This window comes from Macaca fascicularis, chromosome 5 (assembly GCF_037993035.2).
Source record: "Macaca fascicularis isolate 582-1 chromosome 5, T2T-MFA8v1.1".
Classification (NCBI taxonomy): Eukaryota; Metazoa; Chordata; class Mammalia; order Primates; family Cercopithecidae; genus Macaca; species Macaca fascicularis.
The window spans coordinates 81,970,478-82,114,656 of NC_088379.1; the positions used below are offsets into that span (position 1 = coordinate 81,970,478).

The window sequence follows — 144,179 nt, forward strand, 5'->3', positions numbered from 1 at the left end:
TATGAGGTCACGTGTCCCAAAAAGGCAGCAAGATCAAGCTTAGAAGTCACTCTTGGCAGAACCCAAAGGTAATCATATAGTATGAGAAAATTCACATCAGCATCACTAGATTTTGTTATTTTCCTCATCTGTTAGCTTTGCTGAAGATAAATTGAATCTCATTGTTTTAAATTTGAATTCATTTTTCACAAGTGAGGCAGAATTTTACCTCATATATGTGTCACTCATGGGTGATGTATTTTTCCAGAAAGAAGTCACTTCTTGTTCTGGCAGATAGTTGGACTACAGGCAATCACCCCAATCTCATCAGGGACTGAGTTGGTTTCGAACTGAGATTTTGCCCTGTGAGTATTGGAGTACTTCTACTTCATCCTTACATAGACCCTGCTAGCTTTTCAGGACCCTGATCATATGTCTGGGGGTTTACCAGATCCCATCCTTTTTCGAAGACCCTGAACTCTGGGTTTTGTCCCTCTGTCCCAGTGCAACTTTCTAAAGTTCTTCCGAGCTCCTCAGCCTCTGCTTTCACTTTCAGAATTGACAACTGCATGAAGCAGGGAAAGTGGCCTTAAAAGCTAGGCTCATCTCTCTTGGCTTCTTTCTTCTTCCAGATGTTTGCCCCACAAATCTTCCCTTCCTTAGTAGATTTTCAAGTCTTTCTGTTTTGCAGTGGGCAGGACTATGCAAACCTACTCCCAAAAGCCTGAGCGAACTGAGAGAATAAAAAGACTGACAAATCCAGTTTCTTAGAAGCATTTAATAGGGACTTATAAACAGAAGTCTTGCCTGTGTCTTGGGTGGCAGCAAGATAAGATGGTGGATCCCTGCACCATTAATCCCCAGCCCCAGGGCTTATATACCATAGTGTGGAGGTGACTCAGAAGGCGTGTGTAGAACAATCAAGGTGCAATAACGTCAAAGTTGTTTTGGCCTAAGGGCAAGATTTACAGTGCATGTGCTCTTACACAAAGTAAAATAGATAAACTGGCAATCTTAGAGGACTTGCCAGAAAAAAGTTAATCAGATGTCAGCATGGCGGATTAGCATCCAAGATCGAGTTGCTTTGGCCTCCGCACCTTCAAACAGATGTTTGAAATATTTTGCTTAACTTTTTTGTTTATCTTATCGGAGGCTGTCCAAGAAAAGGTAGCCACTTTTGGAAGCAAAACCCCAGAAGTTATCCATATACTTCCTAAGAATGTCACCATTTTAGAATAATAATTAGTCTTCTTTCCCAGCTCATTTGGTCCTCCATATTATGGAGGATCTTATAACTAACTTTTACATTAACCATTGCACCTGATGGTTTTTCTCAAGAGCTTTCTGAAAACATAGGTCAATGTGGCACATTATCTGCTCTTGCCATAAATCAGGTTCAGCCTGAGCAACTCATGAATGTGACAACGGGTTGTGTAGTGTGACATACAGATCTTCCCCCACCACAACCACTGATTTTATCTTTAATAAGAGCTGTGACTTCATCCACTCTGCCTGAGGTAAGGTAATAACAAATGTTAAACGGGATAGTTGGCACAAACTGAGAAATTGGGTGGACTCTATCCATCAACATGGTGTGGGTCTCTATGTAAGAAACTGTCAACTAGTGCAATGGCTCATACCTGTAATACCAGTACTTTGGGAGGCTGAGGTGGGAGGATCACATGAGGCCAGGAGTTAGAGACCAGCCTGGGCAACATAGTGAGATCCCATCTCTATAGGAAAAATATTAGCTGGGTGCGGTTGTGTGCACCTGTAGTCCTAGCTATTTCAGAGGCAGAGGCTAAAGGATACCTTAGTCTGTGAGTTGGAAGCTGCAGTGAGTTATGATTATGCCACTGCACTCCAGCTTGGGCAACAAAGTAAAAAGAAAAGAAAAAAGAGGAAAAAAGAAAAGAAAAAGACTCTTGCCCTTCCTGCTGTTTCCTTATATGCCCAACCCCACAGTGCATTCTGTCTGGTGTGTCTCCCACAGTCATAATCATTAGACAGTGGCTGTGCTTCTCATAGACTCTCTGGGCCTTCTGTGATGTGCCCTTCGAGATTTCTTACCAAACAGGAGATCATTTTGTAAAGTAACAGGGTGGGCCAGGCATGGCCTATAATCCCAGTACTTTGGGAGGCTGAGGTAGGTTCGTCAGCTGAGGTCAGGAGTCCATGACCAGCCTGACCAACATTGTGAAACCCCATCTCTACTAAAAATACAAAATTAGCCAGGTGTGGTGGTGCATGCCTGTAATCCCAGCTACTTGGGAGGCTGAGGCAGGAGAATCGCTTGAACCCAGGAGGTGGAGGTTGCAGTGAGCCAAGATCATACCATTGCACTCTAGCCTGGGCAACAAGAGCAAAACACTGCCTCAAAAAAAAAAAAAAAAAAAAAAAAAAAAAAAAAAAAAAAAAGAAAAAGAAAAAAAGAAAGCAACAAGGGTCACTAGCTTTCATTTGACTTTTCATATTGAGGAAGCCCTTAGAACATGTTTTCCCACCCACCCCGTTTATTAATATAATACCTTGACGTACAACCTCCCATCTTCTGATGGACCTGATATTAGGATAACCTGGGTCTGTGGAGTCCATCCAGGTAGTCTCCAAGGTCTGGAGGAGTATGGGGTTGGATGATGACAGGAGAGGTCAACCACTACTTCTTTCTGTTTCTTAAATACATTGCCATGGCTATTCTGATGTCACAGTCCTGGGATAAAGTCAACAGACCCATCCTTCAGTTTCCTCCAACTCTCTACCAGTTCCATTTCTAGATGGCTCCCCATAGTGTGTCGGAAACTGGTGGGTTCTTGGTCTCACTGACTTCAAGAATGAAACTGCAGACCCTCGCGGTAAGTGTTACAGTTCTTAAAGATGGTGTGTCCGGAGTTTGTTCCTTCAGACGTTCAGATGTGTCTGGAGTTTCTTCCTTCTGGTGGGTTGGTGGTCTCGCTGTCAGGAGTGAAGCTGCAGACCTTCGTGGTGAGTGTTTCAGCTCTTAATGGCCACGTGCACCCAGTGAGCTGCAACAAGATTTATTGCAAACAGCAAAACAACAAACCTTCCACAGTGCAGAAAGGGTCCCCAACAGGTTGCCACTGCTGGCTCAGGCAGCCTGCTTTTATTCCCTTATCTGGCCCCACCCACATCCTGCTGATTGGTCCATTTTACAGAGAGCTGATTGGTCCACTTTACAGAGAGCCAATTGGTCCATTTTGACAGAGTGCTGATTGGTGCGTTTACAATCCTTGAGCTAGACACAGTCACAGACTGCTAGTTAGCTAGATACAGAGTACCAATTGGTGTATTCACAAACCCTGAGCTAGACACAGAGTGCTGATTGGTGCACACACCATCCTCTGGCTAGATATAAAAGTTCTCCAAGTCCCCATCCAGTTCAGGAGCCCAGTTGGCTTCACCCAGTGGATCCTGCAGGAGGGCTGCAGGCGGAGCTGCCCGCCAGCTGTGCCTGCACTCCTCAGCCCTTGGGCTGTCCACGGGGACCGGGTGCCACTGAGCAGGCCGGGGCGCCCGTCGGGGAGGCTCAGGCTGCAGCGGGGGAGCCCACTGCAGAGGGAGGAGCTCAGACATGGCCGGTGCAAGTCCCCAGCCCTGCCCTGCAGGGAGGCAGCTAAGGCCCAGGGAGAATTTGAGTGCGGCCCCGGAGGGCCAGCACTGCTGGGGTACTGGGCGCAACCTCCACAGCTGCTGGCCCAAGTGCTAAGCCCCTCACTGCCCTGGGCTGGTGGTGCCAGCCGGCCCGCTCCGTGTGCTGGGCCCCCCGAGCCAGTGCCCGCACCCACCGGAACTCACACTGGCCCGTCAGCACAGCCCCGGGTTCCCGCCCGTGCCTCTCCCTCCACACCTCCCTGCAAGCAGAGGGAGGAGGCTCCGGCCTCAGCCCGCCCAGAGAGGGGCTCCCACGGTGCTGTGGTGGGCTGAAGGGCTCCTCAAGCGCCACCAGAGTGGATGCCCAGGCCAAGGAGGCACTGAGAGTGAGGGCTGCTAGCACATTGTCACCTCTCAATAGGAGTGGTTGTCTTCTACCTGTTTAGACTCTTGGTTTCCCTCACTTTCTATCCTCCAGAACACCCTTCAGGATCCCCTAATTGCCAAATGAGAATCCAGCCCTGGAGATGATCCAAGGGAGGAAACTGGTGGTACCACTAGGTGAGTCCTCCTTACCTAAGTGGTCATACAGTGTCTTTCTACCTTAGCATCTCGTTTCCTAAGGCTTACTGTATCCTTGGGAGAATTTGACCTCTTTTGATGTTTATTCCAAATTAGTGAGAAGTTTTATATTCCTGGTATTGCAGTGCTAAGATTCAGCATGAACCTTGTCCCACTCTTCTGTTTTAACCCACCAGGTCATCCCCTCCAGTGCCCCAGAATAATCCCACAGATGCCCAACTTTCACTGGGCCTGCAGCTCAAAAACTATGGAGAGTTACCAACTAGACTACACAACTCCAAAAACTTAGAAAGTTTCTCATGCTGGCCTCAGCCTTTCCATGCTCTTTCTTACAAATGAGGTCAATCTGCCCAAGCCTACTGACCATTCCGCAAGGACTGTGCTGGACATAGGGCTGGTATGAGTTTGAAGACTGGTGGGAAGAGGAGCTCAATTCAACTCAGGAAATTTCCACTTTGTTTACCATCCCTTCACCTAGTAAACAATGCAAAGTATATGCAGTATTCAAGCATACATACATGATAGCTCGAACTAGTGAACATTGTTTCATTGTGACTTCCTTATTTCCTCAGAAGGCATGTTCAAAGTTGGGTGGTCTCAGCAGTTTGTACAGAGGGGGACATTTTCTAAACCAGAGGAGTTCAAAGCCCAAATCCTCCTGCCTTTAATGCCAATTTAGGTTTTGGACTGGAGCATATCAGCTCATGTCACCTTCACCTAATGTCCAGGTTCTGAATTCATAAGTTCATTCTGTACCATAGTTACATACCTAGTCTCAATTCTCCATTTTATTTCTGTCTGGGCAATTAGATTTATTCCTTATCTTTTCTTACTCTTTTCAGGGGCATTTCCAAACTTTCACCTCTCTCCTTGGACTTTCTACCGTCTTCTCCATTCTCCCTCCATTATATACTAAAATATGTCCATTGAAATCTATATGTTGAAGCCAAAACTCACAATGTGACTATATTTGGAGACAGTGCCTTTAGGGAGGTTTAAAGTTAAATGAAGTCATAAAGATGATAGGGACCTGTGATGGTAAATTCTGGGTCAAGTTGACTGAGCTACAGGATGGCCAAGTGGCTGGTAAAACATTATTTCTGGAAGTATCTGTGGTTATTCTAAAATACATTAGCATTTGAATGGGTAGACTGAGTAAACCAAATTTCCTTCTCCAATGTGGGAAGGCATGATGCAATCCATTGAGAGCTTGAGTAGATGAAAAAAGTGGAGGAAAGAAGGATTTGCTGTCTCTGCCTGACAACTTGAACTGGGATGTGGATCTTCTCCTACCTTCAGCACTCCTGGATCTCAGGCCTTCAGACCTAGACCAAAATCTACACCATTGGCTCTTCAGCACTCAGGCTTTCAAACTATACCACCAGCTTTCCTGGGTCTCCAGCTTACAGATAGCAGATGGTGAGACTTATCAGTCTCAAGGATCATGGAAGTCAATACCTTAAAATAAATCTCTTTATATATACATATATAAAAAATATATAAAATAACTCTCTCTATATAAAATATATGTATTTATATATGGGAGATTGGAATATTAGACTATATGTATATACACACATATATATGTGTACATATATATGGTCTAACATTGTAACTATAAAGTATATATATATATAGTCTCCTATTGGTTCTGTTTCTCTAGAGAATCCTGAGTAGTACAGATTTTGGCACCAGGAGTGGGTCTAGAGGAACAGAATTTTTTAAAGAGTGTTTTCTGAATTGGTTCTGTAGTTTCTAGAATCAGCTCTCTATTGTGATTAGATTTAAATATGCTAATGAATATATTTCTAGTAGTAAAGAAAGCTCTGATTGTCCATGTTGTAATCTGGCAATAGAAATATGCAAGATACCTGCATTGGATACTCCTAATCCACTGCTTATGAGAAGCAAGAAGCTGGGTGATTGTGTATATGATACTTTCCTACATTTTTCAAAAATTAATGAATATGCTAAGGTTGGCTGGTTGCTCTTAATGACACTGGAAAACGTGGTTAAAAAAAAAAAAAAAAAAGCTCAGGGATTTGTATTCCAGCTCAAGTGCCATATAAATGATCTGAAGGCTCTGTGTGTTTCCTGAAAGAGACCCTTATTTTCTGTAGCCGCAAGGCTGAGATGATTGAAATATCAAATCACATGCAGAATCTCATCCTGCAACTGGCTGAATTATAATACAAGTTGAACTCCCAGCCTTGCAGAGTGTCTACCATTAAAGTAGATTGGGATTAGGAAACAATGAGATCCTACAAATTGGAATAGTGACATGTGGGATAACCTTGATGAATGAAGCTGGGAACACTGAGTTTCATCAGTGAGTTTGAAGACTCATCAAAATTCTGATGAGTCTTCTCTGGAGTGTAAGATTTCTCCTCATCCCCAGTAGAGGCAGTCTCCCCATCCCCAGTGACACTGGCGTTTTCACCTCTGACTGAGGAAATAAACCCTGCAGTGACTGAAGAAACTACCATGTTCTCTCCTGAGGCAGTTGCCATGCAACACAATGCTGAGTCTCCTCAAGACCCATCCCTACCAATCCTCTTTGCTTCTAGACCTATAACTAGACTCAAGTCCCAGTGGGCCCATAAAGGAGACTTAAAAATGTGACCCATGAGGATGTGAGCTACACTCCAAAAAACCGACTCCAGTTTTCTAATTTATACAGCTAGACATATGGGGAATGTGTGGGAATGGATATTAAGGGTGTGGGGGCCAGGCACCTTGGCTCACACCTGTAATCCCAGCACTCTGGGAGGCTGAGGCAGGTGGATAACCTGAGGTCAGGAGTTTCAGACCAGCCTGGTCAACATGGTGAAACTCCATCTCTACTAAAAATACAAAAACTGGCTGGGGCTGGTGGTGCATGCCTGTAGTCCCAGCTGCTTGGGAGGCTGAGGCAGGAGAAAATCGCTTGAACCTGGGAGGCGGAAGTTGCGGTGAGCCGAGTTTGCGCCACTGCACTCCAGCCTCAGCAACAGAGGGAGACTCTGTCTCAAAACAGCAACAGAGGGAGACTCTGTCTCAAAAAAAAAAAAAAAAAAAAAAAAAAAAAAAAAAAAGGTGTGGGTTAATGGTGGAAGGAACAGAAGGAAGTGGAAGGAACAGAAGGATCAGGTTAAATTTACTGAGATAGCTTCACTAAGCAGAGATTCTGCATTTAATGCTGCAGTTCTGGGAGTTAGAAGGAGCTCTAAAAATTGGTTTGGTTGGGTATCTGAAACATGGACCAAAAGATGGCCCACAGTGAGCAATCTGGAAGTGTCCTACCTGCCCTGGTTTCATGCAGAGGAAGGGAATCAAAGGTTTAGGGAGGTTGGTATGTTAGAATGGATTTGTTACTTAAGACATAGTCATTCACCCTGGGAGGATTCAGAAATCATACCTTTCATCAATAACATGAGAAATGAATTCGTGTGGGGAGCCTAACATTCTTGAAAAAGTTTGTGATTGCTCTTCTCTGTAGATGGGACCTCACCATGGGAACTACAGCCACTGAATTGGGAAACCTAAATGCAATGGGAATAATTGGATCCCAGGGAGGCAGGGGCCAAGTGGTGGGGCAGGGACTAAAGGTAGGTGGGCCTGGTAACCATAATGAACAACAGAGTCAGAGAAGCAATCAGAATAGTCTGACTCTCACTAACTTCTGCTATTGACTAGTTGATCACAGTGTGCCTAGAAGTGAAATAGATAGGAACCTACTAAATTCTTACCTCATCTGTATAAGCAGAAAACTTCCAGGTCAGGTAAACAAAAATCTAACCTGAATCATAAAAACAGAGAATGACAGCTACTCAATCAACCCCCAGATTTCAGCTAACTAGGATTCATGGGTCCAGGAGTCAAAGAGTAGAAAAGGGAGTGAAACAATTCAATATTAACCCTAGTGACAGACCCAGAACACCTTGAATAAAGGCGACACTAAATCCCTTTGAGGAAGGACTCCAGTACACTGTCAAAAATTTACACTATTAAGGCCGGGCGCAGTGGCTCACACATGTACATGTAATCCCAGCACTTTGGGAGGCCGAGGTGGGTGGATCATGAGGTCCAGAGTTTGAGACCAGCCTGGCCAATATGGTGAAACCCCATCTTTACTAAAAAATTAGCCAGGCATGGTGGTGCATGCCTGTAGTCCCAGCTACTCAGGAGGCTTAGGCAGGAGAATTGCTGGAATCCCAGAGGTGGAGGTTGCAGTGAGCCGAGATCACGCCCCGCACTCCAGCCTGGGTGATAGAGACTCCATCTCAAAAAACAAAAACCAAAAAACAAAACAAAACAAAAAATTACGCTATTAACCTCCTAGTCTTCCCCAAAAGAGCTATGGTCTTTTACCAGGATAACTGCATTGACGAAAAGGAAATAATCAAACATCTGTGGGACTACTGGACTCTGACTCTGAACTGACACTAACTCCAGAAGACCCGAAATATCTATATATACTGTGGCTCACCGGTCACAGTAGGGGATTATGGAGGTCAAGTAATCAATAGATATTGGAGAATAACAATGGATTATCATAAGTTTAACCAGGTGGTGATTGCAATTGCAGCTGCTGTACCAGATGTGATTTCATTGCTTGAGTAAATTAACACAAATGATTTTGAAGGTTGGTGGGAATGGGGACTTAACTATGGAAACTTCCATTTTATTTACCATCCCTTCACCTAATAAACAATGCAAAGTATATGCAAATATTCAAGGATACATGATGATTCGAGCCAGTAGACATGGTTTTGCTGGGACTCCCTTTTTTCTCAGAAGGCATGCCCAAAGTGGAGTTGTGTCAGCAGCTTGTGCAGAGGAAGAAATCCTCAAGGTCAGAGGAATCCAAAGTCCAAAGCCTTTTAGATTTGTCAATTTAAGTTTGGGGCTGGAGCCTGTGAGCCCATTTTGTGGGGTGACATAAAACACACTCTCTGGTGTCTGATTGACAGCCCTACTAGGCAGAGATTCTGCATTTAATGTTGCAGTTCTGGGAGTTAGGTCTTGTGATGGTTAATGTTGAGTGTCAAATTGATTGGACTGAAGGATGCAAAGTATTGTTCCTGGGTGTATCTGTGAGGGTGTTGCCAAAGGAGATTAACATTTGAGTCAGTGGACTGGGAGAGGCAAACTCATCCTAAATCTGGGTAGGCACCATCTAATCAGCTGCCAGAATAAAGCAGGCAAAAGTTGGAAAGAGCAGACTTGCTGAGACTTCCAGCCTTCTTCTTTCTCCTGTGCTGGATACTTCCTGCCCTCAAACATCAGACCCCAAGTTCCTCAGCTTTTGGACTCTTGGACTTAACACCAGTGATTTGCCAGGGACTCTTGGGCCTTCAGCCACTGACTGAAGACTGCACTATCGGCTTCCCTATTTTTGAGGTTTTGGAACTTGGGCTCACTTCTTTGCTCCCCAGCTTGCAGACAGCCTATTGTGGGACTTAACTTTTGTGATAGTATGAGTCAATACTGCTTAATAAACTTGCCTTTTTATATACATCTATCCTATTAATTCTGTCCCTCTAGAGAACCCTGACTAATGCAGGTCTCTAACAGTTTGTTTGGTTGGCTGTCTGAAACATGGACCTGGTATCTGATATGCAGCTATTGATCTGATAAATTCCTTTCTCCATCCCTGCCAATAATCTCCACCAGAAGTTGTTTGTTTTCAGTGGGCAAAGTCAGCAATGCACCTTCACTGTCCTACTTCAAGGTATGTAAACTCTCCAGCTCTATGTCATAATTTAGTTTGCAGGGCTCTTCATCACTTTTCCCTTCCATAGCATATCACATTGGTCCATTACATCGAGGACATTATGTTGATTGGACCTAGTGAGCAAGAAGTAGCAATTACTCTAGACTTACTGGCAAGACATCTGTGTGCCAAAGATCAGAAAACAATTCAACAAAATTTTAGGAGACTTCTATCTTGGTGAAATGTTTCAGGGTCTCGTGGTGTGATGCTTGTTGAGATGTCTTCCTAAAGTGGAAGATAAGTTTTTGCATCTAGCATCTCCTGCAACCGAAAGAGGTACACCACCACCTACTTCCTTTGTAAGAAACACTATTGGCCTGCTAGTGGGCCTTAGGAAACCTAGAATGGTTAACACATTACCATGAAACCTGGACTGTCCATCATGAACTTGGTGTTCTGTCCCACCAAGCCATAAAGTTAAGTGTACACAGAGGTACTCCATCTTCAAATGGAAGTGGTCTATATGGGAGACTGGCTTTGAGCAGGCCCTGATAGTGCGAGTAAGTTACGTGAAGTGACAAATGCCCATGCTTCACACTCCTGCTACACTGCCTTCTCTCTTCCAGCCTCTACCTAAGGCCTCGTGGGGGGGTACCCTATGATCAGTTGACAGAGGAAGATTCAGGACTGGTGTACAGGTGATCCCACACCATATGCAGACACCACATGAAAGTGGACAGCTGCAGCACTATGGCCTCTCTCTGGGACATCCCTGAAGGACAGTGGTGGACAGAAGTCCTCCCAGTGGGCAGAACACCAACCAGTGTACCTGATTATTCACTTTGCTTGGAAGGAGCAATAGCCAGTGATATACCGATTCATAGACTGTGGCCAATGGCTTTGCTGGTCAGGGACTTGGAAGGAACATGATTGGAAAACTGGCAACCAACTTATTTCCCCTGGAAATATGGGGAAGAGGGATGTGGTTAGATGTCTCTGAATGGGGAAAAAACATGGGAGTTGTGTGCTATTACCAAAAGGTGACCTCGGTAGAGGAGGACATGAATAAGTGGATAGATGACTGTTCTGAGACTAGTCAGCCTGTTTCCTCAGTCACCCCTGTCATTGCCAATGGGCTCATGAATGAAGTAGCCATGGTGGCATGGATGGAGGCTGTGCATGGGCTCTGCAACATGGACTTTCACTCACCAAAGCTGACCTGGCTATGGTCACTTCTGAGTGTCCACTCTGCCAGCAGCAAAGACCAACATTGAGAGTCCCTGATATGGCACCATTCCCAGGGTGATCAGCCAGCTACCTGCCCATGAGTTGATTACATTGGACGACTTCCCATCAAGAAAAGAACACCATTTCGTTCTTAGTGGAATAGACACTCTAGATATGGATTGGCCTTCCCTGCATACTTCTAACAAAACTACCATCCATGGACTTACAGATTGCCTCATCCACTGTTATGGTATTCCACACAGCATTGCTTCTGATCAAGGAACTCATTTCACAGGCAAAGATGTGCAGCAATGAACTCATGCTCATGGAATTCACTCCCTGAAGCAGCTGTCTTGATAGAATCATGGAGTGGCCTTTTGAAGACACAAAGTGGGCACAGTACCTTGCAGGACTGGGGCAAGCTTCTTCAGAAGGGTTATATCTTCTGAATCAGCATCCTATATATATGGTGTTGTTTCTTCCATAACATGGATTCACTGGCCTAGGAATCAAGGGGTGGAAATGGGAGTGGCACAAATCACTACCACACTAGTGATCCACTAGCAAAATTTTTGCTTCCTGTCCCTGTGCCCTTTGCTCTGCTGTACTAGAGATCTTTGTGCCAAAGGGAGGAATGCTTCCATCAGGAGACAGAACAACGATTCCATTGAACTGACAGTTAAGACTGCCACTGAGCCACTTTGGATTCCCCATGTCTCTGAATCGACAGGCAAAGAAGGGAGTTACAATGTCAGCTAGGGTGACTGATCCTGCCTACCAAGGAGGAATTATACTTCTGTTCCAGAATGGAGGCAAGGAAGAGTATGTCTGAAACATGGGAGATCCCCTAAAGCATCTTAGTATTACCAAGTCCTGTGATTAAGATCAATGGAAAAGTACAACTCAATCCAGGCAAGATGACTTAGCCAAATAGTGGCTAAGACCCTTCAGAAATAGACTGGGTCACCCTGACAGGTAAAGAACCATGACCAGCTAAGGTGCTTGCTTAAGGCAAAGGGAATAAAGCATGAGTAGTGGAAAAAAGTAGTCAGTCACAAGTACTACCTACGACCACATGACTAGTAAGAGGAATGAAGACTAATTCTCATGAGTATTTCTTCCCTATCTTGTCATGGATCAGTTTTAGTCTTACTTCAGGCTGCTGTAACAGGGTACCATAGACTGGGTGCCTCATAAACAACAGAAATGTATTTCTCACAGATCTGGAGGCTGAAAGTTTGAGATGGTACCAGTTTGACTGGATTCTGGTGAGGGCCCTCTTCCAGGTTGTAGACTACTGACTTGTCCTTATATCCTCACATAGCAGAAAGAGGTTGAGGAGCTCTCTGGGGTCTCTTTCTGTAAGGGCACTAATCACATTCCTGCAGACCCCACCCTCATGACATAGTGCCTTCCAAACGGCCTTATATTATCACATTGGGGATTGATTCCAACACATGAATTTTGGGGAGTCATAAACATTCAGTCTCTAACACACTCTATATGTTTGTTTTCTTCCTTCTCTTATTCTCTTACCTTGTGATAGATGTATTGATATAATAACATTTAAGTATTAATTTTATATCATATTATTTAAGTAATGGGATATTATGGAGAAGAGTAAATATCACTCAAATACCTCATCTTCTCTTCTGGGAAAGGAGTTGGTGTGTTTTCAGTTGTATGCAAGGTAGTTGTTATCGTGAGGTGAAATTACGACATTGTTATTGTCTTTATTTGGAGTTTATGGTTTAAGGAGATGTGTATGGGTTCCAAACTGACAAAGGGTGGACTTGTGATAGTTAATTTTGTGTTTCAACATGACTGGGCCATGGAGTGCCCAGACATTTGCCCAAACATTTTTCTGGGTTTATCTGTGAGGATGTTTCTGAATGACATTAACATTTGAATCTGCAGACTTGAGTAGATGGCACTCAATAATATGGATGGGTCTCATCCACTCAATTTAAGACTTGAAAAGAGTAGAGGAAGAGGGAACCCTTCCTGCCTGACTGCTTGAGCTGGAACATGAATCTTTTTCTGCAACCAAACTTGGTCTGAAACATTGGCTCTTCTTGGGTTTTAAGTCTGCTGGCTTTTCAACTGGAACTACATCCAGTTCTCCTGGTTCTCAGGTTTTCAGATTCAAACTGGAACTTATGGGTGCTTGCAGATTTTGGGACTTCTCGGCCTCCATGACTGCATAAGCTAATTCCTTAATAACCCCACCCTCTACCTACATATGGTACAAACACACGCAAGCACTATTGGTTCTATTACTCTCCAGAATACTAATAAACCCCACCCAACCTCCCACCTTGCCTCACAGCACCCTTTGAATCCCCTGTCTAAGCTTGACTTAACAGGGTACAACCATTCAGAGCTCCTCCATGGGTCTAAGCTTGGCTAACACGGTGAAACCCCGTCTCTACTAAAATACAAAAAAAATTAGCCGGGCGAGGTGGCGGGCGCCTGTACTCCCAGCTACTCGGGAGGCTGAGGCAGGAGAATGGCGTGAACCCAGGAGGCGGGGCTTGCAGTGAGCTGAGATCCGGCCACTGCACTCCAGGCTGGGCAACAGAGCTAGACTCCGTCTCAAAAAAAAAAAAAAAAAAAAAAAGAGCGGGGACCAGGTATTATCCCTAGTCCCTAACCCTCTGCCTGACACACAGTCAGTTCCTCCAGGGCTCACCTTCTGCTTTCCTGCCTGCTGAGTACTTGGCTGTCAAGATTTCTGTGCTGGCTCCCAGATGGCTTCGGCCTTGTGCATTTCCCCACTATACTGGGGGCGGCCTTGTGCATTTCCTCTACTCCTTTGAGTGATGTTGCCCTTCGTCTCCTCAGAGCAGCAATGAGATCCTCCAAAGCTCTTTCAAAGTAGGGCCTAGTGGAGCCAAAGGCAGCTTCCAGGATGTCTGGGCTAGACCTGGCCATCCTTAATTGGCCTTCAACATTTCACTTGGCCTATGGCTTTTAGCACTAATCACAGAGGAAAGTTGCAGAAGCACAGGGCATGGGGTTGGGGTGGCATGGAAGAAAGCACATAGGATTCAGAACTAGAAGATGCAGGCTCCAGGCATACTTCTTTCAGTTACTAAGTGTGAATTTGAATAAGTCACTGGAACTCTGCAACCCCTTTGTTTTTTGTTTTCATTTGTTAAATGAAAATAATAAAATCTACCTCATCGGGTGGTTGTGTGACTAAAATGAGACTATGTAAAAAGCACTTTGTCAACTGTGAAATATAATTATAAGCCTCTCGAAATGGATCTATCCTTAGAAGTTTTCCAAAACTAAAGAGGGAAGAATTTTAGTGACAGCCTTTGAATTCCAAATATGTATGAGTGAGCCAATGAGGAAGAGGAGGCTAGAAGGACACAGTGAACAAAGTGGACCAGAGAGGTGAATATAAAATCTTATTTACATTGAAATCTATGTGGACAATCTCTAGTTATCAAATTATAGCTCTTCTTCACAAGAGCTGAAAAGGAGCAAGAAACATTCCAAAATACTCAACTACTATACTCTGAAGTAGTAGACTGTCTGTAACCATTAGCTGGGAAACATGTTACTACAGACCTTGTAAAACATGTCACAGGATACTGTGTTTATTCGGTTAATCTGCAGAGTATGTTTTTTATAGAAAACTGAATTTGCTCAAACCATAAATGAGCTTACCAACCCTGGGTTAATTTGCTCATCACTATGTATTTCATGTATTTTGCAAGTGAGAAAGCATTCAGTACATACCTATGAGAATGGCTAAAATTTTAAAAACTGAAAATACTAAATGCTGATGAGGGTATAGGGAGCCACTGGAACTCTCATACATTGTTGATAGAAATGCCAAATGGTTATGACTTTGGAAAATGGCTTGGCAATTTCTTACAAAATTAAACATACACTTATCCTTTGACCCAGCAATCCTATTTGATCCCAAAATGGTCTAGAGAAATAATAGCGTATGTCCACAAAAATATTAATAATTGCCCTGAACTGGAAATAATCCAAATGTCCACCAACATTTCATAGCACATCCATTCAATGGAACACTGCTCAGCAATAAAAAGCAATGAATCAATGGTGCATGGCTAAATCTGAAAAGCATTACAAGTGAAAGAAGCAAAAACAAAAGGCTACATAACATAGGATTCCATTTATATGACATCCCAGCAAACGAGAAAAAATTAGAACTCACTGGATGCCAGGGCCTTGGGTTGGAGAGAGGGGATTTCCTGTAAAGGGCACTAGGAGACCTTGAATGAGCCAGACAGCATACAGACCTACAGAACTCAATCTTCTTAGCTCTTGTCAGACTTTTGTTTATTTCTTGGGGCTCCCCAAGGCGCTGGGGTGGAGACGGACTTTAGCTTCAACCTCAGCTTTCGAACTTTCCAGCTATGTTGACTTTAGACCAGTTACTTAAATTCTACTTCAGGTTCCTCTACATACTTCACCTAAGTGTTGAAAGGTGTTCAAGGAGGTCAGTATAAAGCACACTGGCTGGACACTTTTTCTCAAAGGAGCTAAATGATGTCAATAAGCAACCAACTGGTCTTCTTGACTACATCTCTAAAATCCATTAGAGCTTGCTGACCCATCCAGGTGTTGGAGCACCAACAAAACCAGATCCATGAGTATGCAATGTGGCATCACACCAATTCCTGATCTCTCCCTATTATACTATACTCTCCAAAAGGAACTCTCAGCTCTAACCCAGTTGGTGTTTCTGGTCTACCATTTCTAAGTGTCTAAAGGCACTGACACTCAGTGGGCATAAGGCCTCCCATTCATAGGTCTTTCCTAATTCTTCAGTCTCTTGATTTTTTACTCCAGTTTCCTCTATGCACTCTTGTAAACTTTAATGCCTGTGTTACCAATTTCACATAGGAATTCTGCCTAACACACAATTAAAGTTTGTTGATACAATGATTATATTGAGAATCTGAAAACCTGATGTAGGCAAAATAAGGACTTGGAGGATTTATGAGCACTTTGAGACACACAGAACACACACACACAGAACAGGTTGCTAGAAGGCATCTATTACTTTATTCAATAATTTTGGAAATGTGATAGGATTACAAACCTTGTCCAGGCCCTACTCTTACAATGGGATACATAGAAGTCACTACAGGTAATGAAGCTAAAATGAACAATAAGCAAGTAGAGACAAAGAAAATGCAATGACTTTCAACATGCTATTGAAAGTTGGCCCAAAACTTTTTCATGAGTTATTTCACTGGTAATGAGTACAGCTGTAGCTTTCTATACCATCACACATGTATCCTAAGATTTCTAGAGAACACTAGTTTGTAATTTTAGATATTCACACTTAGGCAATTCTGAGATGTCTCTGCTGCAAAGTGTCAGAGGGAAAAACAAACCCTTTTCAGCTTCCTTTCTCACAGCCAGGATTCTTTACAATCTATATTCTTCAGAGAGTGATTGCAAAGGAATTTCTTTCAAAGGACCGAATACACTTATTGGAGAAGAGATTCACATTTTAAATGATGGTTTTTAAAGTTTCCATTTAATTACTATAGTCAATCTTTGTTTTTCAGTTTCCAATTATTATTCTCAGCATAGCCTACGGACTAATTCACCATGATTTCTAAGCAAGTACTTATATACATGGGATGATTTTATTTTTTGTTAAGGCAACTGGAAATAAATGCTAGGAACAAATTCTGGCAGAGAAAAAGCTAAACATTTTTCTGCTGAACGTGCCAAAAGTGGTGAACATGCCGATTTTGAATTACCTTCTGCCTTACCGGGCCAGAAAGCTTGATGTGTTACTTCCTCGCGTGATAGGTTTTTTTTTTTTCTAGCTATAGTAAAGTCCCAAAAGCAATTATTTTGTAAAGGAATCAAAAGCTTTCATCTTTTGCTTACTCTTCATGTAAGGATTTGGAGGTAACATTCCAATAACTCATTTCTATTTGATGCAACCAGCGACCATAGAAAAAGCATGTCCTGCGAAGGACATGTATGCTCAACAAATTAAGAAAGTCACTGTCTGGAAACAGCCAACTTTCTTCCTCACTTCGGTAGCCCTGGGGTTGACCCAATCGTCTTCGATTTCTTCCTGTGGGTGTTTTTCATTTTTTCAGTTCACTTTCCTCTCCACCCCATCATTTCAAAGGGCTTAACAATGTCTTTCCTTTAGAGTGATCTTGTGTAAGTTTTTCCGTCATGGGTATGTCTGCAATTCATCTCTGCTGGGTTTTTTGTCTTGAGCCAGCATTCGTGGTTTACTCTCTCCTCAGTCTATCTTGTTCCAATTACACCAGAGAACTTTATTTCAATTCCCATGAATATACATGTAGAATCCTAGTACTGTCCAGTGGAATAAATCTCATGTTCCTATTTTCTATTACTGGATAACATGTCTCATGAGTTTCTGTTTGCTCTGCCACAAGTTAAGAATTCCCTGTCCTAAGGTTTGTTGCCTCTCACTGCTATCAATTTGGCATTAAGCTTTTTCCTTTATCTCCACCTCTCTTGATGTCTAGAAGCAGAGGTATTTTCTTGGCGTGATGCTCAGCTTTTGGCCCAAATTATGGTTTAAAGAATCATCCACATTGACAATTTTAACAGTGTGCACCTGGATTCTAAGGAATCTTATTTTCTACTTCCTCTCTCTTGCTTTCAAGCTTATAAAAATAAAAATCATCCTCGATTTATTCTTGGATTTTCTAATCTTTACATGTTTCTTAGGTCCTGACAATTCTTTGCCCAGAGAGGAAATTCTGTTATCTGCTTCTTTCCATTTTCTGGCCATCCACTACATGGCCAGAGGTCCTCTCTCAGAAAGCTTACATTCTAGTATAGTGTAAGACAATTTTAGAAAGGGGTAGCCAGGGCTAATACACACATACAGATCAATTGGGTGGCAGCCTTGAGGGCAGTAAAAGTGGTCATTCCTGCCTGGCTTGTGGCCCACAGTATGTGCTTAATTCTTCTTAGCTCAATGTGTAAAAATATACAAAACACGGTGGGTTTTTAAAAAATCACGATTTGGCTGAGGAGTGACTGCACTATCTTTAATCAAAACATTTAAAATACTGTTTCTAGATTCGAAGAGACTAAAGAGGTGTAACAACTAAATACAATGCTTATCCCTGGATTAAAAAGATAACAGCTATCAAGACCATGACTGGTACAAATGGGGATATTTAAATCTGCACAGTTTATTATAGTATTGTACCACCATTAAAATTCTTGAGCGTGATCATTGTACCATTGTATCATGCATCATAGGAGAATGCCCTTATTCCAAAATATCAGGTGTGAAGTGCCATAATGTAATTTATTCTCAGAATCTATTTACAGAAAGTGAGAAGTACACACACATGTATAGCACAAGAGTAAGGCAGGAAATACGGTAAAATGTTAACAACTGAAAAATCTAAGTCACAGGTACACAGATGTTCATTATATTATTGTAGCTTTGGAAATTTTCAATAGAAAATTGGAAAAAACAAACAAAAAAGGATGAAAAATGCTTTAAAGACTACCTTAAATGGTTTTTGAAGAGAAAGCCAGAAGAGAAGAAAAAATTTACACATCTGTTCTGAAACCAAACACAAATACTTTTTATTTATGGGATATCATTTTACATCAATTTCATTGAAACCTAAAACCAGTTTGCTTTACTCAAGTTAGGTGGCATAAGCTGGGAGTCACAGGACTTGCACACTTTTATGAATGTAACGCAAATACTGACGACATGAAGCATTCACAGTTATAGGTTACCTGCTGCCATTGAACAGTAACCCCCAATAGAAATTATTTTATGAAAAAAGCAACCCACGTTTTGGTCTCATTTACAGACACCCAACATTTTAGTTGGTCAACGAAATGTATACATTTATTATACAACATATGAAGGAATAAAGGATAAGGCTTACAGAGGTATTTTAGCAGTTGTAATAATAAAAACTAAGGACACAAACTGACTTTTAAAGCTTTCTGTATAAACTTCAAAAGCACTGTTAAAATGGAGAGTGAGAGACAAAATAAATCTATTGTGAAACCAGAATCTAGGTTTGTCTAGTCAGATTTATAAAAACGTAATTCAGAGTTCATGCTTCAAAAAAGGTGCATGTAACATTACAGTGGATGTTTGGGGCAAATCAAGTAATAAAATTTCTGACCTACTTCAGCAGCAAACATCTAAAGGTTGTATTCCATGACAACAGAGTATTGCAATGTGGAGTTCAAAACACAATAGAAAAAGAGAAAGGTTTGTAGACTTAGGTACTAAAGAAAACCCAGATGAAGGCACCCTAATTTATTCAACAGTAGCCAGTAAATAAGTTATTGATGATTGTTCAATTTTGTGCAACTTAAGAGAGGTTTTTAAGAAAATGTATTACTTTGACCCCTTTTTCTCCCCTTAGAAATAACTATATAAAATCAAGAAAACCAAGGGTAAGCACTCTGCCACTCAGCGGTCACAGAGGTTTATTTTTCAAGGCAATTTAAAGATTATTTGGAGCTTTCTTAATATGCAAGATTATCCCTTTGGAATACTTACTTTCTTATCATACATAATGCAATAGTTTTTACACAGTTTTTTCCCTACCATCAACATGTTGATTGTGGAGTAACTGTAACATCTCCCTCCTGTAACAATCCTCTCATTTTAGAATTAACTGTGCTTATTAGCATTTTAAAAAAAATCTATATTCTAGCATAATGTTTAAAATAACTCCATCTATGATTTACATTTGCTTTAAATAAAGCTACAGTTGATCAAATTTAAAGAACTGTATGACCTGTTGCCTTTAAAGTGTATTTTTTAACTTTATGGAATGATTTTGAAAATGAATCAATTCACAGATCCAAATCTGCCTACGCCAGCCACCACTGCAAAACAAATGCATCCATCACATCAGTTTTAATAGCTGTTGCTTGCCATCAACATGTTCTATTCTTTTCAGATATTGGTTTATGCAAACTGGTATTAATTTTTAAGGTTGAAAGTGAATCTGCAAACAAGGAGTGGTTACGTATGCTTAATCACTACAGGGTTTTTTAAACTTCTGGTTTATTTCACAGCAAATAAAACCTTTCGTTTGGTAGAAAAAGTAAGTCGTTGCATTCTACTATATCATGATTTTGTATACACACACGCACTGTATATACATACAAAATTTCTTTCTTTGGTGGGTTAGTTAGGGAAAAAATATGAAAATGTGAACACTGCAAATAAATGGTAAAATAGTGGTCAAGAGTAGCATTGTCTGTGTGCTTTATTCACTTAATGCCATTTAAAGGATCACATGTCACCCAAAAGAATTTTTAGCCAGACTTCCAAATAACCCAAACCTTTTCCAATCATCACATGCTTAAATCACGGATCTTGCTGACGACAGCATTTACTTCTTCAAATGCACCACTCACTCAAATCATTAGACTTTTGTGTTTTCACAGAACTTTAGGGACTGAATTAGTCATTCAATAGCACCAGATAGTTGGGGTGAAAACGTCATCTCTATATTTCCTCAATAATGGCAAAAAAAAAAAAAAAAAAAAAAAGACATAAAATACAAACCTAAAAATACCATTCTGTTTATTCTTGTTTCCTCATCCACAAAAATAATGGCCATCACCCTTCTGTACAAATAACTCAGGTAATGAAAAGTGGCCCCTCTAGGACAGGTCCTAGCATGTACTGGGTTAGCTCAATGCTGGTGGTTTCTTGTCCACTGCCTGCAATGGACATGCTGCCAGGAAAAGCCTAGCATGAAACAAACGAACAAGGAAAACAAAACAGAAAACAAAACAGCTCTCACTTATAGTATGCTTGTTTTCTCAAAAGGCTGGAAAATTACACACCATGAAAGCTTAATTGAAAATTCAAGCCACAACTAGAAGTGTGATGCAGTTATAAATAGCCAGCAAAACCATGAGGTTTTCCTTGAGGAGGCAAAATAAATTTTACTTAGAGTGGCAAAGAAAGCATTAGCAGATCAATCACTGGCTAGAAGAATGCAAAAGGAAAAAAAGAAAACAAACGAACAAAAAAGTTAAAGAATGTTTACAAGAGTTTAAATCCCATTCTTTTAAGAAAAGAGGTGCAATTTGAGTTTGTTCATTGGTACCTACATTCAAGCTACTATAGTTTTAACACTAAAAAATAAACAACTTATATACCTCGTGTGGTGGAAATAATTTGTGGCATGTTACATATCTATATGTTCAAATAATTATAACTTTCGTCATTTTAGAACACTAATATTGTTAAATATACCAAATGATATTTGGCATATGCCTCTGAAAAGTTATGACTCTTACCTCCTTCCAGAAGTTGGCCTCTTAAATAGTAAGGTTAATTCTGGCAATGTTTGTTCATGGTAACAGTTTTGTCGTGTTTTCTGATATGCTACATAGGAGACCAAATAAAGTATAATTGGTTCATTCAAAAAAGGGACTAGAAATGCCACAAAATTATTTTTACAATACATTTTTCAGAAATAATCTCTAGGTGAAGGTTTTTCCTTTTATACACATATACAAAATTTAAACAGCAATATACACATAATCACAGTGAGGACATTGGCAAATTCACCAATCTGTAGTGTAAATACAAACTGCAAAGCAGCCTTCGAAGAGAACAATGCCACACAGCAAGCAGAGCTGGCCAATTCAATAGCAAACACCAACATGTTCCTGCGAAAGGGAAACAGTGCAAGAAAAGCAGCATGCGCTTTAATACAAACAGCAATTTATGGCTAATGGGTGACATAACTGTGGTAACAGTGACTCTCTCGCTGCTATGCATAAAGTCCTAGGACATCTGTTTGTCTTTATACCATTCCACAAACTCGTCCAACAAAACTGGCCCTGGAGTGAAAGAGAGAAACAGTAGTAGTAGTAATAATAATAATAATAATAATAATAATAATAATAATAATAATGTAGCCGAGGCTTTTCCCAATGAAGATGATATAGAAAGGTACATGAATGGCAGAAGGGTAGCGGCAGTACTTACATGCTCCATCTTCATCATAGTTGCTGAGGTCAAGATTAATCGTTCTGCTAAACTCTAGGACATTGCACCACTGGTCTTTATTAATAACTTTGTATTTTGATTGCTGATGGAGGGAAAAGTAATATGAATTACTGACACTTGAACAAATGGGACGGTTTCAATTGCTCTATGAATCAACATTTAAGTTCATGTAAGGTTAACTCTTTGCATTTGAGGTTTGTTAAGCACCAATCTAGGAGGATGGTGAGGGAGAGTAAGAGTTGAATTTAAGATGACAATTGTCATTACAAAAATATTATAGGGTCTCAATACAAAATGGAAAGCACATCAAAATAACATGATTATACATCCCCAGAAGTGAAAATTCTAAACTGCAAAAGCTGTTTTATATAAAATGGGGATAATATCTACTTCATAAAGATATTGTAAGAATTAAAAGAGATGATTTACTAATTCATGTGAAACACTTCATTCAGTGCTTGGCACAAAGTAAGTGCTAAATAAGGAGTAGGTCCCATTAATATAACCCCTGACATAACCAGCACTGCCCATGGCCAAGCCTTTGGCTTAAAGCACATGCAGCAGCAGGTTACTTGATGAGATCCAGTAAGTGCTGCAAGTGGTCTCAAAACTAGGTATTCTTGTCACAGAAAAAAATTACTGTTCTAATAATTCAAAACTGGAATCTGATCATAAAAGAAACTAGAATAGCTGTGAAATAGTTTTTCTATTCCTCTTAGACAAGAACTTTGCCATGTATCTATTTAAAAATACAGTATCCCTGTACAAAGATTCATAAATAAAATCCAGAACCAATGATTTTTAAATCCTCCCCACTAAAATCAGAAACATAGTAAAACAATACAAGTACATAAAAAGCAAAGAGATTTGGGCCAATGGTTTTGAGGATGCAAACACAAGAAAAGCTGAAATGAGAGGAATACTGTCTTTTTTAAAGAAAAATGCAGACTAATATAAGAGAACAAAGCACAGACTATAAGTTTAACTTTCTAAGCAAGTAAAAGCAAAAACCAGTTCTGAAACAGTTGATGATGCACCTGGAATTATGCAAAGTCAGATTTCCTCCAGGCCAGGTCTTCCAGCTTAAGACTCTTTACACGCAGGTGCAAATCCAGCTAAACTCTCTGAGAACAGGAAACTATTTCTATTTATTTTTCCAAATAATGATAACTCATCTCAACGGATTGCCAGAGAAATCAGAACAGATTATATGTCGACATGGACTACTGGGTAAACAGATACTTACGTAAAACTAGTTTTTAAATTTTTGAGGAGTCCCAGTTAGTAATGTTAAAAGAAATTTTTAATAACAGTTCTCAAAGAATCCTATTAGATATTAAAATTTTCTGGACTATTACATAAAGTAAGTCGTGAGAAAGATTATTCAAGAGTGAAGCCAGAGTCATCATACAGCCCAGCATTTTCTCAAAGACCCAACACCCTCATCCTTGCAAACAAAGGACCATTTTTAGAAGGGCTTGGGGTGGGAGGGAAAGGAGGATGCCATATATGACAACCCAAGTAACTCAAATTTGTATCCCATATACTTCCAGGTCCCACAGAATGACACTTCAACAAAACCAGTAGCTCAGAATTTCTGATCATCAATACTTAAAGCCCACAAACAATGATGGAATAAAGTGCTGGACTGTTTTGATACTGATCTGAAGACAATTTAAACTGAAGGAGATATTGTCAGTTTGCCTAATACTTAGATTGATCTAAGGTCCTCAAGTTAATTGGTGATAAGAGTAGATAAGAACAGATTACAAACTAATTTTGGTAAGAAGGCAGATGACTGTCTTTTAAACCTCTGCTTAATAAAAGTGGAAGTTCATCTAAAGTCAAAAGAAAGTAAATCTTCTTTTTCTATTGTTACAAAGAACAGAAAATATAAACAAAAGTGAAGCTTTAAAATGGGGATGAGAAAAGAGAGAAAAGGACAGAGCTGTGGCTGTTTTGGATGCATTTTTAATGTGGAATGAAGCAACACAACATTAAACGCATACACAGATGCACTCCAAGAAGATAGGTAGTTGCTGACTGACAGCAATTATGTCACCATAATTCCTACATAGACAGAAAAGTACAACAAACAAAAAATTACATACAATGGGTAAATAAAATTATTTGGTAGTTCTAAGCAAGCAAACATACATTTCATAAAACAACAATTTGGTACCTCTAAGAATTGGTGAAAAACTGGAAAAAGGGGCCAGATTTTTCCTAATAACAGTCCCAACATGCACTTGGCAGTGTTTATGTCTAGGCTGCGCTGGTCCTTTTCCTGTTTAACAAACAAAAACAAGGATGAGCCAGATGCCCCCAAATAATAAATTCCAATAATTGCAAATGTGTATTCACTTCAACAGGAAATTAGTAAACAGCTCATTTATCATACACCTTAAAGACCCTGCATCCACACTAAGGATGGGGAGGGGAGGTAGTCAAACACAATGGAAGGCTTCTGCATTGCGATATTATATAAATTTACTGTGAGAAAGATTTATGTCAACTGAATGATCACCCTAACGCAAAATCAATTAGTTATGTTGTAGCAGTTTCTACAGTCTTTTCATGGGATTAATAAAAACTTGTAACTCAATCACTTGCATGTTTGACATTTATGATAATTATCAAAATCCTAATTGTTGACCATAAAGCCTTTAACATAACTTAACGGAGCTTAAAGGTTTTGATGCCTATGATTAGGAATCAGGTTTCCTTAATAAAAATATTTTTTTCAACAATTTGATTTCATTGATAAATATTTTTCTTGAACCTAAACATGCTGGAATTAACTTCAGCTCATACCAAATGCTGGGGCTCTGAAGTGTCTCTCTAAATCAAAGGATATATTCATCTACCCACTCTGGTGGAAGGCAGGAAGTCTATCAATACAGTCCTTCAATAGACAGATGGATAGATAGAGTTCTAAGATGTAAATTTCCTAGTAGAATACACCTAACTAGTAACCAAGTGAAAGACAACATTCCGTAAGGACACCAGAAAAAAGATAAGAACATAAACCTAAATATGGGCAGGGTAAGCTCATTCCACTTACATTTGCAATTAAGGATCCTAATTTCTCATTCCCGTCCTTCTTATATGCTTCCATTCCAGAACTACAAGTGGTCAGTTTCCATGGAAAGGAATAGAGGGCCTGGGACCATAAGCGTACCTTACATATCCAAAGCTAGTTTTCATATGGTATCTTAACTACAGTGGAAATTTGTAAAAGTATTTTTCTACAAAGGGAGAAAGTGCCTGGCTAGTCCAGTGGAGTGGAATCTAAATGTTCAAATTAAGGGATGATGCTGTGACCACCACCTTAAGCCACATATGCAGCCATATATACCTCCGGATAAAATAAATCATCACTGCAAGGACTCTTTAACAGTGAGGTACTCTTTAGCACACCATTTCTAGCCATGACCCTGAATTGGGACTTTATACAGCAAATGTAAGGGCCTCACTTAACAACAACAATCAAGGTAGATGAAGATAAGGAAACTTGTTGCCTAAGGAAGATGTGCAATAGATCTGGCCTTTTGGTCTAGGTTGTGAAGTGTAACGACTGTCCATGAATAGACCAGGTCAGATGGCTCCGCATCAATCTTCTTTCAGAGGTCACATAACTTAATTCTGATGAGGGCAGGTGTATCTCAGTTCCACAGTTCTATGCAAACAGGTGGGACCTCCTTTCCACAGGGTTCTCTGCCTGCCCCTTGGCCATATGTATTGTCCTGCTCAGGGCTGCAGTACGCACTCCCAATGGAAAAGAGGACAGGAGAAGAGGTCATCTAGAGACTGCCTGCCTTTTGCCAGCCAAACTGCATTGATTTGTTGTGTTTCAAGGGCTTACACTTCTGTGATGCACCGTGCAAGCAAATGCAAAACTTCCTCTTACCCTGTAACACAGGTGTGGCAGATGGCAACAGCACACCATACTATGAAGCAATCCACAAGATAAACGAGTAAACTGTTGAGAAACACACGCGGCACCACAGGACTGGGCCAAAGTCCATTTGTTGAACAACAGCTCATGCAGCACTGGGCTGACGACACTGGCGCTCTGGAAAAGTTTTCCCTTTGCCGAGTTTGTAATCATTCACTAAACCCCAAATCTCTAGTCTTGTTGTGATATATATTGTGCCTTCTTCCATCATCATCAATGCCTACGTCCCCGTCACAATGGACATACACTAAGGTGACAAAAAAGAAAAAAAAGATACAAAAGACCTGGACAGACTCTTTGCAACAATATAATCATCTGACAAACTGATGATCATGAAGGATTTCAATGCATATGTTTGGCAGTGATGCCAAAACATGGAGGAAAGGCATCAGACTCACAGGACTGGAAAGCTGAACAGCACTCACTTACTCCTGCTCTGCAAGGGTGCCAGCCAGCAGCTCTCAATCACTAACACCATCTTCGGCCTAGCAAATAAGAGAAAGATATTATGGATGCACTCACAATCTGAACAGTGGCATCTCACTGATAACCAACATTGCCTGTGAGTGGACTTGTGGCTATGTGCAAATGACCATGACTGGAAACACTCAAAATTCCCGGGAACAAGAGTCGAGAGCTCCCACAGCAAACATCTAATAAACATCAAAATTGGAGAAACTCGCAGGGGGTTCTCTACAACAATGATCCTAATGACATTCTCTGCGAAAGAGTTCCCAATTAAAAGTGAAATGAATCTCCCAGGATGCTATCAGGCAGCCATCGACTTTATAGGCATTTAAAAAAAAAATCACCATAACAAATTCAAGGAGTACAGTGAAGACATCCAAAAGCTCTTTGTAAGAAATTAAAATTGTACGCTGTCAGCACCAATCCTGTGACCCTCTGCTCATGGAGCACCAAGGAGCAAGGGGCAGACCAATAGATTCCTGCATCCCAAGGTCAGAATCAGACAGAAGGTACCTTGAGAGCCTGCCAAGAGCCAACCAGCATCCCCAGAAGGCCCATCAAGGTTAAAGGAGAAGGAAATGAAAACATCTCTCCCTACCCACCTCTTGACCCAAAATGTGTATGTATTTCATAAACTTTAATTTACTAAGATAAAAAGAATTTTGTGTCATTTTTCAAATAGTAATACGAACTGAACAGGCTCTATACATGAAAGACGTATCAATCCCCCACAATATACAACTAGATTCTACTTTGTGGTCTTCCTTAATGTAGATTAAAAATAGAAGTTATAGAATGATATAGTACAGCTGCAAAACCAAAGGATCCTACTCTAAATAGTCTACGTTATGTTTTATAAATGGAATAAATATACTCCGTAAGCTAAAGACTAATAACAGCTAGTGTAAAGAACAGTGAAATTTTATTAAAATCTGATTTAGAGTTCTAGTATGAAATAAAAAACCAGTGCCTTTGTTTACATAATACTGTTTCTGTACAGGTCCTCCTGGTAAGAGGTGACAGTTAAGCATTTTTTTCTTAGATGACACAAATGACCTAACAACTGAAACAAAATAGTTAACTGTAAACATGTAAATATAAATATATTACAAAAATGACCTTTAAACATCTGAGTATCCAGATCTGTTAAATCAAAGGCCTCTAACTATTTCAAAAGATGTATTTCCAATTTATACCAAACTTTACAGCTTAAGACTTACATATGAAAAAGAGGAACCCTGAATTATTAAAATTACAAAGAAAAAAATTCAACAGGAAAAATAAAAACCCAGAAGATTTTCAAGAGAGACTAGCTGGAATCAAGAAATAATATACAGGCAATCACAATTCCAAACATAAATGGTGAAGTCAGAAATTGGTACATGAAATCAAAAGGCCTTAAAAGCGAAGACCTATTACATGTGTCATGGTGTTCCAATTGAGGCCACAGGAAAAACAGACATAGAGAAAATGCAGTCCTCCTTAACCCAGCTACCTAAGTAAACAAAAGATAAAAATAGAGGGCTGTAAAGAGCTCATATCTTAAATATTGTGGCTCAGTTTGTGAAACCAAAAATATAGCAAAACAATTTTTTGAATGGGAGTTTATGCTCTTAGAACTTAGCTAACATTAGTTTAGAGATAACAATGTTTGCAAGGCAATCGATTAAGCTCAATTCTTGACACTTTCTTTAAAACAAAAGGAAAACATCTGCCAACTGGCACAGGAGTTCATTATTATTTTATTTGGTACAATCTGATTCTACTACTGTAAGCACTACTCTCAAAAAATGTCATTATTTGAAATGACATCTGCAAACACCTAAGTAATATCAGTGAAGAATTCAACAATTATTTCTAATTCTATGGTTAGCTTTTCCTGAGAACTTACTTCAAGTTAGAAACTGTTCTAAGTGCCTTACACTTAAACTTATTTCACCTCTATTAGTAAACAGGGATTACTATAATCCCCAATTTATAAATAAGGAAACTGAGGCACAAGGAGTTAAATATAGTCAACAAACGGTAGAGCTGGAACTTGAGCTAGGAAGTTGATTCCAAGCTGGAGCTCTTCACTGCCTACCAGGCTGCTTCCCTCAGAAGTAAGGAGGGAAGAGAGATTTCGATATGAAGAAACACACAGGCTAGCGGGCTCTACCAATAACTACTGAGCAAATTTGCCTGGCTCTGCAACAACTAAAGAGGAATCTTAAGGATAAAACTAAGATTTTCAGTGTAATAGATGTGGGCTTAGATGACTCCATGATATTCTTATTCTTACTATGACCCAGGTCTACCTTCTGTTTTCTTTGTAATTGACAATGAAGTATGAGGGAAAGTGTGAGGGGAGTGCGTGAGTGTGCACGTGGACACACGTTTGGGCGGTGGCATTGTGTGGAGAAGGAAATTGGATGAATACATCAACTAACAAATGAAAGGCTGACGCAAATCAGAAGAGGAAGTGAATCCAAATGATTGCAGGAGATTTAGGTTAAGCTTCAAGAGAAAATTTCTCTGATAACAGGGGTTGTTGAACACAAGACCTAGCAAAATTTGCCTTGGTGAATTCTATGAGTAATATCCATAATCATTTCTGGTTTGGCCATTGTGGTACTGAGAGGAGGACAGTGTACCAGCTTGAACCTGTGTGGTTGCTTACAGTTTCCTGAAACATGGCCTCAGAAACACTGGAGAAGAGCAGTCGGCACCTTCTGCTGGGAAAGAGAGTACATGGAGGGGCTGACAGACTTGCTCTCTAACCTGCCACAAGATTACCTCTCAGTAAAAGCCATTCCCACTGGAGCATTCTGCCTCTACAAGACTCTTCATGCAACTTCTTTAAGGTTTTATTTCAAGAAGTGAAAAGGTGACCTCTCCAGTGCCCTCCTCCCATCTTCCCTTTCACTCGTTCCCCTTTTCCTGAAAGGCCTCCCTTTCTCTTCCTCTCTAGCAGCTTCTCCTAACTTTGCTTCCTTCTTGATCCTGTCTGGTTCACCTCAATCACTCCACCAGGGCTCCTCTCAAACTTCTCACTCTAAATCTGTCCCTTCCTGCATCAAGGCAGGACTGTAATGCTGGAAACACATCCTGCTCTGTGGAGAACAACAGCACTGCAAATCCACGGTCTCTGCTCTCACCTGACCCTCAATGCTGCTGATCAGCGCCCCACTCAACCCCACACACACCCTCCTCCAAATGCCACGCGCCAGCCTCTGCACAACCTTTGAACCAGCAAGCTTGTCTCCATCACAGAGAAGGTAAAATATCCAATGGACTGACACTTATAACTAGTCTCAGATCAGTGAAAAATTATATAGTATTTTAGTCTATTCTCTTCACCTAATCTTGTTCTCACTAGGTCCTTTTTTAAAAAGGAAGCAAGGAAAAGTGGCTGCTTTATTTAAAAGAATCCATACAACAATACTTGTTTATATAATGAAATTTACATTGAGGGCAAAAAACCCTATGCATAAAAATACTGAGGCAAAATTCCAACTGTAGAAGAGAAATGATCATGTTGGCCCTTGTGTATCCCACCGTCTTTTTCTAGCAAGATTCTACAGGGGGAGGAAAGCTTTGTGGAGGGAAAGGCAATGTGGCTCTGTGAAGGACACTGGCCTGGACGTCAAGGGCAGATGCGGGCCCTGCTGCTGCCCCTCCTCACTGGCTCTCAATCTCGTCACCCTACATTGATAGGCCTGGACCAGATGACTTCTGAGGATCCTTTTCAACTATAAGTAAGTTCAAGTCAAAGATAAATTAGGAGAAAAATAACACAACTTTATAGCCAAGTACTATTTTAAATTGGCTACAAGTTTCAAAGGGAAAGAAAGAAATGATCGGCTGATCATTTCTTGGGGCTGCAATTTTGGTAGAGAGCTGTTAAAGGGGCTATTTTATCATTTTCTGGTGTTGTACTGTAGTTTCTTTCCAGGCATATTAACACAGAATTCAGAATAATTAATATATACCACCATTGTTAGTTGCAATATAATATTCAGGATATTAAAATTATATCATAAAGCTCAATTTTCATTAAAGTGTGATTTTTATTTTTTTATTTTTTTTTATTTTTTTATTTTTTTGAGACGGAGTCTCGCTCTGTCGCCCAGGCTGGAGTGCAGTGGCCTGATCTCAGCTCACTGCAAGCTCCGCCTCCCGGGTTCACGCCATTCTCCTGCCTCAGCCTCCCGAGTAGCTGAGACTACAGGCGCCCGCCACCTCGCCCGGCTAGTTTTTTTTGTAGTTTTAGTAGAGACGGGGTTTCACTGTGTTCACCAGGATGGTCTCGATCTCCTGACCTCGTGATCCACCCGTCTCGGCCTCCCAAAGTGCTGGGATTACAGGCTTGAGCCACCGCGCCCGGCTAAAGTGTGATTTTTAAAAGGTTCACTGCTGGTTGAGTTTTTACCTTCAGGAGTTCACTTTTCTAATAGGAAAAAAAAAGATTTGAGGGGGAAAGAAATGAGGTTTGAGTTCTTCTTCCAACCAAGATAGGCTAACAGGCAAGATTTCCCTTTCCACTTAAAAACAACCAGCAAACTGGACAAAAAGATGAAATGATGGCTTTAGACGATGAAAAACAGGCAACACAAGACTGTGATCCCCAAGAAAAAGAAAATAAATAAGGTAAGCCCTAGGTTGATACCAGCTTACTCTGTGGAGGTGGTTTCTAGGCCATAGCAAGGGAGGGGGAACCCAAAACTGAGCCCAGCAATCTTGCTGAGTTGGACAAGACACAGCTTGGAGTTCGAGGTGGCAAAGATAACTATAATTTATGCAGCCAAATACTAGTGAGGTGGGAACTACACAAAGAGATGTGAAGGTCTCCAGAGTGGTCTCCTTGAGTCTTTGGCCATATAAACCTGTGAGAGGAAACAACCTGAGTCTGAAAAGAAACATTGCAAATGAGTGAGCCAAAGTCCCCAGGGTTTTTTCAGGACTGGGGACAGTTTGTAGTCCCACCAGTCAGCATGGAAAGATCTCATAGTACACAAGGCATTGGGTAGAATCCTCAAAAAAAAATATTGCCTTAGTAGTGGGGCCAAATCATCCCTATCAAGACTGCTTTGGACCAGCCCTTCCAAAGGGTCAAGCTGATTCCAAGTAATTTATGCACTTAAAAAACAAACTCAACACTATCTAAAGGAATACAACAAAACCCACAGCAACCAAATACATAAAATTCACAATACCCAGCTCCAATTAAAAAAAAAAAAAATACAAGCAATGCAAAGAAGCTGGGCAAGTGACTCACATAACCAAGAGAAAAATAAACCAACAGAAAGACACACAGAAATGACAGATGATGGAACTAGAAGATAAGGTTATAAAAATACCTACTATAACAAGTTCTAGAAGTTCAAGGAAGCAGAAGAAAATATTATCATGATGGGGAGATAAACTGGAGACATAAACAAGACCCAAATGGAACTTTTGAAGATGAAAAATATAGTATCTGAAATGAAAAATATATTGGGTGAGATTAACAGATTAAACACTGCAAAAGAAAAGATTAATACTGGAAGACATAGTAATAAAAATTATTAAAAATGAGACAGGGAAAAAACTGAAAAAATAAAAAGGAACACAGCATCAGTAGCTAGTGGGACACATTCAAGCAACCAAACATAGTTATAACTGTAGTCCCAGAAGAGCAGAGAGAGAACAGAAAAAATATTTGGAGAAATAACAGCAGAAAAAGTTCCCAACTTCATAAAAACTATAAATCCACAGATCCAAAAAGCTCAACAATCCCTAACCAAAATAAACATAAAGAAAATTATTCCAGGGAGTATTATAATAAACTTGCTAAAAAGCAATGGAAAGAGAATAAAAAGTCAGAAAACAAAAGACATGTTTAGAGGAATAAAGATAAGAATGGCACCAGATTTATAATTACACATGATGAAAGATAATGCAGAGACATTACTGCAGTACTGAAAGAATAAAGTGTCAATCTAGAATTTTTTACCCAGAGAAGTCTCTTTCTAAGTTGAAGGCAAAATAAAAGCTTACAGAATTCATCACCAGCAGATCTATCCTATGAGAAATGTTAAAGAAAGTTTTTTAGGCAGAAGGAAAATGATACCAGATAGAAATCTGGATCTACACAAAAGAAATGAAGAGCATAGAAATGATATATTTGGTATATCTGAGTAACAATAAAAGACATTTTTGCCAATTTAAAGCAAAAGTTATAGCAGCATATTGTGAGATTTACAGCCTAAATAAAATATATGACAAAAACAGCATGAGGTATGAGAGGGCAAAATGAAAGTATACTGTTGTAAAAGATTCTTGCATTATACATGAAGTGGCATATTATATGAAGGTAGGCTGTGAAATTTAAAGATGTATACTGGAACGCCCAGAGCAACTACTAGGACAAAAAAGTTAATAAGGCAATAGTGAAAATAAAATGGAATGATTTAAAAAATTAATCTAAAAAGAAGGCATGAAAAGAGGAAAAAATGAACAAAAAATAGGTGGGATACATAGAGAAAAAATAGCAAGATAGGAGATATAAATTTTGACCATACCAATAATTACATTAAATGTAACAGTTTCAGCATCCCAGTTAAAACACATATTGTCAGACCCAACCATATGCTATCTAAAAGAAACCCACTTTAAACGTAAAGAAACAAACAGGTTAAAAGTAAAAGATTTAAAAAAGATATAGCATGCAGACTTTAATCAAAAGAAAGTTGGAGTGAACACATTTGTATTGGACAAAGTAGACTTCAGTATAAGGAATATTACTAGAGATAAAGAGAGACGTTTCATAATGGTAAAAAGTCTCAATTCATCAAGAGGATATAACAATACTAAGTATGTCTAAACCTAATATCAGCGCTTCAAAACATGCAGCAAAAAAGTGATAGTGGTGACAGAAGAAATACAGGTGGAGAGTTCAACATTCCTCTCTCAGTAGTTGATAGAACAAGTAGACAGAAATCAGGAAGAATACAGAAGACCTGAACAACACTATCAACCAACTTGACCTAATTGACATTTATAGAACACTCCACTGACAACAGTAGAACATTTCATTCTTCTAAAGTACGCATAAAACATTCACTGCAGCAGACCATATTCTGGACCATAAATCAAATAGATTAAAATTATACAGGGTATGTTCTCTGACCACAACAGAATTAAACTGAATATCAACAATACAAAGAATATCTGGAAAATCCTAAATACCTGGAAAATAACATACTTCTAAATAATCAATGGGCCAAAAAAGAATTAACAAGGGGAACTAGAAAATATTTTTAACTGAATGAAAATGAAAATATAACATCTCAAAATTGGTGAAAATACAGCTCAACAAAACAAAGCAAAAAAGAACAGGATCCATTAAAAAATTTATCTTAGAGCATATTTTAGCTAAACTGAATCTATCTGGTAATTAGGCAATGATTAAATATGGTTGTTTTTATTTATTGTTATGTGAAAGGGCTTAATCCACCAATATTAATTGAGACTCTCCTTTAAAACAAAGGACGTACAAAGAAAGAAAGTACAGAGTCCCTCAATCTACCAGGAAAAATTAAGTTCTGTACTCAAACTTCAAAGTCAAGCAGAGGAGACACCAGGAGTATGTAACTGAAACCAGCACCACCCTGACAGGATGATCCCTGACAGGCTGACGGGCAGGCTATGTGGAAGCAGAAGCACGTGGCTCAGACCCAGGGCCTGGATGGATACAACTATGCTAGTGCAAATGGGGTGCTAGGCAAGGGCCCAGCATGACCAAAGGCAGAATGCAGAGATGCCAGGAAGCAGGGCCAGTGAGCAACCGTTAATGCAATTTCATCACAATGCAGGCATTGCATGGGGAAGCTTGGGACTTAGTTGTGAGGGTCTGGAGTAACCCACACACTAGACCTGGAGACAGAAGGCCTCGGTTTGAGTCATGGATCTACTATGAACAACGTGGCCATTTCTCCCCTTTGCTGAAGCGCACTTTCTTACTCTGTGGACTGAAACCACCCCTGGCTGTCCCTTAGAGCTGCCGTGGGAACAACTGTGTCATACACACAGGGAAGTGTTGGGTCGATATAAAGACAGTGGGGAGGTACTAGAGGCTGTGGGGAGCAGGAAGGTGGCTGAGTGACCCAGGGGCTGAAGGAAGAGGAATGACACCCTAGTGATGTGAGCGCTGGGTAAGAAGTGAAAGAATGTGGACATGAGGCTACCAGAAGAGTGTTGGTAAGGAGAAGCACGGCCTCCACCGGTGAGGCTGCAGTGGAGGCACCAAGAAAAAGGTGGCCAAAGGAGCACTCATGAGATGGGCCAGGGTGACTGCCCCAGAATGGGACGGAAGTCAGGGAGGAGTAAAGCAGAACCTGGATCTAAAGCACATTGAATATCTGGGAGAACTGTGACCCCCCAATCAAGGAAGTTAGAAAATAGAGGTGATTTGAGTAGAGAAGGTATGATGTTTCCAAATGAATTTCTGCCCATACTATAAGAAACAGCTGACTTCGGGAGGAAAAAAAAACCTCATGAAATAAACTATTTAATCCTAGAAACCAGTTAACTATTTTAAAAGCATTTAGCAAAAAAAGCATATGACAAATAACTTCCCTTTTCTTTTTTTAACCTCGAACTCCTGTTCTTTAGCAATCCTCTCACCTCAGCCTCCTGAGTAGCCAGAACTACAGGCATCATATCTGGCTAATTTTTAAATTTATTTTTTATAGAGACAGGGTCTCAGTATGTTACCCAGTCTGGTCTCAAACTTCTGGCTTTAAGTGATCTTCCTGCCTCAGCTTCCTAAAGTGCTGGGGTTACAGGTATGAGCCACTATGTCTGGCCTGGCATGTAACTTTTATATACTATTATATAAATGCCATTTTATCATACACTGTATCTGAATTTTACCTCATCATTTTTAACATCAATACATTGCTATGCATGGTGTGATTTTACTAGAAGGTTGTAATAATGGGAAAACGCATGAATGAAGGCACCACAGAGAACGTTATTGCAAGATGTATCAAAATTCACTATCTCCTTTGGTGCTGAACTGGCAGAGCCAAAGAGAGTAAAAAGTGAAAAAAATCAATATGGTGGCAAGGAAAAAAGAATCATTTGTCACTGAGTTCTCTGCCTTAAAAAAAAAAAAAATCATTAAAAAAATGCAATCAAACAAGAAAGCCTAGTCACCTGAATCCACTAAACAAACAGACTTAACAGAAAACATCATTTCAGAATAAACTATAATTGTATGGGATATAGATTTTGTTTGAATTGAGTATGATGCCAGCTGGTGCTTCAAAATTCACTATGTGTGGTGACTAGGCTGAAAAGTAAGACTTTTATTTCACTCCAAGGGAACCACTTTCACATACTTCGACTTGACTCACTACGTGAGAAACAGGGTAATTGCTTTTCAAAACGATGATTAGAAAAATACATTTGAGTAATGTTCACTGAAAGTAGCTTAGGTCTAAAATTCACATGATTTCTAAATACAATAATAGCACCCAGGGTGAATCTGAATTAGATATGATTAGCTTATTCTAGTAAAGTCAACAGGAGAAGGTTTGTTGTTCTGTGAGAAGGAAAGCTTTTCCAAGCTTATCTAAGAGACATTTAAGACAGTGTGTGTTGCATGCCCATGTTACTTCTAAACCAATTGCAAGAGCCAGTAAACGTCTGCCACTAGAGCTTTTTGCTGACTTACAAAATGTTTGCCCAGAATCAAACTTCGTTTTCAAAAGCATACATGTAGAAAGAAATGCTAACTAGCATCCTGGGAGTAACTTATTCAAGATTTTTTGCTGTGGCATGTAAAAACGAACCTCAAAAGGCAATTTTAAAAGGGGAGGGAAAAGAGGGAAACATCTGGATAGGCTCCAGAGAACTCACCCGTGCAAAGTCAAACGCATATCTGTAAATAAGTTTAAAGTTTGTAGAATCATTTAAGAATGATCTTAAGTAATCCAAAGTATTTCTGAGTTTTTCTGTTGTATCACATCTAGAAAAACAAAATAAAAGCAAATTATGAACTGAGTTCATTTATTAATTTTTTTAATTGAGGCAGTAATATAAACCCAATACCAAAGGAAAGAACATACCCTGAAGTTGAAACTCATCCATAATCTATTCTCTCTACACTTAAAAAATTTTTAAATGTACAGAAAAGTTGAAAGAATAGTAAATAACCACTCATATACTATCCCCTTGATCCAGCAATTAACTTTTTTTCTATTTATGCACTCTTTCTCATATACGTATACATTTTCTATACCATTTAAAAGTTGCAAACACAATGAAACTTCATCCCTAAACACTTCAAAACCATCATCAGTCTTACTACTGTATCAATGTTAACTTTCTTAGCTGATATACAATCCACATGCAAATTTCCCAGTTATTCCCCAATTTCTTTTATAGCTGTTTTCAACCAGGAACCAATCAAGGACCATGCACTGCTTTTAGCTGTCATATTTCCTTAGTCTCTAGAAGAGTGCCCTGCCTTTTTCTTTCTTGACAATGTCATTTTTGGAGACCAGACCACTTGCTTTTGCAGAATGTCCATCTGTCAAATAATTTCCCTATGATTATATTAGATCCAACACTTCCAACACTATATATGATCATAGGGAAATCATAATTTCCCTATGATTATATTAGATACAACAACATTATTCATCATGTCTGTCTATCCCTGTCCCATTACTGGATTCCTATTGTTACGGTGGTGTCTACCATTTTCCACTGAAAAGCAATTCTTCCTCTTTGAAATAGTAAGTATCTACAGGATGATCCCTTGAGACTATAAATGTCCAGTCCTAACAACCTTTCACTCAATGTGTATTGTACACTACACTTAAACTTCCTATTTTCCTCCTGTCTCAATATCCCCACAAATAAGCAATGAACATCCTATCCAGGAGACCAGGTCCACTAGTGATAAGTCTGCCCCCTGCCACAAGGTCCCCTTCTTGCCCTCCCCTGACTATGACTGAGTGACATCCACACCCACCAATCTGACATCCAGGGAAGGAACTTGCCCATGGGTCCTCACTCTCTCTAGGTTCCCCACCTGCTTAGCAGAGCCCACTCCCTGGGAGCTTCTCCCATATAGCTCCCTGTGTGGCATGCCATGCTTCCCTCTCTAGAACCTGAGAATAAAATAAATCCTTTAATCTCCTATGCCTCTCCCAGTGGAAGTTCTGTGGCCATGCTGGAATGATCTTTAAAGACCTCACAAGGAGGACATACTCGGGACAACACACAACGCTTATAGCATCCATTGGTGATACCTGCCTGAATCAGTAACATCTGAAGATCCAAGATGGTGATTTTCTAATCCTATCATTCCTTTTACATTTATTGGCTATAATTCTTCTATAAAGAAGAGCTCCACACATGACCTTCTTATTTTCTGGACTTAGGATTTTTTGCGTTTAATTCAGTGTGTTATAATCTGTTACTGTCATTATTCTTTTTGACTGTACAAACTTTCCCCATTTGGGCAGTAGCCCCCTAAAGCTGGTTCTAGTTTCCTTCTGACATGTCCCCGCCAAGTCTCCGAGCATTACCTTACTTTCTGGAACAAGATGTTCCAGCTCACCCTGTTCTTACCCTATTCCAGACTTGAAATCAGCCATTTCTCCAGGGAGCCTTGGTGGTGATAATCTGTTTTTACCAGTAAGTGATACAGTGTTTACTTTTCATAAGCAAGCAGACTTACTGGCTCTTTTTACAAACTGATTTTCTGTTTGCAATATCTAGCCCTTAAAAATGAGAATCAAGAGCCACCATTTTCGCCAGCAATATTAAAGATTTTCAATGCTGAATATGTATTGTGTTTCTCTATTATAGATCTTTAACCTACTAAGTACAGATAATACATATACCAAGTATTATCAATATGTTTTATATACTGTATAAACTAAAATGGTTCATAATAGAGCACACTAATCTATTTTTAAAAACAAATCTGTTTTTAAAATCTGCTGCTTCTTTGTACCTAACTACAAATAAATCCTTATGATCTCTTTGTTGAGATGATAAACTATCTAAGAGCCTGCAATTAGGCTAAATGTTTAATTTCTATGAAACAGAACAATTTAGAAAGTCCTTTATTTCTTCCTAATGTGAAAAGTAAAAAAGATTAAAATTGGGTTATTTTAGAGTCGGAAAACACTTCTTCAAGAGAATGACACATAAACTAAGAGTTGAGAGATAAGCAGGAACTAGATATTTTGGAGAGGTGGGAAAAGCTCTCTGTCTATTAGGAACAGCATATGCAAAGGCCTAGAAGCAGATGGGAGTATGGTGTAAGTCCAACAGACTAAAAGACAGCCACTGTGGCTGGAGGGTATAGACGAAGATGGAAAGAGGTATAAGATGATGCTGAGAGGAACACGCGGTCGGGCTCATAAAGGGCTTTTGTAGTCCAGAGTGAGGGTTTTTAAAATTACATCCTAGGAACAAAGGAGGGCACCTGCCACTATGAGAAAGACCATGATCAGGGCTGCATCTGGACAAGCTCACTCTTGACCTCCATGGAGAAGGACTGGGGGGAAGGAAAAGAGATATGGAGAGCCAGTTAGAGATCTAGCGCCAGAATCCCAATGAGGGGGTCACAGGGACTAGAAAGATACACAAGAAAGCAGTAAACAGGAGTTAAGTCTGGAAGGCAGGGCTGAATTTACACTGGGTGCTTCTACTATAGGGTTAGTGTTTTTAATGGTGTGCATATAATAATATAATATTAATAATAATGGTGGAGGGTCACAGAGGAGGGAAACTGGGTAACCCAAAACCATAAAGTCCAGGTCCCTGTTCTTCACTGGAAAGAGGGTCAAGGACCAAAGCCACAGATTTGGCTGGCAGTTTAGTTTAGTCCTGTCTAAGAAGAAGAAGAAGAAGAAGAGGAGCAGTTGTTTGTTTTAACAGATTCAAGAGCAGGAAGCACTAATTTAGATAACTACCCCATAGTTAAAAGAAAATAAAGTTAGCTATAAATCTCCAGGCAGAGCTACTATGAGAAGAAATGTGAAGTTCTGCAGCATGCCTGGGAGCAAGTCCAACACCTTGGCAAAAAGATGTCCCTATGTTTGAAAGATGCTCAGAGATCCTGTCTGAAATGCAGGAAATGAACACTTCTTGTGCTTTTCACATAAAATACACAAGTAATATTACTAACTCATATACCCATTAAAAACCTGGGGTTGGAGCTAATATTGCCAATACAGAGTTTAATCTGCTTTAAAGGGGGTCTTGAACACACAAAGCCCCTGGACTGGCCCCCAATAGTGAAACAAGCCACTGAGTCACCCTGTCCAGAACCACAGGCTGCCATCTAGTGGCCAGTAAATATGCACATCTTCAGACTCGGTTCTAACAGAGCCTGGCTTGGGACATGTAAGGCACCAACGTGACTTTAGAAAGCAGCCACATCTTTAACTCAAGTCTTCCAACATGTTTCTATGTACCATGTATAAAAAAACTTGTAGAAGTCACAGTGACAGTGCCACGCTTCTAAGGAACACCATTTCCCAACACAAAAAATGCACACAATGTTTTCTTTTTGAGTTTGCTGCTGTAACAGATTTGTAAGGACAGAAATCAACACAGTAATCTTCAAAGTTTATAAAATCAGAGGTAGCTTTCCCCTATTACCCAGGAAAAGGCCTCTGCCCCTTCACTTAGTCATCCCAAAGGTATTTTTCCAGGCCATCATCAGTTTATTGTAGTTACAATTCTCACTTTTTCTTTTAAGTTTAAGCACCACAATTAGCTTAATTCATCAGACCAAAACAGGAGCTGTGTCTTCTCTGGCAGAGGAATGATCTCGGGAGTGCAAGGATAGATGTTCCCTACCAGCTGCCAGCCTAAGACCAAACTCTCACACCATTCACCTCCTGTTCCAGGTTCACAGGCCCTAGGGAAGCCAAGCACACAATTCCTCTGGAGAGCATCAAGGAGATTAATTTTTGAGAGCCCAGGCATAAGCCACAGCTGTACTTCAACACCCTAGTTTAATGATGCTACCAGAGACACCCAGGAAATGACAGAAATGATTGAAAACTCTGGTTTCACAGCCCATGGGCTTTCTGTTTCTACCACACTCCCACCATACAGTAATGTTTTTTTTTAATCTTTTTTGCAGCATTTTAACTAAATATAATGAATGATCTGAACGTATGCATCCTCCTTAAATTTGTAGGTTGAAATCCTCACCCCCAAGACGATGGTATCAAAAAGTGGTGCCTTTGTGAGATTATTAGGTTCTGGGGGCAGAAACTTCATGAATGAGATTAGTTAAGAGACCCAAGGGAGCTTGTTTGCCCCTTCCAACATGGGAGGATCCAGTTAGAAAGCACCATCTCTGAACCAAAAAGCAGGCTCTCACCAGACACCAAATCTATGGCATCTTGGTCTTGAGCTTCTGGGCCTCCAGAGAAATAAAATTCTGTTGTTTATAAGCCACCCAGTCTAAAGCATTCTGTTATAGCTGCCTAAATGGCCTAAGACATGAATATATATAAATAAAGATTTTGTTCTATACTTGTTAATTCCAGTTTGAGATCAAAATATTTCATTAGATAGGTTTAATAAAATCAAAATGAGCAAAAATAGAAAAGAAATCCAAAACAGAAGACAAAGTAGTTTAAAAGATAGATTACTTTCTGCCTTTAGAGCATGTAAATGATTACTCTCTGGGTTTTCTTGAGTACTAGGTGCACATACCTCACAAATACAATGCTTATTTAGTTACTTTACTGGCATAAAGATAAGTGACTGTGTTACTTTTAGATCTTTTGCCTGAATATTGTTTATAAGCCCCTCCTCTTAATGGACTTTATCTTACTCATGGTTTTTGTTTCCCTAGGGTCTGGAATACTATACTTGGCATATCACTGCCATTCAAACATTTGCTGAACAAATGACTAATCTAGAAAGGCTGGAAAGTAGGGGTGGGAGGGTAGGCAGAGGTTCTTCAAACTTGAAGTTGGACTATTTTTGAACTACAAAGAAACTTAAAAGTTATTCTGAATAATTATCTCCACCTCATTGATGAGGACACCAACCTCAGAGTTTCACATCACAAAAAGCAAGCAGTTCCTCCATGTCTTTATAGTGGATCAGGCTTGTCACTAAACTCCAAATTGCGAGGATCAAGTGGCAATCACCCTGAGAACCCACCTGCCACCACCTGCATCATACAAAGTGGCAAGCAAGGTTCCCAACAAACAGCCTGAAGGAGTACCCTGCACTCAGAACACGGACACAGACCTCTTCCAGGAAATTGCTTCTCACTTCCCAGGAGACATGGCCCTCAAAACACATGGGCAAGGTCTGGTATCAGGTAATATTCTTTTGCAGAGGGACATTCTTTTGTAAAGAACTTAGTACTATACAAACTGGGTATCACACCTTCTTAAGACAAATAAAAATGGGCCTGAAAATGTTGATGGTGCCTCGTCTGAAGGCTGGAAATAAAATCCTGATACGCCCATGCATTCATCATCACAAGGACACTTTAAAATGGAGCCATCGGCTGCTCTACTCAGCAATGATGGCCAGGCACGGTGACTTACGCCTGTAATCCCAACAGTTTGGGAGGCTGAGGTGGGCAGATCACTTGAGGTCAGGAATTCGAGCCTAGCCAACATGGCGAAACCCCATCTCTACTAAAAATACAAAAGTCAGCCGGGTGTGGTGGTGCCCTCTTGTAATCCCAGCTACTCGGGAGGCTGGGGCACAAGAATCACTTGAACCCAGGAGGCAGAGGTTGCTGTGAGCCAAGAGCACGCCACTGCACTCCAGCCTGGGTGACAGAGGGACATTCCGTCTCAAAAGAAAAAAAAAAGAAAAGAAAAGAAAAGAAAAAGGAAGCAATGAAGAAAAGTGAGAAAAATAATGAAAGAGAGTGAAAAGGATTAAAATCATCAGGAGCTGTTCCCCCAAAAGGACAAACAAGTTTTAAAACATTTCAGAGAATTTAACTCTAAAATTCTAGAACACACTCTGATAGGAAAGTATATTTGTAAAAGGGTGAAAAGGGTGGTTTGGCTTTTACCTAAAACTCATTTGTCATCAGATAATATTGTTAGAAGGAAGAATATGATTTAAGAATGAGAAGCCTTAAGTGTTCTTCCCATCTCTGCCACATTCACACATCACCGATCACCTCTTTGCCTCAGTTTCCTCATTTGTAAAATGTTCAGGATAAAATCTGATCTGTCTTCTTCACAAAGTAGCTATGAGGCATTCAAATGTGAGAACAGTGAAGTCTTCATAAACTACTAAAGCACGATATGAAAGCATTCTTAACAATAACAAATGAACAGTGACATTAAAAGTGGACAAATTCCAAAATTATTTAAATAAAACCATTTCGACTCCAATTCTAATCCAGTAAAAATCAAGACCTATTATTCTTAAAGTGAAAAGAAAAAGATAAGTCATCCCAACTACTTTAGATTAAAATTACTATGTTAAGAATTAGCACTTCATCTTCAATGCTATTTGAAACATTTAGTCATCCACTTTAACTGCATCTTTCAAGGCCTAATATAGAATGACAATTTGTTTTCTTGAATGAAACTGAGCAAACACACAACACGCAGGCGCATGCACACACGCACATACTGTATGCACAAGGCAAATACATAAAACCACTGATTTTTCTTATCCTGGGTCAGGTTACACAAACCAAATCTTTATTAATTTTTTAAATCACTGGAGTAATGAAGTTTTAATTTTACCCAAAGCTAAAATCAGAATATATAAAGAGATATCAAATATTTTAACTTACAAGTTATATGTTACTCAACTTTTTCTCACTAACTATAAACCAGATGCCAGTAAGTCTTTGCCTTTTAATCTCTAAAACTGCACCGTCCAACTCAATAGCCACTGGGCACATGTGACTACTGAGCACTTGAAATGTTGCTAATACAAATGGAGATGGACCATAAAATACACCCCAGATTTTGAAGACTAACCATGAGAAAAAATAACATAAAATATCTCATTGACTTCTTAAAAACACTGATTATATGTTGGAATGAAAATATGCTGGATTGTTTGGGGTTAATAAAATAGATTAAAACTGATTTTACCTGTTTCTACTTTTACATGCGGCTATCAAAAAATCTTAAATTACATAGGTGGCTTTGTCATATGAGAAAATGTTGGTCTATTTCTCTTGGAGAGAGCTGCTCTACAAGAATACCAACACACTCTGTCTCTCCAAATACACGTATAGACAGTTTATAAATTCGCCCAGAATAGTCCTCAAAATGGGTCTTAGTCTTTACATCCTTGGCCACTGAGGAAGCTTGGCCAGACCACCTGACTTCCTTCCACTCACTCAATCACCTGAAACCTGAAGTCCCAGGAAGAGGCAACCACCTGGGAAGGACAGGGACCCCATGAGTGCAGCCTAGGACTTACTGGAGAGAAGTCATTCCTTTCAACCACTCCTGCAGAGTAAAATAACCCATGTTTTGTGCATCCAATTTCCAAGCTAGGACAAGCATAACTACCTGTTAAAAAAATACACAATTAAAAAAATGTATTAGACAAATTAAAAAAGAATAAACAAACAGATCTGTCATTAATACATTAACGTTTTGCCAAATGCGTCTGTTTACAGTAGTTCAGTCACTGAAATATGAGCAGAGTTAACTTCAAAAATGAGTTCTAGTTTGGCAAATATCCAAAAAATTTGACAGTATCGTCTGCTGACAAGAGTTTGGAGAAGCATGTATTCTCCTGATGTACAATAGTGGAGGTATAGGGTGATCACTCTCTCCAGAGGGCAGTATCAAATGTAAAACCAGTTGACAATTCCACCTATGGAAAGTTATCTTATAGGTCTACCTGTAAACAGACACAAAGATGAATAGTCAACAGTATTTACTGCAGTACAATTTGTAGCAGTTAAAGAATGAAAACAACCAAATGTCCATTAATAAGGGACTGGTTAAATACTTCTTTGCTGAATACATTCCATATAAAGGAATATTATGACACCACTAAGATGAACGAAGTAGAACTAGCTGGACAAATACGGAATAATCTCCAAGATGTATTAAGTGAAACAGCAAGGTGTAGAACAGTGGATTAAAACATAACAAGGTGGACAGGAGGAGACACGCAGTGGAGTTGTAGCACATATACTTTAATGTTTGTGAATTCACTATATACACTGATTGGAAATTATTTTAAAGTAGTCCCACATTCCACTTAAGACAGCACTATGCCTGGAATGGGCCCAGGGTCTGTGGCATGGTCCCATCACTTGTAAAGGAGGGTCAGGCCCCCAGGTGCCACCTGTGCTTTTGTGACTCTTCTGAAACCATGTAGGTTTCAGAAACGGTGACAACTCTGGTTTATGCCACTGCTTGCTACTGTTTCACTTAGCTATTTTAGAGAAAAGATAGCACAGAGAACTGATGGTGAGTTTTAATAAATACCTGAAGGTGTAAAGACAAAATGACATTTCAAAGGTGCACCCAGTTTTAAGCTATCTGGAATGCTACATAGGGACAGGGCTGAGGCCATGTGTGATTGGGACAAGAGGAGGAAGCCTTCCTTCTCATCTACCTCAAAGATGCTAGAAGAGGTGAGAAGTAACTAAAAAAGAATGTCAGTCCTAAAAAGGTAAAGAGGAGGGACAGGGCCTTCTTAGGACCATTCTGCCAGCCACTCTGTAGAACTGGTTATCTCTGGACGGTCATTCATATATAAGGAACATCCAAGTCCTACAATGGGAATCAGGTACACACTGTTAACAGGCTCTCTCTCTGTATTGAAACAGAAAAAGGCAATGGGTAGAGATATATGTTTCTCCAAGGACTAGGATACCCCACATTGGCAGTTAATTCAATCTCTTTACTTTTAAACCTAAGGCTTCATTTCAGCTACTGAAAGAATCATTCAAAACCATTAAAACACCATCCCTGTGCCCAACTGGGTCAGATGATGGCTGTGGTAAAAGGAACTAGGATGATATAAAAACATGAAACATGAGGCAAGAAATCATTTTTAATGATTTCTGAGCCTCCGAGAGCCAACATGTCCATTAAAAACTCTAGAACAAGAGTAGTTAGGAGATTCAGAAGCTCTTCTTAAATTGTCTGCCAATAAGCTAGGTTGTAGGCTAAAAAATCTCTAGCTCTGTCTAATTTACATCTAGAGTAGTAAGGAGAAGCTTTCTCTTGATGCTTTATGGTTTTCCTCACTGGAAATTAGTATCAGTGAGAACCTACGAAATTTTTAGGATCTTTCATCAAATAAATCAGTACATATGAATTTTTGAAAGTCATTAGGTTGTTTTAGATTAAAAAATTTAGATTACTAGGTAAATCACTAGGACTGATTAGTAATGATTGCTTACAAGGCTAAAACATGATTGTTAAATAGGTTAGAAAGTGGTGACTTAAGAGACCGAGGGGCTACTAAGAATTTCCCAAAACGATGGGGTTACAGTTCTTCAAATTATTCACACATTAGTGGATTTTTTCCTCATCCCTCAGATGTCTAGGAATTCTGACTCTTGCATATCAATTTACCTAGGACAACTAACCAGCTCATATTTTCTAATGCAAACTAGGTATTCTCAAACCATCTCTATTCTACTCTCTACCAAAAAGATTTAAAAATTCTACATAAACACTTGTTAAGTTAAAAAAAAAAAATGGTGAGGTGCAAGAACACACACACACAAGTATGAATGAAACATGGCCAAGCAGCCAAAACAGATACTCATAATGGGCAAGTTCCTAAAAAAGACTTTCATAAGTTAACTAACAAGAAAGCTAAGTACTTAAATAAAGAATTTTGCTGTTATCTTGGTAAATGAACGTACACTTGAATTTTACAAGCCTGCTTAATTTCATAAGCTACAAATATCAGGCAAGGTGAGGGTTTTAAATACTTTAAACGTGCTTGCCTATCAATGCAGACAAGGCTTGAAAACACCATATTTCACCACTTATTTTACAAACGTTAATGTCTCTGAAATGGGAATGCATCCACAATTGATATAGCATGTTAGAATTTATTTAGCAACACTTTTTCTTTCTTAGTGATATAAAATAATATAACTTCTATTGGTGACAGCTTGGAATTGAAGTACATACAGTGTAAATATTTGGATAATATTCTTTTTTTTTTCTTTTTTGAGACAGAGTCTTACTCTGTTGCCCAGGATGGAGTATAGTGGTACAATCTCAGCTCACTGCAACATCCGCCTCCTGGACTCAAGCGATTCTCGTGCCTCAGCCTCCTGAGTAGCTGGGATTACTGGCACACGTCACCACACCCGGCTAATTTTGGTATTTTATTAAAGATGGGGTTTCACCATGTTCTCCAGGCTGGTCTGAACTCCTGACCTCACGTGATCCACCCACCCACCTTGGCCTCTGAAAGTACTGGGATTACAGGCATGAGCCACCACGCCCGGCCTACATACTTGGATAATATGGCCTTTTAGTCTTTAATTTGATTCTAAATTTTAAGGCTATTTCTATTCCTACAGAAATGGAGTTCTTTTTGTTTGTTTGGAGACGGAGTCCTGCTCTGTCACCCAGGCTGTAGTGCAGTGGCATGAACTTGGCTCTGCTCACTGCAACCTCCACCTCCTGGGTTCAAGTGATTCTCCTGCCTCAGCCACCCAAGTAGCCACACCCAGCTAATTTTTGTATTTTTAGTAGAGATGGGGTTTCGCCTTATTGGCCAGGCCAGTCTCGAACTCCTGATCTCAGGTGATCCACCTGCCTTGGTCTCCCAAAGTGCTGGGATTACAGGCATGAGCGCCACCACGCCAGGCCAGAAACAGAGTTCTAAAGAACTCATAACTACCAAAAAAGAATGACAATAACTATCTTTTATTGAGTACTGGTATTTGGGGGTGAAGTAACTTGAAGAGCTGGGCCTCCCTTTCTTTTTCAGTTAGAATCAACATCAGTGCTCTCCCATCCTGACAGGCTTTTCTGCCTCTGAGACTAAATGCTCAGCTAATCCCTCACATACCAGCGAGCCCTTTGTCTCCCAATCTTCTCAGCCTTTAACTTCAAGCCCAGGCCCTGCTGCCACTCCTCTGTCATATACTTATTACGGTACCCTATGTGGAACCTCCAGAGCCCCTCTCAAGCCCAACTCACTCTCAGCCCTCTGACTACACTGTTTAGAAAACACTCTGCCAAGCTTGGCCCAGCTCTCATAGAAAACTTCCTTCTTAAATTCAATGTAATGGCCTTTTCTTGTGCCTATGGCCCAGTCTATGGTAAAATACTATTGACCCAGGTGTCCCGAAACCTTCATGCCAAGTTGGGTAATTTATTGAAATACCTGAACTGGAATACATTAAAAACACACACACACACACACACACACACACACACACACACACACACACACACACACAAAAGATAAAAATCTACGTAATAAGTGAAAGACATTCCAAAGGCTCTTTAGAAAATTTAAAGCATTGCTGGGGGCCGAGGTAGATGACAGAAGCACAGAAATGGTAAGGGTAAAATAAAAAGTTTAAAGAAAAAAATGTGAATTTTGCTAGTTTCTTTAAAAGCATGATATACATGCCTGGGCAGATGTCTTCGAAACAGCCTGAATAAAGGGAATGATCTCTTGAGATCTCTTCCAGATCATAAATTCATTTAGGGTCTTGTACATATTTGTTACACTGGAGCTAATGTAATATTAAACTGCATAGTTAATGAGGCAGTGCATGTGTATAAGCATAGTTTTTCATTTTAGTATAAGAGAGGTGATGTGGGAACAGAAAAAAAATATTCAACAATAACATGCTAAGAATTAGGCAAAAATAATTAAGCCTATAAAAATCACTCTAAAAATAAATATCTAGGGCTTTTTACATTATAAAAAGCAATCATGGCTGGGTGCTGTGGCTCACACCTGTAATCCCAGCACTTTGGGAGGCTGAGCCAGGTGGATCACAAGGTCAGGAGATAGAGACCATCTGGCCAATATGGTGAAATCCCATCTCTACTAAAATATAAAAAAAATTAACCAAGTGTGGTGGCATACACCTGTCGTCCCAGCTACTCAGGAGGCTGAGGCAGAGGAATTGCTTGAACCCGGGAGGCGGAGGTTGCAGTGAGCCGAGATCATACCATTGTACTCCAGCCTGGTGACAGTGTGAGACTCTGTCTCAAAAAAAAAAAAAAAAAAAAATCACTTTCTGAACTAAATTCAATTGGAAGTAAAAGATCTGTGAAAAAGTCTTGATAATTACAATCTACTCAAAATCATGGTGAATAATTTTAAGTCCTACATTGACTCTACATTAGGCTGAAACAACTACTGAGGGGCACGAAGGTACACAGTGTACAATGTGGCCTCCAGGTGATCCGTCATTGTAGGCAAATGTGGCCACACCATTTTGTAAGCATCTGGCTTACTGTACCTTTTACATACAAGAAATTAAATGAGAGAAAAAATAACTGTAGTTACACCATATCACTTACAAGAATGGAAAATGTGCTTATAAGTCAAACTAGAATTGGAACTTATTTCTTAGATTGCTTCATAAAAACTAACATACCATTAGTTTTTATTTATTTATTTATTTATTTGCTAAAGAACAAAGATTTAAGTAAGAAAAATAACCAACGGATTCACCCAACTCAGTAAGTTAGACTCACGTTTTCTGGTTCAACACCAATGTCTTCACAAAATTTCTCCATGCCTTCAGGGCCTACAACATCATCAGTTCCTGTGAAATACAATCTTATGTAAATTAAATCTGACCATTCACACTACTCTATTACCACTGTAGTAGTAATATACTGTCAACAAGTAAGACTTAAAGGCCATTAACTCCTTTTGGAAAAAAAAAATCAAGTATAAGTTGAAAAGTATTCTGGAATTCCAGTATCTTTGAAGGACTCTACTTTGTACAATCATTTAAATCAACTTATCACCATGTCCTTCAATCGTTGGAATATGGTATATACCATTTGTCTAAAGTTAAGGCTGAATTCAATTCCTCCTCTTTAAAACAGCTTAATCTTCAACTCTTACTTGGGTAATAATTTCAATACATAAAATAATTTTTGGAAACACAGCAAAGAACCACATAATAGTCTCTATAAAATTAAATAAGAAAAAACATAAATGTTTCTTTTACATAGAAAAAAATCAAGTTATCACTCTGTTCTTGATAAAGTCAGTAAGGTCCCCTTTTTCCGTTGTAGCATTAGCCCTGATTCTTCCTGAAGGAAGCGTCCACACATTCCATCTCTAATTTATCTCCGTTTCACTTTGCAGCCATTGGAATTTGGTTTCTTCTTTTCCTAGCTCTCCACTGAAATTCTTTTTGCCAAGGTCTCTGATAACCCCCTAAATGTCGAATCTAACAGACAAATTCGGTCTTTGTTTTAACTGACCATTGTGTGATATCTGAAAATCTGAAGCAGTTCTTTCTTCACAAAACTGTCTCTTCCCATGGCTTCTGGAAGCACCCTCTCTCATCTGGTTCTCCTTCCTCTCTTCTTTTGGCTTCTTTATGGGTTCTTCTGCTTCTCCCAGATGGTTAAATTTGATGTGCAAAGATTCATCCTTAAACCTCTTCTAGTGCTTGCTATATACATTATTCTCAGGAAATTTCAACCATACTCAAGGTCCCAGGTCCTACCCAAATGTCTTTCTAGACCACATTTTCCCCTTACTTTTGAACTACTTGCCACTTTATTCACTAGCTGCTCTACCTCCTGTTTAACTGCCATAACTACACTCTTCTTCTGCTTCACACCTACTCCTCCTGAATTTCACATTTTCAAACACTGCCTCACTAAAATGGAGCCCAATGTCTCTCCGTATCAGGCCTGCTTATCCTCTGGTATGCTGTCCCAGCTGGTGGCACACCCAGAAATAGAAACCTGGGAGTCATCTTGTATTCCTCCTTTCTCCCACACCCAATCAATTATCAAGTGTACTACCAATTTTACCTTCTAATTATTTCTTAATTGTGCCTCTCCTGCACCATGCTCTTTCAAAGCTTTATTCTTGACAACTACAGCAGTCTCCTCATGATTTCCTAATTCCAGAGTCTTTCCCCCTTGACCCATCCTGCAAACAGCCACTGAAGGGATCCACTTCAAACGCAATCCCATGCTGGCTTAAAATCCTTCAATGGCTCCCTAGAGCCTAAAGATAAAATCCAAAGTGTTTGGCTTATCACATAAGGTTCTCTATGATCTAGTGCCTTTCTTCCCTCCTCAGTCTTATATCTTTCTAACTGTAAAACAAGTTTCTCAGAAATAAATGAATCAATAAATATTGCCGGATGAGTAAAAATCAAGGTCCAGAAACACCTACTTAAATGTGGCTTCACTCTGCACCACCACCGAACACACACCCAGCATGGTATTACTCTTTGTGTCTCTGCCTATCTTCCTCTAGTCCCCTTCCTGTCCCCTCCTCTCCCTTCCCCCAACTCCCCTGGCTAACTTATTCAACCTTTAAGACTGAGAGCAAAGAGGCAGTCCTCTCAATCTCCCCACCTGCAGAGGCTGGGTCAGGCGGTCCTGTGACCCCTCGCAATGCTAGGAATGGTTCTCACACATTTAGCACACTGCATTCAAAGTCCCAGCTCATCTGTCTTTCCCTCTAAGCTCAAGAGCAGTTCTTTTATTCTTACAAGTTCAGCATACCATCTGGTATATAGTAGTTGGTCCAATAAAAACTGAATGAAGGAATAAATGAATGGCTGAATACCAGAATATATAGCAATCGCTCTACAATCCTCCCATACCCTCTAGATCTAGCAAGTCACCAAGTCCAGCAGAATCCACCATCTTAGAATGTATCCATTTCACCGTGTTAGCCAGGATGGTCTCGATCTCCTGACCTCGTGATCCGCCCGTCTCAGCCTCCCAAAGTGCTGGGATTACAGGCTTCAGCCACCGCGCCCGTCTCTACTAAAAAAATACAAAAAAACTAGCCGGACGAGGTGGCGGGCGCCTGTAGTCCCAGCTACTCGGGAGGCTGAGGCAGGAGAATGGCGTGAACCGAGGAGGCGGAGCTTGCGGTGAGCCGAGATGGCGCCACTGCACTCCAGCCTGGGCGACAGAGCGAGACTCCGTCTCAAAAAAAAAAAAAAATAAAATAAATAAAAGAATGTATCCATTTCATTACCATAACATTTACTAGACACATTCTGGAGCTATGTACTGCAGTAGCTGCCTAGGGTGCAAATGGTCCCTGCCCTCCATGAAGGGAGACAATGCCCAGGAGTAACTTCAATACAAAGTAACAAGACTTTCACTAACACAAAGTATACGGTGACTGGCTGTTCTTAACAAAGGAGGAACATTAAAGTCACAAGAAGCTCCTGCTGGGAAGTCTTATGTCATTTTTCTGCTTCAAATCCTTGGCTCTCCCTAAAGTTCAAACTCAGGCCCTTCCTCATAATCTGGCCAAAGCAAATACTTTTCTCTCCTTGCCATTATTTTCCTTTTAATCACAAATGTTCTACTTTGTTACACAATGTTTTGCTTCATATATTCAAATCTGTTACTTTTTCTGGGATTTTGTACCCTTTTATCCCCTTTTTATATAAATGTATAAACATAAATATAAAAATATAAATTTTTATATAAATATATATTTTGTATTCCTAGTTTTCTTATCAGAAGAAAACCAAGTAATATTTTAGTTTTGTACATTAATACATAAACATGATAAACAGTTTCATTTGAAAATAAAAAATAAAGATGTTCCAAAAGTGAAGTTATCCCCCTCTAACTCCTCCCTATTCTGCAGAGACAACTATTTATTAAAAAGCTTCTTTAACAACACTTCCCAAAATAAGCCATCTCATAGAATTGTATAGGCATGGAATGTATACATATTTATTTAGTGTTTCTAAGTTTGCCCAGGCATTCTCTCTGGCCTTCCAAGTGTAAAGTAATTTAATCATTTCATCTGCAATGATCATTTCTGTCTCCTCCTTTCAAATATTTACACTCCTCCTTTCTCTTGTCTAACAGCAGTGGCTAGTAGCTTCCAAAACAATGGCAAATAAGAGTAGTGAGAGTGGACATTCTTATCTCATTCTTGACTCATATAGGACATTTAGCATTTTATCATACAATATATTGCCTGCTTTCTTTGGTTTGAGAGTGCATATAACCACATGTGCACATTCATGTATGTATTAGACACACGACACATCAATTCATTCACATGATAAAATATCCAAATAGAGAAGATACAGAGTAAAATAAACAGTTAAATAAGAAAGTTGCCTTCTCCCTTTCTTTACCAGATAGACATGTATCCTCCTGGACCTTTTTGCTATATATGGGCAAATATATACTAAAATGCAGTTTTCAAATTTGTACATAGGTTTGTGAGGTACCTGTAATTCTACACCTTGCCTTTTTCACTGACTGTGTCTGGTAATCTTCCTGTGACAGGACCCATATATCTACTTCATTCTTCTTAGCTAATATTAATACATTTTATGTTATCCCATTGTAAGTGTATATGTGTGTATTTATTTATATGAATCAAAGTTCTTTTCATCATTCTACTACTGTAAAGTATTTAGGCTGTGAGATTAAAGAATAATTATTCTGATAAGGAAATATTAATCTATTCCTATTTTGTGTTGTTTCTAGCAATAGATACTTTTTGGTATCTACTGATATGGCTTATTGAGAAGTAGTTGCATAGAGAGCTGGGGGCAAGTTACTTTGTAATTCTTTTAAAAATCTCTTTGGTTTCTATTCTTCCTGATTTAAAAAAGCTCTTTCTGTACAACTTAATTTTTTTTTTTTTTTTGAGACGGAGTCTGGCTCGGTCACCAAGGCTGGAGTGCAGTGGCGCAATCTCGGCTCACTGCAAGCTCTGCCTCCTGGGTTCATGCCATTCTCCTGCCTCAGCCTCCCGAGTAGCTGGGACTACAGGCGCTCACCACCACGTCCGGCTAATTTTTTGTATTTTTTAGTAGTAGAGACAGGGTTTCACCGTATTAGCCAGAATGGTCTCGATCTCCTGACCTCGTGATCCGGCCACCTTGGCTTCCCAAAGTGCTGGGATTACAGGTGTGAGCCACCGTGCCCAGCCTGTGCAACTTATTCTTGAGCCTAGCAAGCCGCCTGCATTTGCCATGCCTCTGCACAGGGCTTGGGTGTTACCCGGCTTCCCCTCCCCCTCGTGCATCCTCCAACTTGGCTGCCGCCGTCTCTTTCTGTCAATGTTCACTATAAAGATAATGTTTCTCACTTTATTTGCCTGTTTGCCACATGGGAAAATGAACTCTGAGCAGAGTGCTTCTGCTGACTGCACCCCAGACCTCAACAAAAGTCTGCTGAGGTATACTTTGCAGGGGTTATGTAAGTTATTCATGCTTTTTCTTTTTTCCCAATTTTATACAGTGTTGTTGTACTACTTATATACACATGTCTGTGTTTTAGAAGAGCAAGATTTTAGAGTATAATTTGCAATGGCATGACTGTCAAAAGTAATATCTTATCCAAAATAGTTAAAATACAGTTTGCCAATCAACATTATTTAAATGCTACCAATAACCCTGCCATCTTAACACTTTTTTCAAGAGATGGGGTCTCACTATATTGCCCAGGCTGGTCACAAACTCCTTAGCTCAAACGATCCTCCTACCTCAGCCTCCCAAAGTGTTGGAATTACAGGCGTGACCAATTGCGCCCAGCCCTAACACCTTTCTTCTCATCTTTCCCATGCACACATTTAAATCTAGTTGTAATCACATGATTTGTTGGGATTCTAGTTGCATTTTACACTAAATTTACCTGTAGAATTAAGGTAATTACCTCTGTCAAGCAAGCTAACAAATATGCCACTGGCTAACACAAAGTAGGTTAGAAGTGAAGTTTGAGTTTTTTTTTTAACTTATATCTAAAATAATAAGCTATAAAATGCCCTAGGTGACAAGATACTGGAGGTACACCTGGTAAGGCGGATATATTGACAATAATCCAGAAAGAAGTGGTCCTTCCACTTTCCCTGCCATCTTAAGCAGGGGCCCCTAACTAAAGGTATTTGACCTTTTCATGATGGCCCCATAATTACAGCATGCCACATCACGGAGGCAAATGGGGCCCACATGGTCTCTAGAGTAGTTTTTAACATCTCTTCCTTCGCTATCAGACCAGTTTATTATTTGTTACAACTGTCCATGACTGACTTTATTTCTGGTAAACCAAACAATTCTGCTATAGAACTTAATCCAAAATAGACTAAGGGCCTACAGTCAGAACTTGTAGAACTATTATGACCTATGTATGTGAGCTTTGGTATAACTGTAAAACCAATGTTGGCACCTGTGTATTTGGTTTAATTCATTATTCTTAGATACATTTCAAAAAGTGGAAGTTATTAGATAAATGATGTAAACTGGTTGCCTTCATTCTTTTTTTTTTTTTTTGAGACAGAGTCTCGTTCTGTTGCCCAGGCTGGAGTGCAGTGATGCAATTTTGGCTCACTGCAACCTCTGCCTCCTGGGTTCAAGTGATTTTCCTGCCTCAGCTTCCCGAATAGCTGGCACCTCAGGCGCATGCCACCATGCCTGGCTAATTTTTTGTAATTTTAGCAGAGACGGGATTTCGCCATGTTAGCCAGGATAGTCTCAATCTCCTGACCTCATGATCCACCCGCCTTGACCTCCCAGTGTTAGGATTACAGGCGTGAGCCACCATGCCCGGCCTGGTTGTCTTCGCTCTAATGAAACAAATGGGAGTCCAGGTTCAGATCAAGGTCTAAAAAAACACTTCCCCTGAACCTCCCAGCTAATCCTTTCTAAAGTCACAGAGAGCTAAAGTACCAAAGTGCAAAAGGGAGTAAACCTACAATCAGAGAACAGGAGGAAAAGCCCCCAGCGAAGGACGGTTTATTTATTACATTTCTGGAGATCAGAAATTGAGCTGGTGGAGATTTTAGAAAGTGAGAAGCTGCATTCTAGAATATGCAGTGGACGACTGGGGTTAACTGGCCAGACATAAGCTTGGAGGAGCTGGGCTCAGGCCTCAGGAGCCATGTAAAGCAGAGGGCAAGGTACAAAGTGGAACTGAGAATGCTGGAAAGAGCTGAAGGTCCATCCATGTGAAATAATCACACACCAGGACCCTGCTGCCCCTCCACTCCAGTGTCCTCCAGATTAAAAGGCAAGGAGTCAGCATTTATCCTCAGCCCAAACCAGCCTGCTCTCTTCTACGGAAAATGAACATGGCTCAAGTTCACTTATAAGCCCTCTTTGTGCTGGTATCTAGGGGGCCTGTGGTCTCACAGCCTGCTCCTACAGACTCATCCTACAGCACAACCTGTTAGTCACACTGGTTCTTCTCCCGATTCATTTTTCTTGACTAATACTGACCTACAGTTTCAGTTCATGTGGTTGAGAATACACAAAATGAAAACATATGTCAATGGGGCTTTCAGTTATTCCCAATGCCAGATTTTCCCCATGGACAAGCTATAGCAAAAGGGGGAAAAAGAAAGGGATGGCTAAGGGATGAGTTAAAATGAACGACTTAGCAGGGATTTCAAGGAACCTAAATAATGTAGCTTAATCTTTATGTCCAAAATGTCACCTTTCTGCAGTCAGAGAAAGACAAACAAGAAGAAAAGTCATCCCTTGCTATTTTCTTAGCTTCCATTATGAAAAAATCTGTTTGCTTATAAAGGAAGGTACACCAAAAGATCAGAATAACTATGCTATGGTGATGGGATTAAGTGTACTTTTTCTTTGTTTAAAATTTCCTTCTTATAAAACATTTTCATAACAATAAATGTGAATCAATATAAGAAAGCAAGAGATCTTCATAATCAATGTGATAAGAATATGAGAATGCTCTTCATTCATTCAGAACCTATTTACAGAATACCTGGCAAAGTGTCAAATTACTTTTGGTTTTTGGAGACAAAGTCTTGCTCTGTCACCCAGGTTGGAGTGCAGTGGTACAATCTCGGCTCACTGCAACCTCTGCCTCCCAGGTTCACGTGATTCTCCTGCCTCAGCCTCCTGAGTAGCAGGGATTACAGGTGCATGTCATCACGCCCAACAAGTTTTTTTGTATTTTAGTAGAGACGGGGTTTCACCGTGTTGCCCAGGCTGGTCTTGAACTCCTGAACTCAGGCAATCCTTTTGCCTTCGCCTCCCAAAGTGCTGGGATTTCAGACATGAGCCACCGCACCCAGCTGTCAATCACTTTTACTAGAAATTCTAAAGGTTTCCAAGAGATTCGGGTTCAATGAATCAAACAAATTCATGTTTAATTTGTCTGTAAACATGAAAACAGACAAATGCTAAAACCATCTATGTGTTTGCACTAGTGTCCATGCCTCGCGAACAAAATCCAGATCAAAGTTGTTAAAGGAATGACGGAGAATTCATTAGAAAGATGTTGGGGTAGCTCACAAAAGTCCAAAGAAGAACTACAGGAATCGGAACTGTAGCCTCTCAAGTCCTCCACCAGAAGAGAAAGACATGCTCCTCCCAGCTTCAGTCTGAAAACCCCTGGGAAGATTTGTCTGACTGTCCTGGCCTGGGTTATGTGCCAGTCACCTAGACCAATCTCTGCGGACAACAGGGGCAAGGCTCTTATCACAAAAAGGGTTGGGTGGGAAGAGGAGAAAAATAGCCAGATCAGGCTACAGGGGGAATTCCTCATTTTGATACCAATAAAAGGGAACCAAAAAAAGTTATAAACACTATCCTGTGAAGTACAGAAAAGGCTACTAAGTTAATTAAGGGTTTAAAAGATGTATAGAGCATGTCAGATAGAAAAGTGGAGAAAATCACTTCAGGCAAAAGCACAGGGAGTTCACTGTCTTTTATCCTGCAGATAGCAAGGATTTTTTTGGCCAGGAGATAGGGTTGGGGTTGGAGGGGAGCGGTTGGGGTTGTTAAGGAATGCATGTATGATCTGCTCAGCTTAGTTTTAAAAAAATAAGACAACAGTGGCACATGGCAGGCTGTCTGGAGAAGAGATTGATGACAGGAAAATTGGTCTGAAGGTTGCTGGAATAGCCAGTTGGTAAGTTATAAAAGAACCTGAAGTAAGGTGAAAAAGAAGAAAGGTGAAAGAGTCTTCAGCTTGAGCTTGTTTGAAAATTTTTTCTTTTTCTTTTTTACACCACACAAAGCCACAATAACAAATAAGCCCCAGGTTGCAACATTATATTACCCAACCAATTATAGTAAGTTGTAAAAAGAAAGACTAAATTTAAGACATTTTAAGTGACAGAACAAATGTTTTCTGCCAAATGATCTTTCCAAATAGAAACACTTAATATAAAGAAATTTCACTGCTCTAGGGGTTCAAAGCAGCAAAGCTTATTTTAACACAGGTGCTTTGACCAATAATCACCCATTATCAGCATTCTAAATAGTTTTCCTAGCAATCCAAAGTACTTCTCCCAAGTCATTTCATGTTTTCAGTTCTTTTCTAGTGTTCTGAATTATTTGGCTTAGCTGCTGGCTATAAAAATAGGCCATTTGGTGATCTGTTAAAGCTATGTCCCTCTCTCCCTCTAACAGGGACACACACACACACATACACACACAAATTTGAAATGTACACATTTTTAAATTCTTTAATTACTTCTAAGGTACTCCTTATTGTCATAAGGATCAGTCTTAGATGATACAAATGATTACCTACCTGCATATTCATAGAACCATTCTAAGCACCTTTTACTTGAAAAGGCTTCTTCTTCAGTCTTTATTCTAGTTGAATCATATTTTCTATACATGCTAGAAATTGAAAAAGCAGTTTTAAGTTATTTAAAGATACTGAGTTCTTTTAAGTAGCAGATAATTTATATTCTTTTACCCAAACCAGACATCTATTCAGTCAGTATTTTAAGTATACTTTAAACATTTTATTTCCTGCATTTGCAGGCTTCAGCTTTTAACTACAGTGTTTAAACACATTCACTCCTAATATAGAAGTGGTAAGCACTTAATGTCAGTTTTTCTCTGATTAAGAAATAATCAGTAAGAACTGAGCAGAACAGGTATTTGATATACTCCCTTCTACCTCACCAGCCAGAACTAACTACAAAATAATGGTGAGATACGGCAAGAAATGTCTAAGGTGTTTTCCGCAATTAATAAGCCTACAACTCATGTCTGACTTCTGTGTCTTACAAGTTAGGCTGGGCACAGAACACAGTCTAAGGAAGAATCTCTCAATATTAGACAACTCAAGAGAACACTAAGCAAATAAAAAGAAACATCAAATCATGTCCAAGCTTCCAGGAAAAAAATAAACTTTGATGTAAGGCTGACAAAGACAACGTCCCTTAGGTGGTTTCTTGATTAGTATAACCTTAGAAACCTCAGGAGACAGAAGAATAGAGAATCCAGCTTCTGCCTTTTTCTTCAGATTCTAGCCTTGTGGACAGCCCAGCATAAACTGGAGAACTGAATCAGGAAGCACAGCAGCCTCCTGTTGCAAGTGTGACCTTCCACAAAAATGACATACTCATAATAACCAGGGGCTGAGGAAGGTAGGAAGGTGATACTCCCTACATGGAGAGGGAAAAGGAGGCAATAGCTTTAAAATGATGATCTGGATATAAAAATTGTAAGTATATACATTTTTGTATCCCTTATTTATAAATTACCTAGTTGTGTATATAAGCATTTATAAATACAGTTTTTATTTATACAGTATGTAAGAATATGAAAATAATATTCGTTAATTCCCCAGTCTATGCAGGGGACTGGTTCCAGGACCCCCACCTATACCCAAATCTGCACATACTCAAGTCCCCCAGTCAGCCCTGCAAGACCTGTGTATACCAAAAGTTAGTGCTCCATACAGGTGGGGTTTCACATCCCTCAATGGTATATTTTCTATCTCTGTTCGGCTGAAAAAAAATCCACATAAGTAGACCCGTGCAGTTTAAACTTGTATTGTGCAACAGTCAACTGTATAATTCTTTTTCATTCAACACTGATTCATGATCTAGACACTCACCTGATTATCAGTATATACTTCTGATTAGTTTCTGGGTTTTAACACCAAAAAAAGAACATAGTTATAATAAGGTGTTAAGTTACTGAAACTGCAAACCAGCAGTTCTGTATTTCTTCTATAAAAGGTAGCCATACCACCTGGAAACAAAAGTGGATACCGGCCAAGTGTTCAAATAGATATGTTCTAATTCTGGGCCCAGGCATTCCTATTTCAGCTTGAAGCCTGTAACTGGTAAATAACTTGGAGACACTATATTAATTATTGAAAAATACATAAAAAAGAACCAAGAGTATACAATGGAATATCATTCAGCAAATAAAAGGAATGAAATACTGATATATGCTATTTCAAGCAAGAATCTCAAAAACATCCTGCTTAGTGAAAGAAGCGAGACACAAAGACCATATCCATAAAAAGAAAATCTGTCGAGACAAAGTAAATTAGTGGTTGTCTAGGGCTGGGAGTGACTGAATGGGGATTAGGGATCTTACTGGGATAATGGAAATGTTCTATAACTGGTTTGTAGTGATGGTGTGCACAACTCAGTTAACTTAATAAAAATCACTAAACTGTGCACTTAAAATGGATGAACTTTACGGTATGTAAATAAAGTTGTTTATAAAAATAAAGTTGTTTATAAAAGAAAGGGCAAGAATGAAATTCAGAAACTGCAACTATACTGCCAGTTTCAAATCTGGCTTTATCATACTATATTTTATTAGACTATGGTGAGAAAATACTAAGCGCTATAAAGTCACAAAATGTTGTGTGATTGTCAGAATTTAACAATTCTGACAGTAACATCCATACCACCAAAAAAGTATCAAAGTAGCCTGCCTTTATAAAGTTGAAAAATCACTGGCCTAAAGATTGCTGGTGATTATTTTCTAAATCACTACTAGCTTCTTTTAGATAATATTTTCTATTCATTTGAGATATAAACAGTGACATTATTTTTACATTTTCAGAGTCTTTCTTATTCCTCTGAGTTGTAGTATACAAAGAATCACAGCTCGAAAGAAACAGAAAAATCCCACTTAAATTCCCTGGATTAACAGATGTGGAAATTCAGGTCCATTAGTGATGTGACCCACAAAGCCAGAATGGGGAAAGATGGAGAAAGGCAGAAAAGACTAGACAATGATGTTCGTTCATTGTTTCTAAAACAAGGAAGAAAAAACTACTTACTAGACTCAGGGTGAAACAATAAAGATGTTTGAAATAAATGAATCTAACATGCCCTTGGAGTTATCAAAATTAGCAAGTTCACTTATCTGAAAGAGAAGCAATTTAAAGAGTCTTGTTTTTCACAGTTCTATCAAATTCTCATCCATGTGAGAATAAACCTCAGCTTGGCTGATATTCTGGGCAGGCACAGACCATTAAGTACAGGCAGATCTCTCCAGCTCTGTGGTTGAAGTGAATGAGTGAGACCCGCTTAAAGAACAAGAGACCAATTCTGTGGTCCTCAGCAGGTACAGACAGTAAGGCTTTAAAAGGAAAGAAATCAACTCTGCACCAGTTTTGGGCAATCAATGGATTAAGATAAAACTTTAACGTCTAAGAATTCAAATTACCGAATTTGTTTTTTTGTTTTTAAACTAAAACACAAAATAAATGTGATCAAATAATTACATTTTGAAAAATTGACTGGCAAAGCCAAAACAATATTCCACTTGACATTTGCACACTTAGAAGACCCATACTAAATTAGGTAGAAATGTGCATCTTCGACATATGTATCACTGATTCTGATCTACTGTCTCTACATCATACCTATCATGTCTACTTTTCTTGGCAGATAAATCATCTCCAGAGGCAGGTCTTCTCTTTTTCCTTGGTGGCATCACTTTATTAAAGCAGTCTGAAGAACTGCAAGACCGCAGACTTCCTACAAAACAAATTCAAAGAGCACAAAATTAAGGTATGCTACATCCTAACTTCATACTTCCAAAGAACAGTATTGCTAAATTAAACACTTCCACAGCTTGTATTGTAAAGAATTTAGATGTTAAAGAAAAGATGGGCTTTCAGTTCCTTTTTGAAAAAAATGTTATGGTCAAGAAATAAACCTAGTGATGACACAAATAAGTTAATACGTCCACCAACCCAAATCACACTAGAAATAGAAGTTATTATAATTTCAATTTACTCTCCAAAAATACTAATCTAAGTCATTTAACCTTTCTGTTTCCCCTATGTCAATGTTTTCTCAAAACGAACTACAGAGGTAACAGGTCAGCTCAACGAGTAACCCTGACTCTAAAATACATGTAGGCACAACAGTTCCAGTACTCTTAACCTTCAAGAGATACCTGATTTAAAAAAAAACAGGATCTGGGATTTTTTAAGCAGAAGTCTGACATGACCTTCAGCAAAATGTCCACAACAATTTTGTTTATTTCTGCCACTTGAAGATTTTGCCATGTTCAGTCAGGGTTTTCAGTAAGGAAACATAACTTGCATTTGGTAATTGTCTGATATTAAAATGTAATAACAGATAATAATAGCCACTGAACACTTATGGAGGTGGAGGGGGGTTAGGTAAATGGCAAAGCTCTTGCTTCAGGCCGCCTTAAATTATAAATTACAAGACAACTATAAGATGATTAAAATACCCCATCTTGGTACAAGTGCCCTCAAATATATTATGTCATTTGGTTTCTACAATAATCATGAATGACAGGCAGGGCAAAGATAATTATTTCTACTTAACAGACAGGGAAAACTAAGGCTTAGGCATTCGAGTGACCTCCTGAGGTCTCAGGAGTGAAAAGTGGTGAATTCTGAATCCCATGCCTTTCTTCCTTGCACAAGCCCTTGGCTAAAGACCCACAGCTCTCAGGGAGTGATGAGGACAGGAGACCGTGAAGGGTGCTGGGGACTGAATGATCTGCAGTCAATGAGTGAGTTTCAGTTCTTTACCTATGGGGTTCTATCAGTCACTAACCTACCTGGGGTCTCTCATTCACCATTTGAAGAATAAGAATTGTTATATAGCTACCTCTCAGGATTTTTATGAAGGAAAAAAATATCCATTCAATAAGTGTTTAGGCACCAAGTGCTGTGTTCAGGTGTTGCTGAAATAAAGACATTGGTTCCGAGCAGCACCGTGGAAGGAGGCATGCGCACTGACCTTATGGCGGCCTTCAGCATTCACTGAACTCTCAGGACATGATTCACCAGCATGTAACATATTTTAACAAACAGGGAAATCAACGCAGAGATAGATTAAGTGACAGCTGGAAAGCAGCACGTAAAGCCAAGGTATGAACCCAAGCAGCCCAGCAGCAAAGCCCAAGCTCTCAGCCACCATTTGCTGCCACTTCTATGAGGCCATAAAAGCGGAAACCGGGAAGCAGAGAACTAAGGACAGAGCCCTGGGAAAAGAAGGTAAAACCTAGGCAGGGAGGAAATCCAGGAGAGTGTCATGTCCTGGAAGCCAAAGGAGGAGAGCATGCTTTGAGAAGGGAGTGTCCAATTGCAGCACAGAGGTCAACTCAACTAAGGAGTGAAGGCACACATGAGATTTAGCAATCAAGTACAGTGTCCATGGATCGGTGGGAGTGCAGGCCAGATTGCAACGGGCTGTGGAGAGAAGTGAGGTGAGGAAGTGGACACAGTGAATGTGAACAGCTCTTTCCAGATACCGGCTCTGAAGGCAGAGAGAGCTGTCAACAGCCAACAGTCACAACCCTGCTAAGAGCAATGATCAGAGCTGAAACCCAAATCCCAGTTCATATCTGGGTTTCTATCACTGTGCTAAGTTCCTGGGGTGACATGCTTCAGCAACATAACAGTCCAAAGCACCTTTTCCATTATAAATTGTGACTCTGGCCCAGATGAGGGTCCTTCCCAGACCCCAGTCTTGGACAGTGCCCAGGCTCAAGGATCCTGCCTGCTCCTTCAGCACACCACCAGTTCAGGTCTAAACAGATGACCCTCAGTCAACATTCCTGGGGACCCAACCAGGCTCTTTCCTTCCAAGGATAGGAGTAGAGGGCTCTTCAGAGACACTAGGCACCCCCATATCTCTCTTCCCACACCTGCAATGAGAACTGGAAAAGAAAGAATCAGGGAGAGTGCTGCCTACCACCCCACACACCCCATTCATCTTCCCTGTAAAATGTTGCCCCGTTCACAAACACCACTAAAGCATACTAAAAGGTCCAAAGAATTGCAGTGATCCAAGCTTCTGCAGATTGCCAACATACAAAAACAAAGATTTATTCATATCTATTAATGCCCTAGGGCAGGGCTTTCAGAATGAAAAACATGCCCTGCTCAGCTGTAAAGCGTGTTATATTGCCCAGAAATGAAGAGTCTGTCCTGATCCTCAAGGCTGGCGTCTCCCTCCTTAGTGGTATATGTGGGAATAAAAGACATTTTCTTCCAATAGCAAAATCATGGTTTGGTTCTTAGCTTCTGGTCTAGCAGTAACCCCTCCCCTTCCACATGTGCAGAACACAGAAGAAAATGCATTTGTCTCCTCAATCCATAAGAAGAGAAACACTGTTTAAAATAATGTCTACACCAATATTCACCAATAAAAGTTCATTCATTAGCTCCTCTACCACCTGCTTCTTCCTAGACACACACTGGTACAACATTTGGTTTCCACTGAATCCTACTTGTCAAGATTAGCATGTTTTTGGTAAATACACAAACATCATAACTAACATTTTCAGCTTTCTCTTATGTTTCTTTCTTATTGATAAATGCTTTCTATTAAAAGTTTCACAAATACTTTTTTCTTGTGTCTGTGGAAAACTTACTCATCTTTGAGACCCAAATCATCCCAGATTAGCAAGTGATCTGTCATTTATTAAATTTTTTATCTCCTAAGAGGCATGCCTTTTTTTGTGTGTGTGTAAATCTCTCCACTCTAATCATCAGCATAAGCAAGTGACAGTTAAGGGGTCATTTTTTCACAAAGAAACTGTGTCTATCCACCTGCCCCAACAGTCATCTAAGTTCAGGCACTGACTCGCTGACTCTCACACAGCTGGCTGACAAGGAAGATGAAGCAAACTCAGACCCAGGAAAGGGAAGGGAATTGACTGAGGACCACACAGCACAGCTGGTCAAGGTGGAGTCTCCCTGGAACCCATTCAGGCTACAAAAAAAGCAACTTTTTAATGCTTGGGAAAACAACTTTACTTAAAATAGTAATTTGCCAAAGTGAACTAAATCAACAAAATACACAGAAAACACCCAATTCAAGTCTGTTTGCCTCAAACCTGCTCCCCCAATAGTTGCAGGGATCCCAACTAAGCAAGAGCAACAACTAGGATTTCTCGAGTGTACGTAAAATGGCACATACTGCTTTATGGGGTCCTGCTTGGTTCATTTGTGCACACTCATCATCTAATACAGTATCTTATTACAGTAATAATAAGATACATCATTACTGAGTCATACGGTAGACTCTCAATAAATATTTGTTGAATAAATGCTCCTAAAACATATATAAATCAGATTCTGCTAAAGAAAAAAAAAAAGTACATTTCCAGAGACTTAAAACACCTATGAGTAAATAAAACACCATCATTTCATATTTATTCCCCATGTGTCACTAAAACAGTTAACTTTAAATTTCTTACCAGATAGGATTTTTTAAAAGACATATTCAATGAATGTTTGCTTCTTAAAATAACTCTGTGATGTTTTTATGATAAAAATACTTAAATAGAAATAATTTCTACAAATTTGTATTTATTTGTATCATTAAATTTAGACTTCACTGACTCAGAACTTGTATCTTTGCATTACTTGACTTCACAAGTTTATCTTTAAGCTACAAAAAATATACAAATAACATAAACAAGAATGTTATGGAATATTTATCTGCTTCAGAAAATGAGCTATTTTAACCATTTTAAAGTACCTACTTAGGTACAAACATCTGGCATTAGAGGTAGAAGCAAGACATTAAGGCTGATGTTTTAGTGAATCTGAAATCAATCCTCCTATCATTAGAAGCTCTTTCTTAATGTTTTGGTGTTTACATGACACTTAGGAAAGCAATCAAAATTGTGTGCAATTTTTGCCCAAAGATTACTGTTTAAGTTCAGGTTCATTTCTTTTGGGTTCAGTGTTTCAAGAGAACAAATTAAATATTTTTTAACGGACCCCATCTGATTTCAAATAAATCAGTCAACGAATATAGCTTTTCTTCCCACATTAACCAGAAATACTGCCAACATTTTTTTCAACAGGTCTATCCTAGTATTTATGACAGAAAGTCCATTTTAAAGGGCAACTTGAGTTCATCTGGTTCAGACTAAAGGCCCTTTATCATCTATCCAGCTTGCTATTTTCATAATAATTTAATTACATAGCACATTTTTCTTAACGAATAGTGCCTAAATATGTGATTCACTTCTTTTTTTTTTTTTTTTTTTAATCTTTCTGCTCCATGGTACTCAAGTAAAAAAGAATACAAGAGGTCTACAAAATTAGAGAATATTTTTTACTTCTCCAAACTTAATACAAATAGATGTGCCAATACAAAAATCTCACTGTCTCATGTTTCATTTTAGTGAGCTGATTGTATCATAGCCTTGTTTCATTTACTAACATTTTACAGAGTTCATTCTGCCACTTTAGTACTTTTTATATAGCTATTTCACCTCACTTTTCATTGAACAATGTCACAAAGATAGTTATTTAAGTTGATAAATAGATTGCCTCTTAAGATCTTACCAGTAGCTAATATTTTTATTTCATTTTCTTGAACAGATCATTGAACTGCTAAAGACAAAAGAATTTTTTCCTCTCTCTAAATACTTCTGACATCTATCATCTTCATCCTTACTCATTTATTTATTTATTATTTTTTATTTTTTATTTGAGATGGAGTCTCTCTCTACAGCCTAGGCTGGCGTGCAGGGGCGTGAGCTCAGCTCACTGCAACCTCGGCCCCCCGGATCCGGGTTCAAGCAATTCTCCTGCCTCAGCCTCCCGAGTAGCTGAGATTACAGGCATGCACCACCATGTCCAGCTAATTTCTGTATTTTTAGTAGAGACGAGATTTCACCATGTTGACCAGGCTGGTCTTGAACTCCCGACCTCGTGATCCACCAGCCTCGGCCTCCCAAGGTGCTGGGATAACAGGCGTGAGCCACCGTACCCAGCCTGATTGGCTTTTTAAAATTCACTACTATTTTGTGTTCTTTCTCCAAGAGTAGCCACTAATTCATTCTGTCTTTTTCCTTTTGGTGGGATGAAGACTGGGACACACAAAAGAAAGGCGTGAGAAGAGGCAGAGCAGGAAGATACCCAACCTCTGTGACTTAGGTTTGGCTCTTCTGCACACAGTAGCATTGCCCAGACTACTGTTAGGTTGAGAGACTCAAAGAAGTACTACAATGACTCAGCTTTCTCAGATTTCTAAACATCATAGATTTTATGTTGCTCAGTTTTTAAAGTATACTCTGTTGGGTACAGGAATCACAAGCGATGCTATAATCAGATGGGAAATGTTAATGAAGTTGACTACTCCAAGAAATTACTAACACTAACTGACATTGACTGGGCACTTACAAGGTACCAGGCAATAAACCAGCACGTCATACTGATGGCGGCAGCAGCCGCCTGGAGCAATCACTGTCATGAGGTGGGCTGCAAAGGAGGAGGAGCAGCAGGTGCTGCACACTCCACGGAGCTGGGAACAGGCAGGAGCCCCACCCCGTTCTGAGCTGTGGGGGCAAGAGTCTCACCCTCCTGGCACAGCTGCAACTGCCCAACCATGGCTGCAGACCCAGGCATCCCTGCACTCTCAGGGACTGGGAAAGCTCCCTGCCCCCACAGCCTCAGAAGTGACTGCTTCTACTTCCTGGCATCTCCCCACTCCAGGTGCCTTGTCCAATATCAGAATAAAGTTGAGGCTGAGCCCAGGCACTGCTGTGACCTAACCAGGTGTGCACATGCTTGGGGCAGCACTAACACACCAGCCCCCTGCCGCCTCAGCCCCCTTCAAACTTTGGGCACCAACAAGCATGAAGGGGAGGCTGGGGGGTGCTGAGAGCAGCTTGGTGCAGACCTGCAGGTGCCGCTTGGCACAAACAGCCTGAGTGCCATGGGCACCATGGATGGCAAGCTGATGGCAGCAGGAAGCAGACAAGTTTCTGGGCAGAAAGGGATGGGTCCCTGGTAAATCCCCACCTTCAAGCCTGGAATGGCCTGAAGCCTGGAGGCTGGGCTGCCAGTTCCAGGGACTAGAGTGAGAACTTATTGTGCTTTTTCCAGGCCAGCTCATGGCCACCCATGGACCAATCAGCACGTGCTTTCTCCCCTCTGAAGCCCATTAAAAACCTCAGACTCTGCCAGACTTGGGCAGAGGACAGGACAACCTGCCTGCAGATAGGAGCTACTCACTCCAGGTCTCCTCTCCGTTGAGGGCTGCATAGATGTCGGGATGACCTGCCTGCAGAAAGGAGCTACCCACTTTGGGTCTGCTGAGAACTGTTCTGTCACTCGATGAAGCTCCTCTATACCTTGCTAACCCTCTAGTTGTCTGCATACCTCATTCTTCCTGGATGTGGGACAGGAACTCAGGTTCCGCCAAATGGCAGGACTAAAAGAACTGTAACACGAACAGGGCTGAAACACACCCCTTGCCACTTGCCACATTGTGGGCGGTGAAGAGAGAAGAGCTGCAGCCCTTTGGGGAGCCCAGACCTAGGGGATCCTTGAGCCAGGGCTGTGACACCCTTTTTGGGGTTCTGTGGTTCCTAGAATCTCCAAGCTTCTGGGCGCCACCTTGTTCCCCTCGTCCAGGTGCAGGTGCCCACAGAGGAAGCCACATGCAGTACATCTGGTCCAGCTGCAGCCTCGCACAGAGCTGGCGCCTGTACTAGCGCCCGTGCTGGCACCTGGCGCTACTTGCCCCACTGCAGCAGCCAGCGTGCCTGGCTGTGTGCAGTGATTGGACCGGGTGCTCGCTCGCTCACACACTGCTCGCCACTCTGTGCCTAACTCGCACTTGGCAGGTGTGGGATCCAGGCCAGTAGTGCGAGCTGAGTGCAGCCTGCCTGGCCAAGTGGGTGGAAGGAGCCCAGCAGATACAGGCAATACTCAGGTAGAAGGTGCCACCAGCCACAGAATTTTCCGGCTGGCGAAGCAACACCCAAGAATCCCATGAAAAGTACTCCCAGTATTAGACATATCCACTGTAACCAAAGCAAAAGTGGAGGCATGAGTCCAAGTATACTTTCATTTAACTGAATTTCAACTGCCACACTTTGGGTTAAATATTTACATGCAAAATTACTATACTAACAATAATTATCTAATTTAAAAGTTCAAAAGTAACTATTAAAACTGGTCCAAAAGTTATATTCCTGCATTACTGGCGGTGGCTAAAAGTTAAACACATACGTGTACATAAATCAACAGAAGGAAGGAACATATTATAAAATATCCATTGATTGGAAAATTACACAGCCATTAAAAAAGAAAGCAGATACTTTATAAATGTGTTAATATGAAAAGATCTCGAAGACATACCGAGTGAAAAAGCAGTAAATATAAATATACACTTGTATTTAAGGAAAAAAATACATCATCATCATCATAATTTGGTTAACAAACAGAAGAAACTTAAGTTACCTCTGGAAAGTCAAACGTGGACTACTAGTGGGGGATGGAAGCTAGGGGTGATAAACTGGGACAGAAATCTTCACTTTTTGTTTTATATTTTTTCAATACTTCTTTCAAAACCACAGGGACATACTGCTTTTAAAATTATTAAATAAATTGATTTTGACTGTCCTTGAGTTGATCTATATTTGCCAATATGGAAGGATCAGGTGAAGGGACCCTTAGTACCCCTGAACTCCTAGAACACTCCTAGCGCAGTCTCTGCCCCTCTGTCTCACTCCTTTCCCCCGGAAGAAAGAGTACCTGATCTAAGTGCTGAGAGACTGAATGAGCAGAGAGCCTAACCCCTCGAACTTCCTTTCAGATCCGCCTGCCAGTGGAGCAAGCTGAAAGTCATAATGTAGGGTGTGAAGGGTCAGCAGGTGTGCTGGCTTGTGCTTATGTAGTTGTGACAGTGATTCAGGTGAAATGCTGAAAGTCCTGTGCATTCTTGCTGCACATCTAAGTTGTGTTTTCAAAAAACACTGTTACTTCAGTCTCCATCTTACACCTAATTTTCAATTGATTTTGAATCAATTTAGAGGAGAAGGTGGGGACAGTCCTAAATCTCAACAGCCCCCAAAATGCACCATTAAATGAAAAAGAAAAACACACTATAACATGTACAGTATGATATCATGGGATGCTCAATTAAAAACCACTACTATAAACATATATGCATGCATACAAATGTGAGAAAGGATCCTGCACCCTCTCATTCCCTCGGCTCTCTCCTTCGCTCACCTTCTTGTACTGCCATGCCCTTCTCTAAAGAGATACCTGCCATTTCCCCCGGCAAGCTCTCTGGCCTGTGGAGGAGGTCAGCATGCAGCTCTGCCTTGCCCAACTCTCCAAGCATACCACAGCCTGACCTGAAGGCCTGCACAGGCTGCAGGCTATGACCTGTACAGTGCCTATGATGATATAATACCACCTATGGAGAAAGTTCTTGCAAACAGACATTTAGATAGCTCCTCCTTCCACGTGTTGTGGAAGAGTAGCTCCAGACTGGCTTGGCTGCAAAACACTTTATAGATGTAGGAGGTGGTGTCATAGAGGAAGATTACAGAGGAAATGTTGGTGCTGTACTGTTTAATTTTGGCAAAGAAAAGTCTGAAGTCAAAAAAGGTGATTGAACTGCACGTCATCTGTGAACAAATTATTTACCCAGAAATAGAAGTTCAAAGCTTTGGATGATACTGAAAGAGGTTCAGAAGGTTTGAGTTCCACTGGAAAGAATTAAAACTTATGCTAAGAATAGAAAATAAGAAATCATACCTTTTTCTTAAAAAATAAAGAGTTTTTGCTTTAAAAAAAATGTCTGAAAGAACCAATGTTAAACCGTGCGCTGGCAGATAGTGATAGGATTAGGAGACATAAAAGATAACTGTCACTTTTCACTCTATTTACTTTTGTGCTATTCAAAATTCCCCAACAAGCAATGCTATGGCCTCAATGTTTTTGTCCCTCCAAAATTCACATGCTGAAATCTAATCCCCAGTCTCTCGGTATTAAGAGGTACAGTTGGGAGGCAATTAGGTCAGGAAAGTAGAGCCCTCATAAATGGAATTAGTGGCCTTACAAAAGAGGTCTGAGGAAGGTGCTAAACTTCCAGCAAAATTATTAAAACACATTTTAAAGTGTTTGAAAATGGCCTGCCCCTTCTGCCATGTTAAGATGCAGTGAGCAAGAGGCACTATCAGTGAGGAACAGACCCTCCCCAGACACAGGATCTGCTGGTGCCTTCACCTTAAACTTCCCAGTCTCCAGAACCATGAACAATCAAGTTCTATTGTTTATAAACTACCCAGTTTAAGGGATTTTGTTACAGCAGCCCAGACTAAGACAAATTTCAATTCATCTATTACTATGGCCATTTTCAAACACTTTAAAATGTGTTTTAATAATTTTTGCTGGGAGTTTAGTAACTATAGATCAGATGTAAGTTTCTGAACTTATGATTACTAACAGTTGAGAGAAGTGGTTCTCAAATTGTGGTCTCCAGACCAGCTCCATCAGCACCACATAGGAGCAAACTCTGGGGCCCCACCCCAAGTCTACAGAACCAGAAACTCTGGGGTGGAACCTAACATCTGTACTTTAAACAAGGCCTCCCCGCAGGTGATTATAATGCCAGTTAAACTCTGAGAACCACAGACTTAGAGGACACCTTACACTAATCAAGCTTCAATTTTCCGATTCCTAAATCCTCAGTAACTATAAACACATACATACACACACATTAAATCATTTTTCAGCTCAATTTCTCAAATATTTGTGGAATACCTTCCAAACTGCATTACTGTAGCACCTTTTTAGTATAAATGAAAATACTGCAGTAGAGAAAAAATGGTATCTTGAAACAATTATTCAAGAGAATCTCGAGCCTCTTTAAAGGCATTAAAAAGTGCTTCCACAAGAGATTTCCTACTGGGAAGAAGCTATAACATGGCTGCCTTCATTACTCCCTGAAAAACAACCTCAGCCAAGGAACAACTTGTTAATGGAGTACATTATGACAATACAGCACATTCATAGCTAGTATTTCTCTTTCTTAATTTTACATTAAGAAGTTATTTAAAATTAAGTAGTGTTAGCATTTACAGATACCTGTTTGGTGATCGTCTTGGCCAATGTCTTCTGTTAGGTTCTGAAAGAAATATGTTCGTTATTACCAACAAATCACACACCGTTAGCATTCTCATAAACTGATATCCTAGTATCTAGAATCTAAATTTTTATCAAATACTCTTACACAAAATGACTACTTCAAACAGTTGGTAATTTTGTCTTTAAAAGAATGACTTACCAGCTTATTAAGGGTGTGGTAGATCTTATGAATATTTGCCAGTGTTGAGAGATGAGAGTTCAGCTGAAAATCTTGAAAAGAAAAAGGAAAAAAGTCAGCCTCATTTATTTCCAATATCATAAAAAAAAAAACAAACTCAGAAAATAAGCAAATGTTTTGATATAATTAAATACTATCTCAATTAACCTGACACTAAATTGTTTTAAAAACATGCAATTAGTGACCTACCTCCTAGAAATAGTCTGACAACAAAGTTAAATTCCCAACCAAATGTTAAAGTTCATGAAATTTTCATGTGAATTCTAAGGTAAAACAAAAAATACTTCAGTAGTTGTAAAATCCTGTCAGCAGTGAACTTGAACTTAATAGAAAGACATCAATGTTAGCATATTAAACAAATCATAAAAACAGATTAGTCTCAAATGAAATGTTCACTTTCCCCTCTCTTCTCTAGAAATACTGGTATAATTAAGTAAGCTCATGGCAAGAAAATGATAGAAAAGCATCTCAACATTAGTATTTCTTTTTTCTTTTTCTTTTTTTTTTTTCGAGACAGGATCTCACTATGTTGCCCAGGCTGAAGTGCAGTGGCGCAAAAACAGCCTCAACCTCCCAGGCTCAAGTGATCTGCCTGAGCCTGCAGGGTAGCTGGGACTACTAGTGTGCACCATCATGCACGGCTAATTTTTCTTTTCTTTTTTTTCTTGTAGAGACAGGGTCTTTCTATGTTTCCCAGGCTGGTCTTGAACTCCTGTGTTCAGGTGATCTTCCCGCCTTAGCCTCCCAAAATGTTGGGATTAAAGGTGTGGGCCACCACACGCATCCTCAACTTCAAGTAAAGTATGTTTGCATACATATTAGGCAATAAAAATGTAAGCTGAAAGTTTATTAATAATTTCATATGTAAGCACCACTGGAAGTATTTTCATAAAATATCAGGATTTACATTAGTTCCTTCTTTCCTATTAGTAAAGGTTAGTATGAAAATGACCATGAAAAGATATTGTAACTCTCCAAGTTATACCATTCTGATAAAAAGAAAGAAAGAAAAAAGCACTCTTTACTGAAACATTTTATTGAGGACACGTATCAGATCCAAAGAACAGACCCAAAGAGCAGGTGCTACATCAGGTGTCTGTGCTTGGGCTGGATCCTCTGGGCTGTTACTCTGAACCCTGAAAGCAAGCTGGCTTCCCTGTTCACAGTTAGAACGCTTTACTTTCTCTTCTAAAGCTTGTTGGGCATCCAGTTCTGAGTAGGTCTGCAGGGCAGAGGGGTTGGCAGAAGCAGAGCCCCTAACATTCACATGCGGTGTCAGGAACAGCAGGCCATACCTGTATACATACACGTGCATGTGCACTGTTCACAGTCATAGCCATCTAGAATGGTCCCAAAAACCAGCGTTTTGTGCTGAGAGACAGCCAGAGCAGGGCCTCAAGCTCTAAATGGCCCTCCAATACAGATATGCATGAATTTCTTAGCATCCGAATAGCCTAGCCATGCTTAAGGTAAATGATGACATAATGTGGCTCAGAATCTGGATTTTTCATCTAAATACAACTGCACAGAGGTTTAGAAAAGTATGTGCATTGTATACTTATTTATTGACATTTATATTTACTAAACAAGAACAGGGTAGAAGCTAGAAGCAACAACCCTCTCGCCAGCAAGAGGCATCTCAGGACCAGCAAGAGGTGCTGAGGAGCTTGAACATCCAACTCTTGCACCTCCACCTGATCTACTACCAAGCCATAGCCCCTTTTTTGTACTCTCTCAGATTAAATATAGGAAGACAAATGATACATTCCATTATCACCTTAATATATGAAGTTAAACTCTTGGGCTACCAAAAAGACAAAAAGCAAAAACAGAAAACTTTAGGCTCTGCACTCTGTTTTCACCGAGGACAAGGGAGGGGAGAGAAAAAGGGGCTTGCTAAAAGCTATTCCAGCAATGAGGTCTCTTCTAACTCTCCAGGCTATGCTTTTGTCATTTCACCACCCTGCTGTTAATTCAACTCCCAAAATTTCCATAAGAGAATCTAAATAAACCAAAACTGTTGTATGTTTCTCCCTCCTTTATATAAATATGGAAGAAGTAGACAAGACAAGAAACAAGTTATCCTCAATCTGGAATTCCAGGACTTTCGTGGGTTGGGCCCAACTCATACTCCAAATATCTTCACCACCCCACTCCACAAAACCCTTCCTTCCAACCCCACATTCTGCCCACTGCCCTTCCTACACATAATGTGTGCCCACACATGCGCGCGCACACACACACACACAACCACTCTATTCCTGTCAAAAATCCACTTTGCTTCACAACCTGAGTCTGGAGTCTTAACAGCTGGTTCAAATCTCAGGTCTACCAGTTATTTAACCTAATTCCCAATTTTCTCATCTGTAAAATGAGGATAAAAAATTCTCCTTCATAACGTTGTTGTGTGGTTGAAAATATTTATCAGACACCTATTACAACGCCTAGGTATATCAGGTACCCATTACAATACCTGGAACATAGTAAGTGCTCAATAAAAGACATCAATTCCCACTATATTTACTTATACCATTCTCCATACCACACAGCTGTCTAAAATAGTCTCTAACTTTTCCTCAGTCCAATTCTCGCCTCACATTAATGATCCCAAGGTCAGAGCTTCCTCTGTAATTGAGGCAGGTGGCCTGGTACATCTTTATAGCCTATGATGGTGATAGAGTTTGGATATATCTCCATCCAAGTCTTATGTTGAATTGTAATTCTCAATGCTGGAGGTGGGGCCTGGTGAGAGATGTTTGGATCATGCGGGCGGATCCCTCCTGGCTTAGTGCTGTCTTTGAGACAGTCAGTGAGTTCTCATGGGGTTCAGTCATTTAAAAGTGTGTGAGACCTCCTCTCACCCTCTCTCTCTCTCCTGCTTTCACCATGTGATGTGCCTGCTCCCCATTCACCTTCCTCCATGATTATAAGCCTCTCTAGAAGCCAAGCAGATGCCAGCACCATACTTCCTGTAAAGCCTGCAAAACTGTGAGTCAATTAAATCTCTTTTCTTTTATAAACTACCCAGTCTCAGGTATTTCTTTATAGTAATGCAAGAATGGCACTGCTACTCGTATACCAGCAACTGATGTTCATAATGTTGACTGCAGATAATCACAACACACAGGAACAAAAATACAGATATTATGTTTAAAATCAGGTTCCACACATGAAGTTTTACTTTACTAAAGGCAACAGGAGTAAACAGGTTCATTTCACAAATACATAATATATGTCAGCAATTCTCCATTTCTATATCCAATCCCTATTGCTACCACACCATCATCACTTCAACCAAAAAAACAAAAAGGAAAAGGAAAAAATGAAACCAGTAACATGGATAATTTTTCTTTCGTCTCATCAACATAAGGAAAAGTTAAGAAGACACAAATTCAGGAGGAAAAAAAGACAAAAATGGCATTAAAAGATAGATTCACAAAGGTTAACACACATTGGATTTACAGTTCATCTGTTCAATGCTCATGGCAAGTAATAGACCTTGAAATCTAAAGTAGATTTCACCTCCTTAAGGCATAGATGTTAAGGATAAAGATCAAATGCTTTACCGAGAATGTATTCTGGAAAGCACTAACTGATTCATAAAAATCTCCTGCTCATATTTCAATTCCAAAGGATAAATGCTAGGTTTTGACTGCATTCCATGATCAAATGGCTCTCCAAAGTGAAGCAGTGCTGAGTCTGACTCTCCTGGGTGACATGGCAACTCTATAGTCTGTATTAAAAGCAGCAATCAGCTCTGCAAAGGCAGACAGAGCCTGTTTGATAAATAGCTTGCCTACGTTATCTTCTGGATTTTCTTAAAACTACCAACAACTGCAGATTGGGCATAAACTTGTCTAGGTTATCTGGTGGTTTTTTTTTTTTTTTTTTTTTTTTTGGCTTGTTTTAACTACCATTTGCTGTGACCTACACAAAAGAAAAAAAACGAATGCCACTGAGGGTGTCCAAGTCCATTCCCCCAAACTACTTTAGGTAAGAGAACTCCACAATATAGGCAGAGACATAAACATTAATAAAACAATTATTGATAAGTTCAGACAATGACTGTCAATTGAAAGAAACAAAAATTAACAGTCCTAATAGTTTACTCTCATAAGAGGGTTAGAAACAGAATTTAAATCGATAAAAAGCAAAAACTTCCCTTTATATCACAGTCACTTGTAAAATATAACTGGGACAAGATCTCAATTATAATGGCAACAAAAAGCAATAATACATATAGGAATAAACTCCAATATGTACGATTTTATTGTTCAAAATGAACAATAAAAGTTTACTGAAAGATATACACATAGAGAGATATTTCTGGAATAGAAAGACCCAACGTAAAGCAATCACTTCTCACTTCACTAAACCACAAATTAATGCGATCAAAATTCCTATTCTGCTGGCTCCCCAGTTCTCCACCCCAAAAAAGAGGTGGGGAAAAGAAGGAAGTCAGGCAAGCTTGGCAAATTGATTCTAAAGTTCATCTGGAGAAATAAACATGTTAGCCCTGCCAAGAAATTGTTGAAAAAGAAGAATGAGGATGAACTTGCCCTATCAGATATCGATACACAGTATAAAGCAGAGCCTGGTAAACTCTGTGTGAAGGGCCAGATCGTAAGTATTTCCGGATTTCTGGCCCATACAGGCTCTGTTGCAACTACACTGCCATAGTAACTCAAAAGCAGCCATAAACAATACATAAATATGGCTGCTTTCCAATAAAGCTTTATTTATAAAAACCAGGTGGTAGGCTGGATTTGGCCCATGGGTCATTGTTTGCCAAGACCTGGTATAAAGGTACAGTAATTAAAATGTTATACTATGTGTGCAAGAAGAAAAATCAATGACAGAGAGCTGACAAACATATACGTATAAATATGCATACACAACATATAATTAAATGGCATTTCAAATTCAATGGAGAAGAGATAATAATTCAGTGAACAGAGGGGCAACTGGTTAGCATGTAGAACAAATTAAAATTAATTCCACTTCACCCAACAGTTACAGATGGAAGGGGAAGCTGTTCAAAGCAAAAGAAAACTTATTATGGGCTCAGGGCCTTGCACACTCTGCATCTACTAATCTCTCCAATCTCATCTTCTACCCATCTTCCCCTTGTTCATTCCACTCAGCCACAGTGAGCTTCCTACTGTTTCATTAACACTCCAAGAACACTCACACCACAGGGCCTTTGCACATGCTGTTCTCTTTACCTTGAGCCCTCTTCCCCCTAATAATAATATGGTTGCTCTCATACTTCATCAGGTTTCCATTTAAATATCACCTTTGATGGATATGTTAATTAGCCTGATTTGATCACTCCACAATTATGCACATATCAAAACATCACATTGTACTCCATAAATATATACAATTATTTGTCAATTAAGATAAAATTCTTAAAAATCACCTCCTCACATAACCTTGCCAGATCAACAGAGCCCCCTCTTCACTCTATCATCTTACCATGCTTTGCTTTTCTTTACAGCATTAATGCCATCTGACATTATATATTTGTCATCATCCTCTCCCATTAGAATGTAAGCTCCACAAGGGCCTGTGAATCCTGCTTGAGCGTTTAGATTTAATCTCCTAAGGATCTGTACTTCGAACAGGGGCACCAGAGACCATGCAAACGTAATGACAGGCATGGCACATTCCAGCAGCATCAATTCTAATCAACAATAATATGACAGTCTTACATGAGAACAAACATAATCCCCACATCAAGCTGTGCTCCCGGAACCCTGAGACAACTTAATTCACCAAACTCTGCACAAGAAAACATTGGAGGGAAGTCTGAGAAGCACTCCTGTGAGTCTTGGTGCCATGGAAGTGTTCTGATCAGGAGAGTTATTTAAAAAGATCACTCTAGGACAAGTGTGCAGCAAAGATGATGGGTGATCTGAATTTAGAGTGGCCATTTATGGAGATGACTAGAAGTGACTGAGGTGGGAAAGGATTAGGGCCCTTAGACAGTGGCTGTAAAAGTGGAGAGGAGAGATTCTGAGTACACTGGAGTTACAGAAAATAGACATTTAGCTCACACAAATTCAACTCTTCTCATTTGGTCAAAAAAAAAAAAAAAAAAAGGAAGAAGCAAGATGAAAAGAAATTTCAGTTGTCTCAGTAACTGCCCACCCCCCATCTACTTAATGAGCATGAGATGTGACACGTGAATAGTCACTCCATTGGTCTGTTTCCACATGCCAATCAGATTTTGTGCATCTCACAATACGGTATGAGTCGAGTATTTAAAATGATGTATTTTCATAAAACATGGTCCCTAAACTGAAGTTGAAGCCAAGGCCAGATGCTCAACTGGTGCTCAAATAAACAGCCAGCGATCTATTCCAATGCTGGAGGAAGGAATGGGCTGTGCTGGATTCTTCTGAGGCAGCTTCCAAAGGGGAATCTTCTGCAAGTGTTTCCAATGGTATTTTTAACACCAATGATCTTCACCTTATATAGGGACTTTAGAACCAACCTCTATATAAAATGTGATTGCAGTGTAAGGAAAAACTAACAGGACTGCACATGAGAGATGAGTGCGAGTGAGGCACTCAATGGTTCATGTTCTTTTGTCCAATTCTCATTTTATTAGCTTGAGCAGAGTCAGAGAGCTAGCTATGGCCAAGCTGGGCAAAACTCCTATCTTCTAACTCCTAATCCAAGGCTACTTCTTCCATTCTAAATTATTTCCAATCAAAGCAAAAATATCAATCTCTCTTCATACTCTGTAATACGAAAAAAGCAGCAGCATTTCCTACCCAAAGCTGTCAATAAGCAAGCACATACTTAAAATAATTTAATATTAAAGAAAAAAATTTTAAACTGGCTGAATCTAAAACAATTCACCATTTTCCCCCCAGGGAAATAATAGTACAGAAAAGATTTAACACTAATGTTAAATTTCTATTTTTAAGCACAATTCACTCTTCTGGTCACTAAAGTGTCATCAAAGTGTTTTATTATTAAACTCCAGCTGAGCAATTCTCTCAGGTATAAAAGTTTTAAATGGTATTATGGTCTTAATAAATGCTTTTTGATGATGATGAAAATGACGAAATAAACCTGTAAAGGTGGCAGAAGGAAAGGGCAAAATAATGACCATGTTATTGCCAAAAAAGCAAAATATTACTGGACAAAATTAAAGGTTACCATCTAACCTCGGCACTCATCTAAATGTCTCTGGAACAGAACAAGAACACAACTGAGGTACAGGGATCTGCCTCTCTAACTGGGATTCACCAGATAATGCTTAAGGGTATTTCAAGCCATGGGTCACATGGCTCAGGCTCCTGAAAAGTCAATTTTATAACGTGATATGGGAAAAGAAAACAAAAATTGTTAAAGCCAAGGGTGCACTGTGGTTGGGAGCCACTGTTTAGATTTGCCTTGTTTCCTTCCTTCTAGAAATACATGCCCTCTTTTCCCATGGGTTTCACATAGACTAGGGATGAAACTGTCAACGATGTGGAGCAGACACCCATTCCAACCCACAAAGGATGCGTAACAACCACTTACTTGAATCACTGAGATGTTGTATTTGCTATTGCAGCATAAAAGAAAAAAAAAATTCTAGTCCTCACAAGGCTCTACGCGATCTGACCTAAGTCATCCCAATACATTATCCTTGCCTACTCCATTCTAGCCACACAATTCGTGAATATTCAAGTGAATTCCTACCTCAGGGCCTTTGCATTTACTGTGCCCCTCAGCCTCCATGACCCTTGATAGCTGTCCTCAACAGCTATCTTTCCTGAAATATTTATTTAAATGTCACCTCATCAGAGACATCTCACCTAATTTCTTTATGCAAAATAGTATCTCCATCTCCCAGTGGATTTAGATTTTTTTCATAGCACTTATCACCTTCCTGATATTAATAGCTTTGTTGAAATATAATTCACATAGCATGCAATTCACTCATTATAGTGTAAAATTCAATTGTTTCAGTATATTCGGAGTTGTGCAAACGTCACCACAATCTAATTATAAAACATTTTTTATTAGCAGTCATTCCCCATTTCTCCCTTCACCCCTCTTCAGCCCCTAGGCAACCACTAATCTACTTTCTGTCTCTCTAGATTTGCCTACTCTAGACATTTTATATTAGTAGAGTCATACAACAGGAAGTCTTCCATGATCCTAACATTATATTATATGTTTATTTATGTCTTTGTCACTCTTCCTCGAGCCCAAACTCCATGAGGATAGGGTCTTCCTTTTGCTTTATTCACTACTCTATCTCAATATATTTTGGAGTATCCCTTATCAGAAATGCTTGGGACCAGAGCATTTTGGATTTCAGATTTCTTCAGGTTTTGTTGTTTGTATTATACTTACCAGTTGAGCATTCCTAATCCAAAAATCTGAAAAGCTACAATGAATATTTCCCGTAAGTGTAATGTCAGCACTCAAAAGTTTCAGATTTTGGAGCATTTTGGGTTTCATATTTTCACATAAAGGGTATTCAACCTGTACCTACAACAGCACAAACCTAGTACAAGGCAGGTACCAATAAATGGGGGAATAAATGCTTTAAAAATAGTTACTAAATTTAGCAACATGAAGGTTACTCCATGACCTCAGAGAAGACTGCAATGACAGAACTGAGACCAGAACAAAGTGGGCCGAGGATAGTATGAATGATGAAGAAATACAGACTATTTCAAGCAAAGACAACTTGTTCAGTAAGTTGGTTATAAAGGGGAGACTAGAAATGCATGTGGGTTTGAAGAAGTGCTGAGTTTGGGTTTTACCATGGCCAGATTTGAGCATGCTTAAAATGCTGCTATTAGTTTTGCTTAGTATCCTGGAGAGTTACAGTAGCCAGACTGTGAAGAGGCAGGTCAGATCACAAGTCAGTGAAGATCTAATACACACTCAAAGATCATAGTACATATATTTTCAAAAAGTACAAAATGCAATTTTAAGTAAAAAAGATCACATTAAAAATGAGTTACATCTCAAATAACCTGAAATATAAAATGTACCATAAAGTAAAATCTATGTCAAAACCATAAAAAAGTAGTGTTTTAAATGATTTACAATACCAATTTACAACTCTGTATATTAACTGATAGTCACTAGCTATATGACAAGGCACAGGTCTCAGTTTCATTTGTAAAAACAAATACATTCACATTTGAGACTAAATTATTAAAATACAAAGATCTGAAATGTTTTCTATACTGTAAACCTAGGAAAAACCAAAACCTAGGTTTATGGGTCAGTTTCAAACTACATGTCCTTCATGGCTACAAGCAAGAATTTCTTGTTCTACAAAATGGATCATCACAGTGCCTGCCTCATAAGGATATCATAAGGATTAAATGAGTTAATGCTGCACTGTGCTTCAAACAGTGCACGGCACAGGGGAAGCACTACCAAGTATTGGCTTTTATGTCATAGGCGAGCAGGAAGGGTCTGTGTAATCTGCCCAGTGCAGTGCCCATGGGGGAGCTGCTGCATCTTTTGAGCCCCATCCCCACAGCCCAAAATAAACTCAGCTTCCTAATTAAGCTATTAATGTTTAAATGAAACAATTGGCTACACAGTGGAATCACTTAAGAAGATTGAAAAACACCAAATACCAGGGTCCCAATCCAGATCAATTAAATAAAAATGGGAGTGGGGCACCACGTGCTTCTCAAGCAGCCCAGGTGATTCTAACATGTAACCAGAGAAGTAGTTTCTATCCCCGACTCTCAACTCAATCCCTGGCCTGCCAGTAGCCAATCCACTCCTGGAACAACCTCAGCACCGCTAGACAGGAATCTAACTCATTCACCATACCCTATCAGCACATGATGAAAAGGCCAAGGTCCAGGAAAAAGATTGCAGAGCTGAAAAGCAGGGTAAAAACCAAAAGAACTGAAAGTAGCAGGTGAGGAAGGTGTTAACTAACTTCATTCTCCTCATCAATAAATGCTATGTACAAGGCACAAAAGCCAAAAGCCAAGGGAGAAAACTGATAAGGGAGCGGGTCATTCAAAGTGACTCAGCATTTTCACTGAACACAGATCCAAAATTAAAGCCATCCAAGCATAATGCTGCTGGCTTTTTCTTCCTCTTGCAGGACTCAAAAAAGGGGCTGGGAGAAGGAACCATCCGCCCAAGGGAGGCAGCATCCATCCATCGCCCACCACACTGCCTGTGCCTACTGGTGCTATCCCAAGGGACTCAGTCACTTTAGGACACCCAGTCTGGCTGCACTCCCAATGTGACACGGTACAAAGGGCCCTAGCTTCATTCTCCTCACCCCACCTACCCACTGAAGGTGAGCACAAATAATCTGTGCTACTCACTGAAGAACACAGAATCACTGGATAGTTCAGAGTAAAAATCCTTTCATTTCACTAATGTTAAATGAGCCCAGATTTTGGTTAAAGAATGTCAATCAGCTCTGATAACAGAAAGCCCTGGGTTGGAGTCAGAGCTCCAACTGAGTCCTAACTCAGTGACCCTGTACATGCTTCCAAACTTCACTGTGCCCGTGTCCTCACCCATAAAGCCGAAATAACACAACCCTCTTTGCGAGGCTACTGTGAGGATTATTAAATGAGATGGTGCATGTCAAGCACTTAGCACAGTGCTGGTCCATATTATGTGCCAATCAAAGTTAATTGTTTTCACCCTATTATTACTAGAACGTAGAAGACACTGAGACAGATTGAACCTAGAACTGCAAAAAGACAGGGCAGAAGAGATTACAAGGTGACGGTGTTTAAAACTACTAATTCACTAGCTATTGGACTTAAATGTACAACTATCCCGTTTCCTGTTTAATTAATAATTAAGAAGTGATCTGTGGTTTAATTTTGGGAATTGCATATGTAGGACAAGACATTAAACTTACCCTAACCTATAGGAAAAAAAAGAAAAATAATTTCAAAAATGTTAAGCAAAAATGATATTAGTAGTTGTTTTCTAGTTTTGCTGCAATGTCATTGAGATGTCCTATATTTAAAAATTACAAGTCTATTTAAATAAAATAAAATCTAAGAAAACTAAAAATGACTATTTCATTAGAGTATGCAAATACTTTGCCACAATTCTTCAGTTTCCCACTTAAAATCAGTTTTTAAATGCCTACTCTCATTGTAAGCAAACCGGCAAAAATGAGAGGAGATGAAGAAGAATGGGAAACAAGAGACTCAGAAATCCCAGATCCTGATCCTGCTGAGACTCATTCCAAGAAGAAAAGAACCAAGACATAATCACATCAACTGGCTCTGTCATCATCATTCATAGGCCAGTGACAAAAGGAAAAAAAAAGAATTCCAATATACATGCAGTGAGTGTTCCAATCAGGGTTCAATGAAAAGCACAAACAAAATGTTAAGAATGATTTCAGTGGCAGTAGAGGGTTACCAAGACCACAGAGTCAGAATGCTTGGGTTAGAATCTCAATTCACCACTTATAAGCTGTGCGACCTTGAAGAGGTGAGTGATCCTTTCTACACCTCAGCTTCCTCATCTGTGAAATGGAGATAATAACAGTCCCTAACTTATTGAGGGCTGCTGGGAGGATTAAATGAGTTAATAGAGGCAAAGCAGATGAGGCAAATCCAAGATTATCACTGAATTTGTGTTAGTCCCTCCCCGTTCCCCTTTGCTCCTCTCCTCCCTCCCTGTGCCCCACCTCGGAGCTTTCTTCTCTCACTTCCTTTCCACTCATACACTCTCTCCCTGGTGCCTCTTTTGAGTCCTTCCCACCGCCCACCACCCCACCCCTGCCACCAGCTCTTGCCTAGCCCTGCACCTCACCTTCCCCTCCACTCTAGCCTACCAAACACCCACCCTCTCCTGCTACAGTTCTCTGTCCCCACCATGTTGTCACTGGCCTTGGAAAGCTCCCACCTGACCCCATGTGCCACCTGCACATGCACACAGATCCTGTTCTTCACATAATAAAACGTCAAAAGCTACACAACTCACATGACAACTGCTAACCATTCCCCACATGTTCTCAAAGCCCCCCCGGGTATCCATCTAACCTAGCAGGCATCACCAATCCATGCATCCATTCCTTCTCTGTCTCCACACTGAACTCACTGAAGGAAGCTCCTGAAGCCCCGGTCGGTCTCCCCAACGCAGTCCTGCCTGTGACAGCAGCACCTGGCAGCAAAAAAACCCTTGAATGTCTGCTGAATGGCTGAGTGAGGGAATGCCTCATTTGGTTCTGTTCTTTCTTATAACCTCTTTTCTTCTCAAGAGTTATTTTTTAAAGTCTACCTAGGAGACTATCATCACACAGTAATTATAAGCAACAAAAACATGTTATGTGTTTCATCTCATTTAGACTACTTATAATCTTGCCTCCTACTTTCTTCCCCCTGCCTGCCCCCACACCTCTACTCTTAAGCACCCCAGCCTCTACTGTTCCTCAAATACAGGCCTGCTCTCCACTCTGAGCTTCTGCATTTATGTTCTCTCTGCCTGGAATGGCCCCTCACCTCCATCAGGGCTTAGCTTAAAACCTCCTTAGTGAAGCCTTTCCTGGCTCCGATATTTAAAATTACAACACCCTCCACCCCACCCGACGCCCGCACACAGGGGTGCCTGCATGCACTCCTTCCCTGCTGTTTTTCTCTACAGAACCTATCACCATCTGACATACTACACAATTTACTTGTTATTATCTGCCCCCTCCCCTACACCAGAATGAAAACTTCATGAAAGATGAAGAGCAGGTACGTAGTAGGTACCCAATAAACACTTGTCGACTGAACAACTCCACAGCCTTCAACAGGTAATTTTTAGGTGTGAGGGCTCTGAAGCCCACACAGAGCAGCTGGGTAACTCTCCTCCAGTCCCTCAGCTAGGAGATGACAGAGCAAGGATTTGAATCCAGCCATTTTGGCTTTCCTGCCTCCCAACATGACCTAAATAACAATTAAAAGACATCATCCCATCCATGGAGAAAACCCGAGCCCTGCATGTCTACAGGCCACAGAGAAGCCAGAAAAGCCATCCACTGGAAAGCCGCTCACCAGAACAAGTCATCTAACTCAAGACACTTCCATGCGGCAAAGTATTATTTATCAGATTGATAATTTATACAGCACTGATAGTTTTCCTTTGGATTTCATAGTTCAGTAAAAATGAGAGATTTATCATGCCTTTATTATACTGTAATATCCTCAAGAACAGCAAAGTGACAATTCATCAACTAATATGGAGGAGGCCTAAGATGACTAAAAGCCAACAATTATGGTAGTGGGGCAGGGAGAGAAGCACTGACTACAAGGGGGCCCAAGGGAACTTTTGGGGTAATGAAATGTTCTATATCGTTAGTAAATTCACCAAACACTTAAAATGAGTACAATTTTATAATACATAAAATTATACCTAAATAACGTTGACTAAAAAGGTATTTGGTACATCAGATGTAATTTTTGGCTAAACAAAATAAACATTCCACTAAAACACACACACACACACACGCACACATATTTCTGTAGCTAATATTCCCATAGAGCCAAAAAAAAAAAAAAAAATTGCACGAGGAGTTACGTATTAGCTCCTAGGCATCCCAACTTTTGGGGGACAAAGAATTAGGAAAAAGCAGCAGTAGAGTGGCACATGATGAGACCCAGTGTGTGGTTCGGAGTCCTGCCTGACCACCAGCAAACACAGTTCCCACACCCACAGCTGGTATCGACTGTGTCCTCCTCCGGTCCTCTGGGTCACCTCTGACCAGAATGTACAGGCAGCCAGGATGAAAAAAATACATCACTGCTCTTCACAAGGGCTTCAACCACATATCTGACCAGCAACAGTGACAAGTCTGGATGCTGAAGTATCAGAATTCTTAGTGGAGGGCATCAGAAACTAATTCTAGCTAATTTAAACAAAAAAGGATTTATAAAAAAGGGGGAGTGCTATTACACAGTTTGCAGAATCTCCCCCTGGTCATAAGGGCACACAGCAGACTGCATCATGATTACAGCCACAACTAGACCTTGCCTCTAGAAGCAGCACGGCAGCCACCACTGTGCATCCCTCCAGAAAATGGTCACATGGGCTACTCTTCTTTCCTTGCCTCCAGCCTCAGGTTCACAGTCTCAGGTGAGTGTGTCTGAGAAGATCTGTCTGCTAGGGTAAGAATTCTTCAACTAGACGAAGAGTCAGGGTCCCACAAGACTGACCGTGTCCATTACAGATACAAATGGATTACTCCCCATCTCTGCAAATCTACTGATACAGGCCAGCAAAAAACTTCACAAGGAAAAAAAAATCCTCGAAGGCAGAACTAGAATAAATGATACCACAGGTAATGCTATTTGAAGAGGGCTGGGGTCTTTTTTATATCTAGTGTTTTATTCAGTACATTAGTTATAAGCGACAAGCCTATCTTCCTAGATTGAACATAACTCATTAACAGCATTTTCTGATTAAAAGCAATTCAAAACTAAAGTAGCAAATACTTTGCTACATCTAAAACTGTCATACAATGATTGTTAAAATACCTAATTCTATTTAAAATGTATTTCAGTGTTTTTCTTCTTAAAACACATTTTTAAATACATGTTCTGCTTAGAATACTTCTCAAGAAGTACTTTTCCTAATGTAAATTTCAAAAGAAAAAAAGCAAGCTATGAGAAGAATTAACACCAATTGAAGTTGACTAACTATAAAAACTTACCAGCATTTATGATTCATCAAAGAAAATTTTACTGTGTAAATCTGAACTTCAACTTACAGTCTAAATAAAGAAAGACTTTCAGCGATCTCACTATATTGTTAACTTAAGAAATAAATCCTTAGGACCAGAATATGGATATAAAATAAAAAGAAGGGAAAAGGACAAACACTCTAGGCCCCTTAACATCAGACCTGTTAATGCTGCCTTAACCTTCTGCAGGTAGGATGCTGACACGAGAGACCAGAAACGGATGTGTGCACATTCACAAACGCTCCTTCTGTTCCCTCAGCACATTACTAGCATTTTACTCTCTCCTTGAGAATTTCTCCATGCCACATTCTCTAAAACTGATACTTGCATATATTTGAAAAAGAAATATTAGTTTGCATACAACTGACTTTGTCTAAAAAATGCAAAGAATGAATAGGTGAAAGCTTGTGTTCCTTAAAGAAAAATCTAAAGATAATGAAAGACAACAGCAGCAGGAAGAATTACTTTTCCTAGATAATGCACAAGTTATTCAACAGTTGATCATTCAAGTTCAATTCAATACATATTTGGGGACCTATGCAAGGCATCATGCTAGATGCTAAAGTGGATACTAGGTAAGACATGGTCCCAGATCTCAAAAAGGTAATAATCTAATTGGGGAGGATAAATAAAAGTAAACAAGCAGCTATTGTTATGTAACACAAAACTGAGTAACAGAAGGAAGCACTGCTTCAGAGATTCCATGGAAGGAGAGAGTCTGCCAGAGAGGGAGCACAGCAAAGAAAAATTCTAAAACAGCAGCACTGAGGGCAGCTGGAGCCGGGTACAGTGGTGTGCACCTACTGTCTCAGCAACTCAGAGACTGAGGTGGAAGGACCCCTGGAGCCCAGAGTTCGAGTCCAGTCCAAGACCCCACCTCTAAAAAAAAAAAAAAAAAAGGGAGAAAAATGTATTGCTGGTTATTGTAACACTGTAAGAAAGGCTGTCTCAGACATAAGGCCATGGCAATAGGTATGGGAAAGAGAGGCTGGGCATGGGAAGAGATGCATTCTCTCCTTGCCACTGACCAGGGAAGAAGAGGATAAGAAATGTCCAGGATTTCAGTGTGGGTTATTAAAATTACTGCAGTTTCATTTACCAAATGGATAAAATTTATTAGTTTTGTTCTCTTCTTTGTTTTGACTATTAAGAAGCTCAGTGCCAAATATTTCTAACACATGGCAAGTGTTTCTGTGTACCTTATAAGTCTATATATAAATTTTCCTTCTCTTGACAGGATTTTATCTATATTTAGCAAGTCACCCCTAATTCTTTTAGAATAAGGCAGAAATTAAATCAACATAAAGGTTGAGACCAAGCCAGAGACAGCTGGCCGAAGTAGCTGGTTCAGAGATATAACCTGCAAGCTGCCAACCCAGCGCATTCTTCTCACCCTTCTTCCACCCTATGAAAGGCCATATCTTACAAGAGATGCTGGAAAATGCCAGACATTCACTGCCTCAGCCTCCCTCACAGATAGCAGTGGCATGAGATCAGTTCGATCCAATGACACTGAAATGAAACTCTCCAAAGTGAGTTTCTGCAAAAGACTTCTCCGTTAACAGGGAGTTATAAGGAAATATGCACCTTCCCTGCTTTCCAATCCAGGCATGATGTCTGGTGCTACAGCAACCATACAGCAAACATGAGGCAAATGAGCCTGAGGAATAAAAGCTAAAACACTTAGAAGAAGAAAAAGATGCAAAGAGCCTAGATCATTAATGACATTATTAAGCCACTGCACCAGCTTTAGAACCAACTACTTCTAGGTTTCTTGCTACGGAACGATAATAAGCCCTATTATTTAAGCCATTAATTTGAGCATTGTATTGGCAAAGGCATCCTAACTGATACAACAAGAGATCATCATGAGGTCAGTTTCTCACAGGTTGATCTTTATACTGCTGAGTTAGCAGGGTTATTAGATATTATTAGTTATAATTAGCAGATGATGATGACTGAGATAATAATGTAAACATGTAGCCAGGAAGAAGGTAGTAAGCCAAGAAGAGCTGCTGGGAGCAACTTAACATAAAAACAGAAAACGAGATAATGATAAAGTTTGAAAAAATATGATTAAGTGTCAGTAGGGGTACATAGAGGTTAAGAACAGAGGAAGAAGAGAGTAAATGAATAGAAGTCCACTAAGATAGAGAAAATGAGGCAGGCCTTCTTTTCCGGCAATGTGACAGACAAGATTACCTAAAAATTCTTCTTAATATAAAACAGTAAAAAATTCTAGGTAACGTGTAAGAACCATCTGTTTAAATGAACAGCTAGGTTCACAAGAAAATAAAGGACCTCCCCAAGGGCCAAAAATCAAAAAGGAACCTAAAAACCAGAGCAGAAAGTGTACAGTGATACTGTGTAGGAGCCTAGGGCTTTGGGGAATGGATGGAGGTGGGCTGTATGTGTATAAAAAGCACCTGCTCTTTGGGATGTAACAGAACAAAAGAAAAAGAGAAAGCTATGACTAGCTTCATATTTTCTTTAAAAACACCATTTTGAAGACAATTATAGCTCTTGCATGTTTTTCAATCTCATCACTTTACCCTCTGCAAGAAAAAATTCCAGAGTTAAATGCATATTTTTGTACATATTTATATATTACCAAGAGTTTCCTGGATATTTCACCACACGATTATGTAAAATACGACAGATAGATATAAATGATCTCCACAAGAACACCACACACTGCCCAATTTTTCACTCATCATGAAAAGAACCATCAATCAAGTATCCAAGTTCAGTATATTTGTAATCACACCAAAAGGTTTACAAACTTTAGGACTTCTTGGTAATATTTTTATCATCAGAAAAATTACAATATTCTTCTAATGACCATGTTGCCAATAGTTTCATAATACCTTATATTTTACATACAAAAATCTATCATCTCTGCATTAAATCTTAGCCTTCTACATGACAGATTCTGGAGTGCCTTCCCTGTAAACAGTAAAGGGAACTGGTGAAGGATGTGATGTTTAGGGAGTCTACCTACAGAGAGGAAGATTTCTAATATTAAGGAGAGAAGGAATTGCAGCCTGCAGCTAAAAACAAAGCAAGCAAACAAAAAAAAAAGTCTTACGGTTCTCCACTTCTTACAGTTTTCTTCTATTCTCATTTGCTTTCCAAGCTTCTTCGAAAATTGAAGACATCACATATCACCTTTGCTCACCTTCATATTGCCACCCTAAATTCCATTAAGCCACCTCCATCATTCATTTCAAGTGGGTTATTTTTTCAAACACCCCAAGAAATACCAACACACAGTCTACATTATCTTTACGAGGGTTACATGTACCTCCACTGTGTTCTCATATTTATGTAAGGCAATGTTTGAACCCAGTGCTTACATACACTGGATGCCATAATACACCATTCTAAAGGTTGTTTTACATTGTATTGCTTCTTGAATGTTTTCCCACAACCTGTGCGCATGATGGTTCAAGACCAAGCATTTATTCCACGAGTGAGGCCAACAAAATGCAGGGGGAAATTCACTTGGGGATCAAGAACCCAAGCCTGAGAGGGCTGCGCCTGGCTTGGGCTCTCCCTCTCGCAAGGGAGAAGGGCTGGGGAGCCGCTCCGTCTCTGGGAACTCAACCGCCTCCCGAGAGCGCGCAGGGGCTGGCCAGGTAATAAAGCACAAGTTCGCCGAGCAGGGAGGCTCCGAGGGCGCGCTGCAGGCCGGGACTCGTTTCCACAGTTACCCACGTGCACCCAACCCAACCGCGGTCCGGCGCGGCCGCGACTACAAGTCCCAGAATTCCGCGGAACCGCATTTCCCCTTCACACCCGTTGACTGGAGACAAACCCTAAAGGAAACCCCTCAAGCGCCCTCCCAGCACGCCTGGGAGAAGTCGCGCCCCCAGGGCGTGGCGCGCGGCCTAGGGCCCAGCCATCCCTCCAGGGAAGCGGGTTCCATGGTACCAACCCCCACACCTAATAGCCAGAAATTAGACAACTGCGTCACAGACTACCAAACCCACGGACTGCCAGGGACCCAGACATCTCCCCCGCGCCAAGCCCCGGACCTGGCCTTCAGGGCCCGACCCCTCCGGCTCCTGCGGCGGAAAACCCGCAGCCCGCACCCCTGCCCCGCCTCCTAGTCTCGCAGCCAGAGCCCGCGCCAGCGCCGACCTCGCTTCCCGCCGCCCCGGGGGAACCGCGGCCAGTTCCAACCTTGGGGCACTTACCTCGTCCCCTCCACCTCAGCACCGCCCCCTCCTCTCTCCGCACCCAGAAGCTTGGAATCCCCCCTCAAGGGACCCTGCCTCGACGGGGAGAGGAAGCACCTCCCCTAAGCACAGTCTGACACCCCCTTAGCCCGGCTCCGGACCGAATCTGGACATGACAATCCTCCTGGCCAACTCCGCCCCACCTCCTCTTCCTCCCCGACTAGCTCCTCACCCCCACTTTATTTCTCTACCCCTGCCCCCACTCTGCCACCCTAAATCCTCCCCACCTTTTTCTCCTCTTCCTCCCAATCGCCCTACCGTTGTACACTTGCCCCATCCCATTACCTCAATATCTTCCCCTACCACCACTCTCCGCTACCCACCGCCCTTCCAACGCCCCTCCCGCCTCGCCGGACTCCCCAACTACCATTACACCCCAGTCCCTCCCACCACCTCGCTCTCCCGTTACATCAGCCCTCATCCCCTCGCCCGCCCTCCAGCCCCGCTCTGTGGCTGCCCCCATTCCCCCAACCCATTGTTCCCCCCACCCCCGCCAACCAGCCCTTCTTCCAATTGTCCCCGCCCCCGCGCCCCCCTCTCACTCACCCGCCTTTCTCACGGAGCCGCCCGCACCGCTCAGGCCTTTGGAAATCCTTTGGAATCCCCGCTCGCTCGCTCCCTCCCTCTCCTCGCCGGTGCCACCCTCCCGGCCCTGCCCGCTAGAGCCCAACGCCGCCTCCACCTCCATTCACCCCGGACACTCGGGTCTCGGCCCTTCATCGCAAGTCCAGCCCTCCCTTCCCCCAACACTGAAACAGAGCCAGTCCCCCTCAACCTCCGCCCTCCCCGCAGGCCGGCCCCTTCCCCCTACGCCCGCCCCCGCCCCGCGCCGCCCGCCCGCCCGCAGCGTCACCGCCCGCCCCGGCCCCGGGAGGGGAAGGGGTGGCTCCCGGGCAAGGGCTCCCGGCGCGTTTCGGGACCGGAGGCATGGGGCGGGGACTGCGGGAGCCGAGTGGCTAGTGCTGGTAGCCGCCCGGCCCCGGCCCGCTGGCTGGCTCTCAGCTACTCACTGACAGCGGCGGCATCCGAGTGCATTTTCAGGCAGCTCACACCCCGCTCGCCGCCCAGGATTCCGCGCTCGCCTCGCGGTCCCCCGACCAGCTCACTGCACCTCGGCTCGGAGCTGACGACCCGCCGCCAGGCACTCCCAGCCCGCCCATCTCGCCTTCTCCATTGGCTAAACCGCGGCTGAGGGGCCGCCCCGCCGCGTCTCTCATATGACAAAAGGAGTGCCGGTAGCGCTGGTCTGGAGCTGGCAGCGAGGCCCCGCCCCCCACGGGCCAATACGATTGGTCCTGGGGCCTTGTCTTCGTAACGCCCCAGGCGGAGGCCACGCTCCGGAGCAGCGGGTTGGGCCCGGCTGCTGTCAGTCACCCCCAGGGGTCCGAGAGCGCGTGTAGGGGCGATGCTGGAAAACTGGTCCACCTTGACCCTGAAACCCCGCCCAGTGGCGGGCGTGATTGGTGGAGCTGCAGACCCACCAAGAAAGATGGGTCGGCGTCTGAAACAAAGCTCGCGAAGTGTTTCCCAAAGAATCGAGCAGGGCAGCGCAGTTGGGGCGGCTCGTACCCGCTGCTGGAAGTAGGGAAGTGCGTCCGTCCCTAGCGCCCGGCGCGACGCGGCCGGGTCTCCCGCCACTTGTCCCACGCCTCCGGGCGGCTCCTTGCAGGAGCCCACTTCGCTCCGAACTTGAACTGGGACTTCCCTTGCCCGCTGTTTCCTACTGCAGGAAACTGGATTAAGAATTGCCGCGTCTTCATTTCCAGCAAACCCTCTAGTGAGCAGCAAATTTCCATTTCTCCTACGAAGATCCATCCCCTCCCCACTTTCGAAATCCACTTCTTTTCCAGAGTCCGCACACTTGTTTCCCAGAGTTCGCACACTTCTTTCCTCTCGTCACAAACGTCTGTTAAAGAGGCTTCGAATGCCACGAGCGTTGTCCGTCACACATATCTGTATGCCCCAGACATCAGACAGAAATACAGGGCCGCGCTCTAAGCTGCGGACTCAGCCTGACACATGGACGAGTCCAGGGGGCAGGCCACCAGCCCGCGAAAGACCCCCCGCGGCACCTAAGAAAACCTGTCACTCACGCGGAGAGGCCGTCCAGAAATTGAAACTGGCTGTTATTTGGCAGAGAGAGACGTTAATTTTGGTGAATTCTTCTGACCCTAAGTCAAGAATTTGCACCATTTCCATGAGTTCTGCCCTGGTTTTTAAATACTTGAAACTAACTTAACACGCTGCGTTATGGCAACAGAATAATATTTCGAGATATTAACGGAGGATTCCCCCCACCCCAACCCACCCCTACCCTACCCTGCCTCCATCCCCATCCCCACCACCAACTCCAACAACAACATACCTACAAGGCATCCCCATATCCCAAGGCCCTGCCCCATCTGGGAGCCTCAAAGAGTGGTGACACCACAAATCACAGGTAACAGAACGCATGGTCTTTTTGGTTTTAGATTTCTACAGCCAAGGCTTTTGGGTTTCGAGGCTCTGAAATGTAGATTTTAAATCAGGACACAGATGTTATGCTATTTGGAAGGGGCTCAGACAAACCAGTTTCTGTGTCCCACAGCACTCCCATGCTAAAACGCTCCCTCCATCTTAATCTCTAATTTCTCTTTAATAAATTACATCCTTATAATTTTATTTATATCATATTTTTATCATTCAAACATTTATGAATCACTTTATGGAATCTCAGAACTGTACCTGAAGTTATTTATTATTTACTTCAGGTTCCTTCTCAAGACAAGAATCTCTCATAGAACATCCTTATTGATCACCTTTATCACGACAGTGCCTCAGCGGGGCCCCACAGTGATGGATAGGTACCTCTGAACTCTTGAGATAGCAGATTGCTCGTTGGGCAGATCTAGCAGTAAGAATGTCCGCCCTTACTCTGAGCAGGGACGCTGCTTCTGCATTCTTTCTTCTATTTATGTTTCAGCTTAATCTACATCTAGGAAATAGTAAATTATATGTCTTCTTATACAAGTTTCAAATCTTTTGTATGTGTAATATTTATGGGTTTTTTTTTTTTTTACCGTTTACATTGTACTTCAAAGGCTGAGACACATGTTATTTTGCACAGAAAAGGGCTTCCTTCGTGACACCTCTAAATTACAATAAGCCCACAATTGATTATAGCTAGCCATTTGCTGTATTAATTTATTTGCAGCATACTTTATAATAATGTGTATAAGAGTTAAGCTAGATGAAGGATGGGTTGGCTGCTTTGCCCCAGCTCCCAACACTGGCCTGGCATGTACATGGTGTCCATAAAAATTTATGGAATGTACAACCTGTTATTTCTCAACATTGCTTTCAGTTGAGTCAGTATGATTATTTTCAAGTAAAAACCAGACTTACAGGTAATTTACCCAGATCTTTATAATGAGTCAGCTACAGCCTAATGATTAACAGGCAAAGCTCATTCCTAGTCGGCTGAGCCTCACTGCCCCCACGTTTTATGAAGTATAGTAAAATGACTACATAATGCTCTGCAAATATTAGCTGGTCATTTAAATAATCCATAACATATAAACCTTTGAGATCAGGAAACTTGTTATAGTTATTTTTTTATTTGCCTAGCACCTAGTACAATGCTTTCAAATATTGTAGTAGGCACTGGTTAATCATACCCCTTAAAATGAATGTTTACTATACATGAAATTTTAGATCTGGAAAAGAACCTTGGTGATTATCAAATCCAATGTCCTCGTTTTAAAAATATGAGACTTGAGGTCCAAAGGAGTTAAATGTCTAATCTGAGTCATTCGGCTAGTTGATAACAAAACAGTGCTTAAATTCAGGTTTCCCAACTCTTAGTCTGGGTCTATCCTCTGTACCACACTGTCTAATATCAAAGCTTCAAATTCCAAAGATAGGTAAACTACTCTCCCTCCCCATCTGAAAGTTACTATGCCAATCTAATACAAGTCTGCTTCATGGTGGAAATGTTGCCTTCTTTTTTATGAATTTCATTCAGGATTTTTTCAGTATATAATTCAATACTTTACTTTTTTTTTCTCATTGGTAGTATCCCCAAAGAACATGATCCCCATGGAGAGGTTTACTGAGATAATAATGTTATACTTCTGTACATTTATATTTGAATCCCTGGAGAAAAAAATTAATAATTGAATATCTTGGGACTGTGATGGGTAGAGATATTTGGAGATGCAGTCTTTATGCCATTTCATTTCACCCAGTTAGTGCCTTAGGGTAATATTGAAGCAAGTTACTTCATGTTAATGATACCTAATTTAATTGGAATTTTTCTACTTTATTAGTTGTACAATATTAATTTTAATCAGATATATTTTGAAATGCCCTAAGCCTAGATTAGAATGTGATATGGAGAAGTCTAGTAAGAGAAAAAAAAAAAAAACAGCAGAACTCTTCTATCAAACGTTAAGCTTTCCCCTAAATTCTGCTAAGCCCACTGTAGCATGCTTTTCCTGCGTGTGTTGGGATTGGGAGTAGAAGGAAAAATAGCATAGTCCTCAAGACTGAAATTAAGTTGGGGCTGCACAGACAGATAAATGTGTCCCTGGTAAGATTTAAAAAGAATAAGAAAGAACACAGTACAGGGAGGAATTAATTTGGCCTTAGATTACAGTGAGAGAGTTGGCGGAACTCCTTTAGTAATAAAAAGTCAGGCTAGGTGGGTTTCTAGGATTTGGAAATGAAAATAAATCCCCTCAAAAAGGAGAATTTATCCATAAAGGGCAGGATAGTTTTCTTTCTCCAAATATGACCAACTGAATTTGCTGTCCCAAGTGACAACAGATTCTTTCTTAATGCTTCCTATGTGACAGGCACTACTCTGATAGTACTGTACTGGTAAACCAATCTACTTAATCTCACAACAACCCAGTGGAGTACTAATAACTAATAGTATCCCCAATCTACAGGTAAGTTAACTGAAGCTTCAAGAGCTTTGATAACTTGCTACCCAGCTAATAAGTGAACGTGCCCCTAAGTAGCCAGACTCCCTGTTTTTAATATTCCTGTGCTGTGCATTTCTTGCTTGCTTGCTTGCTTGCTTGCTTTCTTTCTTGTTGGTTTTCTTTCTTTCCTTCCTTCTTTCCTTCCTTTTTTCCTTCCTTCCTTCCTTCTTTCTTTCCTTCCCTCCTTCCCTCCCTCCCTTCCTTCCTTCCTTCTCTCCTTCCTTCCCTCCTTCCTTCTTTCCTTGCTTCCTTCCTTCTTTCCTTCTCTCCTTCCTTCCTTCCTTTTCTCTCTCTCTCTCTTTCGAGATGGAGTCTCACTCTGTCACCCAGGCTGGAGTGCAGTGGTGGGATCTCCATTCACTGCAGCCTCTGCCTCCTGGGTTCAAGTGATTCTCCTGCCTCAGCCTCCCAAGTAGCTGGGAATACAGGTACATGCCACCACACCCGACTATTTTTGTGTTTCCAGTAGAGACGGGGTTTTGCCATGTTGGCCAGACTGGTCTCGAACTCCTGACCTCAGGTGATCTGCCTGCCTCAGCTCCCAAAGTGCTGAGATTACAGACATGAGCCACCACGTCTGGCCAGTTCCTTCTCTTTTTAATCAGGTTAATATATGCCCCTATACACCTCAGAGATTATTTATAAGAATACAATAATATGGATGTTAACATGCTCTCAAAAGATAGTGAAACCAGGCTGGGCATGGTGGCTCATGCCTGAAATCCCAGCACTTTAGGAGGCCGAGGTGGGCAGATCGCTTGCACCCAAGAGTTTGATACCAACCTGGGCCAACACAGGGAGACCCTATCTCTACAAAAAAATGCAAATTTATCTGGGTGTGGTGGCAGCTGCCTGTAATCCTAGCCACTCAGGCAGCTGAGGTGGGAGGATCCCTTGAGCCCTACGGGTGGAGGCTGCAGTGAGCTGAGATCACACCACTGCACTCCAGCCTGGGTGACAGAATGAGACCCTGCCTCAAATAGATAAATAAATAAATAAATAAATAAATAAATAAAGTGAAACTAGGCCTCTTTCTAGGGATGAACATCAAGCCACTCAGACTCCTTTTATAGATGTATATAATGAAAAGTATGGGTCAGAAGGATTACTTCCAGGTTACTAAATTCTTACCTATTTTACCCTTTGGCCTTATTCCCACAGCAAATGAGATTATTTATTCAGCGTGTTTAATGAAGCTCTGCTGAATGTTATAAATTCTCAACTTTGACATATCACTGAGAACCCAGGCTGGAGTGCAGTGGCATGATCTCGGCTCACTGTAATCTCCATCTCCTGGGTTCAAGTGATTCTCGTGGCTCATCCTGTAGCTGGGACTACATGCGTGTGCCACCATGCCCGGCTAATTTTATATTTTTAGTAGAGACAGGGTTTCACCATGTATGTCAGGCTGGTCTCTAACTCCTGACTTCGAGTGATCTGCCTGCCTTAAGCCTCTCAAAGTGCTAGGATTGCAGGTATGAGCAATAGCACCTAGCCTTATACTTTTAAATTTTCTAAAAAATTCTGATTTCTTTCTTTAGAAAGAAGCCATCTTAGAAATCTCTCAGAAAAGCTAAGAATTTTCCAATTATACTTAGATGTGACATCTGTGTTTCAATTTTAATTTCATTTAGCAATTTTTTTTTTTTGCCTCTCCTGGATATGGAGAAAATATCCTTTATTTGTAAATTATTTCTAACTTCTAAGATTTCTAAACACATCACTATCAGGGTAGCATTAGTAAGTCTTTTTGCTAACATTTTATTCCAGTACAGCCATAGAATTCTTAAACTGACTTTTTTTCCTTTTTACTCAGGACCTTTTATTTTATGGAAATCACACCTGCCTAGGGAATTAACAAAGTATTTGAATAAAAATATATTCATTTATTACCACATGTTCTTCTCTGAATTGAGTATTTTCACCTTATTCTGCATTGAGCTAATCAAGTCCTAATGATGCTGCATTAAATTTGATCTCAGAAGGTGCAATTTTCCAATTGAGTCTAAACAATGCATGACCTTTATGGTGTTTTCCATAAATATAGCATTGCTTCAATTACTCCAGTTAGCAGGGGCTGGACGAAAGAATAATCATTTTATTTGGATAATGGCATCTGTGTATGGTCGGGCTCTTCATTTCTCCTTGCCTTCTCTAGCCTGCTACCATGAATACAGTGTCTTTCTAAGATCCCTCTCAGGGCAGTACAGGAGACCCCATCCATCTCTGGTTGTTGGTGGCTGCATGGCAGCTGAGCATCTCATTATGGCAAAGTGAAGCATTCTGGGAAGTGGATGGGGAAGGCAGACAGCAATAGGAAATGGGGTAGGGAAGGGAGGATGGGAGCTGTGGAAAATATGTGCTCACTTCCTTGGTGATGATAATGTGTTATGGAAGCAAGAACTTCCTGTCCTAGGGGGGAAGAACATGCAGTATGTCAAAAACCCATGAGTAAGCAGATTCCAGACCCTACAACCAAGTTACAGCCACCTCAGCCACCCCATTCTGCCCAACACTCAGATCTGAACCCCAACTGAATCTACCACAGGAGCTATGCTGGTGGGAGAAATGCAATGAATCAAAGCATTGAAGAAAAATCTATGGTTCCAAAATTGAAAAAGAAATAAATTTGGAGACACATACATATGTTCATTTGCAGGCATGCACACAAACACATGCAAATCACTAGCTTACTCCACTGAAAAATATTTATTTCCAACTAACCCGAATGCTTACATTTTACTTTGTTATACTGCCTCAGCCAAGACAGGTTAAAGCAAATGGCCCTTAACATTTTAGGGGTCACAGACCCCTTTTAATAATCATTCACAATGATGATTATCAGAGGCCTGCAACCCTCTCATGCCTACCCCACCGGCTCCTGAGTTAAGAATTCCTAGATTAAACATTTGAGTTAACAAGTATTTCATTTTTAAAAGCCAGGGGCTTTGGGGAACAATCCATGGCTATCAGTAATTTTGTTAGTGAGAGATTAGTTCCACTTTGTTAGCTTTCCTTCCGAGTCTGGTTGACATCCGAGCCTGCACTCAAATGATGGGAATTCTGTTAGGGGGCTGGTGGGTGAAGTGAACAGTTTCAGGCTGTAGAGCAGTGGGAGGAGGAAGGCTTGGCTTTGGGGGCCAGCATTTTAAGGCAGTGGGAAGGTACTGGACATGAAACAAGAGAGGAGAAGAGCTCTTGGAGACCAAATGCCAAGAATAGATTTCATCTCTTTCCAAATTTTACCCACTTCCAGTTCGAAACAGGGGTCTAGTCAAAACTGCTTCTTGTGCAGCCACCCACACCCGGACTTGGGTACCCCCACCCACGGTCTCCCTTTGCCATCTCTCTCATCTCATCATGGCATCCCCTCACCCTCAACCTGAGACCTCAAGCAGCTCCTCAAGCCCCAGAAATGCCCCAGACCTCCCAGCTGCCCTGTCCCCATCCCACAGGCTAATCTTAGCCTACAAGTCCAGCCTTGGGCCCCCACAACAACTTATCTCTTATTCTTTACTCTTCCATCTCACAAGCACTTTTTCTGACTTCAAAGCACCATCACCACAACCTCAGTGGTTCCTGAACCTCCATTCACATTTTATAACTTTAGCTTTGAGAAACATTTCAAATCCACAGATAACAGATTGGGGAATAGAAATATTGGCAAACATTTTATGTACCACTCACTTTGTACCAGGGTACTGTTTCAAGTACTTATGTTAAGTCATTAATCCTCCCAACAATCCCAAGAGGTAGATATTTTTGTAAAACTCACTTTATAGGTGAAAACACTGAAGCACAGAGAGGTAAAGTAACTTTCTCAAAGACACACAGCTAGTAAGTGGTGGAAGTCAGAGAATGAAATCCTAGCAGACCAGCTTCAGATCGGTATTTTTACTCACTGTGCTATGTTGCCTCTTTGATAACATTTTACAGAAGGCTGCTTGGCCACCCGCTACCCGCATCCCCAACACAGACTCCAAATTCTTTAATGTGAAAGCTGTGCTTGTTTTTCTAGCATCAGTAGATACCTAGCATAGTCTTTGGAGTCCACGGCAAATCTCCTGTGTTCTCTCTGCCCCCCATTAGGGGCAACATGAAACACAGTTTCCCCAGTATCAGGGTATGGGCCTTTATTCTCTTCCTTGATAAGCAGATTAGAGGATCTGGAAACAGGACCACAAGTTGGTATATGTAAAAGTAGGTCCCTAAGTAGCAGAGTGTAGTTGCAGGCAACGCGACTTTAAAGGATTGCCATTGTGCGTGGATCAGAAGTGCGTCGTTTGCTCCCATTCTCCCACATCCTCTTTGGGAGCCTCTGCTTCCCTTTCCAGATTCCTGTACCAGGTGCCCAGGGCCTCTGACCATGGCTCCTGGTGGGTGGCCCTCCTGGACAGACTGCTCCCATTTTCGGGACAAGGCCCATTCTCAGCAAGTAAAGGCAAACCTCACTCTTTGTTCCCTAATCTTATGAATAGGCTGAAGATTAAAAAGAGCTTGAGCAACATCCTTGAAGAAAGCCACAGAGAAGAAGCCTGAAGACTCAGAAGGAGAATAGACGAGTGCCAAAATTATTCTATTTTAATGATCTAGGGAAGGGTATAGGGCCAGTTGGGTGTGTAAGAGCCTCATGTCCTTTTAGCATCATGAAATGGAGATGCTTCTTTCTTCCCTGACTCCCTGAAGCGCTCTCAGTTTGTGCTACTGGAGCACAAACTACCACCCTCCAAAACCCCCAGCGCACATACAAAGTATAGACCCCAACGGAAACAGCCTAATTCAGATACCCTAGAGACGTTTGCATTTAGGACCTATTTTGATTAACTTGCCCTTATCAAAACTTGCTTTTCCAGTGTCTCATTCCCTCAGATCCTTGTGGATGATTGGCTTGCTGTTCTTGGTTAGGGGAAAAATATAGACAAGTTAAGGTATTATCCCGTACAAACAGATTTACAGCAAAGAAAGAAAAAAGAAAAAGAAAAGAAGAGAGAGAGAGAGAGAGAGAGAGAGAGTGAGTGAGAGGGAGAGAGAGAGAGACTTCTAACAAACAAATGGCTTAACACCAAAACCTAATATACTTCCCCAAGCCAGGCTCCCACTCTCAAAATCTCCCCTCCTTCCGCTCTCGGTATACAAATCCTCCTCCACCTTGATGCCACAGCTTAAAGCTCACCTCCATTAAGCCTTCCTTCACTGAGGCTCCCCACAGTCATGTCTTTTTCCACTTACTGCCTCCAGCACTAGAACAGAATTTTGCTGGAGAACCAGAACCGGAACAAAAGGGAATGGAATCTTGGGGCTAGATAATCTCAGAGGTCAGCTCAGCACATTCTCTCCTTTCACAGGTGAGGAAAGGAAGACACAGAAGTGGCCAGCCTGTGGACATAAGTGGGCTGTTTGGGGGACATCTGGAGTTGTTTCTGTTTAGCCCTCCCATCTTTGGCTGAGAAGGACTCCTTTGTCTATTGGGAAACTGTTTACTCCACCATTTATGCAACTAAGTTTTATTAGGGGTTGCCAGTCAGGGAGACTCCCACTCCCAGAGAGCATGTGATCTCAGCTGGACCAATAAATATCCTTTCCTGGAATTCTAAAAATTAGAATTAAGGAGAAGCAGCCTTCTGTGGCTGTGAGCTCATAGCTACCAACAACCATGGCTCCCACCTCATAGAAAAAGCTAGTCTAAGAGAAATAGTCAGAAACACTCATTTCCTTACATACTCATTTCATTCATGAAACAACTATTATTTATCCAGGGCCTTCAATATGTCAGACACTGTCCTGGGCTCTAGACATTGTACATTGTGCGAGAATGTACCCAGTTGCTGCCTTCATGGGGCTTGCCTTAAATAATCATGTAAGCAAAGTAAAACTGCCATTTTAACAAGTAGTGAGATGAAAAAGTGCACAGTTTTTTTTGAGAGATGTGGAATCTGGCTCAGTTGCTATATACAGTTGTGCAATTTGTGCACTGCATAAAACAGCATGAGCAAAGGGGCCAAGCAGGCTGAAATGTCACTTATACTCTGCTCATCAAGCCAAGAACCCTGGTGAGAAGCTGTGTTTGCTTAGAAAAAGGGGCACTCTGTTTTTCACATACTGGCACTGTCTAGCCAAAGGGATCACCTTTTTCTAATTTGCCCAAACACTTGAGTGGAACAGCCAGGAATCTGGGTGTGATCCAGTCAGGGAGTTGAGTGGTAGGAGGGGGAGGCTTCACTGAGGAGGTGACTGGAATCACATGAACGACGAGCAAAAGATAAACTAAATTGGAGGAAAGAGCTTTCCAGACACAGAGAACAGCCCACGCAATGGCCTTGTCTTGATGATGACTTTCTAGCCTCTGGTTTCAATCACTCCCAAGGCCTGGCCAATTCTCTGTCCTTCCAGTGCATTGGTCTCACGGCAATCCTTCCCCCTCTATAGTTCAAGTTAGGTTTCTGTCCCTTGAAACCAGGAAAGTCACAGCTCATAGAGCAAAGCTTGTCCAACTGTCCTTCCTCCAAAGTCCAGGGAGCCTCCATTATCTCTACCAGACCTCATCCTTCCATGATAGAAACTTCTACTCTGTATGACTCCCTCTCCTTTAGAGCAAGAACTCTATCGTTAATGATTTAGCACTGTCTCTAGCAGATAATTGAAACTCAGTAAATATTTCGCAAATCAAGATTTGACAAATTCTTTGCCAGTAGTCATTTCATCCACCATGGCCAGATGATGTGGTGAAATATTGAGGGATAGATTGGCTTTTCTGTACTTCTCTCATCACCCTCCAAGTTCATCCACAGGTTTCTACTGGTAGTATTTCTATATGCAGTCTCGGGCTTATACTTACGTTAGTAGATGACTCCGATTTGAGTCTGATGACTCTAGAATTTGTCTATGGATAGCTAGAGGGGTTGATTTCATGAGGAAAAGAGTCTGCAGCTTTTGTTCTGTCTCAGTATGTTGAGTGCCAGTGGGGCCCCTTTAGGTTAAGATGCTTTTCAGATCTGAAAGTCTATTGCTGAATGTTAAAGATGACTTTCACTCTGTGCTTAATATCCACTAGGGCCTTGTCTAGAGGTGTCAGGCAACTCGAAATCCTCTGTGGTTTTGTCATCCGGCAACAGTCTGCGTTCCCATTGGTCTTTGTATTATTCTCATACTAAAGGTAATCACTCTTTGCGGCATATCCTTCCCCTGCAACTCCAGGGCCTGAAGAATTTCAGCTTCTTACTGCATCTCATGCTGTTGCTGCTGCTGCCGCCACCATTGCTATTAGTTTTGTTAAAGAAGCTGGTGTTTGAGGCTTTTTGTTTAAAAGGCTGGTATTTGAGGCTGATATTTGAGCTGGTATTTGAGACTCATGTCCCTTTTTAATAAGCCAGACTCTATTGACTGAGACCCAGGCTGGCCTACAGAGGCTGCTGAATAAACCAATATTTGGGTATACGAATCATAGAATTAGGTTGCTATTCTTCCCAGCATCTTGGGATCCAAGGGTTTCGAGAGTATCTGTCATTCTTTTCACAATTCATCCCATAAGGTGATAAACATGAAGACAATGCATCCATCGGATTCTATTCACACTTTCTCCCCCAAAACTATAGAACCAGCAAATCTATTGAAGCCAGGTGGTAGGGGTTGCAAAAAGATGCTACACCTAGATTTTGCAATCAAATAGCCAAGGTTTGAACTTGGCTCTTCCACCCAACAGAGGACATTGTTATACCGCCTTTCTAGGCAAGATTTTTCTCTCTCTAAAATGGCCGAATAGCGCCACCTGCCTCACAGTCCTGTTATGGGGACTCAAGCAGACAATTCATAATGCGAAAGACAGAATAATGGCAAAAGAGACTTTGTAGATGTAATTAAGGACCCTGAGATGGGGAGATTATCCTGGATTCTCACTATGGGCCTCATGTAATCACAAGTGTCCTTAGAAGTGAAGGAGGGAATCAGAGAAGAAGATGTGATAGAGTCAGAGTAAGGCGATCTCTGGAAGGAGCCAGGAGCCAAAAGCTAATGAACGTGGTGACCTCTAGAAACTGAACAGGGCAAGGAAACAGATTTACCCTAGAGCCTCCAGAAGGAACACAGCCCTGACAACACCTGGATTTAATCCCATGAGAGCCATTTTGAAGTTCTGATTCGAGAACTGTAAGACAATAAATATGTGCCGTTTTGAGCCAGTAAAATTTGTGGTAATTTGTTATAGCAGTCATAAGAAATTAATACGGCATGTAAAACACTTATTCAGGTACCTCATAAAATTTCATAAGTTGCTGTGGCTTTCACTATTATTTTTGTTTCCTTTAGTCGGATTACTTTTGTGGTAAATGATAAGAGTTCAACCTTTATAGCTTAGGCAAAAAAAAAAAAAAAAAAAAAAGGAGTAATCAAGACAAGGCAAAGTAGGTATACTAATAGAAGAAAATGTATTTATTGAGAACTGGCCCTGACACTGAGACAGGGGCCTCAGTGGCTTGCCTGGGACCATGTAATAAAAAAGCAGATACTCTTGCCCAGGACTTTGCACCTTTACAACGTGTTGCAAAGGTACAAGAGTGTATTAGAGATAGTCACTTGATTCCAGCAAAGTTGAGGGTCTAACAGAAAAGCAGAGAATTCAGAGGTAGCAGAGTCCAGCATTGTGCAGGAAGTGTCTGGAGCACTGGCCTGGTGTCAGTGGCAGCATCCTAAGTGGCCCATCTCTGTGGCAAGACTTAAATTATGCTCTAAACTGCTTGGTTCTTGCATAAGCTAGGGTTTTCAAACTTTCCATACATTCTATGAACTCCCCAGTGCTTTCCCACTAAATAAATCATCTGTATAAGTTAACCAGAGTCACTTTTGTTGTGTGCAATCAAGAATCTTGCCAAGTTCCACGGACATAATCTAGCCTCAGGGTCAACTTGATCCAGGAACTAGAACTCAATGGGACTCCTCTCATTGTCTTGTTTCCACTTCTATGTATGTTTTGACTTGTTTTGGTTGTGATGGTGGTTTTGAGTATTTTGTGTGTGTGTGTGGTTTCACACACTTCTCATTTTGGTAAGGATATATTATCTTGCAGTTTAGGGTCACTCTTTAAAATGTGTGATCTCAGGATCTTGATTGGCAGGGCTTAAATCATGTGCTTATATCTAAGCCTATGGCACAGCAGGCGATGGAATAGAATAGGCCAGGACTGAATCATGTAACTTATTCTGGGGCCATTGGATACTAGGATTGGGAGCCCCAAAGGAACAACATAAAGTTAGTAAAGAAAGGGCAGTACTCAAAAGAAGGCAAGAGGCTGTTTCCAGAAGAATCGAGGAAAGAAATGCTAAGCAGGAAATTTTTTTAAAGATGTCTACTTTTTAATTGTTATTTTATGACAATGCGTTCATTTGTTCTAACAATACTTGTTGAGCACTTGCTATGTACCATGCACTGTGCTAGACTCTAGGGATACAGGAATTAGCAAAACAGATAAAAAGTTGTGTATAGAAATTCAAGGAACACTGAAAAGTCAAAACAATATTGAAAAATAACAACAAAGTTGGAAGCTCACACTTTCAGATTTTAAAACTTACTACAAGTCTACAGTAATCTAGATGATGTGTTGCTAGCATAACGATAGACATGTAGGTCAATAAGATAAGATTCAGAGCACAGAAATAAAAATGTAAGCATTTATAGTTAATTGATTTTTGACAAGGCTGCCAAAGCAATTCATCAGAGAAAGAATAGTCTTTTCAATAAATAGTGCTGGACAACTGGATATCCACAGGCAAAAGGATAAATTTGCCCTGCTACCTCACACCATATACAAAACATAACTCAAAATGGATCATTGACTTCGGTGTAAGAGCTAAAACTGTAAATAAAGGCTTATAAGAAAAAGGCATACATTTTTTGTGAACTTGAAATAGGTAATGGTTTCCTAGATTTAACACCAAAAGCCCAAGTGACAAAAAATATACAAATAAACTGAACTTCATCAAAATTAAAAACTTTTGTGCTTCTAAGGACACCATGAGGAAAGTAAAAAGGCCATGCACAGAATGAGAAAAAAGATTTGCAAATAATATATCTTACAAGTTATTAGTATTATGAATATATAAAGAACTCTCACATCTCAACTTTAAAAGGACAACTAACTCAATTTCAAAATGGGCAAAGGACCTGAATAAACACTTCTCCAAAGAATATACACAAATGTCCAATAAGCACGTGAAAAGTTTCCCAGTATCTTATTAGGAAAGTGCAATTCAAAACCTCAGTGGGATACCCTTTCATACTTAACTAGGATGACTCTAATCAAAAGACAAATGATAAGAAGTCTTGGCAAAAGTGTTACAGACCAACACATCTTGGAGAAATTGGAACCCTTATACACTGCTAGTGAAAATGTAAAATGATAAAGCAGCTTTGGAAAACATTTTTTCAAAAGATGGAAAAAGACGAGGGCATTATATGACAAAGAGTTCAATTCAACAGGAAGATAAAACTATACAAAATATATATTCACCCAACTCAGGAGTACTGAGATTCATAAAGCAAGTTCTTAGAGACCTACAAAGAGACTTAGACTCACACACAACAGTAGTAGAAGACTTCAGCGTCCCACAGACAATATTAGACAGCTCATCAGTACAGAAAATTAACAAAGATATTCAGGACCTGAACTCAGCACTGGATCAAATGGACCTGAAAGACGTCGGCAGAACTCTCCACCCAAAAGCAACGGAATATGCATTCTTCTCTCAGCCACGTGGCACATACTCTAAAATTAATCACATAATTGGATACAAAACATTTCTCAGCAAATGAAAAATAACTGAAATCATAGCAACTACTCTTTCAGACCACAGTGCAATCAAATTAGAAATCAAGACTAAGAAATTCACTCAAAACCATACAATTACATGGAAACTGAATAACCTGCTCCTGAATAACTTTTGGGTAAATAATGGAATTAAGACAGAAATCAAGAAATTCTTTGAAACTATGAGAACAAAGCTACAACATACCAGAATCTCTGGGACACAGGTAAGGCAGTGTTACAAGGGAAATTTATAGCACTAAATGCCCACATCAAAAAGCTTAAAAGATCTCAAGTTAAAAACCTAACATCACAACTGAAAGAACTAGAGAGCCAAGAGCAAACAAATTCCAAAGCTAGCAAAAGAAAAAAAGATGAACCAAAATCAGAGCTGAACTGAAGGAGACTGAGAAACGGAAAACCATTCAAAAGATCAATGAATCCAGGAGCTGGTTTTTTGAAAGAAATTAATTAACTGGACCACTAGCTAGACTAATAATGAAGAAAAGAGAGAAGATTCGAATAAACACAATCAGAAACAACAAGGGGGATATTACCACTGACCCCACAGAAATACAAACAACCATTAGAGAATATTATGAACACCTCTATGCACATAAACTAGAAAAGTCCAGAAGAAATGAATAAGTTCATGGGCACATAGACCCTCCCAAGACTGAACCAGGAAGAAATTGAATCCCTGGACAGACCAGTAATGAGCTCTGAAATTGAGTCAGTAATAAATAGTCAACCAACCAAAAAAAAGCCCAGAACCAGACAGATTCACAGCTGAATTCTACCATATTTACAAAGAAGAGCTGGTATCATTCTTTCTAAACCTATTCCAAAAAACTGAGAAGGGAAAGCTCTTCCCCAACCCATTCTATGAGGCCAGCATCATCCTGATACCAAAACCTGGCTGAAACACAACAAAAAAGAAAACTTCCAACCAACATTCTTGATGAAGATTGATGCAAAAATCCTCAACAAAATACTGGCAGGCTGAATCCAGCAGCGCATCATAAAGCTTATCCACCACGATCAAGTAGGCTTCATCTCTAGGATGCAAGACTGGTTCAATATACATCAATCAGTAAATGTGATTCATCACATAAAGAGAACTAAAGACAAAAACCATATGATTATCTCAATAGGTGCAGAAAAGGTTTCAATAAAATTCAACACCTTTCAGCTTAAAAACTCTCAACTAGGTATTGAAGGAACATACCTCAAAATAATAAGAGCCATCTATGACAAACCCACAGCATACATCATACTGAATGGACAAAAGCTGGAAATATTCCTCTTGAAACCCAGAACAAGATGTGGATGCCCTCTCTCACCACTCCTATTCAGCACAGTATTAGAAGTCCTGGCCAGGGAAATCAGGCAAGAGAAAGAAATAAATGGCATCCAAATAGAAACAGAGGAAGTCAGACTATCCCTATTTGCAGATGACATAACTCTATATATAGAAAACCCCATGGTCTCAGCCCAAAAGCTCCTTAAGCTAATAAAGAACTTCAGGAAAGTCCCAGCTTACAAAATTATTGTGCAAATGCCTCAAACATTCCTATACATCAACAACAGTCAAGCTGAGAGCCAAACATGAAATGCAATCCCATTCGCAACTGCCACACAAAAGTAAAATACCTAGGAATACAGCTAACCAGAGAGGTGAAAGATCTGTACAATAAGAATTACAAAATACTGCTCAAAGAAATCAGAGATGACATAAACAAATGGAAAAACATTCCATGCTCATGAACAGGAAGAGTCAATATCACTAAAATGACTATACTACCCAAAGCATTTATAGATTCAATACTATTCCTATTAAATTGCCATTGACATTCTTCACAGAACTAGAAAAAAACTATAATATTTTTAAGTTCATGTGGAACCAAAAAAAGAGACTGAGTAGCCAAGGAAATTCTATGCAAAAAGAACAAAGCTGGAAGTATTACACTACCTGACTTCAAATTATGCTACAGGCCTACAGTAGCCAAAATATTATGGTAGTGGTACAAAAACAGGCACATAGACCAAGGAAACAGAATAGAGAACACAGAAATAAGGTTGCATACCTACAACTATCTGATCTTCAACAAAAATAAGCAATGAGGAGAGGATTCTCTATTCAATATATGGTGCTGGGGTAACTAGCTAGCCATACGCAGAAAGATTGAAACTTGACCCCTTCCTTACACCATATACAAAAATTAACAGAAGATGGATTGAAGACTTAAATGTAAAACCCAAGCTGTAAAAACTTTGGAACATAACCTCGGCAATACTATTCTGAACCTAGGAATGGGAAAAGATTTCTTGACAAAGACATGAAAAGCAATTGCAACAAAAGCAAATATTGACAAGTAGGATCTAATTAAACTAAATAGCTTCTGCACAGCAAAGGCAATGATCAACAGAGTGAACAGACAACCTACAGAATGGGAGAAAACATTTGCAAACTATGCGTCTGACAAAGGTCTAATATACAGCATCTATAAGGATCTTAAATTAACAATGAAAAGAAAAACAAACCCATTAAAAAGTGTGCAAAGGACATAAATGGACACTTCAAAAGAAGACATACATGTGGCCAGTAATAATATGAAAAAAACTGAACATTACCGATCATTAGAGAAAGGCAAAGCAAAACCACGGTGAGATACCATCTCACACCAGTCAGAATAGTTGCTATTAAAAGTAAAACAATAACAGATACTGGCAAGGTTGTGGAGAAAAAGGAATGCTTATACACTGTTCGTGGGATTGTGAGTTAGTTCAACCATTCTGGAAGACAGTGTGGTAATTCCTCAAATACCTAGAAACAGAAATATCATTCAACCCAGCAATCCCATTACTAGGTATATACCCAAAGGAATTTAAATTTTACTATCATAAAGACACGTGTGTGTACATTCATTGCAACACTATTCACAATAGCAAAGACATGGAATCAACCATAAATGCCCATCGATGGTAGACTGGATGAAAAAAAATTGTGGTACATATACACATGGAATACTGTGCAGCCATAAAAAAAGAATAAGATCATGTCTTTTGCAGGGACATGGATGGAGCTGTAGGCCATTATCCTTAGCGAACTAACACAGGAACAGAAAACCAAATACCACATCTTCCCACTTAGAAGTGGGAGCTAAATAATGAGAACGCATGGACGCATAGAGGGGAACAACATATATTGGGGCATATCAAAGGGTGGAGTGTAGGAGGTGGGAGAGGACTGGGAAAAATGGCTAGTGGGTACTAGGCTTAATACCAGGGTGATGAAATAATCTGCACAACAAACCCCCATGACACAAGTTTACCTACCTATATAACAAACCTGCACATGTGCCTCTGAACTTAAATAAGAGTTAAATTTTATAAAACAGGTTTTCAAAAGTTTAAACATAGAATTATCATATGCCCCTGTAATTCCTCTCCTAGGTCTATACCCAAAAGATATGAAAACATATGTCAACATAAAAACTTTCATGAATGTTCACAGCAACATTATTCATATCCATTAATTGATGAATGGATAAATAAAATGTGATCAATCCATATAATGAAAAGTTAATGGTAAGGAATGAAGTGTTTTATACTTGCTACAATACGGACCTTGAGAAGATTATGCTAAAAGGAGCCAGTCTTAAAAAACACATATACTATAATTCAGACTTTATGAAATGCCCTTAATAGGCAAATCTACAGAGAAAGAAAGTGGATTACTCATTGCCTCTGAGGATGGAGAGAAGAAGTGATGGCTAACAGCAATAGGGTTTTTTGGCCAGACACACGTGGTTTACACCTGTAATCCCAGCACTTTTTGAGGCCAAGGCAGGTGGGTTAGTGGGAGAGATAAAATTAGATTTAAAAACTGTTATATAAAGGGCTTCTCAAAAGATACATGATAATTGAATTTTACTGATAATGATGATGAACGATGTTGCTGTTACAGTGAATGCTGTGATGCATCATCTAGATCCTCCTTCAGAGTTATAGAACTTATTTCCCCACCTGATATCAGTGCTAGTGTGGCAGATGGCCCTCAGCTGTCGGCTGTCTTTAAGGATTACCATGGCTAAGGAGAGCTGCCTTGCCCAGAGTCAATGTCCCAGGGTAGCCCACATTGAATGACTTGTCAATGGAGAGATATAAACTCCCAGTCCCTCCATCCCAATGAGGGACAATTCTGAAGGGTCATTACAATTGCAGAGCCAAGACTTTCATTCAAACTGCAAGTAGCTTAACATCTCCCTCTTCTTTGCCCTGCTTCCTCCCCACCCTTCTACTGGTGCAAATCTCAAGAGCACTCCTTTATAAACCTGTGCACACCAATCTCCCTCTCAGCGCCTGGTTCCTGGGGAACCCAACTCAGGAGAGTTGGTAACGAGGGTGGTATAAGAAAGCAAATTGAGCTTGGGCTTTGAAGCTGAAGGGCTCACTACCAGACTGGCAAAGAGGACCCCCTCACTTGTGCTAGATAAAACACAGGTAGCAGCTGTCACAAGGAAGTAGCACAAAAGTTAAAACCTATATACTGGTGAACCAGAAGACATATTGGTGGGAAGGAAAGTACTAGCTGGTGAGATACATAGCAGGCATTTGGGAAATATGGGGTGGGGAGAAGAAAGAAACTATAAAGACAGGGGGACTGGGTGGCTAACTGACACTTTGAAAAAGGATAAAGAAGGGCCAAGCGTGATTAATTGGCAATTAAAAGCCCAGTGTGAATGTCAGAGGACCTCCTTGGTAACACACAAAGAGCCTCTCATCTCCTGCAATTGGAGGTCAGAGAAAGCTGAGGAGCAGAATCAGGACTTAATTATAACAATGACAGAGCTTCACAGAAGATTAAACTCTCAACCAAGGCAAGTGTGCTCTGCCAACATCAGAACCCTGGTCAGGAAATGAGACTTTGACACATGACACGAAAAACGCAAGCAATCAAAATGAAACAGATAACAAACTTCACTGAAACTAAGATTTTTTGCACATCAAAGACACTACCAAGAAAGTGAAAAGACTGTCCATAGAATGGGAGAAAATATTTGCACATCATGTGAAAGGTCTGGTTTCCAGAATATATAAAGGACTCTTGCAATTCAACAATAAAAATATGAACAACCCAATGAAAATCTGGGCAAAGCGTTTGAATATATTTCATCTCAAAGATGTACAAATGATGAACAAGCACATGAAAAGATGTTCAACGTCATTAGTTATTAGGGTTTTGCAAACCAAAACCTGAATGAACTATCACTTCACAGCTATCAGAACGACTAAAATAAAAATTAAAAAATTTAAATCTGACAATACCAAATGCTGGTGAGGATGCAGAGCTCCCATCCTCCAGGGGTGGAGAATTAGACCCGGGCCTAAGTCAATGAGCTCATTGAATTTCTTTGGCCATTGTAATTGGTTCAGTGACAGGCACATGACCTAAGTTAAGTCAGTCAGAGCCAGCATGTATTTGAGGTACTGGAGTCTTCATCTCTCCTTCTGTGTTAAACCTGGGAGAGCTACCTGAGCCATCTTGCACTTAGGAAGGAAAACTTGTCTAAGAAGAGAGTCAGTACACCAGAGGGCAGAGCCAAGAGATAGAGAGAAGGAAACTGCATCCAAATGAAATAATTGAGAACTTAGTACGTTAGGTTGGGATTTAAGAGTCTTAACGCAATAAAAACAGTCTTAAACAATGCAGTTTAAGCCATTTGGTTTACAGAAGTAGTTTCCCTTAATACTTTTAACTTTTGATAGAAATGTCAGCAGGATGTGTTGAAGGCTATTCAAATACTATCTTTTTAATTACAGGAGACTTGGAGACTTCCTATTCATGTTAGGTTAGTTGACATCCTTCATTGCTATTATTTCATAACTCTGTATAAGTTTTTAGTACCCAGGAATAAGAAAGACATAATCCTATTCTTGAATCTAGACACTTGGTCTAAAAAAAGTGGTTCTCAATCATTTTTCTCTCATAATACATGTAAAAAATTATGTTCCCATGAGCAACTTGTTCCCAAGGACTTATTAAGATTAGGAGTGTGAATATGAAAATACAAGGGAGTGAAATTGATGTTAATATAAAGATAATTTTAAATGTATCTAATTTATTTAGAAAAAATACAATTCACACAAGAGAAAATATTTACAAATCATATCCGATAAGGACCTGGTATCCAGAATACATAAATAATTCTTACAATTCATCAACAAAAAGATAACCAGATTTTATAATGCACAAAGGAATTGAATAGACATTTATCTAAGAAAGATATACAAGCAACCAGGAAGCAAGGGAAAAGATGCCCAAAATTATTGGTTATTAGGAAAAGGCAAATCAAAACCAAAAGGAGATACCACTTTATACCCTCTTGGATGGTTATAACTGAAAACAAACAAACAAACAAAAAACCAGAAAATAACAAGTGTTGGTAAAGATGTAAAGAAATTAAAAGCCTCATCTCTTCTTGGTGAGAATGTAAAATGGTTCAGCCACTGTGGGAAATAATTTGATTTCTTTAAAAATTTAAACATAGAATTACTATTTGACCCAGCAACTTCACTCCTAGGTACATACCCCAAAGAAATTAAAACAGACACTCAATTAATTACTTTTACATGAATAGCAGCACTTTCACAATCGCCAAAAGGTAGAAACAACCCAAATGTCCATGGATGGATGAGTGAATAAGCAAATTGTAAGATAGATATATATGCAATGAAATATTATCAGCTATGAAAAGGAATGAAGTCATGCTTCAATGTGGATGAACCTTGGAAACATTTTGCTAAGTGAAAGGAGTGAGACACAAATGGTCACATATTGTATAATTCCATTTATATAATACATTCAGAATGGGTAAATCCATAGAGACAAAGAATGGATTGGTAGTTGTCAGGAGGGGTGGGGTGTAACTGCTTAACAGACACAGGGTTTTACTGTAGGGTGCTGTAAATGTTTTGGAACTAGATAGAGGAGGTGATTGTACAACATTGTGAATGTACTAAATGACACTGAATTGTTCACTTTAAAATGGTTAATTTGATGTTATGTGAATTTCACCTCAATAAAAACATAATAAAGCATTAAAACATAGGCATTTAAGATATAAATAACCTACTAGTATATATCTAACTGTGTCAAGACATTATAAAGTGTCCTCCCATGAAAATATTACTACTATTTGTCTTTTAATTCTCAGCTAAATGCCCACCACTGTGTTTCACATACTGACGAATGGATTGTTATGTAAGTGTGTGATTTTTAGATACACAATTCATTCTACTTCTTCTGTCAACTGGCTTATTTTGAAGGGGATATCACTCTCAGTTTTCTTAGTTGAATTGTCAATCCTATTTCATCCACTCTCAAAAATATCGGTAAGGTCTTTCTCCCATGCCTTTAATATCTCAAGCCCATTTTATTTACCGTTGTGACTCTATGCTTCTGTTAGATTCTACAACAAGAGTGTTTTCAACATTCTGAATAAAAAGAAAGGTTTAACTCTGTGAGATGAATCAACACGTCACAAAGCAAGTTCACAGATAGCTTCATTCTAGTTTTTATTGTGGGATACTGGTTTTTCACTCTAGGCCTCATTGGGTTCCCAAATGTCCCTTCACAGATTCTCCAAATAGAGTGTTTCCAACCTGCTGAATGAAAAGAAAGTTTTAACTCAGTGAGATGAATGCATACATTGCAAAGCATTTTCACAGATAGCTTTCTAGTTTTATCGCAGGATATTCAGTTTTTCACTATAAGCCTCAATGGGCTCCCAAATATCCCTGTACAGATTCTACAAGAAGAATGTTTTCAAGCTACTGAATCAAAAGAAATGTTTAACTCTGTGAGGTGAATTCACACATCGCCAAGTGTTTCCACATATAGCTTCCTTCTAGTTTTTATCATGGGATATTCAGTTTTTCACTATAGGCTTCAATAGGTTCCCGAATGTCCCTTTGCAGATTCTAGAAAAAGAGTGTTTCCAGCTAGCTGAATCAAAAGAAAAGTTTAACTCTGTGAGTTGAATCCACACACAGCAAAGCATTTTCGCAGATAGCTTCTTTCTAGTTTTTATTGCAGGATATTCAGTTTTTTACTGTAGGACTCAATAGACTCCCAGGTGTCCCTTCACAGATTCTACAAAAAGAGTGTTTCCAACCTGCTGAATCAAATGAAAGGTTTAACTCTGTATGATTTATCCACACATTGCAAAGCATTTTCACAGATAGCTTCTTTATGGTTTTTATTGCAAAATATTACATTTTTCACTGTAGGCCTCTAGGGGCTCCCAAATATCCCTTTGCAGATTCTACAAAAAGATTCCAACCTGTTGAATCAACAGAAAGGTTTAACTATGTGAGATGAATCCAGTCATTGCAAAGCATTTTCACAGATAGCTTCTTTCTAGTTTTTATCACCGGATATTTGGTTTTTCACTGTAGGCGTCAATAAGCTCCCAAATGTCCCTTCACAATTTCTACAAAAACAGTGTTTCCAACCTGCCATATCAAAAGAAAGGTTTAATTCTGTGAGATGAATTCACACATTGCAAAACGTTTTCACAGTTACTTTCTTTCTATTTTTATCACGGATATTTGATTTTCACTACAGGTTTCAATGGGTCCCCAAATTTCCCTTCGTAGATTCTACAAAAAGAGTGTTTCCAACATGCTGAATCAAAAGATAGGTTTAACTCCACGAGATAAATCCATCCATCACAAAGCGATTTTACAGATTGCTTCTTTTTAGTTTTTATCTCAGAATATTCATTTTTTCACTATAGGCCTCAGTGTACTCCCAAATGTACCTGCTCAGATTCTACAAAAAGAGCGTTTCCAACCTGCTGAATCAAAAGAAAGTTTTAACTCTGTGAGATGAATCCACACATCGTACAGCACTTTCACAGATACCTTCTTTATGGTTTTTATCACGGGATATTTGTTTTTCACTGCAGGCCTCAATGGGCTCCCAAATATTCCTTCACAGATTGTCTAAAAAGAGTGTTTCCAACCTGCTGAATCAAAATAAAGGTCTAACTCTGTTTTATTTACTCACACATTGCAAAGTGTCTTCACACTTAGCTTCTTTCAAGTTTTTATTATGGGATATTCAGTTTTTCACGATAGGCCACAAAGGGCTCCCAAATACTTTTCACAGATTCTACAAAAAGTGTTTCCAACCTGCTGAATCAAATGAAAGGTTTAACCATTTCATTTCTTCACACATTGCAAAGCATTTTCACAGATGGCTTCTTTCTAGTTTTTATCACAGGATATTCGTTTTTTCACTATCGGCCTCTATGGGCTCCCATGTGTCCCTTCACAGATTCTACAAAAAAAAAGTGTTTCCAACCTGCTGAATCAACAGAAAGATTTAGATCTGTGAGATGAGTCCACTCATTGCAAAGTGTTTTTACAGATAGTTTTTTTTTCTAGATTTTATTGCTGGATATTTGGTTTTTCAATATAGTGCTCAGTAAGCTCCCAAATGCACCTTCACAGTTTCTACAAAAACAGTGTTTCCAACCTGCTGAATCAAAAGAAAGGCTTAACTCTGTGAGATGAATGCACACATCACAAAGCATTTTCACAGATTGCTTCTTTTTAGTTATTGCAAGATATTCCTTTTTTCACTATAGGCCTCAATGGGCTCACAAATGGCCCCGCACAGATACTACAAAAAGATTGTTTTCCACCTGCTGAATCAAAAGAAAGTTTTAACCTGTAAGATGAATCCACACATTGAAGAGCACTTTCACAGATAGCTTCTTTATAGTTTTTATTGCGGGATATTGGTTTTTCACTACAGGCCTCATTGGGTTCCCAAGTGTTCCTTCGCAGTTTGTACAAAAATAGTTTTTCCAACCTGCTAAATCAAAAAGAAGTTTTTACTCTGATTTATTCATGCATTGCAAAGTGTTTTCATAGCTAGCTTCTTTCACGTTTTTATTGTGGGATATTTGGTTTTTCACTATAGGCCTGTTGAATCAAAAGAATGGTTTAACTCTGTGAGATGAATCTACACACTGCAAAGCATTTTCACAGAGAGCTTTTTTCTAGTTTTTATTGCTGGATATCTGCTTTTTAACTATAAGCCTCAATGGGCTCCCAAATGTCCCTTCACTGATTCTACAAAAAGAGTGTTTCTAACCTGCTGAATCAAAAGAAAGGGTTAATTCTGTGAGATGAATCCACACATTACAAAGCAGTTTCACAGATAGCTTCTGTCTAGTTTTTATCTTGGGATATTGGACCTCCTCTTAAAAATGTCAATAAGCCTCCAGAAATCAGGAGGTGAGACACCTCTAATACAAGAGGTTGGACACCCTCTTAAAAGCCTTAGTGAGCCTATAGAAATAGGGGGTTAGACACCTCTAATAGGAGAGGTTGGAGCCCCCCACCCCCATGGCCTCTAAGGTGGGGAATGTTTCAAATAAGACAGGAAAACTAAGAAATCTAGATAGTGATGAAATTCCTTCTGATAACCCCTTGGGGCCTATGCTGAAGTATTGGAAAAATAATTAGAGAACCAGGTATAAATGAAAACAGCACATGATAAAATATTGTTTTATTTGGGTTTGAGAACCCATCCTTAAACCTTGACTTTTCTGGTCAAAAGTTGGGTCTAATGAGGAGCAGATTTGTCAGCTCTTAATCGAGCATGTTAACGATAAGAGCCCTGTCTCCTGGGAAGAAATAGATTCCGCCTTCTGTTGGTGGCAGGGGCCTGTCCTCCTTTACCCTTTAGAATCTGCAGGGAGAAAGGCAGAAACCAACCTCTCTGGAAGGGAAAGAGTCCCCGTGTCTAGACAACCCACACCCACTAACACATGGGACCCTCTAGATCATCTTCCTTCATTCAGTGCCCCACCCCACTCCTCCAGTTTCCATTTCAGGTCCCTCCCCTGCTTGGGTCCCTCTTCTGGCTGTCCCCGATCCCACTCCTCCAGTTTCCGTTTCCATTTCAGGTCCCTCCCCTGCTTGCCTCCCTCTTCTGGCTGTCCCCCGTCCCCCACTCTGGTTCCTGTTTCCATTTCAGGTCTTTCCCCTGCTTGCAGATGATGCTTATGGAGTAAAAGATCAAATTGATAAATTTCTAGGGCCTCAAATATACACTTGGCTGAATTGGTGTCCATCTTGGGCATCCTCTTTTCTGGGGAAGAATAAAGTATGATTTGGAGGGCTGCTATGGTGTTTTGGGAACATGAGCACCCTCCCGGTCAAAATGTTCCTCCTGCAGACTATAAATTTCCCGCTCGAGATCCCTAGTGGGACAATAACAATGCAAATCACTGGGAAAATATACAAGACCCAAGGGAGATGATAATAAAAGGAATACAAAAATCAGTACCCCAAACTCAAAATCTTTCTAAAGCATTTGATGTTCAACAGACAAAAGATGAGGGATCCGCTAGATTCTTAAATAGATTGAGGGAACAAATGAGACAATATGCAGGCCTTGATTTGGAAAACCTCCTTGGACAAGGAATGTTACAACTTCACTTCACTACTAAAGGTTGGCCAGACTTTCAAGAAAATTTAAAATTGGGAGGACCATCCCTGAGTGAACTGCTCAGGGAGGCTCAAAAACTATATATAAGAAGGCAAAACTTAGTTATCCACCTTCCAACAGATAGCTCCAAATCCATCTATCCCTAAGCAGGGCTTTCAAGGGGCCAGAGATTATAAGGGGCCTAACCCCTCCTTGAGAGGACCCAAGCCTCCATCCAGAGGGTTGAGGCCCTCATTTGATAAGCCCCCTAAGGAGTATAGGGGAACAAGGGGAGATAATGCTAAGACTGAGAAGGAAAAAGGACAAGATAGATGTTATGGAAGTGTTACAGATGAGGAAGAGCAGGTCACTTCAAGAGGGAACGTCCTGAACTAAAGAAAGAGAGAAACTTTCACACTCATGACTTTTGAAGAGCAATAGGGGAGTCAGGGTCTCCACCTTTTTTATTTTGAGTCCTACCAGGAGCCCTTAATAATTTTGGAAGTGGGACCTAAACGTGAATTTATGACCTTTTGAGTCGATTCAGGGGCTTCATGCTCCTCCGTTTGTTTCCCTCCACCTGGTCTTTCCTGCTCTTAAGAAGAACTTTTAGTCTCTGGGGTAAAAGAAGAAGGATTTAAGACAAAAATTTTCGAAAGCGGAGAAGTCAGATATCAAGATCGATTTACTCATATTCAATTTTTACTAATTCCTGTTGCAGAAACTACTCTATTAGGAAGGGACTTAATGTTAAGCCTAGGCATAGGCTTTCAAGTGGGCCCTAATGGATTCCTCACTTCACTATATTTACTCACTGCTGTGGATGAGAAATATTTTCATCCTGATGTCTGATCAAAGGAAGGAAATAGAGGGAAACTCCAAATCCCTTCAACACATATCAAAATAAAAACTCCTGGGGAAATAGTAAGGAGAAAGCAATACCCCATCCCTTTAGAGGGAAGAGTAGGGCTAATGCCTATAATTGAGAGTCCCATTGAAAATGGGCTTCTTGAGTCCTGTATGTTTCCTTACAATACTCCAATGCTGTTTACAATACTCCAATGCTGTTTCTGCAATACTCTGGTTTCTGTTAAGAAACCAGATGGGTTGTATCAATTAGTGCAAGGCCTTAGAGCTATTAATCAAATAGTCCAGACTACTCACCCTATTGTTCCTAACCCTTACACCATTCTTAGCAAAATTTTATACAATCATCAGTGGTTTACAATGATAGAGTCATAGGATGCATTCTGGGCATGCCTCTTGGCTGAGGATAGCTGAGATATATTTGGTTTTGAGTGGGAAGACTCCCTTTCAGGGTGGAGACAACAATGTTGATGGACTGTCTTGCCTCATGGATTCAAAGACTCTCCCAATCTCTTTGGTCAGGTCCTAGAACAAGTACTAGAGAAAATTACAGTCCCTAAGCAGATATGCCTGCTTCAGTATGTAGATAATCTTCTTATATCTGGTAAAGATATAAAGGAAATAGGCAACTTCTCTACACATATTCTCAATCACTTGCAATGTGAGAGATTGCAGGTCTCAAAATAGAAACTTTAGTATGCAGAACCTAAAGTTAAATATTTAGGTCACCTAATCAATGCAGGTAAATGAAGAATAAAATCTGAAAACGTGGAGAGAATTGTTTCCCTACCCCTGCCTCAAACTAAACAATAACTCAAGAAATTTTTAGGACTAATTGAATATTGCCATTCATGGATTGACTTATATACATTAAAAAGTAAATTTCCAGCTGGGTGCAGTGGCTCACACCTGTAATCCCAGCACTTTGGGAGGCCGAGGTGGGCAGATCATGAGATCAGGAGATTGAGACCTTCCTGGCTAACACAATAAAACCCAATCTCTAGTAAAAATACAAAAAATTAGCCAGACGTGGTGGTGGGCACCTCTAGTCCTAGCTACTTGGGAAGCTGAGGTAGCAGAATGGCATGTACCTGGGAGGCAGAGCTTGCAGTAAACTGAGATTGCGCCGCTGCACTCCAGCCTGGGCAACAGAGTGAGACTCCATCTCAAACACACAAACAAAAAGGTAAACTTCTATTTGAAAAACTTGCCCAGTAGAAGCCTGATCATCTCTTGTGGACTTCTGAGGATATCCAGCAAATTGAAGAATTAAAAGGAATGCTCATAAATGCCCCTGTTCTACCTCTACCCTCCCTAGAAAAGCCATTTCACCTTTTTGTTAACATAAAAAAGAGGGTAGCTCTAAGAATGCTGACCCAAGAGAATGGAGGCCGTCGACAACCTGTGATCTTTTTGTCGAAGGTCTTGGACCTAGTCACTCGTGGGTGTCCCCAATGTATCCAATCCATTGCCGCTACAGCGGTGTCAGTTGAAGAAAGTAGGACATTAATCTTTGGAGGAAAATTAATAGTAAGCATGCCCCACCAAGTTAGATATATTTTAAATCAGAAAACAGGAAGGTGGACCAATGACTCAAGGGTTTTAAAATATGAGGCTATCCTATTGGAAAAGGATAATTTAATATTAACTACTGATAATTCACTTAATCTGGCAGGCTTTTTAATGGGGGATCCAAACTTAAAAATAGAGCACACCTGTTTAGATCTTATTATCATACAAAAGTTTGACCAGACTTAGGAGAAACTCTCTTCAAAATAGGGTGGCATTTATTCATAGATGGGTCCTCCTGGGTAATTGAAGGGAAAAGACATAATAGGTATTCAGTGATTGATGGAGAAACGCTTGAAAAAGTAGAATCAGGAAGACTGCCTAATAATATGTCTGCCCAGATGTGTGAACTGTTCACACTCAGCCAAGCTTTAGAACATTTGCAATCCCCAAGAAGGAACTATCTATACTGACCTTAAGTATGCCTTTTGGGTAAGTATGCCTTTGGGGTGGCACACTCATTTGGAAAAATTTGGATGGAGAGAAGTCTTCAATAGTAGAGACAGAGATTTAGTTCATGGAGAACTAATTGCCCATGTCCTTAACAATCTCCAATTGTGGGAAGAGATAACTATTGTGCATGTCCCAGGGCATCAAAGGGACTTGTCTTTCACAAATTGGGAAAATAATCTCACACATCAGATAGCAAAGCAAGTTGCCATTTCTTCCAAAATGCCTGTTTTTCATTTAACTCCGTGCCTTCCTTCTCCTACTGTAGCTCCCATTTTCTCTTCCACTGAAAAAGATAAGTTAATAAGAATAGGAGCTAAAGAGAACGCAGAAGGGAAATGGATATTACCAGATCAAAGGGAGATGTCAAAGCCTTCCATGAGGGAGGTCTTGTCTCAATTACATCAGGGGACCCACTGGGGACCCCAAACAATGGGCAATTCAGTTCTCCGGGATTATGGATGTATAGGAATTTACACCCTGGCTGAACAAGTTATAGATAGTTGCTTAATATGTAAAAGGACTAATAAGCAGATTCTAAGGAAATCACCCCTTGGAAGAAGGAATCTGGGGCTGAGACTCTTTCAAAGTGTCCAGATTGATTATACTGAAATGCCCCCAATTGGTCTACTAAATACTTATTAGTAATAATAGACTACTTTACCCACTGGTTGGAGGCTATCCCATTCTCAAGTGAAACTGCCAATAATGTAGTTAAAGCGTTAATTGAAAACATCGTACCCAGATTTGGACTAGTAGAAAATACTGATTCAGATAATGAAACCCATTTCACTGCACATGTAATTAAGAAATTAGCCCAGGCATCCATCCTCCTCAGGAAGGGTAGAGCAGATGAATCAGACTCTAAAAAACCTCTTAACTAAATTAGTTTTAGAAACTCGATTGCCATGGATTAAATGTCTTACTATTGCTTTATTAAGAATCTGGACTGCCCCTTGGAGAGATACTGACTTTTCCCCTTATGAAATGCTTTATGGATTGCCCTACATACACTCCACTGATGACATCCCTACATTTGAAACAAAAGATCAATTCCTCAAAAATTATATACTTGGTCTATCCTCTACTTTCTCTTCCCTTAAGACGAAAGGTCTCCTAGCACAGGCGCCACCCCTGGAGTTTCCAACACATCAGCATCAGCCTGGAGACCACATCCTCATCAAAGGGTGGAAGGAAGGGAAACTTGAACCAGTCTGGGAAGGTCCCTACCTAGTGCCTGTAACTACTGAGACTGCAGTCTGGACAGTGGAAAGAGGATGTACTCATCACACTGGAGTCAAAAAGGTGCCACCACCTCCAGAATCATGGACTGTCACTCCAGCGCTCACCCCCACAAAACTAACTCTATAAAGAGCTTCATAATCACTTGTTTATTTTCTTTTTCCTTTTCAACAGAAGGTCATCATGTCAGCAATGTAACTCGGTTAGCCATCCTTTAATGCTTCAGTTCAATGCCTGTTTTGTCATCCCGTGTGGAGATGAGCAAGCTCAAAAGCTCAAAGGAAGCTATCCCATGTTGTTAAATATCTATGTTCATACTGCAAAGTCAATCAAGTAGAAGTATGGAGCTTTAAAAGGTCCCTGTAGTGACTGGGCAGATGTTTGATGGACCACTAAGTACAAAGGGTGGACAGCCAAGCCTCCTGCTTCAAACAGGTTATGGGGACAAAAACAAACTCTAACTAGTCCATGGTCCCACCCCACCAATTGTAAGCCATTACACTGTAACCCCTTGTTGCTGATTATAAATAATTCCCAGACAATGGCCCAAGAACACTCTATATTTGAGTGGTATGGGTTAGGAGCAGACATTGAAGGACAGGACCCAATAGGAATCTTCTCTCTAAGGTTAGTTAAACCACTGGTTAATAATAATAAGGGAATTCAGACCCAGAGTCCAGGAGACACGTGAAACCCAATGCTCTTGCCAAGTATAATGAGTCCAACGTCTTCCTCCCATCTCCAAAATGACCCAACCAAGGCAACAGCTGTGGAGGAAGAAAACTTAAGGCCAACTATAGCTCTAGAGACAGGCTATCAAGATGCAGATGCTTGGATGGAATGGATTAAATATTCCATCTGCACTTTAAACAAAAGTGAATGTTACACTTGTGCACAAGGTAGACGAGAGGCCCAGATTTTCCTCTTTCCGTTTGGATGGTCTTCAGTTGACCAGGCATGAGCTATATGGTAGCTCTCTTCCAAAACCCCTCAGCCTTGGGCAACAAATCATGCCAAGCTCTTTCTCTGCTGTTCCCTGAGGTTCAACACCCTTTGGGTCAGCCCCTAAGGACCATTCAGCGTCCATCTCCCAATGCCAATTTTACTTCGTGTCTCTCACTACACAGAGAAAACTTGGCGCTCCTGGGAGCCTTAACGGGATGCAGTGAGCTTAAGCCCTTCCACGAGCTTACCTATCAGTCTGCCCTTAGCCGTCCTCTAGCGGATGTGTGGTGGGCCAATACTGGACACTCTGCCAAGTAATGGAGCAAAATTTATTCTCTAATTCAATTGACCATTGCTTTCACTCTGATATTTCATCAACCAGAAAATATAGGAACCAAACATCGTGAAACAAAAGAAGCCCCCCGTGGGTCCTTTGATTCTCATGTTTATATAGATGCTGTTAGGGTCCCAAGAGGAGTGCCAAATGAATTTAGAGCCCTAAATCAAATAACAGCCAGATTTGAAAGTATGTTCTTATGGTAGTTAACTGTAAATAAAAATGTGAATTGGATAAATTACATTTACTACAGTCAACAATGATTTATTAATTATACTAGAGATGCTATTAAAGGGATAGCTAAAGAATTAGGACCCACCAGTCAAATGGCCTGGGAAAATAGGATAGCATTAGACATTATACTAACAAAGAAGAGTGGAATTTGTGTGATGATTGGGACCCAATGCTGTACTTATATCCCTAATAATACTGCTCCCGGTGGGACCATAACTGAAGCATTACAAGGTCTTACTGCCTTATCAAATAAGCTAGCCCAAAATTCTGGACTAAATGATTCCTTCCCAAATTTAATGGGAAGTTATTTCAATAGATGGAAGGGACTTATGTCCTCAATCCTCATCTCTCTGGCCATCGGAATAGGGTTGCTTATTCTTGTAGGACGCTGTATTATACCCTGTGTTTGAGGATTAATACAAAGATTTATTAAAACAGCTCTCACTAAAACCTCTTGTGATCCTCCTACCCCTCATTCAAATGACCTTTTCCTTCTAGAAGATCAAGTAGAACAACAGAACCAAATTATGCTAAAAAATATTTGAAAAGAGTTATTTAAAAAAAAAAAGAAGGGAAAAGCTGTGGGATATGATGAGGTTTCTCTTCAAATAGCCTGATCAATCCTTTATTCTTTAATGTTCAGGTGTGATCCATGGCTACTGGCCAAGGAGAAGCACCCCTCTGCACAAAAGTAAAATTGCTTTGCTAAGAATATTTTGCTTGAGTTTTTAATCTCTTTAGAATTTTAAGCATTATTCCCAGCAAAATACGACACACAGTGCAGGATTTTCACAGGTAGCTGCTTTCTAGTTTTCATTGCGGAATATTCTGGCTCTCAAACATCCCTTTGCAGATTCTACAAAGAGTGTTTCAAACCGACTGAATAATAATAATAATAAAAAAAGGTTTACCTCCATGAGATGAATCCACACATTAGAAAGTGTATTCACAGATAGCTTCTTTCTGGTTTTTGCCACAGGATATTCAGTTTTTCACTATAGGCCTCAAAAGGCTCCCAAACCCCACTTCTCAGATTCTAAAAAATGAAGGTTTCCAACCTGATGAATCACAAGAAAGATTTAGCTCTGTGAGATGCATCTCCACCTCACAGTGTTCCCACAGATAGCTTTTATCTAGGTTTTATCATGAGATATTTTGTTTTTCACTATAGGCATCAAAGAACTCCCAAAAGTCCCTTTGCAGATTCTACAAAAAGAGTGTTTCCAACCTGCTGAATCACAAGATAGGTTTAATTCTCTGACTTAGATCTGCACAAAGCAAAGCATTTTAACATATTACTTCTTCTTAGTTTTTTTCTGGGAATATTTGGTTTTTCACTATAGGGCTCAGTGGACTCCCATATGTCCCTTCACAGATTCTACAAAATCAGTGTTTCAAAACTACTGAATTAAAACAAAGGTTTAACTTTGTGAGATGAATCCACACATTACACAGCATTTTCACATGTAGCTTCCTTCTAGTTTTTATCACAGGATATTCTGTTTTTCATTATAGGTGCCTATGGGCTCCCAAATGTCCCTTCACAGATTCTACAAAAACAGTTTTTCCAACCTACAGAATTAAAAGAAAGGTTTACTTATGTGAGATGAATCTATATATCACAAAACATTTTCTTTTTTCTTCTTTTATTATTATTATACTTTAAGTTCTAGGGTACATGTGCACAACGTGCAGGTTTGTTAGATATGTATACTTGTGCCATGTTGGTGTGCTGTACCCATCAACTCGTCATTTACATCAGGTATAACTCCCAATGCCATCCCTCCCCCCTCCCCCCTTCCCATAATAAGCCCCGGTGTGTGATGTTCCCCTTCCTGAGTCCAAGTGATCTCATTGTTCAATTCCCAAGTATGAGTGAGAACATGTGGTGTTTGGTTTTCTGTTCTTATGATAGTTTGCTGAGAATGATGGTTTCCAGCTGCATCCATGTTCCTACAAAGGACACAAACTCATCCTTTTTTATAGCTGCATAGTATTCCATGGTGTATATGTGCCACATTTTCTTAATTCAGTCTGTCACTGATGGACATTTGGGTTGATTCCAAGACTGTGCTATTGTGAATAGTGCCGCAATAAACATACGTGTGCAAGTGTCTTTACAGCAGCATGATTTATAATCCTTTGGGCATATACCCAGTAATGGGATGGCTGGATCATATGGTATTTCTAGTTCTAGATCCTTGAGGAATCGCCATACTGTTTCACAGATTGCTTCTTTCTAGTTTTTGTTTCATATCCTTCATTTTTTCACTATAGGATACAATGGACTCGAAAATGTCTCTTCACAGACTCTACTAAAAGAGTGCTTTCAACCTACTGATTCAAAAAAATGGTTTAACACTGTGTGATTAATGCACACATTGCAAAGAGTTTCCACAGATAGTTTCTGTTCAGCATTTTGGGGAAAATATTAGGTTTTTCACCAGAGGCCTTAACTTTAATAAGAAAGTTAAACTCAACGGTTTAACTTTCTTATTATTATGACATGAATCCACACATTGCAGAGTGTTTCCACAGATAGCTTCGTTGTAGGTTTTATCATGAAATACTCTGTTTTTCACTATAGGCCTCAATAGGCTCCAAAATGTCCTTCGTAGATTTTACAAAGAGAGTGTTTCCAACCTCCGTTATAAAAGGGATGGTTTTACACTATGAGATGAATCCACAGATCACAATGCATTTTTCACAGATAGCTTCTTTAAGTTTTTATCACAAGATATTTGGATTTTTATTATAGCATTCAGTAGGCTCCCAAATGTCTCACGAAGATTCTACAAAAAGAGTGTTTCCGCCGTGCTGAATCAAAAGATGGGTTTAACCTTGTGAGATGAATTTACACATCATAACGCATTTTCACAGATAGCTTCTTTCTAGTCTTCATCACAAAATATTCAGCTTTTCACTATAGGTCTCAGCGGGCTCTCAGATGTCCTTCATAGATATTACAAAAAGAGTGTTTCCAACCTGCTTAATCAAAATAAAGATTTATATGGGTGAGATGAATCCACATATCATAAAACATTTTCACAGATAGCTTATTTCTAGTTTTTATCACATATTGTTTAGTTTTTCACTATAGGCATTAAAGGGCTCCAAAACATCTCTTCACAGATTCTACAAAAAGAGTGCTTTAAACCTGCTGATTCAAAAAAAAAAAAAAAAAAAGGTTTAATGCTGTGAGGTGAATCGACACATCGCAAAGCATTTGTACAGATAGCTTCTTTTTAGTATTTTACAAGAAATATTCCATTTTCCACTGGAGGCCTCAATGGGCTCCCAAATGTCAGTTCGCAGATTCTAACAAAAGAGTGTTTCCAACCTGCTGAATCAAAATAAAGGTTTAACTCTGTGAGATGAATGCACACATTGCAAAGCAGTTTCACAGATAGCTTCTTTCTAGTTTTTATCTGGAGATAATCAGTTTTTCTTTTTTCTTTTAAATTTTATTTTTTATTATACTTTAAGTTCCAGGGTACATGTGAACAATGTGCAGGTTTGTTACATATGTATACACGTGCCATGTTGGTGTGCTGCACCCATTAACTCATCATTTACATTAGCTATATCTCCTAATGCTATCCCTCCCCCTTCCCCCCTCCCCACAGTAGGGCCTGGTGTGTGATGTTCCCCTTCCTGTGTCCAAGTGTTATCATTGTTCAATTCCCACCTATGAGTGAGAACGTGTGGTGTTTGCATTTCTGTTCTTGTGATAGTTTGCTGAGAATGATGGTTGCCAGCTGCATCCATGTCCCTACAAAGGACATGAACTCATCCTTTTTTATGGCTGCATAGTATTCCATGGTGTATATGTGCAATATTTTCTTAATCTAGTCTGTCATTGATAGACATTTGAGTTGGTTCCAAGTCTCTGCTATTGTGAATAATGCCACAATAAACATACCTGTGCATGTGTCTTTCTAGCAGCATGATTTCTAATCCTTTGGGTATATACCCAGTAATGGGATGGCTGGGTCAAATGGTATTTCTAGTTCTAGATCCTTGAGGAATCACCACATTTTCTTCCACAATGGTTGAACTAGTTTGCAGTCCCACCAACAGTGTGAAAGTGTTCCTATTTCTCCACATCCTCTCCAGCACCTGTTGTTTCCTGACATTTTCATGATCACCATTCTAACTGGTGTGACATGGTATCGCATTGTGGATTTGATTTGCATTTCTCTGATGGTTAGTGATGATGAGCATTTTTTCATGTGTCTCTTGCCTGCATAAATGTCTTCTTTTGAGAAGTGTCTGTTCATATCCCTTGCCCACTTTTTGATGGGGTTGTTTGTTGTTTTCTTGTAAATTTGTTTGAGTACTTTGTAGGTTATCGATATTAGCCCTTTGTCAGATGAGTAGATTGCAAAAATTTTCTCCCATTCTGTAGGTTGCCTGTTCACTGTGATGGTAGTTTCTTTTGCTGTGCAGAAGCTCTTTAGTTTAATTAGATCCCATTTGTCAATTTTGGCTTTTGTTGACATTGCTTTTGGTGTTTTAGACATGAAGTCCTTGATCATGCCTATGTCCTGAATGGCATTGCCTAGGTTTTCTTCTAGGGATTTTATGGTTTTAGGTCACAGACCCTACAAAAAGAGTGTTTCCAACCTGTTGAATCAAAAGAGAGTTTTACTCTATGAGATGAATGCACACATCATAAATCAGTTTCACAGATGTCTCTTTCTAGTTTTTATCACAAAATACTTGATTTTTCACCATAGGCCTCAATAGACTCTCAAATGTCCTTCATAGATGTTACAAAAAGAGTGTTTCCAACCTGCTAAATCAAAACAAAGGTTTAACTCTGTGAGATGAATCCACATATCACAAAGCATTTTCACAGATAGCTTCCTTGTATTTTTTATCGGGGGATATTTGGTTTTTCAGTATAGGCAACAGACAAACAGAGAGCCAAATCATGAGTGAACTCCAATTCACAATGGCTTCAAAGCGAATAAAATACCTAGGAATCAAACTTACAAGGAATGTGAAGGACCTCTTCAAGGACAACTACAAACCACAGCTTAACGAAATAAAAGAGGACAGAAACAAATTGGAAAAACATTCCATGCTCATGGATAGGAAGAATCACTATTGTGAAAATGGCCTTGCTACCCAAGGTGATTTATATATTCAATGCCACCCCCATCAAGCTACCAATGACTTTCTTCACAGAATTGGAACAAACTACTTTAAAGTTCATATGGAACCAAAAAAGAGCCCGCATTGCCAAGACAGTCCAAAGCCAAAAGAACAAAGCTGGAGGCATCACGCTACCTGACTTTGAACTATATTACAAGGCTACAGTAACCAAAACAGCATGGTACTGGTATCAAAACAGAAATATAGACCAATGGGCCCCAAAATGTTTCTTGTAGATTCTGAAAAAAGAGTGTTTCCAACCTGATAAACCAAGAAAACTTTCAACTCTGTGTGATGAATCCACAATCACAAAGCTTTTTCACAAATAGCTTCTTTCTAATTTTTATTACCAGCTTTTCAGATTTTCACTATAGGCCTCAATGGGTTCCCAAATATCCCTTCGTAGATTCTACAAAAAAGTGTTCACAACAACGTGCTGAATCAAAAGAATGTTTTAACTCTATGACATGAATCCATACATTGCAAAGCATTTTCACAGATAGCTTCTTTGGAGTTTTTATCATGGGATATTCAGTTTTTAACTACAGGCCTCAATGGGCTCCCAAATGTCCCTATGCAGATTCTACAAAAACAGTGTTTCCAACCTGCTGAATCAAAAGATTTAACTCCATGAGATGAATCCACACATTGCAAAGCAATTTCACAGACAGCTTCTTTCTAGTTTTTATTAGGGGACATTTAGTTTTTCACTATAGGCCTCAATGGGCTCCCAAATGTACTTCATAGATTCTCCGAAGAAAGTTTTTCCAACATCCTGAATCAAAAGAATAGTTTAAATCAGTGAGATGAATCCACATGTCACCAAGCGTTTTCACAGATAGCTTCTTTCTCGTTTTTATTGCAGGATATTCAGTTTTTCTCTGTAGGCTGCAATGGGTTCCCAAATGTTGCTTTGTAGATTCTACAAAAAGAGTGTTTCTAACTGCAGAATCAAAAGAAAAGTTTAACACTGTGAGGTCAATCCATACATCATAAAGTGATTTCAAATAAAGCTTTTTTCAAGTTTTTATCACAAAACAAGTGGTTTTTCACTATAGGCCCCAGTGAGGACACAATGTCCTTCATAGATTCTTGGATGAGAGTGTTTCCAATCTGCTGAATCAAAAGAATAGTTTAACTCTGTGAGATTAATCCACACATTACAAAGCATTTTCTCTGATAGCTTCTTTCTAATTTTTATTGCGGGATAGTCAGTTTTTCTCTACAGACTTCAATGGTCTCTCGAATGTCCCTTTGTAGATCCTAAAAAAAAGAGTGCTCATAACCACGTGAAACAAAAGAAAATTTTAACTCTGTGAGGTGATCCCACACATCACAAAGCATTTTCACAGACAGCTTCTTTCAAGTTTTTATTGTAGCATATTCAGTTTTTCACTATAGGCCTCTATGTGCTCCTAAATGTCTGTGCACAGGCGCTACGAAAATAGTGTATCCAACCTGCTGAATGAAAAGAAAGCTTTATCTCTGTCCAATGAATCCACACATTGCAATGCGTTTTCACAGATACCATCTTTCCAATTTTTGTAATGGAATATTCGGTTTTTCACTATAGGCATCATTGGGCTCCCAAATGTTTCTTTGCAGATTCTACAAAAAGAGTGTTTCCAACCTGCTGAAACTAAAGAAAGGTTTACTCTGTGAGATGAATCCACACTTTTCAAAGCATTTTCACAGACATATTCTTTGTATTTTTTATCGTGTGTTATTTTTCACTATAGGCCTCAATGGGTTCTCAAATGTCTCTTCACAGTTTCTACAAAAAGAGAGTTTCCAACCTGCTGAATCAAAACACTGGTTTACCTCTGTGAGATGAATCTACACATCACAAACCATTTTCACAGACAGCTTATTTCTAGTTTTTATCTCAGGATATTCGGTTTTTAACTACAGGCCTCAACGGGCTCCCAAATGTTTTTTTGTAGATTCTACAAAAAGTGTTTCCAATCTGCTGAACCAAAATAAAAATTTAACTCTGTCGGATGAATCCACACACTGCAAATCATTTTCACAGACAGCTTCTTTCTAGTTTTTGTCATGGGATATTCAGTTTTTCACTACAGGACTCAATGGGCTCAAAAATGTCCTTCGTAGATTCTCCAAAGAAAGTTTTTCCAACCTGCTGAATCAAAAGAAAGGCTGAACTCTGTGAGATAAATACACACATTGCAAAGCATTTTCATAGATAACTTCTATGTTTTATCACTGGATGTCTATTTTTCACTATAAACATCAATAGGCTCCCAAATATCCCTTTGCAGATTCGAGAAAAAGAGTGTTTTCAACCAGCTGAATCAATGGAAATGTTTTACTCTGTGAGTTGAATCCAAACATTGCAAAATGTTCTCACATATAGTTATTACCTAGTTTTTATCATAGGATAGTTGGTTTTTCTCTTTAGGCCTCAATAGGCTCCAAAAGGTGCCATCGCAGGTTCAACAAAAAGAGTTTTTCAAACATATTTTAAAAAAAAATCTGTTTCTGAGATGAAGCCACACATCATAATGTGTTTTTACAGATACCTTCTTTCTAGTCTCTGTCATGGGATATTCAGTTTTTCACTGTAGGCCTCAATGGGCTCCTAAATGTCCATTCATAGATTCTAAAAAAGAGTGTTTCAAACCTGCTGAATCCAAAATAAGGTTTAACTCTCTGAGAAGAATCTACACAATGCATAGGGTCTTCATAGACAGCTTCTTTCTATTATTTATTGTGGGATATTAGGTTTTTCACTCTAGACCTAAATAGGCTCCCAAAAGTTTCTTCGCAGATTCTCTAAAAAGTGTGATTTCAACCTGCTAAATCAATGAAAGGTTTAATTCTTTGTTTTATCCACACATATCAGAGCGTTTTTACAGATAGCTTCTTTCTAGTTTTTATCACAGGATATTCTGGTTTTGGCTACAGGCCTCTATGGGCTCCAAGATGTCCATTCGCATATTTGACCAAAAGAGTGTTTCCAATCTGTTGGATCAACAGAAAAGTTTATCTCTGTGAGATGAATCCACTTATCACAAAGAGTTTTCACAGATAGCTTCTTTCTAGTTTTATTGCTGGATATTTGGTTTTTTACTGTAGGCTTCAATAAGCTCCCAAAATGTCCCCTCATGATTCTACAAAAAGAGTGTTTCCAACATGCTGAATCAAAAGAAATGTTTAACTCTGTGGGATGGATTCACATATCTCAAAGTATTTTCACACATAGCTTCTTTCTAGTTTTTATGGGGGATATTTGGTTTTTCACTACAGGATTCAATGGGCTTCCAAATTTCCCTTTGAAGATTCTACAAAAAGAGTGTTTCCAACCTGATGAATCAAAAGAAAGGTTTAATTCTGTGAGATGGATCCACATACTACAAAGCATTTCCACAGATTGTGTCTTTTTAGTTTTTATTGCAGGATATTCATTTTTCCACTATAAGCCTCAATGGGCTCCCAAATATCCTTGCACAGATTCTACAAAAAGAGTGTTTCCAACCTGCTGAATCAAAAGAATAGTTTAACTCTCTGAGATAAATCCACACATCAAACAACAATTTCACAGATGGCTTCTTTATAGTTTTTATTGCAGGATATTCATTTTTCTCTGCAGGCCTCAATGGGCTCCCAAATGTTTTACACATACTGTAAAAAAGGGCTGTTTTCAACTTGCAGAATAAAAAGAAGATCTAACCCTGTTTGATTTATTCACACATTGCAAAGCATTTTCACAGCTAGTGTCTTTCGAGTTTTTATTGCAAGATAGTTTTTTTTACTATAGTCATCAAGGGGTTCCCAAATGTTCCTTCAAAGATTCTACGAAAAGAGTGTTCCCATCCTGGTGAATCAAAAGAAAGAGTTAACTCTGTAAGATGAATCCTTACATCACAATGTATTTCCAAAGACAGTTTATTTTTATTTTTTAAATATTCATTTTCTTCACTATAGGCCTCAACAGGCTCCCAAATGTCCCATCGCAGATTCCACCAAAAGAGTGTTACACACTTGCTGAATCAAAAGAAAGTTTTAACTCTGTGAGATGAATCCACACCTTGCAAAGCATTTTCACAGATATCCTCTTTCTAGTTTTTATTTCAGGATATTCGAATTTTCACAATAAGCCTCAAGGAGCACCAAAATGTCTCTTCACAGATTCTACAAGAGGTGTTTCCAATCTACTGAATAAAAATATAAAAAGGGTTGATCATTGTGTGATGAACCAACACATTGCAAAGTTTTTTCACAGATAGCTTTCTTATAGTTTTTATCATGGGATATTCTTTTTCTCACTATAGGCCTTAATAGGCTCCCAAATGTCCTTAATATGTTCTCCAAAGAGAGTGTTTCCATCCTGTTAAATTAACAGAAAGGTTTAACTCTATTAAGTAAATTCACATCTCACAATGCTTTTTCACAGATAACTTCATCCTAGTTTTCATTGTGGGATACTCAGTTTTTATAGACCTCAGTGGGGTCTCAAATGTCACTGCACAGATGCTACAAGGAGAGTGTTTCCAACCTGCTGAATCAAAAGAAAGGATTACCTTTATGAGATGGATCCACACATTGTGAAGAGTTTTCACATATTGCTTTCTTTAAGTTTTTATTTCTGGGAATATTTTTTTCAGTACAGGCCTCAATGGGCTTCCAAATGTCCCTTCACAGATTCTACATACAGAGTGTTTTCAACCTACTGAATTAAAAGAAAGGTTTACATTTGTGTGATGAAACCACACATCACAAAGCATTTTCAGATAGCTTCCTTCTAGTTTTTATCATGAGATATTCCGTTTTTCACTATAGGGTAATAAATGTTCCTCATAGATTCTCCAAAGAGAGTGTTTCCTACCTGCTGAATCATAAGTTTGCCTCCACAAGATGAATCCACACCCTGCAAAGCATTTTTCCAATTAGCTTCTTTTTAGTTTTTATCGTGCAATGTTCAGTTTTTAACTATATGCTTCAATGGGCTCCCGAATGTCCCTTCACAGATTCTACAAAAATAGTGTTTCCAACCTACTGAATCAACAGAAAGGTTTAACTTAGTAGATGAATCCACACATCACCAATTATTTTCACAGATAGCTTCTAGTTTTTATCACGGGATATTGAGTTTTTTTTTACTATGGTCCTCACAATAGGCTACCAAAGGTTGCTACACAAATTTTACAAAAAGAGTGTTTCCAACCTAATAAATCAAGAGAAAGTCTTACCTCCATGAAATAAATCCACACATCACAAAGCATTTTCACAGATAACTTCTTTTTAGTTTTTATCACGGGATATGGGGTTTTTAACTACAGATTTAAATCATCTCCCAAATATCCTTCCACAATAATAGTGTTTCCAACCTACTGAAACAAAAAGGAGGTTTAATTCAGTGAGATGAATTCACCCATCACAAATCACTTTCACAGATAACTTCTTTCTAATTTTTATCACAGGATATTCAGTTTGTCACTATAGTCCTCAAGGGGCTTTCAAATATTTCTGTGCAGATGCTACAAAAAGAGTTATTTCCAACCTGCTGAATCAAAAAAAAAATTTAACTTTGTGAGATGCATCCACACAACTTCAAGCATTTCCACAGATAGATTCTTTTTAGTTTTTTAGGGGGAATATTCTGTTTTTCACTATAGGCCTCAATGAGCTCCCAAATATCTGTGCGCAGATTTTACAAAAAGAGTCTTTCCAACCTGCTGAATTGAAAGAAAGGTTTGACTCTGTGAGATAAATCCACACATCACAACGTGTTTCAACAGATAGCTTCTTTTTAGTTTTTATTGGGGAATATTCTGTTTTTCACTATAGGCCTCAATGGCCTCCCAAATGTCCCTTCACAGATTCTTTAAAAAGAGTGTTTTTAAGCTGCTGAATCAAAAGGAAGTTTTAACTCTGTGAGATGAATACACACATCAAGAAGCATTTTCACAGAAACCTTCTTTTTAGTTTTTATCATGGGATATTTGAGTTTTTACTGTAGACCTCAAAGGGCTCCCAAATGTCCCTTCAAAGATTCCATGAAAAGAGTGTTTCCAACCTATTAAATCAAAAGAAAGTTTAACTCTGTTAGGAAGAATCCACGCATTGCAAAGCAATTTTACAGATGGCTTCTTTTTTGTATTTATCACGCGATATACGGTTTTTCAATATAGGTCTCAATAGGCTCCCAAATATCCTTGTAGATTCTCAAAAGAGAGTGTTTCCAAACTACTGAATAAAAACAAAGGTTTAACTCTGTGAGATGAATCCCCACACTACAAATCACTTTCACAGATAGCTTCTTTCTAGTTTTTATTGCAGGATATTAAGTTTTTCATGATAGGCCTCAATGGACTCCTAAATGTCCCTTTGCAGATTCTACAAAAAGTGTTTCCAACCTGCTGAATCAATACCAAGGTTTAACTCTGTGGGATGAATCCACACAATGCAAAATGTTTCCACAGATAGCTTCTTTTTAGTGTTTTTTTTCAAGGAATATTCAGTTTATCAGTATAGGCCTCAATGGGCTCCAAAATGTCCTGTCACATATTCCACAGAAAGAGTGTTTCCAACCTGCTGAATCAAAAGAAAGATTTAACTCTGTGACTTGAATCCACACATCACAAAGCATTTTCATGGATAATTTCTTCATAGTTTATATCATGTAATATTCAGTTTTTCATTATACACCTCAATGGGCTCCAAAATGTACCATCACAGATTCTACAAAAAGAGTATTTCCAACCTATTGAATCACAAGAATGGCTTACTTATGTGAGATGAATCCATACATCACAAAGTGTTTTCACAGATACCTTCTTTCTAGTTTTCATCACGAGATATTCAGTTTTTCACTATAGGCCTGAAGGGGCTTCCAAATGTCCCTTTGCAGATTCTACTAAGTAAGTGTTTCCAACCTACAGAATAAAAAGAACAGCTTAATTCCATGAGATGAATCCACACATCACAAAGGATTTTCACAGACAGCTTCTTTCTAGTTTTTATCAAGGGATATTCATTTTCTTCACTATAGGCCTTAAGGGGCTTCCAAATGTTCCTTTGCAGATTCCACAAAAAGAGTGTTTCCAACCTACAGAATAAAAAGAAAAATTTATGATCGTGACATGAATCACACATAGCAAAGTGTTTCACAAATATCTTCTTTCTGGTTTTTATTGTGAGACATTCGATTTTGCACTATAGGCCTCAAGGGCCTACTAAAAGTCCCTTCGCAGTTTCATTCAAAAGAAAGGTTTACCATTGTAATATGAATCCACACATCACAAAGTGTTTTCACTGATAGCTTCATTCTAGTTTTTACCGTTGGATATTCGGGTTTTCACGAATGGCTTCTATGGGATCCAAAATATCCTTCGTAGATTCTCTAAAAAGAGTGTTGCTAACCAGCTTAATCAAAAGAAAGGTTTAACTCTGTGAGATGAATCCACACATCACAAAGTACTTTTTACAGATAGTTTCTTTCTAGTTTTTAGTGCAGTATATTTGGTTTTTCACTATACACCTCAATGGGCTCCCAAATGTCCTTTGTAGATTCTACAAAAATTGTGTTTCTACCTGCTGAGTCAAAGAAAGGATTAACTCAGTGAGATGAATCCACACATCACAAATTGTTTCACGGATAGCTTCTTTCTAGTTTTAATCGTGAGATATTCAGCTTTTCACTATAATCCTAAGTGAGCTTCCGAATGTCTCTGTGCAGATGCTACAAAAAGTGTTGAATAAAAAGAATTTTTATTTCTAGTTATTCTCTTGGGATATTTGGTTTTTTACCATAGGCTTCAATAGGCTCCAAAATGTCCCTTTATAGATACTACAAAAAGAGTGTATCCAACCTCCTGAATCAAAAGAAAATTTACCTCTGAAATATGAATCCACACATCACCATGCATTTTCATAGAAAGCTTCATTCTAGTTTTTATCGTGGCATATTTGGTTGTTCACTACAGCCCTAAATGGGCTTCAAAACGTCCTTTGCAGAATCTCCAAAAAGAGTGTTACCAACATGCTGAATCAACAGAAATGTTTAGCTCTATGAGATGAATCCACATATCACAAAGTGTTTCCACAATAGATTATTTTTAGTTTTTTGGCAGAAATATTTGGTTTTTCACTATAGGCCTCAATTGGCTCTCAAATGTCTTTTTGCCAATTCTATAAAAAGGGTGTATCTAACATGCCAAATCAAAAGAAAGGTCTAATTCTGTGAGAGGAATCCACACATTGCAAAGTGATTTCACAGATAGATGTTTTCTATTTTTTATCATTTGATATCAGTTTTTCTCTATTGGCCACAATGGGCTCTGAAATGTCCCTGCTACAGATTCCACAACAAAAGCTTTCACAATCTGCAGAATAAAAAGAAAAGTTTAACTCGTGAGATGAATCCACACATGGCAAAGCACTTTCACGGATAGCTTCTTTTTACTTTTTATCACGGGATAATTGATTTATCACTCTAGGACTCAATGTCCCCCAAATGTCCCAGCACAGATTCTACAAAAAGTGTGTTTCTAACCTGCTGAATCAAAAGAAAGGTTTAACTCTTTCAGATGATTCCTCGAAGTCCAAACCATTTTCACAGATAGCTTTCCTCTATTTTTTTTTTTTTTTTAATCACAGCATATTGGTTTTTCACAATAGGCCTCAATGGGCTCCAAAATATTCCTGCACAGATTCTACTAAAAGAATATTTTCAACCTGCTAAATCAAAACAAAGGTTTAACTCTTTTAGACAAATCCACAAGGTGGAAAGCATTTTCACATATACTATATTTTTAGTTTTTATCACAGGATATTTCATTTATCACTATAGGCCAGAATGGGCTCTGAAATGTCCCCATGCATATTTTACAAAAAGATTGTTTCCAACCTGCTGAATCAAAAAAAAGGTTTAACACTGTGAGATGAATCCACACTATAGACCTAAATGAGCTCCAAAATGTCCCTGCACAGACTGCTGAATCAAAAAAATTGTTTAACTCTGTGAGATGAATCTGGAAAGTGCAGAGCATTTTCACAGACAGCTTCTTTTTAGTTTTTTTCTTAGGATATCGGTTTTTCACTACAGCCCTCAAAGGGCTCCCAAATGTCCCTTCCCAGATCCTACAAAAAGAGAGTTTCCAACTTGCTGAATCAAAAGAAAGGTTTAACTCTGTGAGATGAATCCACACATCACATAGCATTTTCACAGATAGCTTCTTTCAGTTTTTATCACAGGATAATGGTTTTTTGCTATAGGCCTCAATGGGCTGTGAAATGTCCCTGTGCAGATTATACATAAAGAGTGTTTCCAATGTGCCAAATCAAGAGAAACAATTAACTCTGTGAGATGAATTCACAAAGTGCAATGCCTTTTCAAAGAAATCTTCTTTTTAGTTTTTATCATGGGTTAATCGGTTATCACTCAAGGCCTCAATGGACTTAGAAATGTCCCTGCACAGATGCTACAAAAAGAGTGTTTCCAACCTGCTGAGTCAAAAGAAAGGTTTATCTCTGTGAGATGAATCCAGACCTTGTGAAGCATTTTCACTGATAGCTTTTTTCTAGTTTTCATCATGAAATATCAGTATTTCACTATAAGCACCAATGGACTCCAAAATGTTTTTATATAGATTCAACAAAAAGAGTGTTTCTAAACTACTGAATCAAAAGGAAGGTTTAAATCTGTAAGATAGATCCACCAAGTGCAAAGGATTTTCAAAGATAGCTTCGACTTAGTTTTTGTCATGGGATATTTGGTTTGTCACTACAGTCCTCAATGGGCTCCAAAATGTCTCTGCACAGATTCTACAAAAAGAGTGTTTCCAATCTGCTGAGTCAAAAGAAAGGTTTCATTCTCTGTGATGAACCCACAAAGCACAAAGTATTTTTGAGATAGCTCTTCTATACATTTTATTGCGAGATAATCATTTTATCATTCTATGCCTCAATGGGAGCCCAAATGTCCCTGCACAGATTCTACAAAGAGTGTTTTCAACCTGCTGAATCCAAAGAAAGTTTTAACCCTGTGAGTTGAATCCACACATTGCAAGGCATTCTCATAGATATATTATTTCTAGTTTTTATCACAAGATACCCGTTTTTCAGTATAGGCCTCAAAGGGCTCACAAATGTCCATGTACAGATTCTAGAAAAAGGGGGTTTCCAACCTGTTGAATCAAAAGAAAGTTTTGACTCTGTGAGATGAATTCACACATCACAAAGTGTTTTCACAGACAGATTATTTTTAGTTTTCATCACAGGATATTGGATTCTATAAAAAGAGTGTTTCCAACTGACTGAATCCAAAGAAAGGTTTAACTGTGTGAGATGAATCCAAAAAGTGCAAAGTGTTTTCACACATAGCTTCTTTTCGGTTTTTATCGTGGGAATTCCAGTTATCACCATAAGCCTCAACAGGCTCCAAATATTCCTGGGCAGATTACAAATAAAGAGTGTTTCCATTATGCTGAATTAAAAAAAGTTTTACTCTGTAAGATAATTTCATGTATCACAAAGTGTTTTCATATATGGATTCTTTCTAGTTTGTAATCACCAAATGTCAGTTTTTAACTATAGGGCAAAAGTGATCTGAAATATCCCTGCATATATTCTCCAAAACAAGTGTTTCCAACCTGCTGAATCAAAACAAAGGTTTAACTCTGAGAGATGAATCCACAAAGTGCAAAACATTTTCACAGATAGCTTCTTTTTAGTTTTTATCCTGAGATATTCGGTTTATCACTTTAGGCCTCAGTGGGATCCCAAATATCCATGTGCAGATTCTACAAGAAGAGTGTTTCCAACTGGCTGAATGAAAGAAAGGTTGACTTCTTTGAGATGAGTCCACGAAGTGCAAAGTTTTCCCACAGATAGATTCTTTTTGGTTTTTATTATGGGATATTATGTTTATCACTATAGGTCTCAGTGGGCTCCCAAATGTCCCTGTGCAGATTCTACAAAGTGTGCTTCCAACCTGCTGAATCAAAAAAGGTTTAACTCTCTGAGATGAATCCACACATGGCAAAGCTTTCATAGATAGAATATTCCTAGTTCTTATCACAGGATAACAATTTTTCACTATAGGACTCAGGGGTCTCCAAAATGTCGCTGAGCAAACTCGATGAAAAAAAAAGTGATTCTAACCTGCTGAATCAAAAGAAAGGTTTAACTCTGTAAGATGAATCCACAAAGCACAAAATATTTTCACAGATAGCTATTTTCTAGTTTTTATTATGGGATATTGGTTTTTTACTATAGGCCTCGACAGGCTCAGAAATGTCTCTGCGCAGATTTAACAAAAAAGGTGTTTCCAACTTGCTGAATCAAAAGAAATGTTTAACTCTGTGAGATGAACTCACTAAATGCAAAGTGTTTTCACAGATAGCTTCCTTTTAGTTCTAATTGAGGGATATTCAGATTATAGACATAGGTCTCAATGGGATCTCAAAAGACCCTGAGCAGATTCTACAAAAGTTTGTTTCCAAACTGCTGAATTAAAATAAAGGTTAAACTCTATGAGATGAATTCACAAAGCAAAAAGCATTTTCACAGATAACTTCTTTTTAGTTTTCATCACGGGATATCCGGTTCATCACTATAGGCCTCAATGGGCTCCAAAGTGTGCCTAGGCAGATTTTACAAAAACAGTGTTTCCAACCTGTTGAATCAAGAGAGAGGTTTAACTCTGTGAGATGAATCCACAAAGTACCCAGCATTTTCAGAGATAGCTTTTCCATAGTTTTTATTGTGGGATAATCAGTTTATTACTCTATGATTCAATGGGCACCCAGATGTCCCTGCACAGATTTGACAAAAGGAGTATTTCTAAGCTGCTGAAGCAAAAGAAAGGTTTAAATATGTGAAATAAATCCACACATTGCAAAACATTCTCACAAATAGATTCTAGTTTTCTCATGAGACATCGGTTTTTCACTATAGGCCACATTAGATTCTGAAATGTTCCTGCGCACATTCTCCAAAACGAGTGTTTCTAACCTGCTGAGTCTAAAAAGAGGTTTAACTCTGTGAGATAAATCCACAAAGTGCAAAACGTTTCCACAAAGAGCTTTTTAGTTTTTATCCCAGGATATTCAGTTTATCACTATAGGCCTCAATAGGCTTCCAAATTTCCATACGCAGAATCTACAAGAGTGTTTCCAACCTGCTGAATCAAAATAAAGGTTGAACTCTGTGAGATGAATCCACAAAGAGCAAAGCATTCTGACAGATAGATTCTTTTTAGTTTTTATTGTGGAACATTATGTTTATCCCTATAAACCTCAATGAGTTCCCAAATGTTCCTGTGCAAGTTCTACAAAGAGTGTTTCCAACCAGCTGAATCAAAAGAAACGTTTATCTCTGTGAGATGAATCCACACATAGAAAAGCATTTGCATAGATAGAATCTTTCTAGTTCTTATTATGGGATAACAATTTTTTACTATAGACTTCAATGGTCTCTGAAATGTCTTTGCCCAGATTCAATAAATAAGGTGATTCTAACCTGCTTAATCAAAAGAAAGGTTTAACTCTTTGAAATGAATCCATAAAGCACAAAGTGTTTTCACAGATAGATATTTTCTAGTTTTTATCATGGGATGTAAGATTTTTACTATAGGCCTCAATAGGCTATGAAATAACCTTGTGCAGATTTGACAAAAAAAGTGTTTCCAACCTGCTGAATCAAAAGAAATGTTTAACTCTGTCTGATGAATTCACTAAATGCAAAGCGTTTTCACAGATAGCATTGTTTTAGTTTCTGTTGTGGGATATTTGGTTTATAGTTATAGGTCTCAAAGGGCTCTCAAAAGACCCTGAGCAGATTCTACAAAGGATTATTTCCAAACTGCTGAATTAAAATAAAAGTTAAGCTCTATAAGATGAATCCACCAAGTGCAAAGCATTTTCACAGATAGCTTCTTTTTAGTTGTTATTGAAGGATATTGGCTTTTCACTATGGGCCTAAATGGGCTCCAAAGTGTCCCTGTGCAGATTGTACAAAAAGAGTGTTTCTAGCCTGCTGAATCACAAGAAATGTCTAAATCTGTAACATGAATCCACAAAGTGCAAAGCATGTTCACAGATAGCTGCTTCTTACTTTTTATTGTGGGATATCTTGTTTATCACTATAGGCCACAATGGACTCCGAAATGTGCCTACGTTGATTTGTTGATTCTACAAAAAGAGTGTTTCCACCCTGCTGAATCAAGAAAATGGTTTAGCTCTGTGAGATGAATCCACAAAGTGCAAAGTGTTTTCAGAGATAGTTGTTCTATAGTTTTTACTACAGGATAATCTGCTTATCACTCTAGGCCTCAATGAGCTCCCAAATGTCCCTGCACAGATTCTACAAAAAGAGTGTTTCCAACCTGCTGAATCAAAAGAAAGGTTTAACTCTGTGAGATAAATACACACATTGCAAAGCATTCTCACAGATAGATTCTTTCTAGGTTTTTCACAAGGTATCAGTTTTTCACTATAGGCCACTTTGGTCTCCAAAATGTTCCTGTGCAGATTCTACAAAAAGAGTGTTTTCAACCAGCTGAAACCAAGGAATGTTTTAACTCTGTGAGATGAATCCAACATCACAAAGTGTTCTCACAGACAGACTATTTCTAGTTTTTATAATAGAATATGGGTTTTTAATGGGTTTCAAAATGTCACTTTGCAGATTCTACAAAAAGATTGTTTCCAATCTGCTGAATCAAAAGGAAGATTTAACTCTGTGAAATGAATCCACAAAGTGCAAAGCGTTTTCACACATAGCTTCTTTTCAGTTTTCATCATGGGATATTCTGTTTATCAGTATAGGCCTCAATGGGCTCTGAATATTCATGTGCAGATTCTACAAAAAGAGTGTTCCCAATTAGCCGACTAAAAAGAAATGTTTAATTCTGTGAGATGAATCAACACATCACAAAGCATTTTCATAAATGTCTTTTTTTCTTTTTTTTTTTTTTTTATCACAGAATATCTGTTTTTCACTATAGGCTGCAAGTGCTCTGAAATGTCTCTGTGCATATTCTACAAAACTAATGTATCCAACCTGTGAAATAAAAACAAAGGTGTAACTCTGTGACGTGAATCCACAAAGCACAAAACATTTTCACAGATAGCTTCTTTTTAGTTTCTATTTCAGGATATTCAGTTTAACAATATAGGCCTCAATGTGCTCCAAAATATCCCTGCACAGATTCTACCAAAATAGTGTTTCCAACTTGCTGAATCAAAAGGAAGGTTGAACTCTGTGAGATTAATCCACAAAATGCGAAGTGTTTTCATAGATGGCTTCTTTTTAGTTTTTATTGGGGGTTTTGGAGTTATCACTATAGGCCTCAAAGGGCTCTCAAATGACCCTAAACAGACTCTACAAAAAAAGTGTTTCCAAACTCCTGAATCAAAAGAAAGGTTAAACTCTGAATTCACAAAGTGCAACGGGTTTTCACAGATAACTTCTTTCTAGTTTTTACCACAGAATATTGGTTTTGCACTATGGGCCTCACTGGGCTCTGAAATGTCCCTGTGCAGATTCTATGAAAACAAGTGTTTCTATCAGGCTGAATCAAAAGAAAGATTTAAATTTGTAAGATGAATCCAAAAAGTGGAAAACATTTTTACTGACAGCTTTTTTTTTTTTAGTTTTTATCACAGGATATCTGGGTTATAGCTATAGACTTTAATGGACTCTGAAATGTACCTACGGAGATTCTAAAAAAAAAAAAATGTTTCCAACATGCTGAATCAAAACAAAATTTTATCTTTGTGAGATGAATCCACAAAGTGAAAGTGGGTTGAGAACTAGCATTTCTATAGTTTTTTTTTTTTTTTTTTTTTTTAATGGTACAATCAGTTTATCACTCTAGTCCTCAATGGGTGCCCAAATGTTCTTGCAAAGATTCTATTAAAGAGAGTTTCCAATCTGCTAAATCAGAAGAAAGGCTTAACTCCACACATTGCAAAGCATTCTCACATATAGATTTTTTCTAGTTTTTATCACTGGATATCGGTTTTTAACTATAGGCCACAATGGGCTTTAAAATGTCCCTGTGCAGATTCTACAAAACAAGTGTTTCCAATCTGATGAATCAAAAGAAAGGTTTAACTGTGATCTGAATCCACATCATCAGAAAGTGTTTTCACAAACAGCTTCTTTTTA

The 144,179-nt window shown here is 39.8% G+C and overlaps 1 protein-coding gene and 1 pseudogene across 14 annotated transcripts; one reads left to right on the top strand and one right to left on the bottom strand.

Moving 5' to 3' along the window:
• Positions 1-18,666: 18,666 nt before the first annotated feature.
• DCUN1D4 (defective in cullin neddylation 1 domain containing 4) lies at positions 18,667-92,078 on the bottom strand. 14 transcript variants are annotated; one of them, XR_012434931.1, is made up of 13 exons: positions 91,980-92,078; positions 71,992-72,062; positions 71,793-71,832; positions 61,317-61,431; positions 58,218-58,309; positions 49,215-49,285; positions 43,978-44,069; positions 36,427-36,535; positions 26,503-26,558; positions 26,026-26,320; positions 24,298-24,402; positions 22,095-22,197; positions 18,667-21,946 (listed from the first exon to the last, which is right to left on the bottom strand). XR_012434931.1 is itself a non-coding variant. In XM_045392628.2 (11 exons), exons 1-11 carry the CDS (start codon positions 92,002-92,004, stop codon positions 21,891-21,893), a joined length of 879 nt encoding a protein of 292 aa, XP_045248563.1. In that variant the 5' UTR covers positions 92,005-92,078; the 3' UTR covers positions 18,667-21,890. The 14 variants fall into 14 exon arrangements, 6 of the variants coding, with proteins under 6 accessions (XP_045248563.1, XP_045248561.1, XP_045248566.1 ...); XR_012434932.1 differs by having other exon boundaries at positions 26,499-26,558; XR_012434927.1 differs by lacking the exon at positions 91,980-92,078 and adding an exon at positions 91,516-91,808.
• Positions 69,941-70,425, top strand: LOC107129747 (deoxyuridine 5'-triphosphate nucleotidohydrolase, mitochondrial-like; annotated as a pseudogene).
• Positions 92,079-144,179: the final 52,101 nt, after the last annotated feature.

Coding starts and splice junctions, on each gene's coding strand:
- DCUN1D4 (XM_045392626.3), bottom strand. CDS start 91,657: ATGGAGGTGGAGGCGGCGTTGGGCTCTAGCGGGCAGGGCCGGGAGGGT. Junction 58,310..61,316: donor AAGAAAAGTAGACATGATAG/GTATGATGTAGA, acceptor TTCAATTTCTAG/CATGTATAGAAAATATGATT. Junction 24,403..36,426: donor ATGCGTTTGACTTTGCACGG/GTGAGTTCTCTG, acceptor TTTGTTAAACAG/GAAAAGGACCAGCGCAGCCT.